This window comes from Cyprinodon tularosa, unplaced genomic scaffold, assembly GCF_016077235.1.
Source record: "Cyprinodon tularosa strain WSP-4 unplaced genomic scaffold, ASM1607723v1 ctg342, whole genome shotgun sequence".
NCBI classification, from domain to species: Eukaryota; Metazoa; Chordata; class Actinopteri; order Cyprinodontiformes; family Cyprinodontidae; genus Cyprinodon; species Cyprinodon tularosa.
Window position 1 is genome coordinate 1,076,675 of NW_024039055.1, and position 133,075 is coordinate 1,209,749.

A 133,075-nucleotide genomic window follows, 5' to 3' on the forward strand; every position below is an offset into this window, starting at 1 on the left:
TTCTTTTCAGTATTTAAAAAATAAATTACAGTAGGCTTTTTAAAGTGCCTGTTTAAAATGTGTGTTGTGAATTTGTGTAATTTAACTACTAAATAAATTCTTAGTTAGGTGCTTACAATGCCCTCAGTTTCCTCCCCCCCTCATGCATAATACAAGTTCAGATGCAAAGCTTTCTTACTTTGACATGAAAAATGTAAAAAATACAAAGGATATTCCAGAAAACGCACAGTATGATAGCAATGATTATTTATTAAACAGCAGGCAACCTCTAAAAATCTCTTTAGAAAATGCTTTTGTATTGGCATTATATGAAAAAACAAAGACAGGCTATAACATGGCACCATGCATGGGTTTTTATTTAACACTCAGGAAACAAACTATGCCAAATCTTCCAGTTTAAGGTGGCACCATTCTTGAGCATCATTAACTTTAACCCTTTGACACATGGAAGTTATCAGATTCTATTCACAGTACTTAGAGTATATTTGTACAGTGCACCATAAAAGTGTTTATACTGCTTGGCTTTCTGAAACATTACAAAGAGGAATTGCAATGCATTTTTTCATTTTGTTTGATAAGATCGATGAGATGTCTGAATCCGATTTTTTTAGGTTTTCTAGTAAAGGTGGTACATTTCCAAAAACTGGCTTGCTGGACCGATCTGTGTTTTCATCTGATAAACAGAGATAAAATCAGGTCGAACCCTTATGTAATATTCTATCCTAAAATCCTGGTAAAACAAATCAAAATTTGAGGTTAAATAAATTCTGAAAATGTTCAAGGGGTAAAACTACCATGAAAGACATGAAAAAACAAAAACAAACAAAAAGTAAAATTGTCTGATCCTACGTTGTTTAAAGAGAAATAATTTGCTTTGACTCTTTCATGTTTACAGAATCTTCGTCAGTAAAAAGTTTACAGCATGTTCAAATTAAATAAAAAGAAAAATATTACAAATATGCCTCAATAAACTGAGGCTGTAATGTTCATATTAGTTAGAAAATCCCATCTGTCCTTGCAAGTCATTACTATGTGGGTTTTAATTAGAGTATACTGAAAGTAGAAAGCGTAGGATTGGAGTGCTACTCTATGTGCAATATAACTGTAGGTTTATGGTTTTAGGAGAAAAAAACAACAAAAAAAGCAAAACATGTTTGAACTGAACAAACAAACCTATCTTATTCTTAAAAAATCAGATTATGGGAACTTCACTGTCAAAAAGAAGTTAAAAAAAACAATTTGCCAAGATTTACTTCACAGTTTGTATGAATGACAAATCCCATATTTCGTTAGAATGGCCTGAACTTTCAACCTGGCTTTAAATAAGGTTAAAAATCCCCTTTGTGCAGAAGTAGTTCAGCCATAATTAAAGTATCACCCCACCTCATACAGAAAATAACAATGAATACAAGTATTTATTTCAGAGCAATGTCAGACAAAAACATCAAAACCTTTTTTTTTGTTTGTTTTAAATCAAAGTGTAATCCTCTCAGATTCCAGTTTTTAAATTACCAACAAAATAAAACAATATGAATCTAATAAAGAAACTGCAGAAAGAACCTACATTGTGACCTTAAAAATACATCACAAGTAAAAATGAAGCACCGCATAATTACACTGAATATTGATTTCAGAAAGATTAGGGGCAGACTATTTTAAAATAAAAAAAAATATTAAATGTGGAATAACTGAGCTGTAGTAAAAATGTCTAATTGCTCTGGGATTACATATTCTTTTCAGGCTCAGTATAAGTATTACATAAAAATGTAATTTAAATGCATGTATTAATAAGTGTATCCATTTAAATTATTACCTAGTTTTTTGTGATTCTACTTTTTAAATACAAAAGTCAGTGAGACATTCATGAACAACTCCATTTAAATATTTGAAAGATGCTCTTTAAGATTTTTTTTAATTTTATTTTAATTAGAAAACCAACACTTCCCATTTCCCTGGAGTATAAATATAACGTAACATTGAGGTCTATTTCGTTTAGCCACTTCACACCATGCAAGGTAAACATAGTGATAAGGGACATAAAAAAAAACAAAAAAAACAAAAAAACAAAACAACCTGAGCTTCATGTTAGGACAATGCAACCAGAGCAAATATTTTTGTGTAATCTATATTTTCTTTTTCTTTTTTACAAATATAACAGAGAAGTTAATTTTGGAGATTGAATGATGCCAGAAACTTTTCCCTGCCTTTCACCATTAGAAACAAACATGTTTGTTTGCTACTAAAATACAGTAAAAAAGCATGAATTTAGTTTATTATTAGGAGATAAAATAATTTTTGTTAACGTAAGGAAAAGTTTATTGACTGCTGTGGCTTAACCTGAGAATACCATCTTGTGGGCAGTAAGAGCAAAAGCTTTATTTCTAATATTGTCTCTAACAATAAAACATACATTTAAGGCAAGTTCAATACATTTTACTACGAAAAAGCTTGATCAATATTGCATTTGTTAACTGACCAAGTTTTATAAAAGCAAAACCTTGAAGGACTTACCATTAAAAAGGAAAGAACATGTGAAGGTTTCAACTTGGCTTCAATCAAGAACATTTTAAGGCAAGTCACTGGATAGTGAAAAAAATTCACCCATTAGAAAAAAAGAAAATCATCCCTGAGTCCTTCTGAGGTACAATGGAAACAAGAAAAAGAAATGGGTACAGAAAAAAGAAAAGAATTGAATTGTACATATTCTGTTTAATTAACTATGAGTCAGTTGGCTGGAGTCAGTGTTTTTTTTTCATATTTCTGGCATACACAAAAACCATTTGGAAACACGGTTTTGTTTCTTAAGATCCTGTCGGGGTCCATCCATATAGTGGCCGTACTCTGCGATGGCATCTTCAACCCGAGTCATGTACAGCCAGGTGACGATCACCCCAAAAAACTAAACATAGACAGAAAAATAGGACATTGGAAGTGAAAAAAATATATCAGCAGAGAATGGTCATATTTATCACCTTTTTGGAAATTAAAACAACTTTGTTTTTTAACAAACTGTAAATTGTAGAACATTTGTACAGGTTTTAGAAACTAAATTTAGAAACCACAAAATCCATTACACAAAGTGATACATTTGATATGTGTCTATTTCCTTTCATTTGATGATATTATTCAGAGGTGTTAAAAATAAATTTATTTTCTAAGGGAAACATATTGACCAGTAAAAAGTTATATTTAAACCATGATGATGACTGCTAGCTTGACAGCTTTCCAACATAAATTCATTGGCATAGTTCACAACAAGTGGTAAAAATAAAAATTATTGCTTAGGTAAGATGTTAAAAAAGCTGTATGTATGTGGATTCTTTTGGAAAATTGAGTGAAAGGAAAAACTGTGATCCAGAAGATTTAAAATTCAAGTCAAAATCTAGCAGAGTATAACGCTAAGAAATTTTAAGAGCGCTTTATACGTCTAAATGGCCTGTACTTATCTAGTGCTTTGGTCAAGTCTCCTGACTTGACCAAAGCGCTTTACACTACATTCAGTCACACACTAATGGTGGAAAGCCACATTGCAGCCACAGCTGTACTGGGGCTCACCATCAGAAGGCATTGCAGGTGATGTGTCTTGCCCAAGCACACAACAACACTGAGTTTGAACCATTCAGTTGCAAGAAAAGCTCCTGAATCTGACGCCACTATCGCCCTATGGGCAAAACGAACACATGTAAGCTTGCAACATTTCTCCCAGATTTTCCCTTATCTGTCCCTGGTGCTTTCTCAGCTGTAACAACAGTTAAATCCCTTATTATGCTTTTTCTGAACCGTGAATGCATGCCGTGGTGCGTTGAACGCACCATGACCATATACATGATAAAGCAGAAGACTGACACCAGACGTGAGGTTGAGCAGAGCTGAAAGCGAGCATCAGAGTTTTTAGCAAACCAGCAAGAAACAATTTGCACTGCTTTTTCCCAACAAACGGTGTAAGATGTGTAATGTTGTTTGCAAATGAGACTTGTTGGTTAAATGATGAATGAAAAACATGCTAATATATCAACATGTTAAGCTAGTTAGTCGTTTAAAAGTTTGCTACCTCTGACATTACTCACTCATTAGTTTATTCTTCGAATAAACCCAATCCACTTTAATTTCTGAGCAGACATTGTGCTCACATTTGCTCTCCACATATTTGAAATAAGTATTTAGGTTGGGAAAGAGATCAAACAAACAAAACAAAAAAACAATGGCATTAAAGTGATTTTAAAGTTAAATGCCACAGCATGTTGTACTGCTTCTCTTCCTAATTTTATCTCAAAATGTAGCTTTCTACATTTTTTTGTGTTTATTGCCATGATGGGGAGAGAAGAATCAGGAAAGTGATGGACTTAAGGCCAGCAGCAGAGAGAATGATGGGTTTGCACAGGTAAGGAGATATTAGAACTAGACTATCTATTGCAGGGGGAACCAAGAAAGCAAGTATTTGCTCACTGGAATCATTACTGATCATTTCATGTCCAGTATTTGGCATTTCTGTGAAATTTCATTTTGTCAATCAAATAAATATTTGCTGCTAAAACTTATTTTTTCTTTTAGTAAAGAAGTAGCCAAGTTGGCCCCCATGGTGTTGTCCTGTGAAAAAACGGAAAGCAGAATAAAGTGCAAGCCTCGCTAAATACAGTTGGCCAAGTCTTCTTGCTAAACCTGGTCCTGGAAAAGGACATTTTTGTACCATTTCTCTGTCTCTCAAATGCATCACTGACTTCCGCGACTCGACATGTCAATCAACATCGAAAAATCTGCGCTGTGGCGGGAGGTGGTGAGCAAATTCACTTCCTGTCACCTCAGGGCGCAGCTCTCCTGCGCCCCGAGCCCTCCCATACCTTTGCATTGCAGAGGATCTACTGCGCATGTACAACTTTTAACGAAAGTCAATGGGCAAAGATTTTTATGCCCTAAGGCGGAAATGCATCACCAATTTAACGAAAAAAATTTAATTACGCTTTACTAGTCATTAAAGATTAAATGTTTATCTTGAACATCTAAAAATATATATATTCATATTCGAAATATTTTACATTTTAATTTGACATGAAATTAGAAAAAATAATAGAACGTTTTTTTTATGTCTTAATCAGGGTCATTGGGTGTGGGGTGGCACCCTAGTGCTCTCTATTGGCCAGCCGCCATTGGTATAAAGCCTGCTGGAACACAGGAAGAAGAAGATGTATTTGCTGTTTTTGTTTTCTGGTACATGGTATTTGGAAATTATTAATTTAGATGGTGGCAGTCAGTGGTACACACTTTTTAATTTGATGTACAAAACTGCAAACTAAATACATTTCAGTGTATATGCCTTATTATTTACCCGTCCAGTACTCATTTCAACTGCTGCTTTTTTTTCTTCGATTGCCTTAAAAAATAAATTGAATGTCAAAGAAACATAATTCTCAGAATAAGGTCCCTTCATCAGGTTTAAGATACAAATCAAGAAATGACAATAACACTATGGGCCGATCCACGGATTAAAATAAAATCTCTGTTGACAAGTATGAGTCAGGCTGATCATCTTCATGCTGGTTGTGCAAGTCTAGACTCTAGACAGTCTAAAGCCTGTGCACTGTACATTTATGCACTAAAAATGTAAAGGTATTAGTAGAAAAAACATTCTAAAATTTTGAGCAAGTGGATTTTGGATCCAAAATCAAAAATACTTGCTATTTGTATCTAAAAAAAAAATGCACACCTGGTTTCAATACAAAGTGAAACTTATAGTTAGTTCTAAAGAGTTAAAGTTAGTGACAGTGACCGAACTAAAGATATTGAGAAACATCTCAGCATAGTGCTGCTGTCAGATCTTTGAAAGGACCTGAATATCACCATACACAAGAAAGACTGATGGGCTTTAGTTATTTAAACAATATTTCATGCCATAAAAATTGCATTGTGTTGCTCTAGACAGGGACCTACAGTCTGTCTTCTCTTCTCCAGCTGAAGAAACTGCCAGACCCCCTAGAGTTAGATGTAGCCAGCACATCGGTAACAACCATGTACCCTAAGCTCCCAAACAGAACTTTATTGGATATTATAGAGCATTTTAGCTTCACAGGTAAAATGTGCAAGACCTACTGGTATGTGGATTAACTCTGCCAACTACCATTCCATTTGCTTTGCAGGGTTCTTTCAGCTGAACTCTAAGGCTTTGAAAAGAAGAGCCTAAATCATAGCCTCACATTTAATACCTATTTTGTGGCCTAGTGTTTAGGGCATTGCGCTTGGATGCCAGAGGTTCTGAGTTCAAGCTCCACTCGCACGGACTGCCACTCTGGGTACCTGAGCAACACCCTTAACCCAAACACTGCTCCCTGGGCACCACACAATTGCAGCCCACTGCTCTCCAAGGGAATGGGTTAAATGCAGAGAGCAAATTTTGTTGCTTTGTACTTGTAACAATGTAATAACAATAAAGTTGAATTCTATGCTATTCTATTCTATTTAGGCAAGATTTAGGAGGTCAATGTCATACAAAAATCTGCAGAAGAGTCCAGCGGCTTGAATTTGTGCTTAATACTTTTTTAAACTTCTCTTTCTATTCGCCACCATTGCCATCCCTTTGGTTTCTATAGGAAGAGGGAAAAGGGTTTGGTGTTTGGACATCCCAGAAACTGTATTTTGCCAGATTCCTTGTGAAGACAATCCAGCCAACAAACAGCATAATGACTGTTATGTACTGTTGCCTGTTTTGTAGGCATGCAAATGATTTTGCATCTGCAGGAAATTTCTTCTGAACAATACTTTAGATTAAGCTGAGTCTTGACACTTGGAACAGAAATGAAAAGGGGAAAATGAAACAGTCTTCTAAGTGAAGGAACAGATTAATATATTTGGTGCCATCTGAACATAAATAACAATAATGAGAAAACCCCATTATATACTATGGATGACTGCCAGCTGGCATTTTAACCTTCTTACAGAAAGAGCTCTGTGACATCCAGCAACCTTCTTACAGTCTTAGCCAATCAACATTCATATATTCATAGCTGTTGAAGGGCTCATATCTTAATGCATTGCATAATTTCCAGAAAGAGGTACAAAGGCAGAAATGTCAAGAGGAAAAAAAAACTTCAATCCATCTTTTACCCAAAGTGTAGAAGATTGGATGTGAATAAAAAAATAAATAAATAATATTTATATATATATATTATAAAAGCCTAGAGTAGGTTAGTAAGAGTCAGTTACTCCAGAGGGCCGTTCAGCCAACACAACAATAAATGGAAAATATGGAAATGCACTGGAAATGTAAAGGAAATGAAGCAGCATGTTGTTGCAACTTGCCTTCTGTGCTCCTGTTGACGTAAGGTTGTCAAATTCACTGGGGGTGGATATATACGTTCAGCCATTTAGTCATCCAATTTGCATCACAGGCTGGAAAACATGGCTAAATGTCTGATCCTAAATGTTGTGCTTCTGATTCACAGATGTGTTATGACTGTTTAAAGTGTCTCTCATCTTGGTGTGTGGGAGGGATTTTGACTAAGCATTTTACACCTTTTGGTCAGCAAAGGAGGAACTTAGAGAGTTGAAAATGTTGGTGGGTGTAAAAATAAACATGTCACAATTTAAAGGTGTCATTCTGTGATGCCAGCAAACCTAACAACAATCAAATTTCAATTCAACATATCTTATGGGGTTTCTTTTATGACAGACAAACACAAAGCATTGCACACTTACTTGGCAAAGAAAGAAAATCATATCTATATCCCTCAATACCCTTAAATAAAGTAAAGTGAAAACAAAGGACTGCAGAAATTACGAAGTTAGTAAATTGAACTTTTGGGTCATTGGATCAGCTGGCCTATAAAGGCTTCAGGGGTTTATTGCAGAACATAATCAAACCAACAGCTTTATGAAGAGCAAACCTAAGCTGTGGAGAGATTTAAAGAAGGTTATGGTGCTCAGACAATACCCCAAGCTTTTAATATTTTAGAGAAAAGCCCAGCTGTGGAGGAGCCATCCACCTGCACTAACAGGTTGAGGAAGGCGATCAATAATAAGAGAAGAAGCGGCTAGATGTCCAATGATTAATCTGGAGGAGATGCAGAGATCCACAGCTTAGGCAAAAAAATCTGTCCTCATAAAAGTTATTAGTTGTGCACTTCAATAATCAGATTTTTATGGAAGATTGTTAAGACTAAAGTTGAAAGGCAACCACAAGAAGTCTTGGCACCAATGGAGACGGACGAGACCTCAAATAACCTTTCTTTGTTAAATACAAAATGCTTTGTGTGCAGAATAACTGATTCTATATATGATCGTTAATAGTTCAGGCTTTTTAAAGACAAAGTAATCAAAATGTAGTTGTGCTACATAGAGCAAATGGTAAAGTGCAAAGAATTAAGGGCAGTCGTTAATCGTTGTGCAGCTCCAGGAAACAAGAATTGATACCAAATACTTTTCCAACACATTTTATAAAATTGCTCATTTTCAATTAGAACAATTTCTCCCTGGGTTACTTCAGTAATGCATAACATATACATTTCCACATCACACCTTCCACTCAGCTGCACAGTTTTATGCACTTATTAACCTTTATGAGCAGCTTTTTTAATAAATGATCATATTATATCTCTGTATTTAAACATTAGGTTCATTTGAGCATTTCTTTGTACTTTTTAAGTAAAAGTAATTAGTCCACAGTTCCAAATGGAGGAACCGCTTGTGTTGGGCATCATTAACACCAATACAACTGTTAGAGAGTGAATCAAGTGCTCTACTATGTGTTTGTACCTGGGGCAGAAAGATAACTAACAATAGTATGGCCATCTTCTTATAGTTGTCGGTCACCCAGATGAAGAACGCATCAGTGCAGCCTCTCACATGGATGACATCCAGCAATTCTATCCGCTGCAAAAGAAAAAAAAAATCCTTATAGTTGCTGCATTGATTTTAAATATAAAAGTTAAAGCAAAGATTGTTTCTTTTAATGCAAAACATGGGCACTCTTGCATCGCATTCCATCTTAAGTGATTACTTAAAAGTTTTGATTCCAACTTGCACTTGATCCTGCAGGGATTTATGGCTATGGAGGTAAGAATGAGTGGCTGAATACGCAGCAGTAGATGTTGGGTTACATCCAGCTGCCATGGAGACGGTACTACATGAAAACCCTCTGCTTCTGTTTCCAGAGTTTTAAACAATTTGCCTTTAATTGGCAGTTTAAATAATTGTGTTGTGCATAAAAAAGAAGAGATGAATAGAAAACCAGATAATGAAGTAAAGAAATTTTTATTTTCATTTTAAAGCGTTCAAACTTTATGACCTTAGTAATTATATTTCTACGATATCTTACCGTTTGGTTCTGTACCCCGTTTCCACACAGAGAGTTGACCACTTCATTAGGCTGTTAGGAAAAGAAGGAAAGATAAAGATATATAATGTTAGGAATAAAAGTAAACATTTAATTGAGTATAAAAAGTAAGAAGGCTGTTTTTAAGTTTTTTGTTCATACTTATATAACGATAGCTACAATGCTAATAACATGACTGCCTGGCCTGCCTGTCAGCATGAGGCATTGGTGTATAAGCATTAGTTTAGGTCTGATCACTGAGTTTTCCTTATTCATACATGTACATGTTTATTTATGTTGGAAAACAAAAACCAGAGGGAGATTAAATGTGTCTTTTGCCATTGTTAAGTGGATTGTTTAATGATAATATGATATACTAGTCAGAAATCCTGGAAGTTTTTAGAGTTATGAATACATTTGCACTTATTGATGGACATGGGTGTTGTTATTCAAATCAAAAATAAATTAGACCCCCCCATTTACATTCAAGGATTCAGTTTCATGTATAAATCCAATTTAGGTTTGCATCTGTGTTAATATATGTTGACAATAAATAGTTCATGGTGTGTGGCATCGCAATGTAAACCTAATAAAGACCAATTTATTTATACTGTCACTTCACAGTAAAACTTCAATCTATTTATTTAACTCATTCAATTCAAAGGGTGAATTTCATGGTTTCATTAAGACAAATGTTAGTTTTTCTAGAAATTACTTCTTGAAGCACTAAATGGAGCCAGATCTTGTGAGTATCTCCAAATTTCTCAAAATTACAATCCTTTAGAGCAGGGGTGTCAAACTGGTTCCAGAAAGGGCCGAGTGGCTGCAGGTTCTCTTTCTACCCAAGCAATAGCACACCAGACTCCTATCATCTCATCAAGTGAGTCCAATCTGAACATGATGACATTATGAAATGACTGGAGTCTGGTGTGCTATTGCTTGGTTGGAAAGAAAACCTGCAGCCACTCGGCTCTTTCTGGAACCAGTTTGACACCCCTGCTTTAGAGCAAGGCTATGTGTTGGATGTTTTTTTCTTCCTTCTACTAAACTTTCCATGAATATGTCAGAAGCTTTTAATTTAAAGTATTTGTTAAAACGAAAAAAAAAAAAAAATGCTGTCAACAAAAGCCTCCACTATACCTTTAACCTTTGCAAAAACAGGACATACCTTTTTCATAGTGAGTTAAAGAGAATATGAACAACTATGTAAAAAAGGACTTCCGGTTTGGCCATGCAGAGGTAGGACGCGAGAAGGCAGAGCTCCCCACTCAACTTTTAAAAACTAACTTTTAAAAGTGCCACCCAGGGCACTTCACTCTATTTGTACCAGATAAGAAAGAAAAGAGGATAAGAAGCCAACAACTTTGGCACCATGAGCAAGAACAAGCCGACCAGCGCGCCGCCAACAACCCGAACTAGTATAGCTAGCAAGGTAGCTGCCTTGGCTAGCGCTAGTCCACACATCGATGGAGCCACTACAGGCGCCGAGGGGGTTTCCGTGAGTCAACTAGTAGCCGAGTTGTCGAAACAAAGGTCTTCGCTAAGGGAGGACATTTCTGCTTTGATTCGTGAGTCGATTGCCCCGCTCCAGTCCTCCGTGAATGCATTGACAGACACTGTTAATAGCTTTCAAGCACGGCTGAGCGCAACTGAAGTTCTGGCAGGGGATAACTTCAGTGCGATATCCGCAGCTGACCGGAAAATTAAACACCTGGAGGAGCAAAACGCAACACTGCTCGAACGAGTGGATGACCTGGAAAACCGCTCCCGTAGAGCAAACCTGAGGATACTGAACGTCCCAGAGGACAGCGAGAGGGGCCAGCAAACCGTGAAGTTTGTATCCGACCTGTTAATGCAAGCAATGGGCCGAGAGGTCTTTGAAAACCCTCCGGAGCTGGAACGGGCACATCGCTCCCCAGGCCAAAGACCTAAAGAAGGACAGCGGCCCCGTCCCTTTGTGGTGTGCTTTCTTCGCCTACAGGAAAAAGAAAAGACATTGCGGTGGGCCCGGTCGCACGATGTGGAGTTTAACGGCTCCAAATTGAGGATTTATCCGGATTTGTCTGCAGACCTGGTGAAGAAGCGCGCAGCATTTAAAAACATCAAGCAGCTCCTATATGAGAAGAAGATAAAGTTTAGTTTGCTATATCCAGCACGTCTTCGTGTTCAGTTTGAGGATGAGACGCACATCTTCCATTCACCAGAAGCAGCAAAGCAGTTCTATGATCGCCGGGTTGCCGTTCCAATTACCTGATCCAGACTCAAACGGACGGGTCTGGAAACGACGGAGCTTTGGGTGGACTTGTTTCACCGAGCTGGGATTGTCAAATTGTTCAAAGGTCGGTTTATTTGAGTCATTGCATTTTAATTAAGCAAAAGTCCATCTGTATGGCCTTCATAGATGATGGCATAATGCTTACGGACAACGGTTTAATGTTACGTTACGACCTAAGGGGTTCACAGCCCCAGAAAAATGGTTAATCTATTTGTTCAGATCCCATGGTTCAGACGCATTTATATTTCTGTTAGCCAGTTATTCTGTTTGTGGTAATTCGAAAGTGCTTCAGTGCGGTGAATTAAAGTTATCCTGCCTACTTGATATAATAATGCCCGTTGTTTATGCTGACTGGCAGTAACAATGTTATCTATGTTCAGAGTAAATATGTTGAGTGTGTATGCTTGTTCGAGCTATAGTGGGGAGCAGGTTGTATGGGGAAACAAACGCGTGGATTATTGGAAGTTTACCTACAGTGAGATAGCTGCGGTTCGTGATTGTTCAGAAAACGAACCTAGTTTATACATGGTCAGGGGTGGGTTTGACGCCGTTTTTTTTTTTTTTTTTTTACCGTATTTTATTTATTTATTTTTTTTTTCTTATTATTTTTTTAATCCCGATTTGGATATTCAGCACCATATATACCAGCCTTATCATCGCTCAATATTCTTGTTTATTGAATAATGAATAAAGTGGGCACAAATTTGGCTGGAGGGTCTGCAGTACGCTTTGTTAGCTGGAACATCAGGGGCATTAATGGCCCTGTGAAAAGGGCACGTATTTTTTCACACTTAAAGCGGCTGCATACTGAAATTGCATTTCTGCAGGAAACGCACCTTAGAGCACAAGATCATGCCTTGCTTAGAAAGGCCTGGATAGGTCAGGTGTATCATTCATCATTTGGTAGCAGGGCTCGTGGGGCCGCGATTATAATCCATAAAAAAGTACTCTTCACGGCCTCAAAAATAATTCCAGATTCCCAGGGACGTTATGTTATAGTATCAGGTCATCTCTATCACACCCCGGTGGTTTTAGTTAGTATTTATGCCCCCAACTGGGATGATGCAGATTTTTTCAGGAAGATAATCACCTTATTACCAGATTTAAACACCCATCATCTAATATTCGGCGAAGATATGAACTGTGTGATGGATGCAGCCATGGACCGGTCAAGTCCCAGGTCTACACCTCAATCCAAAATGTCTGGAGCTCTTTTGAATCTTATGATGCACCTTGGTTGTGTAGACCCATGGAGGTTTTTACATCCGAACAAAAGGGAATTCTCATGTTTCTCACATGTTCATCAGTCTTATTCCAGAATAGATTACTTTTTTGTTGATAAGCGTCTTCTTCCCTCTGTGAAATCTGTAGATTACTCTGCTATTGTAGAATCTGATCATGCACCTGTTATTCTTGACATTGGCTTTTCACTCAACTGCCCAATAAGACCGTCTTGGAGACTTAACACCGCATTACTCTCAGATGAAGATTTTTGCCAGTTCATATCTAAAGCAATAGATGATTTCATTTTAACCAATCAAAATGACTCTGTATCACCCTCCATTCTATGGGAAACACTCAAAGTTGTACTGAGGGGACAGATAATATCATTTTCAGCCTCACGTAAAAAAAAAAGAAAACAGAAACAAGAAGAGCTCATTGATTCTATCCTTAAAATTGATCAACAATATTCAACAACTCCAACGCCTGAATTATATAAAGAAAAATTAAATCTAAAAGCAAAGTATGATTTATTATCCACTGAAAAGACCGAACAGAACCTGTTAAGATCACGTACACTCTTTTATGAACACGGGGAGAAGGCAGGACGCCTACTTGCTCATCAGATAAAAGCTAAATCGTCTGCCCAACTCATCTCAACAATTAGGAAAACACCTCAACAGCTGACAATAGATCCCAAGGAAATAAATGATACTTTTAAAACATTTTATTCTGCGCTATACACCTCAGAGTTCCCTCAGGACACTTCCTCTATGGTTAATTTTTTAGGAACCCTAAATACTCCAACAATTATGCCGGAACAAAGGGACAACTTGGACAGGCCACTAAGCAGACAGGAAGTGGAGAGCTCTATCAAAGAAATGCAGAACGGGAAGGCTCCTGGACCGGACGGCTTTCCAGTGGAATTTTATAAAAGATTTTCCTCAAAGCTGATCCCCTTGCTTCTTAATATGTTTAAATACTCATTTGAACAGAAAGCTCTTCCTCAGACTCTCACAGAAGCCTTCATTACAGTTTTACTGAAACCCAGCAAAGACCCAACGGATTGCAGCTCTTATAGGCCTATTTCCTTATTAAATGCGGACATTAAGATACTGTCGAAAGTTCTGGCCTCTCGAGTTAACACCATAGTATCAGATATTATTTCAAATGATCAAACCGGTTTTGTGAGAGGACGTCATTCATTCGTTAACATACGTAGACTTCTGAATGTGGTGCACTCTCCAGCGTCGGGGGTGAGACCAGAAGTGGTGGTTTCCCTGGATGCGGAGAAGGCATTCGATAGAGTGGAATGGGAATATCTTTTTGCAGTGCTGGGTAGATTTGGGTTTGGCCCGAAATTTATGGCTTGGATCCGTCTATTGTATTCATCCCCAAAGGCTGCAGTAATAACTAATAATTTATGTTCACAATATTTTCCTTTATCTAGGGGTACGCGTCAAGGGTGCCCACTTAGCCCACTACTGTTCATATTAGCGATTGAGCCCCTGTCAATTAAACTTAGAACAACACCATCCATGCATGGCATTACAAGAATGGGGATGGAATATAAAGCCTCCTTGTATGCTGATGATCTTCTAATTTTCTTATCAGACCCGCTGTCCTGCAAATCTAAACTTTTGAAGATTCTGGCGGATTTTGGTGATTTTTCAGGTTATAAAATCAACTATTCAAAAAGTGTGTGTTTTCCCATCAACGATTCAGCAAAGCAGATTCCAGACACAGACTTGCCATTCTGTATATCACATGCCGGTTTTAAGTACTTTTCTGAACTATTCAAAGCCAACTACGTTCCCATTATGGAAAAATTAAAATCTGACCTTCAGAGATGGAATACTATCTATCTCTCTCTAGCTGGAAAAATTAACTGCATCAAAATGAATGTGTTGCCTAGATTTTTATATTTGTTTCAAAGTATCCCAGTTTTTCTACCAAAATCCTTCTTCCGTTCAATTGATGTATTACTCTCAAGTTTTATATGGGGAGGCAAATCTTCAAGACTTCGTAAGTCATTGCTTGAAAGGCCAAGGAAAGGGGGTGGACTTGCTCTCCCAAACTTCAGGATATATTACTGGGCAGCGAATCTGCAAAAAATAATTTACTGGTTTCAGGCTCCAGATACAGGTTGGTGCAGTGAAGAGGCAAAGCTCTGTAAACTGTCAACACTTCCTGCGCTGTTGACAACAAAACTCCCTCTCTCCCCATCTCGGTTCTCCTCATGCCCGGTAGTGTGTTCAACACTGAGAATTTGGATACAGTTCAGGCAGGCATTTAAACTGTCTGACCTCTCTATGCTAAGTCCAATATGTAATAACCACCTTTTCCCAGCCGCCAATCTTGACGTTACCTTTACACAATGGGACACTTGGGGTCTTACCACATGCAGGGATTTTTTTATAGATAACACTTTTCCTACTTTCACAGATCTGGCCAACAAACACTCTATTTCTAAATCCAGTTTTTTCCGATATCTTCAGATCCGTCACTTTATTCAAATGTATAATCCATCATTTCCTCAATTACCTGAGGATTCAAAACTGGATGTTATACTAAAGACCCCCATAACTTTAAAGGGCCAAATCTCTAATTTATATAACTTAATCATGTCATTTAGTAGCGTATCAACAGATAACATCAAAATAAAATGGGAGGCAGAATTAGGGACAGCCATTTCAGAAGAGATGTGGGTTAGAGCTCTTAATCTTGTGAATGGGACTACTTCTTGTGTACGTCTCAACCTGATTCAGTTTAAAATTCTCCACCGTACTCACTATAGTAAAGTCAAACTTGCCAAAATATACCCTGAAATAGATGATACATGTGATCGCTGCAGAGCCACCAATGCAGACTTAGCTCATATGTTCTGGTCATGCTCTAAGATGGAAGAGTTTTGGAGATCAATATTTGAGATTTTGAATGTTGCGTTTGGCCTACATCTAAGACCTAGTCCTCTAATGGCTATTTTCGGGGTTGATGCAGGGATTTCTAGTGAGGCAAATGTTATTGCTTTTGCAACTCTGATTGCTCGAAGGAGAATACTTTTAGAATGGAAATCCCAATTCCCACCTAAGGCATCAATGTGGCTTTCTGATATGATGATGTTCCTAAAAATCGAAAAAGTGAAATTCTTCCTGAAGGGATCGACCAAAAAATTTTATAAAGTATGGGGCCCTTTACTGGGTTATTTTGATAAACTTGCAACTCTCCCTTCTCACTAGTAAGCAAGTCTCAATGTAAAGTGTTTGCATTTTTGGATAAGAATCCCCCCCCCCAATTTATTTACGTAACCTAATTTAAATTTGTATTTATTTATTTACCCCCCCCCTTTTTTTTTTTTTTTTTTTTTTTTTTTTTTTTTTTTTTTTTTCCTTTTGCCGGCATAGGGTTAGTTGGGGTTGGATGGGGTTTACAAAAATATAAAAATGTCGAAATGCTGTGTGGCTCTTGTCATATTGTACACAGCCAAAGGAATTGTAATAACTGTTGAACACTATTATCTGAATGGCATTGTACATCTGTTTTAACAACAATAAAAATATGAAAAAAAAAAAAAAAAAAAAAACTATGTAAAAAAGCATAAATGGTTACAACTACAAAATATGAATTATTTTTCTCATTCAGTTGTGTAAATTGAATGCATTTTTGTATATATATATATATATATATATATATATATAAACTAATCAAATCGTAAAGCCTGCATGAATCATTATGTATCAAAAAATTTGTGGTATTATGAAATGCATAAGAATTTCTATTTTCCTTCCTTAAGAATCTTGTTTTTTATATGGAAAATTGTACAATTGTAAACCGATGTTTGCATGCTTACTATGAGTTGCTAAATTGTGTGAGCCCTACCTTGGTAGTAACACAGCAGGTATGTGGGACTCCACAGGCTTGTGGACCTATTCCAGGACAGTTGTGGTACATGTTGACATTCCAGTCTTTAAAATCCTCAGCCCCACAACACTTAAACTGGCAGGGACAAGAGAAAGGTCAGAAATTAGAGGTGCAACTTTGAAGGAAATAAAAAAACTGAGTAAAAGGGCGAGAGCAAAAACCTCTCTGATAGATATGATTAAAAATGTGAAATGAAAACAACATTAAATTTGCTAAGCTGGCAAGACACCTGCAACATTTCATGATGAAATTAGCAATAATTACAAAGAATTTACATATAAATGACTAAATATGCTTTTTCTGTGATTGTGTGTGTGTGCACAGGTGGCTGAAAAGCTGAGTGATATGTTATTTATTAAGGATAATTGTATCTCAATTTAGCAAGTCAATCACAAACTGCTCTCACATTCAGTGAGAGATTTAATTAATTCACCAATTCTCATAGAGCTAAGAGCAGCTCATGGTATAAAAGCCTCATAATATATTGTATGATGAATAAAAATGAAAACAAAATGAACAAAGCTTTTAGTGTGTCCTATCACCCCAATAGAAGCAAACAAAAACCAACACCGGTTAAATACAAATCATTCTTCTGTGACCTTTGTTCCAGATTCAGCTTTGTGTGAAAGGAACAGAATGAACGGTTTCCTACTGAACCAATAAAACGTTTAGACAATGAAGTGCCAACTACCTGCAATTTGGTTCACAGAAATAAATAACACCTCCTGATTTGCTTTAGGCTTTTCTTTTTAGGTGTTGCTGGTAAAAACTCCCAGGAAAAATAAAAGATAATTAGTTCACTGGCAAAATAAGTTTGGAAACTTAAGGAATGATTGAATTCTATGAGTCTATATGTGAGATCTATCTAGCTTGTACAGTTGTAACTAGGGCTGAAACAGTTAAGCGGATTAATCGCGATTAATCGACTATTGCAACAATCATCATCTAATTTAGTAATGGTATCAGTAACTGGAGTATAGGGACTGTAAAACATGCCTTCAGCCGACAGAGCAACCCACTTAGAGCATTTATTATGACAAGGTTGTAAAAAAAAAAAATTATATATATATATATATATATATATATATATATATATATATATATATATATATATATATATATTTTGCATTTTACATCAAAGGTTCTGCTCCCCACAGGACCCCTCGCGGGTAGTAGAGCGCCTTCTCCGGAGTGGGGAGGATGTACTGCCCCTAGTGGAGGAGTTTAAGTATCTTGGTGTCTTGTTCACAAATGGGGGAAAGATGGAGGGGGAGATCGATAGGCGGATTGGTGCGGCGTCTGCTGTGAAGCACGTACTGTAACCATCTGTTTTGGTGTAGAGAGAGCTGAGCCAAAAAGTTCTCAATTTACCGGTCGATCTACGTTCCTACTCTCATCTATGGTAATGAGCTTTGGTGAGGTGTTCCAGGCAAGTCCAACTGGGAGGAGACCGTGGGGGAGACCCAGGACAAGCAGGAGAGACTATGTATCTCAGCTGGCCTGGGAGCACGTTGGGATTCCCCTGGAGGAGATGGCCCAAATGATGGGGGATGCCTGGGCCTCCCTACTGAAGCTGCTACCCCCACGACCCAACACTGATAAGCGGAAACAGATGAATGGATGGATAGGCATGTAAGATAAAAAATAAATAATTTTGTCTGTCAATATTTTATGTCCAGAACTCCTCAAGTAGAAATATTTTAGCTTCACCTGGCTTAATTTCACAAAAATCTTCTTTAAGGAACCTTTAGGTATCCAATAATTAATCTATTTCCAAAATAATCACTAGTTGCAGTTCTAGTTTTAACTACAAACTATATTATGGTTTTTATTTTATACATTAAAAAAGTAGCACATAACTGTAAAAAGGGGAGGGAAAGGAAGTGTATTTCTTTAATTTTTTTGCCCCTTTTTTCTTTATACATCTAAATAAAATCCAGTCCAACCAATTCCCTTCTCACACCACCTTACTAGGAAAATTATAAAAGAGTATCCAGAGTATCCATTCAGAGTGTGGCCAATGATCTTAGCACAGTGTCTTAAGGGATTAATGACCATCTTTTTATTTAATTTTTTAGCATAAAATACTGAGCAAGAGAAATCCATCTTTAATCATGCTGATGAAAACATTTTTCTTTAAATATGCATGAAGCATATGCAAGAAGCATTAGGATGGAATATAAATATCCCTTAGTGTTGCATGGTGGGGGAATTTGGTGTGACAGCATCAGAGTGAAAGGCGAATGCAAACAAGTAGATACAAAGTATTAGCATAGGAGAAACAGTAAGGGCAAATTTAATAACTGTATGTTCCAACAACTTATTTTTTTATCCTTGGATAAATTGCAGCATTTTAAAAACAACCATTTTATACATAGGGGAACTTGATGATTGCAGGGCATTTCAACATAATGTAAAATGTTGGCACTCAAATTATTTACCTTAAGCTACTATCGTCTCACTTAATTAATTTCTTTTCACCAGCCTCAGATTGTAAGTAAACACAGAGAAAAAAGGTATGTGTGCCACAGTATTATCTCAGCTTTCCATCCAATTACACAGGCCAATATTTCAATAGAAGAGAACTAGAGACAGAAGGAGTAGATTTTATTTTAGGAAAGACTGAGAAAACTGAATTTTATTTTATTTTGGGACAAATAAACTTACCGGTTTCTAAAACATATCCATTTATCCATCTGTCAAAAAAGCTAAGATGAAAAAACTGAGAAAACTGTCAAGTTGGATTTGACAATCTCTAGAGCCAAATTGAGCAGCAGTATCTTAATGTCGTCATTTTCAGACCCAACAACACAGCTTGCATGGCCTACTGTAACTTTGCTGAGCTTTAGCTGTAGTATAAATTTTACACACATTTTATGAACGCCTGTGTCCAGAAACAAAGACCCTAGGCTGCACCCTTCTACCAACATGCTTGGCAGGTATTATGAGGTGTTTGTGCTCATAAACAATTTTTGTATTTTAATAGTGATTTTTTGGTGATAAGAGACAGAACTGTCTCTTATCACAGAATGTCCGTACTTGGTCTCGTCTCTTTAGAAATAAATTTGTTCCAGAAGCCATGCTGTCATATTCATTTCAGTGAGAGGGGAGCTTTTTACTTCCAAACAAGTCCTATTAGTTTATTAGATATTTACCTAACCTGTAAAAACTTTACAATGTCCTCCATGCTCAATGAAGACGAATGTGTGTGAATCAAGCTTGTTGGTATTGATGAGTCTGACCTCACGGCTAATTTCTAAGAGGTTCTTTTAATAAAGGATTAAAAGATCTCTAAATTGTTTACAATGTGACTAACATTTTTAATGCAAACAAAGGGCTTTTCTTGGCAGTCTGTTAACAAATAATCAGACAACTTCTCTTGTATTGAAGGGTCTGGTTCTGTTCATTTAAGATAATTGAGCTATTCACAGCCGCTACAGATCAATAAATGCAAGTGTTTTTTTTAATGTCTTGTTAATCTGAATCTGTTGTGTGTTTCTTGACGATTTGTATCAGGTTAAAGTATAAAAACAACCTTTGACTTGAAACAGGGTGTATTTTTTGCTATAAGACCTCATAACAAGATTAAAAACCATTTGAACTAAACTGATGTGACTGGTGTTCATGTTTCAATCAAATCTCACAGTGGTATCCTCTGATAACGTCTGGCTTTGCTGGTCGAACAGATTAACCTTCCTTTCTGCAATCTTCTTTCATTTTATCTCTCTTATTACAAGAAAAAAAAAAAAACCTCTTGGAGGTCCCTTACTGAAAAGAGAAGTTCAGCTGTTTTGATCTCCCAGAAACGAATCATTTGCAGAAGGAGTGAGGTATTTTTAAGTCAACTGCCCCTGTGATGAGTTTCTGATCACTGTGAGAGTGAAAGAATGGCTGACCCTGTGGGAACCCATGAAGTAATATTATGATTGAGTGGGTCAAGGTTAAAGACTCGACTAAACTGATCATTTCCAAGCAGCTGGAAGAACCATACTGCATGACTTCTCTAAGGTGAGTTCCAGTATATTCATAGAAGTCACAGTTATAACAATATCTCCATTTCATACTGAGGTATCATTTTAACAATCCACCTTTCAGTAATTTACCAGTTTACTAATCTCTTATCTTCTTGTGTAAGAATCAATAGCATGTGCCCACATCGGTTAAAGAAGTAAGAACACTGAAGTCTGGGGGGAAATGGGCAAATCTGGCAAAATAAGAACCTTATCCCCAATCTTCTGGTGGTTCATTTAACAACTTTCAAGGACATTTATGGCAGTTATAGCCTTCCTAGTGTTAACAGTGTCCTTAAAGGGGGATTTATCATGCTAAATCTACTTGTAAACTTTAAGCTATGTGATAATGGTATTCTTTCATCAACACCATGTCTTAAGTTGCATAACTTGATACATGCATGTCTGGGTATCCTCAGGAACTCTCTCTGAGCAGCAGCTCCTCTATACCCTGGAAGAACAGCTGGTCTTGATCATTTAACATTGGACAGCAATTACCCGCCCCCTCCTGGAAGTACCTACCATGACCGCACTGTGCCCACACTGTAAACAAACACACACTTTGTCTGAGTAGCAGCCGTGATGTGAAATAGAGCGCAATAATTTCTGATCAAAATTGAAACAAAATGATTCTTTTAGCACCAAATCTGCACAATAACAGCAATTGTTCTTTTTTTAGCTGTTGTCTAAGTCACAAAAATATGTTTTTCTGTTGGTAGTGATCTCCGACTTTGTTCTGCCATCCTAAAGAAGAGCCCAATTGTTTTTCTTTGAAATGGCTGAGAACCACACAAGCAGAGTCAGCATCACAGTGAAGGTCAGTTTCTGTTTTTTCAGTTTGAAACAGTAGTACCAGAACATTGATATTTTATAACAAATAAATATTCCTATCCTAATATTTAATCATATATGTGCTAATAGTTGGTATTTTACAAAGCAAACAAGCATGATATAAAACTTTTACCCCGAGAGATTTAGAAAAGCATTTTCATCAAAGACCAGAAACAAAGCTGAGCTGTTGATCATTCTTCTAAAGTTATGAGTTATGAGTATTTGATAAAATCTTACCTATCATCTGGAAATCAAACTTCCTGAGTCTGGAGGAAGAGCGTTCTCTATGGTTACATCACTCAGAGATCATTTGGCCTTCCCTATTATCTACTGGGGTTGTTCCACTATGTTTCATCAAGTTCAAAGTCTACCATTAAAATTTGAACCACTTCATGCTTTCCTCTGCTAACAAACTTTATGGAGATAAAGATTTATTTGTCAATTAAAACATGTCACCTTCCCACAATGCAAGTTCCCACAATGATACAAGAATATCCTATAACTTAAACTGCACAGAGAATCTGTGGGGTAATGTTAAGAGGAAGTTGAAGATCAACAGATCTAACGATCAAGACCAGCTAAACACAATAATGCTAACCTGGCCTTCCGCATCAATGCAGTTATTCTTGCAAAGGAGTCCAAACCAACTACTGAGTGGAAATGTTGTACAAAACATGGATATGCTTTTCAATAGGCTGACATTACTTAGTAAAATAATCTGCATAATATAAAAAAACCACAGCTACAGATCTGTATCGAGCTTGGGTCGATATTTATTTTTGATTATAGTTATGGTGGGGAATCCTGCTTCACGGAAGTAGGTTGAGCCAAACATACTCAAAATATGCATGGTCATCTTTGAGCACACCATTTCACTTTTCTGCAACCAGTTTGCAGTTCTTCCAGCAGTCCACACTTTCTTTCACTTTTTCTCATCGTCTTCTCCTTCTTTCCCATCGCCCGGCTTGCCAAAGGTTTGCCTGCTGTGTCTCAAAGTATCTAGCAGCAGCAGCCCTGACTGACACAGCTCATTGGCTAATTTGTAGCCTGGTCCCGGACACTCTGGAGGGCTTAACCGTACAAACAGGAGAAGCGGCACAAGTGAAATTAGACATTGTCGTCAGACAACTGGGGTAATTTATAAATGTTTTAAATCCGGTTGGGTCCAGATTAGCCAGCAGGTGGGTCCAGATCCAGACCTTGGTTCACTAATCTGTGACCTCTGATTTAGTCCTCATGTTTGATTTAGTAGCATCATAACGTAGACTACATAAAGAACATGGCTAAGCCATTTTGTTTTACTACTTCAGCTCTCAGCCAATAAAACTAAGCTAGACATATGTACACAACCTTAATATTGAGCTGCTGATCAGTTCAGCACTGCACTGTTTGGCTTGTTCACATAAACAGATTAAAATGCTTCCAAAGTTACACTTTACCAGAAAATGGATGTATTGAGCTAGATTTAGTTTGAAATTTGTCAACTAAACTCCTGTGAGATAGGAGGCAAAGAGTGACTTAAACCAGGCAGCAGAGACAAATATGTTTTATAAGCAGAGATGTTGACATAAACAGTTGTCGTACTCTTATAAAACTCTTACATGCCAGTGCTTCATAAATTACAACCATTAAAAACTATTGTGACCTGTGTTTATTCGGTTTGCTGCTGTAGAAGTGGCTTTAGTACAGCTTCATAACAGCTCCACTAACGATAACATCACCTGCCGCCATCCATACTCACCACCTTCTACAGAAGCACCATAGAGAGCGTTCTGACCACATGTCTTGCTGTGTGGTGTGGAGGCTGCAGTATCTCAAACTGTTAGAAAGTGAGAAGAGTAGTGAGAACTGCAGAGAAGATCATCAGGGCTCCTCTTCCCTCCATAAAAGACATTTTATTCCAGCTATGTATGTCCCGAGCCCGTAACATCATCAATGGCCCCTCACACCCCCACCATGGACTGTTCTCCCTGCTGCCCTTTGGGAAGAGACTTCACAGCATTAAATGCAGGTCCAGCAGATTTAAGAACTGCTTTTTCCCCACAGTCATCAGACAGCTGAACTGTTGTAAAACTCTATTACTCTATTAATCATGTCACAGACTCTGCATCAAACTGGTAACACCAAACCAAAAAAACTGCATATTTGTAACATATATATTAATATTCTAAACTTCCATATCAATGTGATTTTGCAGCATGATTTTTTTTTCTCCCACACTGTTTGCATTTGACCACTGCTGCACTTTATGCTTTATGGGATAGAAATGTTCTGAAAGCTGTACAAAACGAAATTCCGTTTTGTAACACTGTGTATACAAAATGACAATAAAAGCTGTCACATTCTAAGTCTTTTCGTAGTGACTGATTCCATGCCAGTATGTATTATGATACTACCAAGAATCCTATAAGGCCTCTCCAGACCTGGTGCAAAGCAGACCACTACAGAATATCCTTCCTGCCTACAGCTATCAACATATGCATCAACTCACTGAAGAAACCCTTAGAAGGGTATCATTTTCATTTGGTTTCAATAAAGTTTCAGAATTGACACTGTAGTTTGATTTTTTCCAATACATCTTGTATAAAATAATATTCCACCACTGATAAAATTGCTGCTTGTCCAGTATGTTTAGGGTTATGTACATATACATTTTGAAACATAAGATAGCAAATAATATGTTTTTATATCAGAAGATTCAGATCTATTTCGACAGCATTTTTTAAACTTGTGAATTAGAATAATGTGAACATAAAGTATGTGTCATTAAGCAACAGTAATTACCCTTAATAGCTAGAAGTTGAAGAGGATTAGGCCAATTGACTGATGGGTAGCTGCAGCAAGGATTCAACTCATCTCCCATCTGATAAATGTATTTAATAAACCAATAAATCAAGAGTCCTCCAGGTCTAATATTAGAAGCCCAGCTCCAGGAAACTGATGAGGGGAATATTTGTTGAAATCACCTTAAAAAGAACTTCAACCCCACGATTTGTCTCTCTTCAGACCACTTCTGGATTTCCATGGTTTGATTATGACATTAAATGACTTTTTACAAAGAAACCTCAACACATAAAAATAGAGCAATAAAAAAATGGACATAGATTTGCTCAGGGTGAAAAGGATTAGACTCTGTAGTATCGGAAAACCTTTTTCGATTTGTTAAACCCGGATTTGGCCTGCTACAGTTGATGGGTGTATAAAATAAGGTTTAGGCTCAGCAACCTTTTGAGGCCAATAAATTGAATGCAGCTGCAGAGCCAGAATAAATTGAATGACCAGGATTTTCAATCAATAGAGGTTTTTGAGTCACCATGTTCGCTCAAAGATTACAAAAAGTGGGATTTAATAGGTTCTAACTGTGAAAATTGGTTCAGGATCTGTTGCACGTAACATTTAAGCAAATAAATGTCTTCCTAGAGTCAAAAGCTTGTCCTTACTGACCATCTCTGTGTGAAGGTCAGTGCTTACACAGTCATCTCGGTCCTCCATTACCTGACTAGTTTGGAAGGATTTAGACAGTGAGGTAAATTAAAAACAAACAAACAAACAAAAAAAACTAAACCCTGGTGCAAATTAACAGAGAAGCTAAAGAACTTTTTGCACATAATATTATTTTGAGCCAACTCTAAAACATTTGAATTTAAATGGAAGGAAACAAAAATCAAAGAAATCACACTTATTTAAGTTAATCAGATTAACTTATATTACACACTACATATTCTCTGATAATTTAAGTAGAGAAGACATATCATTTTTAGATTTCTTTAAAGGCAAAGGCAGGTTTACTTGTAAAGCACAATTTAGTACAAGGACAATTCAAGGTGCTTTAGATGAATTAACCAATAAAATGGAAATGGAGTAAAAGCAGAATAAAAGTAAATAAAGATAAAAACTTGCTAAAAGCAGGGCTCCGTTTCACAAAGCAGGTTTAAGAAACTCAGATTCAAACATCAACTCTGAATTGATCTAGCCTGGGACTCAGTTTCATGAAGGTTGCTGTGAGTTAGTTTAATCAACTTCAAGTAGGACCACTCCGAGTTTAGCATGTGCGTAACAAGTATGAAAAGCCATTATAAGTGGAGCACCGATTCGACATGTCATAATGACAACAGACAAAAGGTAAGCGTCTATTTCTCGCCATTGAACCTAGAGATTTTAATGCAGATTTTAAAAAAAATAATAATAATAGAGTATCTCTCATTCTTTTGCCTGATACCTAAGTTTTGTTTTTTATTCAGTTGGAGAAAATTATAGTGCATCCACATATTGATCTGTTATAAGCATCTAGCCAACAGCCTGATGGGTTCATAGTCACCGGGTGACATTGTGATCTAAATCTTTGTAATTTCTGCACAGCTATGGTAACTGATCTTGTTGTTTTTTATAATTTGAGCAAAAGGGAACATGTAGATATTAAATAGGAGGGCCCCAGAATGGAGCCTTGAAGAACCCCCATGTGTGATTTTTCTGGTCTCTGATTTAAAGTTCTCTATTGACACATAGAAGTCCGTCCTTCATGTAGGATTTAAAGTTGTAGGGAAACGGCTGTTTCATCTAGCTAACCAGTTAGCAACTTAGTGCTAGTAGGTTCCCAATGGGAAACATGGAAGAGGAGGACAGTTTTGTGTCAGAGATTGTGGATGAGTCTCCTCCGTCATACATTTTTTATTTAGAGGAGGAAAGTGGGGATGAAGTTGTGAAAGAGGACGCCAGGGTGGCAGAAGCTTTGTTTGGTGTAGAAGGCTTACAGCTTTACGTGTTTGAGCCCCTGCCTCACAACGCTGCCAGTTCTGTTAGCTCTACGCCTGCCAAGGACACAGATGTCCATTTAATGCAATCTGATCAAAGGAAAAAAAATGTTATATAAAATTTACATTCAGGGCGGCTTGACTAATTTTCAATAGGGAAAGAGAAGAGTCGCTCTTCTTTTTCTGAGTGCAGAAAGGGGCCACAGCAGCTGCATCGGACTCACTGTCAGTGTTTTGGAGCACAGAAGGGTTCACCCACTCACTGTTTGCTGAAGACAGTAAGCTCAGAGCTATTGGTGCTTTTAGGTTGTAGACAGGAAATAGTCGCTAGATTTTTCACAATTGACTTTAAAAAAAAAAAAAGTCGTAAGAGGTTTGTAAAGTTGCCAAATATTGCGACAAATTAAGTTGGCAACAATGCTGCAACCAGCAGAGCAGGTATAAGGTTAGTGACAGGCGCCATTGCATGCTTAACAGGGTACTAGTGCCCCCTAAATACATCAAACCTTAACAACATTGTGCAATATAAGCCTAAACATATCCGTGATAACAACTCTATTCATTCTAAAATATATTCATTAGAATAAGGGAAAGCAAAACTTTCTATATATTACTTTGGAGAAATTCAAAAAAATTCAAAAGTTTTCACATTACAGGCATTTTAAAGATCAACAGTTAAAGTGTATAAATTAGATGGGCCTTTCAGAAATACAGTTCCTGTTAAAAGGTATAATCTGAGGCTCTAGAATGGTTAGATAATTCTTAATGCAATTTATTTGGAAGGTTTATAAATAGAATGGTGGCACGTTGTCAAAATAACTCACAAGAAAATTACAGGTCCCCTGTGGCATTAGGCATGGAAATGCTACACCAGGCTTTCTAGCACATCTTCAGAGTATTTCAAAAGATTGGTATGTTAGAAAATTGAAGGTCAAAATAACATTTAAAATTGCAGCTGAAAAGTACTTTGGAGTAATTGTAGTTTATTTAGAGACAATTTAACTCAAGCCATCTCTATTCATTTTTGATGATTTTCTCTACAATGTCTTTCAGAGCAAACAATGACACTAACAACAGTTAAATATGCCAATTTCGTATTGCCTTAACAGCAGAAATTAATAACATGTGCTCAGAGGCATTATTGTGATGTGAAGGCACGTTATTGTCTCCAAGTAGAGAGGTGTACCTTTTTGAAGGGACCAATTGTGTACTTCAAAACCCTATTCTAAAAACCCCTAAGACATAAAAAAAATGTCAGACACTGCTTCCTACCGTCTGATCTTCAATGGATAGATGCACCTGCTTGTTGTATTGTAAAAACCAAACAAAGGAAAATGACACCATCATAGTCCTGACACAGGCCTGTTTTCCTTAAAATTCAAAGAACCACAGCAATACATTTAGTTACTACTTTGAGCAATTTGTAATATTCTAAAAATATATCATAATTCGCAACATAATATAGCCGTGAACAGGTAAAAAAAAAAAAAGAAAAGCATATTCCCTTTTAGAAAACTAGTTGCGAGGGTGAGAGTGGTAGAAGATGTTAAAGCTGGGAAAGGGGACAAAACGATATCCAGTTACATTGAAGATATTGAAGTTATCAATGTGCCTGCTGTCATCAATATAGCATAAATATAAATCTATCTGGACATTGTTATCCTCAAGCATATTCATTGGAAGTTCCCATGATGGCCCTTAGCAACTATGGATGAGCTGCAGAGGTTTATTGCTCAAGTGTTAGATTTTGTTGACAAGCACTACTAATAATTGTGTTACTTAGAGATGTAAACCATTTCACACTATCGTGAGAAGAGATTCATTGTAAAAAAAAAAAGAAAGAAAAAAGAAGGGAAGTTAACTTTGCAATTTTTTTTAGCCATGCAGCAAAAAAAGAAAACACATACAAGAAGGTGTTCTGGTCAGAGGAGATCAACATTGACATTTTTGACATAAATTAACATGTTTTGTGTGAATGGAGAAAAAACAAAAACTTATCCAAAGCAAAAAAGAAGCATATTATTGGAATGCCTGCAGCAAGACGGCAGCATTATTATTGGTTGGAGCATGTTTACCATGTCAGTGTGAAACAAAAAACAAAATAAAACAAAACAAGAAAAAAAAAAAATACAGAAAAAATAAAAGATATATGTGTGAAGGGCTGCTCAGTGACGCAGTGGGTAGCACTGCTGCCTTGCAGCAACAAGGTTACGGGTTCGATTCTTTCTGCATGGAGTTTGCATGTTCTCCCTGAGCATGTGTGGGTTCTCTCCAGGTACTCCGACTGCCTCCCACAGTAGAGTCCTGCAACGGGTCGGGTACCCGCAGGTCCCCGACGGGTCACCCGCTAAAATGCTCTTTTGCGGGTGAAAAATATATAAATAAAAATAAACGGGTACGCGGGGTCGGGCTGATATTTTTTTAGTGCGGGCGGGTAGTTGGTGATTTTTTTTTTTTATGCGTGTGTGTTGTTATGGACATCAGAAATGTTATATTAATCAGGCACTGGGGTCACCCTTGTTGTAGCTGAAAGCCCTGCCGGCAGTGTGGGCTTCCCTCCAAAAAGGCCACAGTCAGTGCACGTCTGCTGCAGTGTTAATGGCGCTGTTCTGCAGCGCAGCGTACTATAGCCTATTACTTGATGTGTTAACTGGTCGGGTTGCGGGTTAAATATCAACGGGTTGGGTTGGGTTCAGATTTGAATTGAAGATATCATCATCCTAACGGGTTCGACCCGTGCAGGACTCTATCCCACAGTCCAAAAACCTGACTGTTAGGTTAATTGGTTTCTCTAAATTCTCCTTAGTTGTGAGTGTGTGCGTTAATGTAGGGTGACCAAACGTCCGTATTTCCCGGGACATATCCGTATTTCACGTCCTGTCCCGGGCGTCCCGGGTCTTTTTTAGAAAGTGAGGAAATGTCCTGATTTTTTAAATTACCTTAATTGGACCATTAAATTTACAGGCGCTAGGGCACTGAGCACGACGCTGCGTGTGACGTAATCCCTGAGCCGGGTCAGTGCGGGCAGCCCTGTTCTTAATCAGAATATAGATTGCGTGGCTGTCAGTACGCCAACAACATGCAAAAGCGCAAATGTATGTTTAGACAATTTACAAAAGAGTTTCCCCGGTTTCAGACCGGGTCGAGGCAAATGGGAGGCCTTGTGCACATATGTCTCGGTGTCCAATGGAGGTGCAAGGGATCTGAAAAGCCACCTGGACTCCGAAAGTAAAGTCTATTGATATGTTTGCTATTTCGTTTATTGCTGAGGCTGAGTATCATCTAATATTGGGAGTTGAGAGTTATTGTTAACTTTTATTGTTAAGTGAGGAATGTTTAGATGACACATTATTTCTTTCATTGTGGTATTCATTCATTACAGGAATTGTTAAGCATTGTATATATATATATATATATATATATATATATATATATATATATATATATATATATATATATATATATATATATATATGCTCTAAAAACTCCCAGAGCTCAGTTAAACCACCAATTATAAGGTCAAGGCATTGCCTTAAGTACTTATATTAAGTAACTTTAAATTACTCTCACTGTAGGAGAACTTGGTCCAAAACATACAGCATCAAAAAGAAAAGGCTAAAGAGAAGGAACAATAGCAGATACAAACAACCAAATCAGAAAAAACAAACATGTAGGACAAAATAGCCACAGCCAACCATACAAAAAATAACCAACTTTCACTGGCTTCATCCAGTCATAAACCATTCCTTAGTCTTTGTTTTAGCATTTCTTTAATTAAACATAGGTTTCAAATACCCTATTATTAATTACCCATTACCTGTTCCATTTATTTTTAAATCATTGTGCTGAGGTTTGTCATGACATGGAGCACAATTGAAATGTACTTCAAAGATTCCACCCTAAATTACTTGTGCAACTTTCTTGTACAATAAGAGTATGTACAATGTACATTAAGTACATTGTACATACAATGTAAAATAAGTGGACATGTTGCATGTGATGTATAAAGATTGCTGCACAACATGTAGTGGGTTGATTTATTTATATGGGAAACCCAAAAAATGCATGTCCCATACGAGTTAGGACATGGATACCCCTGATTTTAATATTTACACATCTTTACTAACCCTTCAGGGCAACAAATGGAACGGCCAACTCGTTCAGAGAGCATGGCATTGTATTTAACCATCAACAACTGCTATGGTGTTTTTTTTTACCATTTTAAACTTCTATCTAAGATTAAACTAAACAATAGCATTATTCTTAGTCTACCGGTATATTGAACTTCTAATTAAAACTTACTGCTTGTTTCTTAAAGGTATACACATAAAATATCAGAGATTCTTTTTAGAATCCTGATTCCAGGATTGTTCATATAAACCGGAACAGAATGATTGGGTCTCAATGTGAATGTTTTATTTGTCTGGTTCGGTTGTCAAAGACTTCAGGGAATAAGATAAAAAAGCTCCAAAGCTCTGTTTTCCAACACCAATTAATATTAAAGGACAACTAACCCCCATGCCAGAGCTTTGCTATACCAACTATTTGAAAAACAAAAGTGACAAGATTCCTTTACAGAAAATGCCTATACTGACTCAAAGTTCAAATGAGTCTCACTTAAAATAGAAGAAGGTGCCACACAAAGGGTGTTATTGTATGTTCAGGCCAGACGAGGTGTCTCCAGCCAGTGCAGTGGATTCACATAGAATTTTTGTATAAACCATGCGCGGAAGGGCTGGGAAGCGGCCACTGTTCATCATCTTCCCTTACCTCCAGTACAGACCCCGGTCTGTCACTGCCCACTGCCCAGCATCACTGCTTCCTGCCTGGGTAGGAAGGAAGTACCACCAAATCCAACAGTCATCCAGACACAGCTCTGTATGAACCAAATCGGAGTAATTTTTCACTATTTCTGAGGCTTTTCCAAAAATTGATGCATAGAGAACTATTTAAAAGTTAAATTTTATCTGTATTTTTATTGTGAAATGCTGACAGGGAGATCTTGACAGGACATGCTACAGGGTTGTCAGGGGTAATGGCAGGTCCAAAGCGAAGGGTCTGGGAGGCTGGTGATTTACTGAATATTAAACAATCCTTCCAGCCACTAAATACGATTAACATTCCCACTGTTATATTCAATACCAGAACAGGAATGAATTGTGACGTTATGTAATAACTTTATATCAGGAAACAAGCGCAGCACTAACATCTGCTAGGGTGGTGATGTCATCAGCCAAAATTAAAAATGAATACATCTTAAAAACAAATCAGCACGCAGCTGAAGCTCCTCCTATTCGATGACACGGTCCAGGGAATAAACAGTGTGCATCTGAAATTCAGAGCAGTGAACTACCTGGAGGACTCATGGCAATCACCGCGGACACTGTCCTTGGTCTGAATGCACCATTAGACACTGAGGCAAGAATTCAGGAAACGTTCAGTAAATTGATAAAAATAATAACTAAATCATGCAGACAGCACTGTAATACAACCAAAACACAGTTTGTTAGTAAAATAAATACATAAATAACTTGATATTGGGGTTTGTCAGTAAATATGGAAGGACCACACCTGGTCTACATCTACCCTCTTTTGGAATGACAGGGATTTTTTTTTTTTGAGTTGTACATTTTAAGAGATTCTAATGTGAGGTTTTAATTTAAATGTTCAGAGACAGTAGTGTGCTTTAGCTTTCTGTCTGACCACACAGCCTGAGGCCGGAAACCTCCTGTCCAGTTTTTGCCAAAGCACACCTGGAGGTCTCGAGAGTAATTGGGGTCTTCAGCAAACTCTTGTAAAAATCACTTACTTGCATGTAGGATGAAAAACATGAATGAATGAATGCAAAAATCATCGGCATTAGCAAACAGTTATAACCTGAACTTTTGATTTTGATGAGCATTTCTACTTTTTGCATTCGAACATTGCATTTAACACAACTATGACACTGCGACAGAAGGCTGTTAAAAAAAGGGAAAAAAGAAACACAAAGAAACAATAGACAAGCTTTTAACACTGAAAGGCACATTTAAAAAAGCTTGTGGATGGATCCGTTTCCTTTCTTAAATTGCAAGAGTTAAAGAGAAAATTGGATCTATTTTAGACAATTTTGAAAAACATTCCTGAACAAAAAGATATTTCAGGCTGCAGCAAGATATCTTTTGCTTTTATATTTGCCATATTGTTGGTCACTTTGAATATAAAACTAAAATCTTTGTTTGCGAGAGGAAAGTTTGTCCTGCCTTGTTCATGTTCTCATGGTCTTTTGATTTTAATTTTTTGGACATTTCTTGGTCGATACAGATCAACTTTTTAGGTAAGGTTGGACCAGTGAAGTTTGCTTGATTTCCCTAAGGATTATATAGCATACAACTAAAAACAGAGTAATGCTGCTAATTAAATAACATGCATGGAATGTTATTCAATAAATTGAATCATAAAATAAGAAGGAATTTTAAGATCTTCCAGTCGATCCCCCCAACCACTGCGCTCTAATATCTATCCAAACTTTTAAAGTTTCTGACCTTGTATTACTATTACTAGATAATAATAAAAAGTTGTTTGACTCTGATCTTTGGCCTATTCATTTGTAAATTGCTAATCTGTATTAATATCCAGTGTGGTTGTGTCTTTCTGTTTAGGCCAAACTTTGGACCATTTAAGCATTTTCCCATCTATAAACAAAAGAAATCTCTGGCCAAATATTAAAGGAATAAATTCCTTTAATCCCACACTCAAAAAGGATTAACAGTAAAAAGAAAACCAGCAGGTCATCTTGTTAGGAGAAGCATCAATTTGCAGCTTTTACCAAAAGCCAGCTACTCCGGCAATTAAAATTAAAATTAATCTTATTAACGGTCACCTAAAGTGGCGCAGGAACTGGCTGAGCATATACCTTCTTTCAATGGTCTGAAATGTCAGGTTGATGACTCATTTTGAAGTAGCTGTGAGCATGGAGGAAAATCAAACTCACCACCTCGTCTTATTAAACATCACACAGAGAAATGTTGTGGTGTATACACATTTTTTACTGAGGGAGACTGACTGGTTCATTTGAATCAAAGGCATTTGTGTGCTTTTTAATTGCCTGGATGTTTAAGCTAATTCATCCAAATACAATCTGGCTTAGAACCATCTAAATGCTAGTTTAATAAAAGCCCAGGTGTTGGTCACGAATGAATCCCTTTAGATAGCCCAGTGAAGAAGCATTTGTCTTGTACTTGCCAATCAGAGGGACTTGTTGCAGACCAATGCGTAGTTTCATTGTGTTATCAGTGTGCCCTGTCTGGGCAGTGCAGCTCCCTGTGCTTTATAAGAGCTAGAAAAAAAGACCTACAGCTTCAGGCTGTCAGTGTGGCTCTGAGAGCAGCAGCAGCAAAACTATTCAGACCATTTCTTTGGTCCAGTGCTTTAGACATTCAAGTACACCAGTGACCCTGCATTTAGAGATAAATATGCAATTTTCCTGTAATGAGATATGGTTTTGTAGTGTGTAGTCCAGGATCACTTGTGTACCCTAGTTAGGATTAAAACAGTTATATGTGCTGAACCCTATGATGAAAATCCATAACCTTACCCTTTCCTGAACAAAGTCCATGATATTTTTGAAGTCTAGGTCATCGTAGTAGTTCACTATGCCCCTTCTGATGTTCTTGTTCAGCAACTTTACAGTCTATTGGAAAAAAAGAAACAAAAAATGTTGGTATTTGAAAGTCATATAAGTGAAGTAGACAATCTTCAGTCAGGACAGCCAAATGTCAATTCATGAAGGTGACTTATCACCCCCCCCCCAGCTGAAAAATGTCAATGTGACACTTTAAAGGCTCACATCTGTTGGTCACAATCTGCTGAGGAAAAGGGAGCTGGAGTGGTCGTATTAAACACAGCAAGCTTACAATCTGTTAAACATTGAACTGCACTCTGAACCCTCATCATCAAGCGCTATGTTTTCACATGGTTAAATAGAATTAATGACTCAAATTTTGCGCAGATATGCCTAATGTATCAATAAACAGTAAAGTTAAAGGCGTCTATGCAAATATTGCTTTAACAGATGTATCTTAAAAAACATAAAATTTACTGAAAAAGATCAAATAATTTGTAAGAATATAAGTAAAATACCATGTGTAAATGGAATCACTAAAATATATGGGATTTTTCTAAATAAATCGTCAGAGACTTATTTAGGGTTTTTATTTAGACTTTATTAACTTAAGTTTTTATTTAAACTTTTTTTTTTGGTGATTGGGGCTCAGGGCTAAAGAAAACCCAACATTTTGTTACTTACCAAAAATGTTATATTAGAATATTGCACAAGTTAGTTCACCAGCACAGCCTGGAGGAAATCACCCCACTCTAATTAGTGCCCTTGATGGCTCAAAAATCCAATTTTCCTCTTTATAATACGCCATGGATTCTTTTCAGTGCTAAGGGGCAGGTGAGTTTTCATGCATTGGCACTGCTGGCCATGTGGACAGGTGCCCAACCAGCTTGAAAATAAAAACCTATCTTTCCATAAAGCTTATCAGCAAATGGATGCACCAAATGCTTGAACATTTCCAGCTGTGTTGAATGTGGCCTTGACATTACACATCATAGGACAGAGTTGAGGTGAGTCTTCACATTGGATCTTAAGCAATTTGTATTCTGTCCCCTTTCCTCTTCTCAGTCAGCTACCTCATTATTTTGTTGGTTGTGTTTTTCTCTTCAGGCAGAAGCTTCTGAATTCAGAGTCATTATGAATCTTAGCCAGTGTCTAACATCAAATCCTACCAGTGTTTTTTCCAGTAATAAATGTTCCCTTTTTGGTTTCTCAATTAAGTATCTGTACTTCTTACACAATGAACTATCCAATAAAGGAAATATGTTTTCTCCATCTCATACACAGTGGATTGTTTATTGATGCAGTTGTTTTTGGTTGTGGGGAAAGCCATCCTAATCATTGGCAGGAAAACTAAAGGATGTATTGGACCGGCTGGACAATAAAGAACACAGATTATAAAACAAAACAAGAGAAACTAATCTAGGAGAGGATATTACAATGAAAAAGACAATACAACAATGTCAAGAAGCAAATAACACTGATAACATACAACTGATAATCATTTTGGTTTGTATAAAGTTTGTATGTTATCTGAATCTCTTCTACATGTTGAAGTTTGACCAACTTATTCCTGTTCATTTGATCTGCGGCTTTAGAAATATTTCAGACTAAGGCTTCCTCAGTAAATCTTCAAAGCCTACCTGGTTCCGAAACGTCAGAGCCAATATTCCTCCCAGCAGCTCCAGTATCAGGCAAACTACCAGGGTGTACATAAACTGTGACACAGAAACAACAACAAAAAAAAACAATTAGACATGCTATTATTAATTTAGATGCAATAAATCACGTTCCTTCCTCTTTTTTTAGAGATTCAATATAATCCAATTGTTTTTTTAAATGGGATGGTCAGTTCCAGAGGTACAGAATGTCACATAATCTACATTAGTGTTCATAGGTTTGTAAATGGCTTAGGATTCCAAATGTTTCTATTAAATATAAGGACTTTGTTTTATACAGTATAGCATAAAGTCAGAGAGAAAGCTGGTACACTGTGATGTTGTTCAACTTTAATCATATTTTGATGAAAAATAAAAATATGATTCTAAATCAAACATGGTAACAAAAATATCACCCCATTTCTTTTCACAACATCACTTCAGTTCAGTGGAGAAAGAAAACTCTGCCAGGAGATCATGTTAATTTAATTAGCATTATCCTCTGTTGATTAGCATTAAAACAGAAAAGTTTAACTTTCATTTACTGATTTTCTGTTCAAATGTTTTTTTCTTTAATATTTAAATAACACAGTGACTCATATCCTGCTTCAAATCTGTATCCAAGGCATAGACAGGACCAGGTGATACTTTACTTATTCTGTCTAAGAAGTATATAAGGTCACTGCTTACTTATAAAAGTAAGAAGCTTAAATAAATTTGATATTTATTCTTATGATATAAAGTTATGCAATGCCTTGGGGAAAACCAACAGCTCAGGTTGATAGGACTTAAAAGCATCGCTAACACCAGTAGCACTATTAGCAAGGACATGTTCTTACTTATCTATCACTTTCGCATGAATAATTTTGTTTTTAAATTATTTCTACGATTGGTTTTGCAGTAATGGTCACTTTAATCATTCTTCTCCCATTTCTAATCTTCTTTTAGGTACAAAGACATTTTACGGGTGCTCCAGACTTGACGTCTGTCTTGGGCAATCACTTAGCTTTTATCCAAACCTAGCTTTTCACTGAATAACTAAATTTGTTGTTACAGAGAAGCAATTGCCCATTTTGTTAGGCTTCATAATTAGATATTATGCAACTCTGCAATTATAAATGACATTTTTATTTTCTGACTACAGGACTATCGGTCACTACACATGCAGCTGACATGTTTATATCCAGAGAACAATGGTTTGTTTGTTTTAGTTATGGAAAACGTATGTACTAGACTTAATATGGATGTATAGACTGCCACTGTATATATATATATATATATATATATATATATATATATATATATATATATATATATATATATATATATATATATATATATATATATATATATATATATATATATATATATATATATATATTTGTTTTATATTTATTTATTTATTTTTTTTAAAGAAGAAAGCAAATTCGCTGCAGGCGCTGGTACAGTGTTCAGATGCTACAGTCTAAGTAATATCTGTGAAGTTTTCTTCATGGATGTTATGAGGAACTTATGACTCCCTCTTTTTCCCATTTCTGACCGGTGGAGCACTTCTCCAGTGAGCCCTTTTCTTCCCAGAAACAACTTCCTCTTTAATGTGGCTATTGAATCAATGGTATCTTCAATTCTGAAACATCAGACATCCACCAGCTCATCAAAATATTTAGGGTCTGTCTGGTTCACTGTATGCATGTGTAGAGATGTTATCCTGGTCACATGATTATGCTACGGTAAACATACACAGAAAGGCTATATTTACAAAGTAACAAATACTGTGCAGGCACGACATATTTCATAAAAATGCAACCAGAGTGAGTTACTGGCCTATAAATTCAAAGCTACAGTAAATAATTTTCTGTGATATATAATGATCGACCGCTTTAAATAGTATTGAATAGTATAAATAGTATTTTATTAGTTTGTGTAGGATATAGATTTTATATAGGCCTAGGATAGCGAATATGTGTTATTTGTTTCACATGCCGCGTTTTATTGAGCTGCTTAGCACAGTAATGTAAACAAAAATGTAATTGTAGTTGTTTAGTTTGATACAGAGACTGTGTCTGTTGCAAATATAGCAAATGTTTTCCCCAATTAGAGAGTCCAGGTCTTGATTGAGGCAGAGGCGTTGTTAGACGAGTGTGAGGTTGCAGACGAAAGCACGGTGGTGGGCCTTATCAGAGATGACAACGACCAGGACTACAGGAGGTGGAGCAGCTGGTGGGATGGAACAAAGATAACAGCCTGATCCTGAACGTGGAGAAGATGAAGGAGATCATCCTTGACTTCAGGAAGAATCGGCCTAACCACGTTCCTCAGCTCAGCTATAGAGGTGATCAGCAGCACCAAATTCCTAGGGGTGCACATCAAAGACACCCTCACCTGGACTGTAAACACCACCCCAATGATCAAAAGGGCACAGAAGCGCATGTACTTCCTGCACAGGATGAGGAGAGCCCACCTGCCCCCAACCATCCTCACAGCCCTCTACAGAAGCACCATAGAGAGCGCTCTGACCAGCTGTCTGAGTGTGTGGTGTGGAGGCTGCAGCGCCTCAGACAGGAAGAAAAGTCAGAAGAGTGGTGAAAACAGCAGAGAGGATCATCGGGGCTCCACTTCCCTCCATTAAAGACATTTCATCCCAGTGCTGTGTGTCTGCCCCACCATGGACTGTTCTCTTTGCTGCCCTCTGGGAAGAGGCTTCGCAACATTCAATGCAGGTCCAGCAGATACTGAAACAGTTTCTTTGTCACTGCCATCAGACTGCTGAACTGTTGGGGGGAAAAAAACTAAATCATGTCACAGACTCTGCATCACACTGACAACACCAAACCAAAAACAGTGCATAATTGCGCCATATATAATAATGTTCTGAACTTCCATATCAGTGCGTTTTTTGCACAATGTTTTTTCTTCCACAGTGTTTACATTTCACCACTCTCGCACTTTATGAAATGGAAATGTTTATTTACCGTCTGAAGAGCTGTAGTAAACAAACTTTTGCTCTGTATACACCTTGTCTATACAAAATGACAGTAAAAGTTGTTCAACTCTAAGTTTAAGGGAAGATGAAGCCAAGGAGAGGAGTAACAGAGGTATGTATCCAGAAAATTACTATGGTGTTTTATTAAATGATATGCACAATATGAATTAATATAAATCAGCATGTTTTATTTACAGCTCTGAGTGGACCATGGTTACTTTAGTCTGTAGTTGGAGGAGTAATATCCAAGTAACTACTACATTTCTGTCAGTAAATCCCTAAAATTATTTTACAATGTAGCTTAAAAAATGTCAAATAATGTAACTATATACTTTTAAAACTGTAGCATCTAAATCATGGATCATCCTAAATTTAAAAAGAAGAAAACTTGAAATGAAAAGAAACTTTGATTTGTTTCAGAATTTTTTATTTTTGGCCTTTGGATAGATTCATACAACAATTGGATGTATTGGTGGACTGTGGTGACAGAAAGGATGCAAGGACACAGAGAGAATCTTTATATCTAAGGTACATTCAGTTTGAGACAAGGATGTGTTGTCCTCCATGGTTGACTGATGTAGAGGCAGATTTCTGTCCCTTGGGACTTCCAAGTAAAAACAGTGTCTCTGTCGAGCATCACCAGGGCACCAAGCCCAGAGAAAATTAGCCAGGCATCAGTACCCCCGGGAGTGAGCGAAGTTTCAGTGAAAGTCACACACATCCTGGTTTCTTCAGTTTAGTGAAATTGGTTTTGTTTTCATCCATCTTATTTCAAAAGGACCCCATAATGCAAAGCAATATTGAGGGGATAGGTATGCGGAAGAATGACAGCCACATAAATGTCTGATGTCAAAACGATGCCATGCTGGTTTATTAAAGTTCCCCAGATAAGTCGGGATCTAAGTAACTGACTGATCCCCAACCACTACGATTCAGTAAAAAAAGAAAAAAGAAAATCTCAGAGAATACAGAGTCCTCTCAATGTGTGAGTAGCGTGGTTCAAAGTCTGAGGAATGGTCAATGGAGAGATGAAAAATAGCTGCTTTAATAAACACAAAAACAATAGAACTAAAGTATAAGAACTAAAGTATAAGAGATACAATAAAGTGGCACCTTGATACTATTGCTGAAGTATAAGTGGTATTATTTAATCTGACATGTATACTGTGGTAGCTGAAGTTAAGAATATGGGCTTTCTGATAGTAAATCTCTGAGTACCTGGAACCAAGCACCTGTAGTTGTTTGTGAGAGCGCACTTAGGCATGTAAATTTTATCCAAAGGAAAAATGCTCAATGGTGGTTGTGAAGAGCCAAAGACCCGACCCCCCAGAGAACAGAGGCAAGCGCTGGAGGACCCAAAACCCAGACGCCCAAAGGGATTCCCCCAGCCACCGCAATGCTGGAGTCCCTAGGAACCGCGGGGACGAGCCTGCGTGCTCCGGCGGCAGCCAGCCACCCCAAAGTGCAACCGGCCATGGGCCACCAGCAGGAGCCCCGACCAGGCCCCACAAAGCAGCCGCCAGGGATAAGCCAGCACCTGCCTGGGCATCCATCCCCAAACACCGAGCACCACTGAGCCAAAGCGCCAGCCAACGGAGGGGGGCAGGACGGGGGGAATGGGCTCCGCACTTAGCGGAGATTTGAGATATTCTTGGGAGAGGGAGCAGTTCAGACCTGAACCTGACAAGTGAAAAAACATGTAAAAAAATAATAATACACAGTCTTAATCACGCCTTCCCACCCTAGTGCCCCCACTCGCAACACACAGACTCTTCAAAAAAAAAAATAATAAAAAAAAAAAACGGCGTACACACATTCACACAACACACATCCGATAACCCTAGCACCAAGGACCCAGGGTTAACTACATTCTTATTGAAACTCTAATACAAATACCATATTTGTAATTTTATCAGTTATCAACCTCTAAAAGCAGTTAGCTGAGATGGGTTTTGTTTACAGGTATGGGGAAAATACAGGTGCTGGTCATAAAATTAGAATATCATGAAAAAGTAGATTGATTTCAGTAATTCCATTTAAAAAGTGAAACTTGTATATTATATTCATACATTACATACAAACTCATATATTTCAGATGTTTATTTTGTTTAATTTTGATGATTACAAATGACAACAAATGAAAATCTCAAATTCATCATATCAGAAAATTAGAATATTGTGAAAAGGTTCAAAATTGATGGCCCCTGGTGCCACACTCTAATCAGCTAATTAACTCAAACCACCTGCAAAAGCCTTTAAATGGTCTTTCAGTCTAGTTCTATAGGCTACACAATCATGGGGAAGACTGCTGACTTGACAGTTGTCCAAAAGACGACCATCGACACCTTGCACAAGGAGGGCAAGACACAAAAGGTCATCGCTAAAGAGGCTGGCTGTTCACAGAGCTCAGTGTCCAAGCACATTAATAGAGAGGCGAAGGGAAGGAAAAGATGTGGTCGAAAAAAGTGTACAAGCAGGAGAGATAACCGCACCCTGGAGAGGATTGTGAAACAAAACCCCTTCAAAAATGTGGGGGAGATTCACAAAGAGTGGACTGCAGCTGGAGTGAGTGCTTCAAGAACCACCACACACAGACGTATGAAAGACATGGGTTTCTGCTGTCGCATTCCTTGTGTCAAGCCACTCTTGAACCACAGACAGCGTCAGAAGCCTCTTGCCTGGGCTAAAGAGAAACAGGACTGGACTGCTGGTGAGTGGTCCAAAGTCATGTTCTCTGATGAAAGTAAATTTTGCATTTCCTTTGGAAATCAAGGTCCCAGAGTCTGGAGGAAAAGAAGAGAGGCACTTCATCCACGTTGCTTGAAGTCCAGTGTAAAGTTTCCACAGTCAGTGATGGTTTGGGGTGCCATGTCATCTGCTTGTGTTGGTCCATTGTGTTTTCTGAGGTCCAGGGTCAACGCAGCCACATACCAGGAAGTTTTAGAGCACTTCATGCTTCCTGCAGCTGACCAACTTTTTGGAGATGCAGATTTCATTTTCCAACAGGACTTGGCACCTGCACACAGTGCCAAAGCTACCAGTACCTGGTTGAAGGACCATGGTATCCCTGTTCTTAATTGGCCAGCAAACTCTCCTGACCTTAACCCCATAGAAAATCTATGGGGTATTGTGAAGAAGAAGATGCAATACACCAGACCCAACAATTCAGAAGAGCTAAAAGCCACTATTAGAGCAACCTGGGCTATCATAACACCTGAGCAGTGCCACAGACTGATCGACTCCATGCCACGCCGCATTGCTGCAGTAATACAGGCCAAAGGAGGCCCAACTAAATACTGAGTGCTGTACATGCTCATACTTTTCATGTTCATACTTTTCAGTTGGCCAACATTTCTATAAATCCTTTGTTTTTATTGGTCTTCAGTAATATTCTAATTTTCTGATATGATGAATTTGAGATTTTCATTTGTTGTCATTTGTAATCATCAAAATTAAACAAAATAAACATCTGAAATATATGAGTTTGTATGTAATGTATGAATATAATATACAAGTTTCACTTTTTAAATGGAATTACTGAAATCAATCTACTTTTTCATGATATTCTAATTTTATGACCAGCACCTGTATGGCTGAATATCAAACCTTTTTCATTTTTTATTTGTAAAAAGATTTTGAACACCATAGATTATTTACAGCCCCCTTTCAAAATGATACTTCTGGGGATCATCATTTCATTTCCTCCAGTTTCTGTTAAATCTTATAAAGAAGTCACCACCATTGATCTTCACCTATTCCCCTCACTCTCCTTCAGAGGCAACAAAGCTCTTTCTTCCCTCAGGAAGCTAACTCACATGTTTGAAGCCTCAGCCTACACATCTCAGTTTGGTTTAAAGGGATATTTCCGGGATATTTTGGTGAGGTTCTGTTACAAGGTTATGAAGATAACTAAAGTGGACCTCCGATCAAATTCTACTGTATAGTGATCTCTGTTAAACATACATCATGTGTGCATTAGCTGTATGAATACTTTTAGATATAATTGGGTTGGGACTAGTTTCTGTGTGGTAAACAACAGTTAAGATGGTATCTTACTAAGAAAACACGTTACAAATACTATTTGAACATTAGGGTTGCAAAGTTTTCCATCTCCATGTTAACATTCTTAATTCCTTGAGCAGGTTTGGTCTGATGTAACATTGTCAAGGTTGAAAAAATTATGCAATATGGATTTGACATTATCTGTTTTTGTTATTATATTCTCTCTCTCTGATCTAGGTTTATATCACTTGCGACCTTTAACATTTTGGCATTGCCAGTTGTGTCCAGTATGAGCATCTGCTGGATTGTGACCCTATCCCACTGTAACAATGAGCCATTGTTAATTGTATATTGGCCATAGTAGCAGCTAAACACAGGATCTGGTTTTCTACATTGGTTTATATTTGTTTGGGTTTTGGTTCTTTGGTTGGCCACATCTTGTTTTTATTTTTGTAAAAAGGTAAATTGATTTCACTTTAATATATATATATTTTTTTGTTTATTTATAAAAGGGACATTAAATATTTAAAATATTTTGAAATACTCACCTCTGCTGTTTCACTCTCCAAGCAGGTGTGTACAGGACTGTACCATTAGATAATTGAAGAGGGGGGAGGTTGATCTGATGTATGGTATTTTCTTTATTGAGTTTGAGTATTTGTTTGGATTGAATTAATATATTTGTTTCTGTATTTTATTGGTAAAAGTATTTCTTAAGTAGTTGTTTGTTTAAACCAAAATTTCCTTTTCTTCTTATTGTGAAGCTGAACAGTCTTTTTAAAAATGGTTTCTTCCAATTTAGTTCCTCCTCTATTTAAGAAACATGTCTGCCATTGTTCTTGGTTGGTGTGGTTTTGTTGATGTCCTGCACAAGAAGAAATTAAAATTTTGTCTGCTGAAAACTCTACAAAGCACGTTCTTCTGTCAACCAGTTTGGGTCCCACCTCCAAGACTGCTTGGCCTCCTGACAAGCATGTGACAAGTGGTGTCAGAAGCTACGGTTTGAAACTACATGCTAAATTATGCCGCGAGGTGGAAAGAAGGTGGAGCACCAAGAGGGACCAGATGTTGGTGAACCAGTTCCCTCTGATGAGCAGCAGGGAGCACCAGCAGCAGAAGACAGCAATCCTGATAAATTGGAGGAATTAACCAGTCTGGTAAAGTCTCTAATCCAATCCCAGGCTTCCAGAGATGAACAACTGGAAAAGGAGTCCACACGGCAAGAAAAAATGATGAAGTCACTGAAACATCAGTTCCAGCAGATTCAAGCTCAGGTGAGACAACTGAGAGATGATGTTGACAAAAGTACTGGGCCACAAGTAACTGCTGATGATGATGAAACTGAAGACACTGAAGATGATGATTCTGATGGTGCTGATTATGAAGTATCTGCACGTGATCGACAGAAAGACCCACCCATTCAAAGAGTGTTAAGGTTACCCAAACAGCCTAAGATCCTGCCATTATCACCAGAAGATGACATTGAACATTATTTGATGACTTTTGAAAGAATAGCTACAGTCTGCGGTTGGCCAAAAGATGAATGGGCAGTTCAGCTTGTTCCCCTGCTCACTGGTAGAGCAAGAAGTGCATATGTTCTAATGGACTTTGATGACTCTGCCAATTATGAGAAGGTCAAAGAGGTGATTTTGGCAAAGTATGAAATCACACGTGACACATACAGGAAACGGTTTCGTGCACTGGACATCAATCCTGGTGAAACCCCACGTGAACTGTATGTCAGACTAAAAGACCTTTTTATTAAATGGGTGAAGCCTGATACTTCTACAGTGAAAGACATCTCAGAACTTCTGATTCTGGAACAGTTCCTGAGAATGATGAACCCAGAGATGGAGATTTGGATACGTGAAAGGGACCCCAAGTCTGCTGAAGAAGCTGCTCAACTTGCAGAGGTGTTCCTGTCTGCCAGGACCGGGAGCCACAGTTCAGCCTTCTACAGTGACAGCCGTTTCACTGGAAGCAGTAAGTCCTATGGGGGTGATGGGGGTGGACAAATTCAAAATAGGTCCCACTGTAATTTCAGAAAACCTTTTTCTAAACCTGGTGTTTCAAGACCGAATAAGAATAGACAATCTTTTTCCAACTCTAGACCAGACACTCGCTGTTACCTCTGTAATGGACTAGGTCATACTCAGTATACATGCCCTTCAAGCAGACATACTACACCCTCCCTGCTGTGTACAGTTCCAAGACCGTCTCAACCTCTTCCAGTTCAAAAAGAGGTTTTAACTGTCCCTGTTCTGATTAATGGTCAGCGTGAGGAGGCCTTGTTAGATTCAGGCTGCTTTAAGTCTGTGGTTCACTCTAGTATTGTGCCAAGAGACCTGTGGGCTGATGCTTCGGCTAACATTTGCTGTGTTCATGGGGATGAGAAGGTATACCCTACAGCTGAGGTTTACCTAACTGCTGATGGTCAAACATACCTTATGTCAGTAGCTTTGGTGGATAAGCTCCCTTATGCTGTTATTTTGGGCAGTGATGTTCCAGTTCTTTTTGATCTCATCCATCTAGCAAAAAACAAATCCCAGCTGAATGGACAGAATAGTGTCTCGGCAGAAGCTCAAGGGGTAGAGAGACATTTAGTGGGGAATATTCATGCTTCTTGTAATATGGCAATCACCAGAGCTCAGGGAGCAAAGAACACTCTTGAGGAGTTACCTTTTTACCATGCAGAGCTAGATGGGGGCCCAGTGAGGCCACAGAAGACCAGAGCACAAAAGAGGAGGGAGAAGTTTTTGGTTTCATCAAAAAACCTGTGTGAAGTTATTAAAGAACCAAGTGAGGCCATAGATTTTGAAATTCCCTCAGATGTTGCTGCACTTCAAAGGGCTGATCCAAAACTAAAAGTTTGGTTTGATAAAGTTACAGAGGTAGAGGGTGACAAACTACACACAGCAGATTGTCTAGCAGATACTACATATATAATTAAAAATGGCATTCTCTATCAAAGACAGGGCATGATTGAGGCTTTGGCATTACCACAATGTTTAACACAGAAAGTAATGGAGCTTGGTCATTCTGTTCCATGGGCAGGTCATCTAGCATTTCAGAAATCCCTCAGAAGGATAGCCAGTAGGTTTGTTTGGCCTGGTATGTACATACAACTGAAAGAGTTTTGTGCTACATGTCAAACTTGCCAGCTAACATCTCCTAGGGGGATACCACGGGCCCAACTTCAGCCATTGCCGCTAATTGCTACTCCATTTGACAGAATTGGAATGGATATAGTAGGGCCCCTTGAGAAAAGCTCATCTGGCCATAGATATATGCTCGTTATTTGTGACTATGCCACTCGTTACCCTGAAGCATTTCCTCTTAGATCTATCACTGCTAGGCATGTGGCTAACTGTTTGATCCAGCTGTTTTCGAGAGTGGGCATACCCAGAGAAATCCTGACTGACTGTGGCACAAACTTTTTATCAAAACTGCTGCAGCAGGTTTATGGGCTGTTAGGTATTAAGGGTATTAGGTCCACCCCATATCATCCCCAGACGGATGGGCTGGTGGAGAGATTCAATCAGACTCTAAAAAACATGCTGCGGAAGTTTGTCTCCCAAACAGGCTCTGACTGGGACCAGTGGCTGCCATATCTTTTGTTCGCATACCGGGAGGTTCCACAAGCATCCACAGGTTTCTCTCCTTTCGAACTTCTCTATGGTCGCCAAGTCAGAGGACCACTGGATCTTTTGAAAGATCACTGGGAGACTCCGACATCTCAACAGGACAACGTGGTTGCCTATGTTCTTCAGATGAGAGACAGGTTGGAGCGGATGACGACACTAGCACAGGAGCATATGAAGACCGCGCAAGCTAACCAGAAGCTCTGGTATGACAAAAAGGCCAGACAGAGAACTTTTCAGGTTGGACAGCAGGTCTTGCTTCTTCTACCCACCAGTGACAACAAGCTGCTGGCCAAATGGCATGGCCCCTATGAGATCACAAGATGTGTGAGTAAGGTCACGTATGAACTCCACACACCAGATAAACAGAAGAAACATCAGTGTTTTCATGTGAATCTTTTGAAGGAGTTTCACTGTCCTTCATCCAAGCAGGTCCAACTGTTGAAACAGGACTCACCTCAGCCACATCTCTTCATTTGTGAAGCGGAAGAGGACAGAGAACAGGAGTTCCCAAGAAAAGACCAGAAATCCATGACAGTGGATCTGTCACATCTTCAGCCTGGTAAGCAGAGAGAGATCCAGGCATTGCTTGACCCAGACCTTTTCACAGAACGGCCGGGTTTTACTACTCTGGTTGAGCATAAAGTTCATCTCAAAGCTGATGCTATACCACGCCGAAGGTCCTATCGGATCCCTGAACGTCTGCTGCCGAAACTCAAGGAGGAAGTCGAGGTGATGTTGCAGCTGGACGTAATAGAACAATCTACAAGTGAGTGGTGTAGTCCTATTGTTTTGGTTCCAAAAAAAGATGGTTCTCTAAGATTCTGTATTGACTTCAGATACACTATATTGCCAAAAGTATTTGCTCACCCATCCAAATTATTGGAATCAGGTGTTCCAATCACTTCCATGGCCACAGGTGTATAAATTCAAGCACCTAGGCATGCAGACTGTTTTTACAAACATTTGTGAAAGAATGGGTCGCTCTCAGGAGCTCAGTGAATTCCAGCGTGGAACTGTGATAGGATGCCACCTGTGCAACAAATCCAGTCGTGAAATTTCCTCGCTCCTAAATATTCCACAGTCAACTGTCAGCTGTATTATAAGAAAATGGAAGTGTTTGGGAACGACAGCAACTCAGCCACGAAGTGGTAGGCCACGTAAACTGATGGAGCGGGGTCAGCGGATGCTGACGCGCATAGTGCGAAGAGGTCGCCAACTTTCTGCAGAGTCAATCACTACAGACCTCCAAACTTCATGTGGCCTTCAAAATTGGCTCAAGAACAGTGCGCAGAGAGCTTCATGGAATGGGTTTCCATGGTCGAGCAGCTGCATCCAAGCCATACATCACCAAGTGCAATGCAAAGCGTCGGATGCGGTGGTGTAAAGCACGCCGCCACTGGACTCTAGAGCAGTGGAGACGCGTTCTCTGGAGTGACGAATCGCGCTTCTCCATCTGGCAATCTGATGGACGGGTCTGGGTTTGGCGGTTGCCAGGAGAACGGTACTTGTCTGACTGCATTGTGCCAAGTGTAAAGTTTGGTGGAGGGGGGATTATGGTGTGGGGTTGTTTTTCAGGAGCTGGGCTTGGCCCCTTAGTTCCAGTGAAAGGAACTCTGAATGCTTCAGCATACCAAGACATTTTGGACAATTCCATGCTCCCAACTTTGTGGGAACAGTTTGGAGCTGGCCCCTTCCTCTTCCAACATGACTGTGCACCAGTGCACAAAGCAAGGTCCATAAAGACATGGATGACAGAGTCTGGTGTGGATGAACTTGACTGGCCTGCACAGAGTCCTGACCTCAACCCGATAGAACACCTTTGGGATGAATTAGAGCGGAGACTGAGAGCCAGGCCTTCTCGTCCAACATCAGTGTGCGACCTCACAAATGCGCTTCTGGAAGAATGGTCAAAAATTCCCATAAACACACTCCTAAACCTTGTGGACAGCCTTCCCAGAAGAGTTGAAGCTGTTCTAGCTGCAAAGGGTGGACCGACGTCATATTGAACCCTATGGATTAGGAACGGGATGTCACTTAAGCTCATATGTGAGTCAAGGCAGGTGAGCAAATACTTTTGGCAATATAGTGTATCTTAACTCAATGTCAAAGTGTCAGTCATACCCAATGCCAAGAATAGATGAGTTGTTGGAGAAGGTTGGCAATTCAAAGTTCATTAGCACTATTGACTTGAGCAAAGGTTATTGGCAACTCTCCTTGGCACAAAAAACTAAAGAACTGACAGCTTTCACCACACCATTTGGTTTGTACCAGTTCAAGGTGATGCCGTTTGGTCTACAGGGGGCACCAGCAACATTTCAGAGACTCATGGACCAGATTCTTCGAGATGTACCACAATTTGCTGCTGCCTATTTGGATGATGTGGTCATCTTTAGCCAGACATGGGAGGACCATGTTACTCACCTTCAGCAGGTTCTTCGGCTGCTAAAAAATGCTGGGCTTACAATCAATCCTGGCAAATGCTCCTTAGCAAAAAGTGAAGTGGAGTATCTGGGCCATATTGTTGGTCAAGGTGTTATAAAGCCTCGAGTTGGAAAGGTGGATGCCATCCACTCCTATCCTGTTCCAAGCACCAAAAAGAGGGTTCGAGCATTCCTAGGACTGGTAGGTTGGTACAGCAAATTTATTCCACATTTTGCTGACAGAGCAGCGGCGTTAACTAATCTCACAAAGGCTTCAGCACCAACGAAAGTGAAATGGACCGAGGACTGTGACAGGGCCTTTAAAGACCTGAAGATGGCCATAACAAGTGAGTCTGTTCTTCACACCCGATTTCAATAATTCATTCATTCTTCAAACTGATGCTTCAGCAGTTGGCCTGGGAGCTGTGCTTTTGCAGGACGTGGATGGACAAAGAAAGCCAGTACTGTTCCTGAGCCGGAAACTTTTGGATCGAGAGACACGTTACTCGACTGTGGAAAAGGAGTGCTTGGCCATGAAGTGGGCAATTAGTTCCCTGAAGTACTACCTCTTAGGACGTCACTTCTACCTGGAAACTGACCATCGGGCTCTGCAGTGGCTCAAGAGGATGAAAGAATCGAACACTCGTCTCACAGGGTGGTATTTGTCACTTCAGCCTTATGACTTCACTATTCACTATAGGTCAGGAAAGGCAAACCTGGTGGCAGACTGTCTTTCCCGGGTACATGAAAATTGAAGTACTGTATTCTTGGGAGAAGGGGGGAGGAGATGTAACAATGAGCCATTGTTAATTGTATATTGGCCATAGTAGCAGCTAAACACAGGATCTGGTTTTCTACATTGGTTTATATTTGTTTGGGTTTTGGTTCTTTGGTTGGCCACATCTTGTTTTCATTTTTGTAAAAAGGTAAATTGATTTCACTTTAAAATATATATATTTTTTTGTTTATTTATAAAAGGGACATTAAATATTTAAAATATTTTGAAATACTCACCTCTGCTGTTTCACTCTCCAAGCAGGTGTGTACAGGACTGTACCATTAGATAATTGAAGAGGGGGGAGGTTGATCTGATGTATGGTATTTTCTTTATTGAGTTTGAGTATTTGTTTGGATTGAATTAATATATTTGTTTCTGTATTTTATTGGTAAAAGTATTTCTTAAGTAGTTGTTTGTTTAAACCAAAATTTCCTTTTCTTCTTATTGTGAAGCTGAACAGTCTTTTTAAAAATGGTTTCTTCCAATTTAGTTCCTCCTCTATTTAAGAAACATGTCTGCCATTGTTCTTGGTTGGTGTGGTTTTGTTGATGTCCTGCACAAGAAGAAATTAAAATTTTGTCTGCTGAAAACTCTACAAAGCACGTTCTTCTGTCAACCAGTTTGGGTCCCACCTCCAAGACTGCTTGGCCTCCTGACAAGCATGTGACACCCACCATCTAAAAATAACATTGGCATGCACAGCACAAGCTCATAACACTCGGAATATATTAGCCAAAGATGATTACTTTCCAAAAATGTATTTACCATCTATTATTAAAATGAAGACTTAGGCAAGGTATATTGTGCAGCCTTCTTAAACACCACATGCATTTCTAAATATTGTAGAATCACAATCATGGTAGTACACCATTATGAGAAAATAGTTCATTCATTAGGGGTGTACAATATGCCGAAAAATATGAAACAGTAGCAGCAGTTACCAGTGACGCATTTTGCTTTCAACTTGTTTATCAAAATGATTGCTTAACCATCTTGGCCACTAAATGGCAGCAGGTGTGAATCACATGCTGTTAAAGTAATCCAAGTTGACAAATATATTATTGCAATGTAGGGCAAGAACAGATGACATAATAGTAACCAAATAGTATGCAAAAGATGGCATCCAAGTACATATTAATATTGCTATGAATGAATCCATCGGCAAGCTGTACCTTATCTTAGCTGATTTGAGGAGTGCCAGGTTCACTGAGTAAAAGCCTAAATAAAGCCAGTTTTGAAGGTTCATATGACTTTGTTCACTTTCACTTTCCATTTCCACATGGTTCCCCAAGATCTCCCGATGCCTAATCTAGGCCGCTCTGTGTTTGAGGTACTGCAGTCAAAGTTACTGTCTAAACACTCAAGCAGAAGTCGCAACTTCTGACAGTCATGGGTATCGTTGCTATCATCAAGACCTCCATCACAGTTGCATGGTTAGCAAACGTAAAAATGGTAATCAGGTTGTGGATGCAATGATCCAAGTGAAGTAAGCTGAGGTATTCCCATGTTCACGTATCTGTTGAGTAAGATCCCGCATCCCACACTGACATGCTGCAGTTTGTTTGGCAAAAAAAGGCAGGTTTTGTCATAAACCCCTATATGAGAAGCCTTTAGCTCTTAATCAAATCTGTGTTTGTCCAAGAGTGTGCTGTCTGTGTCCCTGTAACCCTTTTAGCACCCATGTGATAAAATCTACAAACTAAAAACTATTCATAATATATAAAATGCAAACATTTCCTCTGCTCCCCTTGTGTTTAATGTTCCTTCCTGATATTTTCTCCCCCCTTTCTGTCCTTTCAACCAAACAATATAGACAACCAGCAGCCGTACCATATCTGGCACTTGCTGTTAAGACATTGGGTAACTACACACTCAAATGGAATTTGATGGTTTTTTCTGTTTGCAACTTTCCCTGAGGCAACTTTCGCTGTGAGCTGTCATTACCCAAATAGAAGGGTACTGAATTGTGAAAACTACGACAAATTTTGCATAGAAATGTCAGTTTCATATATGTGATTCAAATCTCAGAAGTAACTGGGTCGTGCAGCAGGACAATAACCTTAAGCAAACAAGGCTTTTCTGCAGAGTATGGTTAAAAAAGGAATAAATTTAATGATTTAAAAATGCCAAATCGCAGCACTGACCTTAATACATAGAAAATGGGGACCTGAAATCAACAGTTTCTACCAACATTTTGAAGCTGAGTGGCTCCTCCATGTAGACTAATGGAGTAAAGTTCATACAAGGCTATGTTGAAAATTGATCCACCACTGCTAATTGTGCTTTATCTCTTTTTGGTTTGCCAAGGTGATATTACAGGTAGTTTAAAATAGCACAGACTGATGTATTGATACTCCTCAAAGAGATGATTTATCCTTCCAATGAAGTCAAAACAAACTGTTAAAAATCAGCAATTCAGCAAAAGTTAATTCCCCTCAAACACAGACAAAACTTTTCAGTACACCTTATAAGAAGCATTTGTGTAAATTTGCCATGATGACTGACTGCAACTACTGCAGACTAAAGCCAACTGTCTTTAGTCTATTTCAGAAACAACATGTTCAACAAAGAGTTAATGTTTTATTTCATATTCATAAGGATAATGGTTAGGGTAGGGAAAAGTAAAGATGCACAAATATCGGCTCCGATATTGACTTATTAGCCTCAATCAGATATAGCATTACAATCCAGTCATTTCTATTTTCAATGATATCATGCACAGCAATACAGTTAAAGTGATCTACAGACTTCAATTTTATGATTGTAACACTAATTACGTAATCGTGCAGAGCACACACAGCAGCTAGTGATGATTAATATCCAGGGCCTGAACTTGATTTTTTTTGGCCACCAGCCACTATGGCAGGTGGATTTCCCAATCCACCTGCAACGCAGCTGTTTTTTGTTTGTTTTGTTTTTTTACCAGTAAACATCTTTTCGGGTTTAAAATCAAGGTAAATGGCTCTAAACCATTCACATGCTTTAGAAAGGTTCATGAACTTGTGGAGAATATGAATTAAAGTGCTGTCAGATTATTAACCAATTTAATCTTCAATCTCTAATCTCTAGAGAAAACCCTTTCAAAGAGCATAGACTGAGGGCTCTGAGCCTTAAGAGAGGAGGAGGCGGGCAGACACTCACCTCTGCTTCCTCCACTGCCGCAGTAGCTGGATTTTCTACAAGGTCTGATCTTGCTTTCTCCAAGCCATACGTACAACAATCTTGACAGTGCATCTCCTCTGATTTGATGTTGTACACAAGCCAGTCGCAAAACTTGCCATCCCTTTTCACTTAGTTTTAAAATGCCTTTTTTTTTTCTTTAGGTCGGTTACACAGCCTTTGGCCTCGTCACAACAGTTACTTAAATTTTGTCATCTCATTCATTAACATCTGAATCAGGTGTGCATGTGAGCATAATTAATAAAGTTAATGGAAAAAATAAAACAATGGGCCAAATATACCATTAATAAGTTTATATTCATGGAAGCTAGAACGTTGTAGCCTATATTACATCTAAGCCTTCCTTCATAAAAAAGATATTTCCCACACCGATACTGGAATCATTCGATGCAATTTAATGTGCTGATCAAATTTATACACACATTGCAATCTTATACACTATATTGCCAAAAGTATTTGCTCACCTGCCTTGACTCACATATGAGCTTAAGTGACATCCCGTTCCTAATCCATAGGGTTCAATATGACGTCGGTCCACCCTTTGCAGCTAGAACAGCTTCAACTCTTCTGGGAAGGCTGTCCACAAGGTTTAGGAGTGTGTTTATGGGAATTTTTGACCATTCTTCCAGAAGCGCATTTGTGAGGTCGCACACTGATGTTGGACGAGAAGGCCTGGCTCTCAGTCTCCGCTCTAATTCATCCCAAAGGTGTTCTATCGGGTTGAGGTCAGGACTCTGTGCAGGCCAGTCAAGTTCATCCACACCAGACTCTGTCATCCATGTCTTTATGGACCTTGCTTTGTGCACTGGTGCACAGTCATGTTGGAAGAGGAAGGGGCCAGCTCCAAACTGTTCCCACAAAGTTGGGAGCATGGAATTGTCCAAAATGTCTTGGTATGCTGAAGCATTCAGAGTTCCTTTCACTGGAACTAAGGGGCCAAGCCCAGCTCCTGAAAAACAACCCCACACCATAATCCCCCCTCCACCAAACTTTACACTTGGCACAATGCAGTCAGACAAGTACCGTTCTCCTGGCAACCGCCAAACCCAGACCCGTCCATCAGATTGCCAGATGGAGAAGCGCGATTCGTCACTCCAGAGAACGCGTCTCCACTGCTCTAGAGTCCAGTGGCGGCGTGCTTTACACCACCGCATCCGACGCTTTGCATTGCACTTGGTGATGTATGGCTTGGATGCAGCTGCTCGACCATGGAAACCCATTCCATGAAGCTCTCTGCGCACTGTTCTTGAGCTAATCTGAAGGCCACATGAAGTTTGGAGGTCTGTAGTGATTGACTCTGCAGAAAGTTGGCGACCTCTTCGCACTATGCGCGTCAGCATCCGCTGACCCCGCTCCGTCAGTTTACGTGGCCTACCACTTCGTGGCTGAGTTGCTGTCGTTCCCAAACACTTCCATTTTCTTATAATACAGCTGACAGTTGACTGTGGAATATTTAGGAGCGAGGAAATTTCACGACTGGATTTGTTGCACAGGTGGCATCCTATCACAGTTCCACGCTGGAATTCACTGAGCTCCTGAGAGCGACCCATTCTTTCACAAATGTTTGTAAAAACAGTCTGCATGCCTAGGTGCTTGAATTTATACACCTGTGGCCATGGAAGTGATTGGAACACCTGATTCCAATAATTTGGATGGGTGGGCAAATACTTTTGGCAATATAGTGTATATATATTAATATCTTATTTCATTGTAACTAGATAAACATATTCATCTGAATCTGTACAGAAGTTTTCATCTATAAAAATCATTACAAACCTGAAACATAAAATGTTCAACGTTGTGTCTCCAACAGTCTTGAATCACAACATAGCACCCATAAACAGAAGAGGGGGAAGCAAGAGAGTGTGTTGGCCCAGCTAAAGACTAGGAAGCCTCTGATTTCAACTCTCTTTCTGACCACTTTCCAGTCACTGCATCATAATAAGGATCTGCTGTCTGTTAAGTGCTTCTACAGATGAAGAATTGTGCTGTTCTTCGCCTGATGGAAACCTGGCTTATCTCTTAGATGCCAGACTTAGCCTTCCAGACCAACGGTTTTCATTTATCCAAAGCAGATCAGGACCACGGTTGGGTAAAACCTGGGGAGGAGAACTGTATGTATGTGGACAAAGGTTGGTGTACAAATTATGGACTTATTAAGAGCTACAGCTCTGCAGTGACAGAACATATGAAAGTAAAAAAACCAGAGTTAGTATCTGCCACAGGAAATTACTGTGATATTCATATTTATTGTTTATATTCCACTAGGTGTAGAACGGTACAAAAAACTCACAGTGCGGTACGTACCTTATGGACCCTATGGTTCGGTACGTTTTCGGTACAGTGCAGGAAAAAAAAAAAAATGACCAAAAGGCTATCCTCAAAGGCAGTTCAATCCTGCCACTTCTACTGTGGAATAAGGGTGCATGGCAGATGCGGTGTAAATTCCAATCGCTTCGGTGGTAATTTTTTTTTGCTCTTCGTGTATTCGGATCAGGGGGTTGTTTTAATACATTTGGGAGACGTTATTGGACACTTTTCTTCCGTCTCGTGCTGGTGAAAGGGATTTCTGGGTGGTGTTGTTTGATATGCGTCAACATATTTGACACTTATAAAATATGCCAGTATACTGATACTGATACTGGCCTATGGACACGAAGGGCCACCTTAACATTAACCTTAGAATAACCTCTTTAAGGTTTTTTTTTTTTCTGAGGCAGGAACCCTTTAGAATATATTAGTTCCTTACTGAGCATTTCCAGGTTACACATTCCTGGAAAAAGCTAAAGGTGTCAACAGAGCAGCTAAAAGTCATCTGCTGTTCAGCAGTATAGCATTGTATGGCTGTCACTAATAGAGTGCACCGTCTCCCTATTGCTGCTTTCAAACAACTGCATGCACAGTTCAATCATTTTCTACACTGGAAACACAGCCTCTTCTGTTGATGCATCCCGTGGGGAAAGGGTTTCTATTCAGAGTCTAAATTCACCACATGCTAAGATGGAGCACCGTATGAGCCACTGACAGAGCTGCAGCTAAGGTTTTCTTTACAGCAGTTCACAGCTTGATATTAGTTGAAGGCTAAATATCACCCCCTCAGTTTCTGACTATATGAAAAAAGAAAATAAATTGTTCAGAAAAAGTATTTGATAATTCATTGGAAAGGCATGACAAAATGCATGTTTGGAAGATAGGAAAGGAATCTATTCAACACCGACGCTACTAAAACCTGTTAAGTCAGCTGATGGTAGCAGCTAAATTATCTCAGTGTAATGCCTCACTGCTTCTCAACCAACAAACAGTTCAATCTCAAATTTGTTTAGATATAAAGACAAGATTGTGTTTTAATTATATGTCTTTTATCGAGGAGGATCAGGAAGGAGAAAGCATAGCCAGGATGGTGAAATGATTTATATTTAGATTTGTCACAGCGTGAACAATTCTGAATGTACTTGCAAAGTCAGGTCAATTTTAATCATGGTAATTCATGACCTAATTTTGAAGAACACAGCACAGCACCCCAACAGCTTATGGCCTTCATATTAACAAAGTTGAGAACAGATGGGTTGGACAATATACAAGCAGCTGGATAACAAACCAATGTGCCAAAGTGCTGTAGCTTTATTTACGAGACAAGCTTTGCGACACTGAACTAAATAGTTTGGAAACAGACAAAAAGGGAGAAGCATATCTCAGGCACTCTACAATGAGACTAAAAACATTACTATTAATATATGTTTTTTTTAAAGAAAAAAAAACATTCAAAACTTTCCACAACCTTGTGATCTACCAAGGTCATATTTTGTGTGTCAGTTTTCACCGCTGCATCTAAAACCAGCCAGTTTAGGTAAATTAAGTCTCCTGAGGCCAAATCCACCTCGAGGAGAAGTAAGCAATTATCTGGAAACACAAATTTCCACTCACCACAATTTCCACAACCCCAGAATCCATAATTCAATAAAAACAGAAAAAAAATCAGAAAAAAACAGCAATTATAGCAGATTCTTTTATAGAGTTCACAGTAAGATCCAGGGAATGGCAGTCGAAACTGGAAAAACGTGTATGTAAAGAAGATTTTTTTATCAATTGCACTAATTTAGATTTTCATTGGTGGAAGAAACAACAAACACAACTGCAATGTGGCATCTGACATAATCACAAAAAATGTAATAGTGGTTAAGCTCTAAAACCTTTAAATCCGACAAAAATAATTTAAAGAAAGTTCACAGATCTTAAATCAATATAACCGATGAAATTTGTTACCTAGTTATGACTACATTGAGACATGATTTAGTTTGTTCCTTTACAATTTTCCAATCAGAGTGGATTGCTAAAGATCCAAGATTTTGACACTTGGCTGCACTGACATGCTTTGGTGCAGCGAAAATCCTTAACAGGTCTTGGATCCTCAATACTCACCAGTGAATTTAGGCAGACTGCACATTTTTATAACAGCATCAAACACAGAGTCATACGTTTTATTCATAGTTTTAATAATTTCAAGCTTATTTAAAACAACGCGAAAAAAATAGGTGTTATTTAGTATTTAAATAAAAGCCTTGATTTCAGTTTAAATAATTAATACATCACTCATTGCTTCAATTATTAATATAAAAAGATAACCAATTACTTTGAACAATGAAAGTTCACATACAGCTGAAATCATGCATCAAGTTCTGGTTGATGTATAGAGGCGGATTTTATTGTGGGATAAGTATATAACTAGGTGAAATACTGAATGCCTTTTGTTTGATTGTAATATATAATACTATAAATAGAGAATACACCTTTGCCATAATACTCACCACTTTTAGTAAAGTCAGATTATCCCTTAATGTGCCAAGCACTCCGATGAATGAAACAACAAACATGGTAATTCCCAGCAGGATTAGGATTATAGATGGGGCCAAAAACATCCCCTCCAGGGTCCTATAGCGCAGTCGCTCCGCCTCTGCATAGATGCCAATGGCCAGGATAATGCTGCCTATTACCTGGAAAGACAACAGGATATGGTTCAGGGCGGAGCATTTTAATTTCTGAACAAATACAGGAAAAAATATAAATTCAGTGTAGCCTCATAATATCTTTGATCATTATGCTCTTTATAATGATCTAACATTACATTTTAGAAATATTTACTTAAAAAAAACAACAACAATTAACCACATAAAACCCTGAAGTCAGTCAATGACTATCATAGACTGTATGTATGCCTATATATAAAAAAGTCATATCACCCAAATCGATACAATTATAATGTAATATACATGTCGCTCAGTTGAATTATTGACCACTCATACTTAAAAGAAGCATAAAAAAGATCTTGAACTAAAGTAGCTACATATACAAAAAGATATAACACGCCTGAATTGAAATCTGGCCGCAAAGATTAAATCTATATCTCATCCGAATCTACTTTTCAATTACTTCTTCAACTGTTCAAATAATTATCTAGATTGCACACCAATTCGCCCCCCATTCTGCTTATAAGGAGCCAACGATTTCTGCACATTTTATGTTTTTAAGTGTTTGTTCCAGATTTGAGCAGCTTAGAATGTAATGCTACCTTACTTTGTTTAGGAGGAAAACAATATTCATACAAAAGGACAGAAAGCACAATCTGCAAATGCTGATTTGATATTGGGCTGAAAATCATGTCTTCACTGACCTATAAGGGAGGAAGGAACTTAGATATTTGTTTGCATTGATAAAATTAAATTAACCCCACTAGATTATCAAAATCATATCCATCTTTTTCTGTAAAAAAAAATACTATATTTCTTTTTGTAATCTTTTACTATGTTTTTTTTTTTTTTTTTTTTGTCCTAGGTGGCCAGACATTTTTCACAGCTGGGATAATACTGCCCTCACAAAACTCCTACAAATACACCCTACTGGCAATGCTTACTCTAATAGCTTGTTTGTTGCTAGACTACCTTGGAAAGATTTGACTATTTACACCAGAAAATCTTTCCTGGTGTGCAACTAAAGAAAGGCCAGATCTCAGCAGCAGGAGACATGAGAGGCCATTTAGAAATCCTACAGTGCCACTGACTAGCTGGATTTTATTTTAAACTACAACACTCATTGATCCAAATATAAATAAAATATTCTGATTTATTGTTAGTTTACTAAATAGAAAGCGATTCATGTTTATATCTCTCTCTATCTCTACATATATATATATATATACACATATGTATATATATATATATATATATATATACACATATGTATATATATATATATATATACATATATATATATATATACATATACACATATGTATATATATATATACATATGTATATATATATATACATATGTATATATATATATACATATGTATATATATATACACATATGTATATATATATACACATATGTATATATATATACATATGTATATATATATACATATGTATATATATATATATACATATATATATATATATATTATATTATATTATATTATATAAACATTCTATAAAACCAATGGTACAGTAAAGGAATTCATTAATATGTCCACTATTGTAAATTAGATATTTCTGATTATTTGGAATTCATGTGGGACGGAGCCGAGGTGTTTCCAGATCCTGCTTTTGAGCGTTGGTGGTGACTTAAAGAAGCAAAGAGAGTGAGAAGGAAGAGGTTGTCGTTTTGTTCCTGAACTGTTAAATGTTTGGTTAGCATTTGTTAATAAAAAAAAGAACATCAAAGACACATTTTTGGAGGATCCATCTTAAGGCCCTCCTCCTTTAAAATTTGTAAAATTAGCTGAAAAGCTGTTTGAGCAAGGTGGTCGTCAAACCAAGCTAAGCTATACAGTTTTCTTACTGGTTTACTTGGATGGAAGAAGCAACATTTAAAGCAAACTATTGTGAGAAAGATTAGAATATTTTGCAGGCCAAACCCCTGATTATGAGAATGTCTAGCTCCGCCCCTGGTCCTTTTTCCTCTTTTCCATTAAAAATGAGAAATAACACTCAAAACACTGACAGTATTTCTGCTTTTGTATTTTTCTGCTTTTTTCTGTTCAGTGAGTGACAGAGGTGCGGTACATTCAGCAGACAGGAAGACAGCCACTGACATGTGAATGAGTCCTTATCTCATGGGTCACCCTAGCCACCTATTTAGTTTGGTGGTGAGAAAAAAATGACTATTTCTCACTTCTTGTTCTCACTCTGTATGAATGTGAAATAACAGACCAGCTGCCATGTTTGTATGGCCATTTATGCAGGCAGCACAGTCCGTTAGGAATTTGGAGGAGTAACAATAATGGAACGAAATAATTTAAAAGGATTTGACACTCATAGCAGGTGGAAATGTGATCCCCGCAGGCTATGTTACAGTCACTGGATTATGACTTTATTCCAGTTTAGAAGCATGGAAATATATAACAGAGAAAGGCTTTGATGTGGACTCAGATGTATTAAAATGCAGGGTGTGAACGCTTGGAGCTGAAAAGCAGCAAACATATGTTAAGGCAGGAAATTGAGAACTTGATGAAATTATGTTCCGAACTTCCTCTTTGTGATAGCCTAAAATAGAAATATCAGTTTTACTGTGACATTTCATGTACTCAAGAATGTTAAATAAACATGTAAAGCATGATTAGATTACCTTTGTTTGAAAAACAGAGAAGCAAATATATTTCTTACGGTGGCAAAATAGACACAGCATTATAGTTGTAATTGGTTTATCCATGTCATGTATTATTTTGATTTCAACAAATTTAAACAAGTTCCAGAATAAACAATCTTTATTTAGACTAAATTGTTGCAGCCGAGCCAAAAGGCAAAGCTGATTAACGGTTGGTCTATGTTCCTTCCCTTATTTATGGTCATGAAAACAGGATAACAACTGAAGGAATGAGATGCCAGATACAAGCGGGTGAAATGAGCTTTGTCTTAGAGATAGGGTGAGGAACTCGATCATCCAGGATGCACTCGGAGTAGGGACACCTCTGGTGGATCAGGGTAAGAGGACTGTCCGTTTTAAATAGATGTCTGGATCAGATATCTGTTCTGGATGCCTCCTTCAGGAGGTGGTCCAGTCATGTTCCGCCAGTGGGATGTCCAGGGGATGACCCAAGACACGATGGAGAGACTTTGTCTCTCAGCTGGCCTGGGAGCTCCTCTGCCCTCACATCTGGGGGTGTGTGTGGAGAGTGAAGTCTTGGAGTCTCTGCAGAGACTGCTGACCCCTCGACCCGGTCCAATTGGAAGATGACAAGTATGAGTAATTAGACCAAACAGTACATTTCCACTACTTTGTGCTGTGGAGATAGGAAGCTGAGGCAGAGGCATTTCTTGCAAGAAATAAGGTTCAAATTTATTTAACGTCGTCGGACGGAGAGATAGAGCTCTGACTGAGGCATTTCAGTACATACATTTATACCTTACAAAATCACCCCCCCCCCCCCCCCCCCCCCCCCCCAAACCCCCGAGGGGAACCAACCCACCCACTGCATAAAGAGCTTTCTCACACTTGAACATTTGGAGGAAAAACAACTGGAGTTCATCAAGGCCATTATCTGTTAGGTTAATGTATATCTTTCACTGGCCAAATGGATCTCCTCAAAACAACAGTCCTCCTCTTCATGCCATGAAGGAAGCTGTGTAACTCATTCGTATCTCTCATGAGCTCTCGTTTGGAGCCTGTGAGGCTAAGAACAGACATACCTCAACCTCTTTACTCCAGAGTGCTTAGATTATTAACCTTATTTGCTGTTCTAGTCCCCCATGTTAGACTTGGGGAACGCTATCTAACAGGGTTTATAGCCCCGTCAGATAGCGTCCCCCCTGATGTCATTTACGTTGAGTTGCAATAAATGCAAAACTCTCTGCAGGTACTTGTCTTTGTCATCCACTCTATTCAGCTGGCTTTCGAAACACACGGCGAGAAGGTGGGGGCTGGGTGGTGAGGATTATGGGGACGAGAAATGCAAAAGTTACTTTTAGTAGTAGCTAGTTACTTTTATTGTGGAGTAACTCAGTTACTTTTTGGGAGAAGTAACTAGTAACTATAACTAATTACTTTTCAAAGTAACATGCCCAACACTGGCTTTTTAACACACATGCTGATCATACCTCTCAATTTGCGGTTTAATGATATTGTCACCATTAGAATGATGATTGAACAGATATAAATGTACATTATGTTATTTATCAACAAATTATCAGCAAAAAGAAAGAATTAAAGTGCAAGACGTAAAGTGCACTGGATTGGCTCTTTGATATCCGATATCAAATCTCCAATATCCGATCCAGGTATTGGATCAGTGCATCTCTACTAGCTACTGTCGCAACATGAAAAAGTTTTTTAGTCCGTTATTCTAGAAGATAAAAATCAATGAGTATCTGAAGAGCCCAAGAAGGGAAAAGCTAGAAGTGGTATTGATGTTTTCCGATAAAATTAAATGAAATTTAAAGTAACAAGTTGACCAGCAGTGCAGAGCAAGTTTAAGAGGGAAAGAATTGTGTAAATCTAGTCGTATTTCATCATCAAAAAAAAACAAAAAAAAAACAAATCACTCAGGAACTACATCTCAATAAAAAGAGCGGTATAAAGAAATCATTATTTTAAATCCAGGTATTTTTTGCTATATAGGTAACCCACCTGTGCTTAGTCCTAAATAATTAGTAAACAAAGACATAATATTGGCAAACAGAGTGAATTTTTTAGGACATTTGGTAAGATGCAGAAGCTCGAGATAAAAAAAAAATGTTAATCTCAAATCCTTGGTATATCTCTTAGCTTTTGAAGTTATTTATTTTAGAAAAGGAACACTTGAGAGACAGAGGGTAAAGCAATCCGGGGGGGAAGAAAAAAAGTTTTTTCATGCATTTCATTCAGGATTCCTAGAAACTCTGAAAGACATGCATGAAAAACCCTAAAATACACCATGATGTCCTTTCCTTAGATGTCCCCACTCACCATCTGTCATGGTGTGTAGCTGAAGTGTCGCTCACCACTGATCTACTCCCTCTTAGAAGGGAGGAGATAATACCATTTAGAGCATTTAGAAGTGGACACAGCAACTTCCATCAAAGGTCACAAATGTTAGAGTAATATTACAGGAGAACTATCTTCTAGATGAGCATCAACACTTTTTAGCAACGTAAAACAGGTCAAACCTCTTTAAAGAGGAATGCTGTAAAACATGATCCATGTTCAAACACTGTTTATAATCATACCTCAGAAATAAAGACAATGGACACATACTTAAGCCTTAGATTTTACCTTAGTGGTATAAACTACAGTGCAACAGGAAGGCCTGTGTCTCTGTGTGCACCTAAAGCTGTGGATGGCTGATATAAAGGAAGCAGGCCATGGTTACATCGCACAACAGCTAAAACATCTTTGAAATGCTATGTCTTGAAAGCATAGAGCAGAACTAGAATCTCAAAAGCAGATCTGAGTCCAACCCTTTGTTTTTTGTTGTGTTTTAGTTATTTAAACCAGAAAAAACTACGGAACTAAGGAATACAGTGGTCCAGAGTTCAAACCCCTCCACATACTGGAGCTGGCCACATGATTGAGAGGTGGACTCTGTTGTGCAAAGTAAACAAAGTTATCAAGGCAGTAACCCAATATTAGACTTCTCTCATTTGCATGAGCAGAAAACGTGGCTTTTGGAAAAGTATTCTGTTAATGAAATGATTAATAAAACATCAGTACTTTTACTCAGTCATCAGTAGTGCAAGTCATATTTACAACACATAATTCATCCAAATATACTTACAGACTTTCTAATCTGTGACAGCTACTTTTTCTGGTTCCATTTATTTTGTTTGGTGACTGTTTCAAAGCCATGAAAAGACGATAAGAATGCATGGTGTAAAATTAAATCGTCTCTATAGATAATTGTCTTAACATTCTTATTTAATGAAAGACAGTCTATGTGCTTACAATTTGTTTAAAAGTGCTAAAAGACAGTTTAGGGATCCAAATCCTCTTTTTTTTCCCCACACTTAATACATATTGCTAAATTAAATGTTTATAAGCAGAGTGATACAGTATATGAGTGATTTAAAAAAAAAAAGTTTTTCATCTTGATGAAACAAAAGCTTGAATCGTGCTTTTTTTATAACACATAGTCCTAAATAATGAAAATCCAAATGTAAAAAAGCCTATTATTATTTTAAAATGTGAAGCACTGACTTGCGTTATGATCGTGTGCAAAGTTATAGGGGAAGTTTTGATCTCTTGTCCGTTCCCTGCGTATAGCTCAGTAGGCGGCCTCACTCCGACATCATAGTGGTCTGTTTGCATGTGTAATGTCAGCATGGTATTATACTTTATGCTAAAAGGACTGTTCATCTTTAAACTTGGTGGAGCTTCAGTGAAGTCATCCTCATGCTGATGATACACCACTGACTGTGAGCTTTAGCTCAGGCCAGTTTCTTGCAAATCAAGTAGGTTCATTATTTAAAGCAGGTGTTGATAGAAGCATGCCAGGAAACACATCAGGCTGGAAAATGGTGATAAAGCTTATCAGCAGAAGGAGGAATACCGCACTTTAAAATGTATTTGAACATCATAAAACACAGAGGACCAACAGTAGACTGTATACATTTCACTCACTTCACACTTCTTATAGACTCTAGGACCCAAGTCTTACAAATTAAATTATTTACTTTCATCTGAAAAGAGGAATTTGGACCAACTGGCAGCCATCCAGTCCTTTCTTCCACTGCCAAGCTAACATTGTTCTGAGATTTCATCCAACTCTGGGGGTTGGATGCTTATTGCAAGGAATCAAACAGCTGTTTCTAACATTTTAGTGGAATATGCTTCACAATCCTCTCAAACCTGAAATAATCTCAGTGGCCTGGAGCAAGAAGGTTCCAGGACTTTACACTTGAAACACATCTCTCTATGGGTAATGAATCTATAAACTTTATAATAATATTTCTAGAATTTAACAAATGTAGCATGAACACTGACAATGTTTTAAAGAGAAACAGAAGAAGAGAGACCTGTAGCCTTGTGCAGCAGACAAAATAAGAAAATAACAGTATTTAAACACTAGATACCCATTACAACTATGACTAGAAATAATTTAAAACCATCTTTACAAAACAGATTAAACCTAATGTCCGTCATTTGCGCAGAAAATGAACCATGACATGTTGTCTTCCCATTAACTAAATGCTAAGTTTTAATTCCTGCTTGAACGTCATCAGCAACATTTTTATATTTAGCCAGTTTATACCCTGAATCGCCCTATTGTTGATGAATTCTTTGACCTAAGCATACAGGATGTAACTCATCAGCCTTTGGTCATTGTTTAGCCACCATAAGGGGCAGATGACTGACCTGTTTACAATCTCAGAGGCTTATAATCAGGCAAGACACATCCTGTTCTACAATACCGAGAATGAGGATCTAAACAAGCCAGACAGGTTTGTGCAAATTAAAAACATTCTAGAGAGCTGCAAGTCTTTCCTACAAACTTCTAGATCATTGCTTATTGCATGTGATTATTCTTCCAGAGTTTTTCATTGTTTAAAAAATGTTCAAGAAAGTTAAAACACAGTACAACATTCATTAAAATAAAAGAGAAGCTGAACTTATTTCACTTCTAATCAATGCAGCACAGTGCGGATGTCTACGCTTTCTCGGAAATGAAACAACACAACCAAACCCGCTCATAATTCTTTCGATTAACTGCATTCTTCTCACAGCCTGAATACAAAATTACTTCTTTTTAAAGATCAGCAACCTGTGGAAGCAAAGTAAATGCAGCTCAATAATTTGCCTCTCCTCCCACTATCAGTGCAGCATTCAATCTCTATAATGAACCTTCTCCTCCACCCACTGTGCTCCCTCCCTCCTACTCCTCTGTTTTCCCATGCCAAAAGGATTTCGAAACAAATAAGTAGTTTTTAACTGGAGCGTCAATCACACATCTGCTGTTACAAATATAAACTGTTATTCTTTCTATCAGATAACCCAGCTGCAGCGCTGACTATGTTGGGGAAAATAAATACTATTAAAGGGAAAGAGGGGGAATTCAATGATATATGATGACAGCTGAAAACAAGCCACATGAGGCAAGGCGAGTTTATTTATATAGCACAATTCACTTGCAAGACACTTGTGGCATAAAGGCAATTAAATAATTACCCGAGGCCTTACTTTATCTAAACAACATTTATATGGATAATATTGGTGTCTCTTTATACACCATTAATCATTATACAAATATAATAGTCTATCAAAACTACCTTTACATCCCAAAGTTTGGCTTAAATCCTGTTTTACAACCGAAGAGTTCATTTGCAAAAACAGATAACTCTGTTTTTATAAATAGAATAAAAAAACATACCGTGGTGTGAAAAAGTGTTTGCCCCCTTCCTCATTTCCTGTTGTTTTGCATGTTTGTCACACTTAAGTGTTTCAGAACATCAAACCAATTTAAACCATATTCAAGGACAACACAAGTAAACACAACATGCAATTTGTAAATGAAGGTGTTTATTATTAAAGGAGAAAAAAAATCCAAACCATCATGGTCCTGTGTGAAAAAGTGATTGTCCCCCCTCGTTAAAATATACTACAACTGTGGTTTTTAACACCCGAGTTTAATTTCTCCAGCCACACCCAGGCCTGATTATTGCCACACCTGTTTTCAATCAAAAGATACGTAAAAGCTACACATTATGCCGAGATCCAAAGAAATTCAGGAACAATTGAGAAAGAAAGTAATTAAGATCTATAAGTCTGGAAAGGGTTATAAAGCCATTTCCAGCTTTGGGAATCCAGCGAACCACAGTGAGAGCCATTATCCACAAATGGCGAAGACATGGAACAGAGGTGAACCTTCCCAGGAGTGGCCGGCCGCCCAAAATTACCCCAAGAGCACAGCCACGACTCACCTAAGAGGTCACAAAAGACCCCACAATAATGTCCAAAGAACTGCAGGCCTCACTTGCCTCAGTTAAGCTCAGCGTTTATGCCTCCACCATCAGAAAAAGACTGGGAAAAATTTGGCCTGCATGACAGAGTTCCAAGAAGAAAACCACTGCTGAGCAAAAAGAACATTAAAGCTCGTCTCAATTTTTCCAAAACACATCTTGATGATCCCCAAGACTTTTGGGAAAATATTCTTTGGACCAATGAGACAAAAGTGGAACTCTTTGGAAGGTGTGTGTCCCATTACATCTGGCGGAAAAGGAAGACTCCATTTCAGAAAAAGAACATTATACCAACAGTAAAATATGATGGTGGTAGTGTGATGGTCTGGGGCTGTTTTGCTGCGTCAGGACCTGGAAGACTTGTTGTGATAAATTAAACTATGAATTCTGCTGTCTACCAAAAGATCCTGAAGGAGAATGTCCAACCTTCTGTTTGTGAACTCAAGCTGAAACGAACTTGGGTTCTGCAGCAGGACAATGATCCTAAACACACCAGCAAGTCCACCACTGAATGGCTGAAGAAAAACAAAATGAAGACTTTGGAGTGGCCTAGCCAAAGTCCTGACCTGAATCCTATTGAGATGTTGTGATATGACCTTAAAAAGGCCATTCATGCTAAAAAAAAAAAAAAAACTCTAATGTAACTGAAGTAGAACAATTCTGCAAAGATGAGTGGGCCAAAATTCCTCCAGAACGCTTTAAAAGACTCATTGCAAGTTATCGCAAATGCTTGGTTGCAGTTGTTGCTGCTAAGGGTGGCCCAACCAGTTATTAGGTTTAGGGGGCAATTACTTTTTCACACAGGGCCATGATGGTTTGGATTTTTTTCTCCTTTAATAATAAACACCTTCATTTACAAATTGCATTTTGTGTTTACTTGTGTTGTCCTTGACTACGGTTTTAAATTGGTTTGATGTTCCGAAACACTTAAGTGCAAAGTTCAGACACTTTTTCACACCACAGTACTTTTTATAAGCAGCGCCAAGCAAAGAGTAAATTAGATGCCTCAGCTATTTTTTTTTCTCCTTTTTTTCAAAAATTGTGTTTTATCTGTTTTGCAAATGAATTCTTCAACTATAGATGACAATTTGGCTTTACAACTTTAAGCTTAGCTATTCTCTGTTTAGTTTAGCCATCATTGATAGCAAAAATAATTCTGTTGCATTTGAATAATGCACAAAAAAAAAGTCCAAATGGCAATGGTAGGAGCAATGGCTCAGTTGCCCTCTGTTTCTTTCCTAGGGAACACATGGTATTGTTTTCTCAGGGTGAACTTTACATCTTCTTTTTTCTATTTTTAGAGCACTTTAATTTAGGTTTTTTTTTTTAACAGATGTGCATCATATTAACCAAAACTGGAATAAATGAACACCTAATATCAGAATTGGCAAAAGTATTAATGTTTATAACTCAAGTACAAGTAGAAATTCTACTGTTAGAAGTTAGAGTATCAACAGAAGCTATTTACTCAAGTAAACATTGTAAAAGCAGTATTTTTAAAACTGCTTAAAGTATAAAAGTAAAAATAATGTTAAGGACAGATTATTTACAACCCTACCCTATTAAAGGAACATTTCTCTACAATTCTGGATGATAACTTCCTTATACTTAAGTTTTATAAAAAATAGTACCCATGTCCAATTTAACTTTGCATCAATTTGAAATTAACTGTCTGGGTGAAGCTAATTATTTTTAAGGTTTTTATCTTATTTTAAATACCAATAGGCCATAACATAAATGAGCTCAAATAAAACAAAACTATTTAGCCTATTTTTAAAATGTAAGGAGAAGAAAGTATAGATAATTGCAAAAAGAAAAAAAAATTGTAAGGAGAAGAAGTGAAAAATTGTCTAAAACAAATTATTACTCCAGTAAAGTATAAATAGCAGAAATTTCTACTTAAGATAACAAAGGATTTGTACTTTTACTACCTCTGCCTGATGTAGATTACTCAGTTTTAAAACTTTTCACTTTTCAAATAGAATTATGAAAACAATTGGCCATTTTATTAGAAATTGTGAGATATAAACTGCATAACACACAGCAATTATTATCAGAGGTTTCCAAATGATAAGAAATTGAAGAAGATCTTTAAAATAGTTGTGAGGATCCCACAAAGCCTTGGCCACAATAATAGCATCAGCACTGTGTCATGTAATGCTTGTGGTATTATTGTGGCCAAGGCTCTGTGGGATCAATAATACCATCAGCACTGTGTCATGTAATGCATGTGGTCAGCTCTCTGAGATAGCATTTACCAAAACCAGCCAGTCCTTAAAGTCATGACAGCGGAGAAATAACATGTAAGTAGTCAGGTGTCTGTTTTGCTTTATGAGGACCCAATAAAAAAACAAAAATAAAATCACAAAGTACGTTTTGCTTATATGTTTGAGTTCACCTTCAACTTTAACACACATCCAAACCAAGCAGAAAAACAGACTGGATGTAGAGAACAGCCTGGTATCAGCTGTTTTTTCACACTGAGCAATGGAGCTCATGAAAGCAGCTCAGGTGATTTGATGAAAAAAAGTAAAACTAATTAAGTCTATCTGACTATAATTTTTGTTCCGTTTATTTTATTTTTATTTTTTTCCCAATCCATCAGAGGCGTAGCCAGAAATTTTTAATAAGGGTGGCCAGGCAATAACCAATATACACTGAGGGGTGGCCGAAAGTGGATAGACGCCAGAACCTCAGGGTTAAGCCAAAGATAAGACAAACTATACTTTCCTACAGCCTTTGCTAACAAATAGACGCATATATTTAAACATCCAAGCTTTCTAAATAAAGGGTATAGTGGATACAATACTTTCAGGTTTGAGTTCTGGCGCAAACATCTTTTCCATTGTCATTACTTACTTACTTTTATCAATAATAATTCTGCATAAAATTGATATTTGCAAGTACTAATGTCTACAATAATTGATTATTTAATTTAAATATTTATCAAAATAGTTATCATGATTTCACTGAAGATGAATGCAGAGACACATAATTTTCTCTTTACCCAATAACACACAAAATCTAGTTCTGAAAAGATCATGAATTCTGTACTTATCATCTTTGATGTTAGTATATTGATGTGTATAATTAACCAAAATGTTTTTGTCGTGAAGAAATTATGAATACATGGAAAAAATAGTAAGTAATATATGAAAAATTTAAACGAAAATTTGAGAGTATTACTGCTGCCACCATCTGTATGGGGTGGGGGTTGGGCAATGATATGGCCACCCTTGGTCCCCCATCTATCTACGGCCCTGCATTTCATCAATTTTAAATGTGATTATAAGGGAGTGAGCTCCAGTTTTATTAATAGCGGTTTATAACATGATTTTATTTTTGTATTTAATTTGATTCATTACTGAATTGCAGGCAACATATTTATGTTTTATTTTATAAATAAAATTAAATGCTCAAATTAAAAGATTAACTAAAATAGTATTCATTTCAGTTATTTTAAGTTACACTTTTAGACAACCATCAATACTTTTGACTGAGAGGGGAACTCACTGTAAGACAAAATGCCCAATGGGGAACACAAGTCAAAAAGGTTTGGGAACTCTGACATAAAGGATCAATAATCAATTACATATTGAGCTGTTGAGCAAATTAGATTAAATTCTATTTATCAGAATCGACTGATCAGATCTATGGAAGCAAATCGTTACCATATTTCAAATGAAAAAGCATTTTCAGAAATGCAGGAAACTGGTTGACATACTGAACGACCACAATGACCAAAACAGTGGCAGAACTACTGAGGGAGGCCACTGCTGCTTTAGAGCAAGTGCCTGCTTCTTAAGAACCTGTGACAACACCGACTGTTCCTAAGTTTCCCGTCCGCACGATTACAATGTAATGCAATGCAGACATGCACAGCGCCCCCTACCGAACAAGATGGATAGCCCGTTCAGCAAAGACCTGAGGAAGAACGGCTGCTAACGTCACTCTGCTGCGCCAGCCGCTCAGAATGCTTTTTAGTTTTCGAGTTATAGAGAGTACTTTGCCCCAGACCACGAAAACCGAAAAAGTAATGTCCGCTGTGTTTTCTCTTTGATTATGGCATAGAATGTGCAGTCTTAAAGAAGAAAATACAAATGCAAATAAGATGATTGATTACCAATTTAATTTAGGAGTCAAATAATGCAGGCACATTCTTAAAATGAAAAAACAGTTCTGGAAATGCTTTTTCATTTTCAAATTTTAGATTTCAAAATAAAATGTATTTGCTGGGGTACATTTTGAAAAAATAAATCTCAAATGTCTTTTCCTTTCTCATTTTAATTGAGTAAAATATTGAGCATTGTTAAAGAAGAAAATGAAAATGCAAACAGGATGATTGATTACTAATTTCATTTATGAGTCAAACAACACAGCCACATTCTAAAATGAATAAGTATTTATGAAAATGCTTTTCATTTGAAATATGGTAACGATTTGCTTCCATACTATGGTTTGCTTCCATACAGATCACGCGCTAATCAGACAGTGACAGACTGTTTTCCTGTTTATCCAAAGCGGCAGTTTTTAGAGTAAAGGTGAGCAGAGGAAGGTGTGGCCAACAGGTGAAATACTAAATCTCTGATATCGTTACTCCACAAGCAAAGAAAATAAAAGCTCGAATCTCATAAAACACTTGGAAGTTTAATTTATAGGCAACTACATAAACCCCTGCTATTTCCTTTCGATTTGAGCGCACATAGTAAGAAACGCGTCTCTCCAGGTAGACAGTTAAGTTAATTTAGATAAAAAACGGCCACACTCACCCAAAAGACGCAGGCGTAGAAGGCCAGGAGGAATTTCAGAAACGTGTAAGAAAATCTTTTACAGTGGCTAGACTCTCCGCTTCCTCCAGCCATTCTGTCATAGAGTAGCCTATAGAGCGTGTGCAGTCCGAGCGGCTGTCGATTCTGTTGACAAAAGCTCACTTCCGGGTGTACATCGTTGCCACACCTGTAGGCGCGCGTGCATTGAGTGGTCGTAAAGGGCTGAAATGCAGGTATGCAGGGGCGGAGCTAGATGGGGGGCTAAGGGTGGCCATGGCCACCCCTTTGTCCACCCCACCATGTTTTCCCTCTAATACAGACAGTGGCAGCAGTAATACCCTCAAGTGGAATATTATATAAACGTTTAAAAAGATTTTGGTTAATCATACACATCAATATACTAACATCAAATATGATAAATACAGAATTCATGCTCTTTTCAGAACTAGATTTTGTGTTATATGCTGTAAAGAGAAAATGTGTCTCTGCAAGTCATCTAGGAGTCTTGAGTGAAATCATAGATAAATAACTATTTTAATAAAAAACGTATCAAATAATCAATTTATGTAAATATTAGTGCTTGTTAATGCCAACTTTATGCAGAATGTTTATTGATACAAGTATGTAAGTAATGACAATGAAAAAGATTTACACCCCAGAACTCAAAACTGAAAGAATTTTATCCACTACACCTTTTATTTAGAAAGCGTGGATGTTTAAATATATGCGTATACTTGTTATCAAAGACTGTAGGAAAGTATAGTTTGTCTTTATTTAGAAAATATGGATGTTTTGCTTGTTAATTGTCTTATTGGAACAGTGTAGATTGACCCTGAGGTTCTGGCGCGTATCCGCTTTCAGCCACCCCTCAGTTATTGCCTGGCCACCCTTATAAAAATGTTCTGCCTACGCTTCTACAGGTGTGAGAGTAGAGTAGACCTTACTAATTTATGAAAATCAACTCCACAAGAAAAACTCATAATTTACACATCTTAATTGAAGTCAGGCCCATCTTTCGGTGTTTTGATTTATTTTTTGGGGGGGTAATTTTGAAGATTACCTAAAAATTAAATGTAGTCTATGAAAGAAAAAAAAAATAATAATAAACTCCTGCTATTTCCATGTACAGGTTGGCAGCAAATGTTATAAGGATTCTAATATATAAATAGGGGTTAACTCAAGTCAGAAAACACATTAATTCGATAGCGTCCTAGTTTTGAGGGTTTTTGGTTGTTTTGTTGTTATATTTTTCTTTGCCTAAAGGGGTTTTTAGAATCAATGTAAAATTATTGTGATTTTTTTTTATTTTTAAAATATTCATTTATTCTGATTAGTTTTATTTAACTCATCATGTTCTTTTTAAGATTAATAATGGAATAAAAACAGTTTGAATCCCTCAAAGAAATAAGCTGGATAGAACTCTTCCATGCTGATTGTATAGAGGGGCCCTTGGTCTTTTGCCCCTGAGAGGTGATGTGCTGCTTTTTCTTTGCCCATCTGGGGTTTCTGTCCCCTCAAATCTCCTTCAATTTGCTGTCAACATGTATCATTAAAGAGATAAAATTTTTTCCAGGTTATCAGTTTGATCATATACCCTGGTAGAAGTAAGCTATGTATTTACACCTGTTCAATTTTTAAACGCACAGAAAATTGGCATTTTGCTTCATGATGTGCCAAAATGGCTTACTGAAGGTCAAAGTGGTCGACAGAATGGGGAAGAAAGTGACTTTAACAGAGTCAAAATTTATCGTATGGCATTTTTGTTCATTCATCTCCTGAGACATTGAAGCAGATGGGCTGCAACAGCAGAGGACCATTTTTGTCAGCTTGTAACAGAAAACAAATAGAATCACCTTTAAAATGTGTCCGCAACAGATTGGAACAAGATGTTGTCCTTAAATGTTCAACATTTGGTTTCACATCCCCACCAACCTTAAACTCAATGAGTTCTACAAAGCAGAAAAGCTTGAATTTTTCTTTTCTGCTCTCTGTATGTTGGCCTTGGTCCTGCAGCTCATGTGAAAGTGTCCACATGCTGCACATGCTGTATACACAGAGAGAAAAAGTTAAGTCATTAAAATCAGCCTGTCTCCCTTCTCTTCAGTGTAAAACCATGCATCAGCTTTTAGTTTGTGGAAAAGAGCCAACCTGAGGAATTACAGATAAGTGGCAGTTTGGTGACAATTGTGGTAAAAGAAAACACAAAAAACCAAAGGAGTAGAAGTGTAAAGGCACGGCTACCATCAGAGTCTACCCGCTGTTTGCTCTGCAGGACACCAATACATACTAGAGACCATTTTGTGAGATGGCATCACTCTAGCTGCAGCGCTATGATCCACAACAAGCCATTCAGTGGCCATTACACCATCATTATGTGAGCACTCAGTATTCATAGAATATCTGTTCCCATCTTCAAAGTTGACTCTCATTTGGATCCCAGTTTTGCTTCTGAGAGGCTTTTTTCTGACTTACATATTTGTGACCCTTTGGAGTTGGAACAAAACCATACATAGATTGACAGAGTCAAAGTTACATATCATGACTGGTAAAAGAAAGACACTCAGGGATAAAGCATATTTTTACCAAATCAGTTTTTATGTATCAATATGAAAAATGTTTCTGCAGTAGTGGTGCCATACAAATGATGGACTAAGGAGATAAATAATAAAGTATCTTTTGTCCTGGTACTTTGATTCTTGCGTCATGATCAAACATGTGTGTGTCATACTTTAACTTGGTAGAAAAAATACACAAAGGTAATAAAAGCAATAAATAAAATAATAATAATGTTCTTGGTTGTTTAAAAAAAAAAAAACTAAGCTAAGAAAAAATATGTCAAAACTTAAAATATGCACTGCAAAAAAATGTAATATAAATAAGTAATTGTTTCTTAAAATAAGTGCATTTTGAATTGAGGAGGAAGTAAGACCATTTGCCCCTGGAACTAGAAAGACAATTTACATTTAAAATAGGAAAAAACAATTGCATTGTCTAATTTCAAGTGCATATTATCTAATTATCTTATTTTAAGAGTAAAAATACTTCCAAACAGGTAAATAGAGAAATCATCTTATTTACCTACTGAAATTAAAGTACAGACAATTAGTTTAAGAAATGTTTTACTTATTTCTAGATCTTTTTAGCAGTGTGACTGACAACCATCATCAAAAACACGGTAAAGAAGAGAGTTCATACAATTTCAGCAAAAATGAGAGTCTGCAGGTATTTGCCATCCTTTACTCTAATGATTAGATATCATCCAGCCTCTTAGATTCTCACAAATAAATCTGTAGGAAGGAAAATGTATTTCAGGAAGGTTTATTTGTCAGGCACTGAAATACATTTTTGTTGTTGTTTATTTTGTGCATTTTCCATGATTTAACACTTTTAGAATTCTAAGATGGGTTGCCTGTGGGTGCACTGGTGCATTTTTATCTTGCAGTAAGAATGTCTGGGGTTTAAAATTCTGGTCAAGATTCTTTTCTGATAAGTTTAGATTTTCCCCCCGGGCATCCTTGGCTCCTATTCTCCCACAGTCCATAAAAATGAGTGTTAGATAAACTGGCCTCCTTTAGGTAAAACCTCCCCTTAGACATAACTTTATATGCATGGTTGTCTGTAGTGTCCATGGAGCATTTTGCCCTTTAGCCCTGGGGATCTGTACTGTCTCCCCAGATTCCCCAGGAAACATGGAACATTTTAAATAGAGTTATTAGGAAATCTTCTAACAATAATAACTATCCACACTATTTTATAGAGAATGAATGGAATATTACTGATTTGAAAAGTGTCGTCAATAAATTCAATAGTTATTTTGTTAATATAGGACCTCAATTAGCAGGAAAAATAACGACTATAACAACTGCAACTCAGCAATATCAAATTGAGAATAATTCCAGCTCCTTCTATCTCAACCCTGTATTAGAAGAAGAAATCATAGACATTGTGAATAAATGTAAAAATAAAACATCCACTGACTGTGAAGATCTGGACATGAAAACTATTAAAATAGTAATCAAAGGAATCGCTAAACCATTAACTTATATCTGCAATCTATCATTTCAAACGGGATCATTTTCCAACAAAATGAAAATAGCTAAGGTCAAACCAATGTATAAAACTGGCAATAAGCACCTCTTCACTAACTACAGGCCTGTCTCTCTTCTCCCACAATTTTCTAAAATCCTGGAAAAACTCTTTAAGAAAAGAGTGGAACAATTTATAGAAAAACATTCGTTACTTAACAGCAATCAATGTGGATTCAGAGCAAACCGGTCAACATCGCTGGCCTTAACTGACTTAATAGAAGAAATAACCAATGCAACAGATAGTAAGAAAATGGCAATAGCGATATTTATAGATCTAAAGAAAGCCTTTGATACAATAAATCATGAAATTCTACTTAAAAAATTAGAACTCTATGGAATTAGGGGAGTAGTTTTGGACTGGATGAGGAGTTATTTAAAGAGCCGGAAACAATTTGTGAAACTGGGAGATGTGGAATCTGACTGGCAGGAGACTGTCTGTGGAGTACCACAAGGATCAGTATTAGGACCAGTCTTATTTAATTTCTATATAAATGATATCAGTAAAGTGTCCAATGTATTAAAATTTATCTTATTCGCTGATGACACAAATATTCTAGTCTCTGGCGACAATTTAGAACATCTCCTCTCAACAGTCACCTCAGAGATTAGTAAGTTAAAGATATGGTTTGACAATAATAAATTATCATTAAATTTGGACAAGACAAAAATCATGGTTTTTGGGAACTGTTACAAAAATACTGAAATCCAAGTTCAAATAGAGGACGTAACTTTAGAAAGGGTATTTGCTAATAAGTTTCTCGGCATAATAATAGATGACAAAATCAGTTGGAAACCTCATATTAAACATTTACAGGGTAAACTTAGTAGAAGCATATCTATATTGGCTAGAGCTAGACATGTATTGAATGCTGAATCACTTCATATCCTATATAATTCTCAGATTTTACCATATCTATCATATTGCTGTGAAGTGTGGGGAGTTAATTACAAGAGCTCTTTACATCCGGTAACCATCCTACAGAAACGAGCCATTAGAATAATCCATAATGTTGGTTATTATGAGCATACAAACCCACTCTTCAAAAAATCCAGAATTCTCCAATTTGACGAGCTTGTAGAATTTAAAATGGCTCAATTTATGTTCAAAGTATCTAAAAAGTTGTTACCTGAGCACATACAGAGCATGTTTTCTGAAAGAGAAGTCGGGTATAATTTAAGGGGTTACTCAAACTTAAAGATGCGCAAGTTGCGAACAACAAGAAAAAGCTTCTGTATTTCAATTAAAGGTGTAAAGTTATGGAACAACTTAAATGAAGATTTTAAACAAAGCAATAGTTTAATACAATTCAATAGAAAATATAAGGAGGTCATTTTCAATAGAGATAGACATATGAGTGAGAGAAAGCAAAAATGTGTGTATTACAGATAACAACTTGGTGTAAGGGTTTGAAAAGACAAACCAGCATAAAAAGGAAAATGTTTTAGGTAAATATTAGTAACTGCTGATGACTGCCATTTTGACTTTCACTTGACTTTGATTTTTTCCCTTTTTTTAAGTTTTTATGTGTTTAGGGGGTAGGAGTTAATAAGTTTTTACTTCTTCCTACCCCATTTTTGAGCATGATATGTTAATGGAAACAAATATCTGTATTTTTCTCTTCTTTTTTATGCACTTCTTGTTACTGTGCACTATTTTTTTTATTTTTTATATTTGTATCATGTTCAAAATAAATCTCATTTCATTTCAAATTCCCGAATGAGGGTCCCAAGAATAATCTGGTGCAGACAATGGATGGATGGATGGATGGATGGATGGATGGATGGATGGATGGATGGATGGATGGATGGATGGATGGATGGATGGATGGATGGATGGATGGATGGATGGATGGATGGATGGATGGATCAAATTACTGACAGTATTGACAATGTTATTGGTTAATTAACTATATCTAAACTAATATCTGGTCAATACTGATTTAGTAATAAAAAATGACACCAATTACACTTATGAAATTTTAAACTTAAAGTGCTAACATTTATTAATTTCTGCACTCATTATGTCAAAGGTACATCTATTAGTAGTAAATTAATGATGAAATACAAAGAATTACCTGGCAGAGAACAATTTCATGGCCGTTTTCGAAGTCATCTTATCAAATTCGTCTCTTCCATTTTCCCACTTCCTCTCCAAACATTCTTCGAGTTTTTTCTCCTGTCACGTTGTTTAGATGACAGAACTCTTAAAAGATGGACTCAGTTTTGTTTATGAATGGATTAGACATGGTAAAAAAGGAACTAATTAGTATTCATTCTAGATGAATACTAGAGAACAGGGTTTTGAATCACTTTACTATGTACAATAAAAGATGCGCTTTTTAAGAGTAAATTATAACAAAGAGGCATCCAATTGATCCAAACTGGCTGAATAATTAGCTTCTCTTTCAAAGACTCTAGTCCAAAACAATAACTTTTGTTGTGTCTGTAATCAAAAAAAGAAAGTTAAGAGTCATCAAAGTTTTTTATGCCTTCAAGTGTGCCTGTAGTGTATTTAACGGGTTAGTTTCATCAGGATGTATTGACAAAGATATCTGACTATTATCAGCATAACACTGGAAATCAATTCTCTTTTTTTTTTTCAACGGCACTAGTGGCTCGTTTTCTGTACAGTGGGCTGATAGATTCAAACCTGGGTCGGCCACGTCGATGACTAACGCCTCCCTACATGGGTCTTGCACACTATAACTCATAAATCAATTGTGTTATCACAGTTCAAGTCATCAACCAACAAACTATAGATCTATAGATCTTGTGTTGGATAAACCACATTTTTTTCCACCTTTTTTCATTTTAATTAGATCATCATGATTTTTGTCCTTTAGGATATTTTTCAAATTTATTTGATTTTGGTTGTGGGTAAGAACCTACATAGATGGGCTAATGAGTGGGTAACAGTAGAGAAGCTGCAGAGAGGTGTGTTAAACTACAGCTCTGCTTCCTGGTCTGCACCCTGGTCTTTCAGGGTTTCAAAGGATTAAAACATTTGTGGGCAGAGCTAGAAATACGTATTTAAGCAAGGCAAACTACAGACCTCAGTTATGTCTAACTCTAGATATAGAAAGAAGCATCTTAGTAGTAGAAATAATTTACCTCATTATTCATGTAATTAGTCATATAAATAATTTTTGTGATCCTAACTGACCTTAAACAACTGCACAGCAGTGTACTGTGTTAGGATAAAAATAACGTTTTGTTTATTTTAGAATGAGTTTTAACAAATGATAATCCATGTTTTATAATGTTCTATTTAAATTTTATAACAGCATTAATATAAAAAAAACTAACATAACACAATGTCCATGTTTAGGCATCTTGATTCAATTCATAACTGTCATCTGATTGCCTCTTCCAATTAGTAACCAAAAGTGCCAAACATTAAAAGTGGGTTAAAATAATAGAAATAAAACGGCCAAAGAAAGAAGTTGTTTCTGGATAGATGAATTATTTCCCATCCTGTGATGTGGAATATTATACTGTGTGAAGGTACCATCAAAGAGGAATGCAACATGGCATCAAAGTCTAGTCTGTTTTCATGGAGTAATGCTGAGAATGGCATCCACATTTTCCTCAAAGAAAACCTTTTTTTCTCTTGCCACATATATTCCATCTTAGCAGCTAGAACATCTCAGCCAAAATTCCAACATGATGGAGATCTCTAGTTTAAAAGCACTATTATTATAAACCAAACAATTTAATGATGACAGAAAATCATCCAAAGATGTTTTTTTAGCAATAATCATACAAAAACTGGACAGTACTAAATTGAATTTGTTAAAGATTTTTTTAGCACCACAATAGCTGTCACAAATAGTACAAGACTCATCTATCTGCCTTGTTTTACCTTTTGAGTATTGTAGCACAAAAGACATTTTAGAATGCGTTCATAATAGGAACTGATAAAGGGAGCTTTGTACATTGTACAAAGATTACTCCCACAATTCTTCTGACACTGAAAAATAACAAGCTTCTCAGCCCATGTTTACCTTTAACACTAAACAAATGACGAACTTCCTATATTGTTCAGATAAACAAAAGATTATCAGTCTACTGGAATGGACAAGTGTCATGATCCACTGGTGTGATTTTGTTTGGTTAGAAAACAATGACTTTAATCTCCCTGGGTAGATGTTCTGTTTTCCTTGTTCATTTGTCTTATGAATGGTTTTCCATTATTAAACTCTTTCTGACATTACACGGCTGCAATATAGAAACACGCAGAAACGAGCTGTGCAATACAGTGATATTTTTAACCCTATAATGCCAAATGTATCATATTTGATACATACGGTTTCTGAAATATTTTGCATCTGAAACCTTTTGCATAATTTAATGGTAAAAACTTTGCTCAAAATCCTATTGTACACAATCAGATATACCTGATAACAGCCAGTAGAAGACTACACAAAAAATAATCTTGACTTATAATAAATTATTAATATCAAAAATGTATTTCTGTTTTTTCTTTTTACATATTTTGTTAAAATGGCAAATAAGGAATTCAAACCCAAAAAAAAGTAATTTTCTGTTTTGTTTTATTCTTGGATTGGGCTTTAAAGGGCTAGAGACTTTTTTCTCTCTAAATCTAATTCTTTTACAACTCAGTTTTAATAAAAGAAATGTGCTCAGATAATAAATTTAAATACACTTCTTGTTTATGAATTTTAGATGCTCCAAATGCAATTGAACATCTCAGGGACCATGCTTGTAAGAAGAACTAACAAAGGAAATGGCCGTCTGATCACACAGTTGGAAGCTCTGTTGCATTGCAGCAAGATGCATGCCGTTTGACATGTTCTCGCTGTGAATGTATGGATTCTCTCTGGGTTCGCTCAAAGAAAAACGATGCACTCCAAAAATTTTTTATCTTCAGTCATTTTTTTCTCTTAAAATAAGTGCATTTTTTCTTGAATTAAGGAGGTAAGCGAGACACTTTGCCTATGGACCAAGACAATTTACATTTAAAATAAGAAAAAAACAATTATATTTTCTTATTTCAAGTGCATATTATCTAATTATTATTAATTAAAATAAAAGTACTCATTCCATTGGCAAATCATCTTATTTACCTGCTAAATACCCCGGATTTAAGACATTTTTACTCATTTTTAGATCGTTTTTGCAGTATGGCTGTTCTGTCAATGGATTATTCTACTCGCTTTTTACCTGCACCTTGGGCTCCCTAAGTGACACCCCTCTAGTAATCCAAACATAAAATAAGTTTGACCCAAAATCAAACACTCATATGCAGTACAATGTCAGCTTAATATTTTAATAAATGAATGATTATTCCAACGTATTAGATTTTTCTAATTACAGATTGACAAATGTAGTCCTATTTACCAAGTAAACATTTTAAACAAAATATTTTATTAAGTGGCAAATCGGAAACTTTAAATTGGAAAATTTCAGCAGTAGAAAAGATTCTTTGAAGACCACTAAAATATGTGAAGTTCTTGGGTAACTTAAATTTACATGGTCTGTCCTTCTAGCTGTTCCTTGCCTAATCTCTGTGTGACTCCTGTCACCTAGTAACCACGTGATAGAGTGAATCGCAAAAAGAGAGCAAAGCTTTTTCTTTTTTTATACACTTCATTTTAGTGTTAGAAAAAGCATAAAGATTTGTTGTCATTATTTTTTAATGAATAATCTCAATGTAATTAAATAGGAAAACTAAAAAAAAAAAAAAAAAATGAGGGCCATGTAGAATAGGCAGCTAGAACAGAAACCTATAATTAAAGCAAACAATTAGTCCTTAAGATGAACATGAGGGTTCTTTATTTTCTTAATTAACCAGATATGTCAAATATCTCACGATATACCTTCAGAATTATTTGTATAAATAAGTTCCAAAGAAAAAAAAAGGTTTTGTTTTTTTATTTATGATATAAATCCAAATTTGATAATATTCTCTGGATCTCAATCTTTTGGTTTTCTACTTTTTTATCAAATCAGTGAGTCAAACAGCTGCACTGTAGAAGCAGGCAGGTGTTAAAGAGGAGCAAATTACTAATCTCCTTATATACCAGCTGTCCAGCACAACACTAATGTTACGGTAAATCAAACAATTCCCTGTTAATCTGACTGAAGTATGTCTGTTTTCAGTTGCCACTCAGGTGTGTTGAATGTCAGCTGCCTTGTTCCAGGAGAGCTGGAGCCAATTTAAATTAATTGATATCTTATAGTCTGAAATTGATTTTAAATTCATGGTAATCATTTTTAGGAAGAAAAAAAAACTAAATAGAGCTTATTCAGACCCCTTCTGATAGCTTTTTCTTTTCTAGTGAGGGTTCGTGCAAGAATTGAAATTGTGTGCATGTTCATTTGGATGTGGCATTAGCAGCATTAGCAGTTTGCCTATAGGCCCTAGTCCATTAACATCATTTCCTGTTCTTCTACACAAACTTCAACACATACCCACTGCCTGTAGGTGAGTCCCTGGTTGTTGGAATCATTCCTACAGGTTGATTAGATTTGGGAGTAGTGATAGCAAGGTGGGCTACTGTTAGCACCCTTCCAAGAATGATGTCAATACAGGAGAAGGATTAAATTGTGCCTTGTAGAGAGCACACTCTTACAGGCTTTTCTTTGGTGTGCACAATGAACCGCCACCAAAGAAAAAAAAAACAAAAAAACAAGCCAATATCACGCCATGGATTTTCCAGCAGTTTTTGATTGAAGCCCAGCACCAAGACACATATGAAAAAGCCTGCTTTTCTTTAATAGACACCGCAGATATTAACATTTTATAAAGCTAAAATATTTCTTTAAAAAAAAAAACATCTTAAAACTTTTTAGCATTTTGTTTTGAATCTTCTTTTTGATTGTCTTTACTTTGGCATTTATTTCCTACATTTCTGAGAAAAGAAAAGTCCACCATACCTTTAATATGTTAATTTTCAATAGCAGTTATAGCCAGTGCCCTGCTTAACCAATCTGCTTTGACCCACAGTGAATCATGGGATAGGAAGCCACAGGAAGGAAACAATGGCAGTTATTTATGTCTGGAAAAATAAAAGATGCAGTTGTTGGCCAAATTTGAAGGAGACCTAAAAATCTGATGTAATCAGCCAAGAAATGAGACCATTTGTCAGGATTTGGTTTAGGATTGTTGACCCAAAGCAGAGGCAGGAAGGCAGAGGTGAATAGAAGGTAGATTTAATGACGAACAACTGAAAAAACAAAGTCCAAACAAACAGGCAACCGAAAATCCAAAAACAAAGTAAAAAAAAAAAAAAAAGAAACAAGAAAATTCAAGTCAAACGTTACCAAAAAACCTTGGAGTCAACAGGGGAAGAACTGTAACCAGGAGGAAGGCTCAGAGAGACGAGTAGGAGGAAGACTGATGAGGTTATACGAGGACCCAGCAAATAAGAACAGAACAGAAAGAGTATTTGTAGGAGACTGAAACAAAGAGAGGGCTAATGAGCAGATTAGAAGCAGGTGTGAGCAGAGCAGAAACAAGAAAGGAGATAGAGAAAAAAGGAGAAATCAAGAGGGCAGCAGAGGGCAACAAATAAAAATCTAAGAACAGAAAAAACAAAATAAGAATCAAACCACTAGCACAATAAAACATGGAGTAAAGCAAAACAGAACACTCAAAAGAAAAACATAACAGAGGCAAGACTGAAACAGTATAAACCAGAGAACACAGTAAAATAAAAAGTAAAACCACTAACACTATAGAAAACAAGGAGTAAAGCAAAACTGAACACTAAAAAGAAAAACATAACAGATCCAAGACTGAGACAGTAACTAAGAAAAACCCAAGAAACACAACAAAATAAGAATTAAACCATAAAAACCTATAAAACAAAGAGCAAAGCAAAACTGAATATCAAAAGAAAAACATAACAGAAACAGAAACCTAACACCATTGAAAGATGGTGGGGTCCCATTTCATGTTTATTGGACATTTAAAGACTTAATTGGGCATATAGCAGATAGAATTTACTTATTTGTTTCAGTCTTGTGGCCTCATGATGTTACCCTTGGTGATGCGCCACATCCAAAGACATGATAATAAAAAAAAAAAATACTTTTCGATTTAGAATGGGCTCATTTTATGTATATATTTTTTTCCTTTATAAGGGTATTCTCGTTCATAGCCAAGTTTTCATGTTCAGGAAACCTGTTTTGATGAGAAAAATCATTCATCATTGCAATTTTCCACCTCCAAGCTGTAGATTGAGAAAATCAGAATTGGAACACGGGTTAAATTTGCTCAAGCCTTTTCTACTGACAGCGCTAATATAACCTATGTAAACATTTGAAAAGCTATTTTAAACCCACATCCAGGCTTTAGAAACCGACTGATAACACTTCCTCCCTGTCCCTAAGGATCGGTGCGCGTCTTCCTGCGTCGAAATGTCCGCGCGTCTCGCTGTGGAGCAGCGCGTAAAAACTGCGCGTAACACATTCCAGCAGAGAGAAAGTGGGAGACTGAGGAACCGTGTGTTTCTGTGAAGGCGGATAAGATTGTATGAATGGGTTTTTGGTCAGACCCAAGCGTCCATAAAGCACCTGGGCTTTCATGTTTGACCGCGATGGACCGAAACATCTGGAGTTAGAGCTCACGGGATAATCGGACTACAGAGGTAAGACAATAAAAACTAAATTAAGATAGTTAGCTTATTCTTGCAGGCGATACTTTGTTCATTAATTGGATAATATAAATGGATTTGTAAAGCTGTAATTCTTGTTTTCCTTGTGATATTTTACAAGAAGGGTGAGGAACGATATTTGAAAAATAATTTAAAAAGAAATATCTTTATATCTGACTACGCCACGATGGTTTTTTTATTAACTCTGGAGGCTCATTGTTGCAAAGAAACTGTATTTTTCCATTTGTATTATCATTATTATCACAATTTGGATCATTTTTATTAAAATATAATGACAAAATATGTGATGCCCGACTAACCTTTTAAGTTTTATATCCTTTTAACATATTTTGCAACAGGTAGTTTACAACGTGAATTGTAAATAATTTCTGAAGCCATTCATTGACTAATGAAGCCTCCTCAATAGTCTGCACGCCCCTCATTATTTCTTATTACGCACAGCACGGTCATCCTTCCTTTTTTTTTTTTTTTTTTGCCACCAGGTAACAAGGGGAGTCATGGACGCTGAGAGTCTTATTAAACATTTTCAACGAGAGCCAGAGGCCACTTTAATGCCAATGTCTGTGAGCTCTGACTGGCTGGACTATGAAAACGAGACCACCGGGAATCAGTTCCAGCAGCCAGTCTGGCAGGTGGGGAAGGAAAAGAGGGCTTCAGTTCAAGAAGTTCAGATTATATATAGATTTTTGGCACATTGTTATGTTGATTATGGCTTACAGAGAATGAAAACTCAAAGAACAGTTTCTCACATACAGTATATGGGAACAATGAAAAAAAAAATTGAAAAAGAAATGTTGGTTGACAGAAAATTATATATTCATATGCATTGTTAGGTATAGTACTGATGGTGGTGTCAGAAGTACTGAGTCTACCTGACTAATCTGTGTGAATCCCTTGAAAGAGCTTTGCTTCTCAATTATTATTGATGCTTTGTATCTTTATCCTTTACACTTTTTCCTTCCACTGATTTTTCATTAATCTTCATTTATCTAGCAATCTTTGACCAGCCAGTTTCCTTAACGATTTACTTTTGGGGCTTACCCTCCCTTTGTAAGATTGATTTATTGATTTACTTTATTGATTTCACACTGGAGAAATATACTTGTTACATCAGCTAAAAAATGAAAGAAGAATCATCTGCCAAAGGAAGAAAAATGTGTATAATGTAGAGAAACAGGTTATTGCACAGGGTATCAAATAGTAATTGCACAAGTTTTTGCCGTTGTAGTGTCACATTGTATGGTCTGGAAAGCTGTCAAAACAACAGTCTATCTATTGTTGTGTTGGACACAGCATATTCCAATGCTGTCATTTTTATCAGCTTAAAGACAAACAAGAAATGAAACAGAAATAATAATTGTATGTTCCTTTGACTTAAATACATACTCAAGCTTACCTTTTTCAAGTAAACTACCAAAATGAAATAACTTTATGAAGATATATTAGGACTCTACCAAAACACGACCAATGCTTAAACTCTTCTTCTCCCTCTTTGATAATGCTAGTGACAGTTCTCTCCTCCCCTCCCCTGTTTGTCTTCCTCCTACTCTTCCTCTCAGGTGGCTCTGTGGGCCATGGCCTACTCTCTCATAATATTGGTGTCTATCACAGGGAACGTCACAGTCATCTGGATCATCCTTGCTCATAGACGCATGAGGACCGTAACCAACTACTTCATCGTCAACCTAGCCTTTTCGGATGCATCCATGGCAACCTTTAACACCCTTTTCAACTTTGTCTATGCTCTGCACAACGACTGGTACTTCGGCCTGGGTTATTGTAGATTTCAGAACTTCTTTCCGATCACAGCTATGTTTTCATCAATATATTCGATGGCTGCCATATCAGTGGACAGGTAATATATTCTTACTCTAAACTATTCACTCATTTAGGTTTTTTAAAGTAAATCTGGTTAAGTAAAGAACCTCTATTAAAACACTTATCATAGCACTGCTTCTCTTCTTTTCACTTAAAGTCAAAGATTCAGTCTTTAAGTGTGGGCACTGATGTCCGGTGAAACTATCCAGATTTATAGGAAAGAGCTTTTTGAGAGGTTTGCAGTTTGCACATCTTTTAAGATAACCTAGCATCTCTTTGTGAAATTCATCTAGTTATGGTCTAAATAGAAATAACCTTTGAAATTATGTTTAGCAGGAACTATACAAACTGAGCTGCAGCATGAGGGAGATGTGGGCCAACACACAGCTGAGACACAGATGTTGTTAATGCTTAGTGAAGCGTGATTGGTCAGTCTGCTAATGGCGAGGCTCTGCTTTGTTTATTTTCTATGTTTTCCAAATTACAATTTGACATCCACTGCATTGATTGATGTTGCTAGCTGTGGAGCTGACAGCAAACTTGATCTTTTGTAATGGCTTCTTACACACTGTTTTCAATAGGCCATTATTTATAACAGACAGCTGCATCACACTGCTTTTGATGCACTTAGATTTATTTCAGTTTAGTGTGTTAAGATAGCAGTAAGGATATAATTAGTTGTTAGGGACAATTTACATTAATTAAAAATATGTAAATGCCCCAGAATTAGCCAAAGGGCTATTTTTCATCTGTTGTCCATAAACAACACATGAATTAATTAATTCATTAATTCATTCATTCATTCATCCATGTAAGTATTGTTAATAAAAAAAAGATAAGAGTATTTTCAATCAAATATTCAAAGTCAAGTAAATACGGATTATCAAGTAATGCAGTTTTTGATTCAAGAAAACAGCTGCTGAGTCACCATCTCGAGGTAACCAACAGTTGGTGGCTTTGACTTGTTAACTCTGCAATAATCACTCAGCCTGCATGCATGCAGCAACAGTAGAAGAAAAGCTCCACCACAACCTTGTTCAGTGCAGTGTAAACAGACACAACCGACTGAGAGTGTAAAAGGAAAGTTCACACACTAACCCCCACCCCCCCCACACAAATGTTTTTTTTGAAGAAATTGATGTTACATTCAGACAGCCATTATACTGAATTCAGACATACATTCATCCTAGACTCCTAAAGCTGCTGAAAGGGAAACATCCTCTCTTGTCTTTTTTCACTGTAACAGCAGCACTTGGGTCAAATATGGACCGATCGTAGTCAAGCTTGATTTAATAAAACGGCATTGCTGTGTTTTTTGTTCAGTAAACCTGATCTAACTGGTCTGCAATCTCATTATTTGAGCTTTATGGTGGTGGTAGACAATGGTTACTTTGGCTGTAAAGTGATAGAGGGGCATGTTCACCAACTGTTTTGTTTCTCCCTGGTACACCACCGCTGATAAACCGAATCACTGACACAAGGCTGGATGGGTCCATGCTTTCATGTCCTGTTTTCATCATCCTGACCCTGCCATCTCAATTTTGCAGCTATAACTGATGGATCAGTCAACAGTTTTCTGATCTCGTATTCTAACTATGGTGAGCCCTTGCAAATTGCATCCTGGGTCTTCACTTCTGAGCTTAAAAAAAATGCCCCCAAGTGTGTCTTCTGCAGCTTTAAGATGCTGGTTCTGACATGGTATCCTGCATACCTGAATGGTGACAAGTTGATTCAAGCTGCTGCTGTCTTGTCCATTCTCCTCTGAGATGGTGACACTGTTTTCCCTATTCCTTTGTTAAATTAGTTTCCTGATTCACCTGCTGACTGTCACTGGTATCATTTCATTTAAAAATCCGTGTTGAGTTTAGTTCCCCCTTAGCTCCTATCCCTTGTTGATATACAATATTCAAGTTACTCTCTGCTTTCAGATTAGTTTATATTACTAAATATACCTAAGGCTTATTTTCATGATTTTATTCTCTGTTGATCTTGATGAATACATACTAAACTTTTTTTTATATCTAAAGATATAAAGAGAACTTAAAACTTTTTGCAATGGCCTGCCTATTTAGAATGACTAAAATGCGCCGTAGGTCGGTCTGACTGATCAGGCTTTTTTCTCAAACAAGACTTATGCACTGCTGATCTTTCCTACCATAGATGTTAAGGATCTTATTTTTTGAAACACGTTTCGTTTATTCAAAAGAATCTTACAGAAGGATGTTGCGACAGTGCAGGGGTTAGAGACCATTGATCATGTTTGGAGGACTCTACCTTTAAAGCAGCTCTCCTGGGTTCTAATATCTGCCTGGAGACCTATACTATATGTCACCCCCCCTTTCTCTTTCCTTTTTTCTAACTGTACAACTAAAAGCAGCTAAATTTGAAAAAGAATCTATCCTGCAGAATATTTCACTCTTTGAGATGTCCCATAACATGAATAATTCTGTAATGCTTTGTACTTATTCATGTCTTGACAATACAGTTTCTCCAAAGATGAGAAACACATTGATGCATTTGAACAGTCTGAATCTTTTACACCTCCTATTAAAACTTGCAATGCATCTGAACAGAATGTGCAAAATCAGCAAAGGATTAAAAAAAGAAAACCAAATTCAACACTGCACAGAATACACATTAACATTTTAATCAGCAGAAACATGAATTAATTCATCTCAGTGACAAAACAACCAATCAATGGGTACAAGCATAGATCTGAGGCAAAAGGAAGACGACAAAGATGATGGAAATCACGCAAAAACATTAATCTGTGATTATTCTAATCATGGCAACATCAAGTCTTAAAGGATGCTAAAAACATTTTGGTTTTTATTCAAACTAATTCATGCAAGATTTCACTTCATTAGTCATGAAACACTTAGGCTGTCTGCCCTGAATGGTTCAGCTGTGTGACTCACAGTCTCAGCCTAATGATTAGACCATAAAGTTGACACACTGAGTAATAGAGTTTTACAGAACATGTTCTATTATTCTTCTCTCTACACATAAATATACAAAAGAATCCAATATATATATATATATCCTTAGTGAGCACAAAGAATTTCAGAATCTCCGAGTTGAAATTTTCTGCGATTGTCGACGCGTACCACCATCATATCATCTTAACATCATCAGAGACTAGCAAATTATATTTGCTGGGGAAAATAATTGATGCGACTAATTTTTCTGTAGATTGGATTATGTTGTGTTATTGTTGCTCTAGCAGCTGGTCAGGGACATAACCAGAGGCAGGCAATCAGAGGCACACAGTTTTATCTGTTTACTTTCTGCCCCCTGCACATACTGCTTTTCATTTCCATGGATTAATACCGATGTAAACCAGGCAGATTCACACAAATAAAAAAGATGCAGGTTTTCCTTTCAAATTGAAATGCTTGTTTTCCTCAGAGGGTATTTTTATCCCTTTACTTATGCTAGATGAACTTATAGTGTGATTTCCAGTTAAAACTAGAAAATTATTTCTAGAAAAAGCCTCCATATATTTAAACATCTTTTTATGTTTCATACTACAACCACTGCTTTATGTTTCTTTTTTTGTTTTCTGTAATAAAAGTATATAATCGTAATTGAGATTAAATTGCAGTAGTATGGATTTAACACAACACCTCTAAATTTACCATGGTGTTGCCTGGTCCTGCAGTTTTACTGTGCCTCATTATTTTCATCTTCTAATTAGAAGTAGATAGCTCTAAACATCTCCATCTGTTTTTTAGTTTTATTGGTTCTTTTTTTTGTTTTTTCACTAATCTTCTCAACAAACCTTACTTGTATTCCATTATTCTCCTTTCCCTTTTACATCCAAACAGTTGGCCTATCACATCAAAGACACATTAAAGTAGCTTAAGTTGATAAATTTTAAATGTAAAAAGGTTTCTGAATACTTCTGTAAGGCAATGTTGTTAAACATAGCTGAACATTTGCTTAATACTTCTAAAAAAAAAAAAAAGAAATCTGCTTTAAAAATATATAGTATTTTCTTTTTTTTTTTTTTTTTACCAATTTGTGAACAATAAACCTCTTTAACTGAAAGCTTTAGTTTCTCATTTAACTTGAGGGAATGTCTTAAATTGATTCCAACCCTCCTTGTTAGATAAACTTTTTTTCTGGCTTTCTTCCAGGTACATGGCGATCATCCACCCACTGAAGCCTCGCCTCTCCTCCAGCTCCACAAAGGTCGTAATTGCTTTGATTTGGATTGTGGCCTTCTCGCTGGCTTTCCCTCAGTGTTACTACAGTATAACTAAATTTTACTACCCCAGGACCGTGTGTATGGTTGACTGGCCGGATGATTATGGAGGAACCCATCAGCTAAGGTGAAAGAAGAGGATTGAATAAAATAGACTAACATTGAGACAGAATCAGACTTTGATTTCTAGATATTCTGTTTTAGATTGATTTTTTAAGCTTTCAGCAGCTCTATTTCCCTTTTTCGCATCATTTGTCAATTTTGCATCTCCACTTTCTTCTGTATAATTGTGTTCAGCTACCAGTTTGCAGTGATATTGCTGATCTACTTGCTCCCTCTGCTGGTGATGTTGGTGACCTACAGTTTAGTTGGTCGGTCGCTCTGGGGTGGACACATCCCTGGGGAGGCAACAGAGCATTACCACAGCCAGATAACAGCCAAGAGGAAGGTCTGCCTGCTTTCTTAAGCCCTTTTAGTGAAGATTTTTGGTTTGTCTTTAAATCTTCGTTTTATTTCTTCTGTAACTTTCTAGGTGGTGAAGATGATGGTGGTTGTGGTGGTGACCTTTGCTCTCTGCTGGCTTCCCTACCATATTTACTTTATTCTGGGCTCCTTTAACAGAGATATTTATAAACAGCATTACATCCAGCAGGTTAGACCCAGATTATCTGCTTGTTGTGCATAAATATGACAGAATTATCACTCAACACCCTTTATCTCTTTGTTAGGTGTATCTGGCTATTTTCTGGTTGGCTATGAGTTCAACAATGTACAATCCAATTATATACTGCTGTCTGAACCAAAGGTAAAATATTCCTGTATCCATGTTTGACCAGTAGAACAATATCTGTGAAATCATGAGCTCTTCAGAATGTTGCCATGTCCTTCTACAGGTTTCGAGCCGGATTCCGTCATGCGTTTGCCTGGTGTCCCTTCATCAAAGTGTCAGAGGAGGATAAGATGGAGCTGCAGTACACCCACACCTTCAGAGTCACGGTGACGCGCAGCAGCCGCAGCGTGGACTCTTACACGCATGGATCCAGAAAAACAAACAACGCAAACTCAGAGAAAGTTGCTTGTTTGCAGCGGAAAAAAAACCTGTGCAGCTCACAAAACTATCACGTGGTTAGGAAACAGGAGGACACAGGAGGACTTTGAAGATCTGCTCTGTGAGCTCGAAAATTATTGTTTACAATATCAAGGAATGAATGTGACTGAAAAATAATGAAAGTACTCCTGATCCTTTTCATGGTTTTGGTGCGCTGTGTGCTTACTTCTAAAGATGCTTGCAAAAGTAATCATACCCCTTGTTTCACATTTGTTTTACATGAATACCATAATTTTTATAGCAATTTAATTAAATTTTCTGTAATTGATTAACACAAGTCAGTGCATCGTTGTGACATCCGATTCAAGTGATTAGATTACCTCCTCAGCACGCCACCAAATGTCTGTTGATTACCTATTAGTTTAGGTTAAGTGTGTGGCTGCAAGGAAATGGATAAAACAAAGTACAGAAACCCCTGTAAACAAGAATTGGGAAGCTCCAACCCAGTGAAAATGATAAATGGTTGGCTCACGTGTCTGTTGGTGACCTGAGGTAATACTATGGAGAATAATCTTTGTTGCAAACCAGGCTTCATTTTGTCATAAATAACTTCATTTTGCCTTAATCTGTAGCTCATTAGCTGTGTGGTGCTTGGCCTTTCTAAATCACTTAGTCCTCTAAACTCAAATACGTTTCTAAATGACTTCACAGACCTGCTGCATCAGCCCTGAAAATTACACTCAGATTATAACTCTTCTAAAGGTGATTTTAGAGGGGATTTGGTTGCAATGGTTTTTATTCCGGTGTGTAAGGGTGCAGGAGGGAAATACAGATTCCACGCTTTAGATTTTTATTTGTGAATCATTTTTAAACCATGCAGCATCTTTTCTGTTCACGGTTATGCACTACTTGGTGTTTGTAACAGTAAATGAAAACAAAAACTGAAATATATGAAAGTGACAAAGCAGGAAAAGGTTCAAGGGACATGAATATTTTTGTAATGTACTGCATGTAAGAAGGAGAGAATCGTTGTTCACTGTAACAGATCATCTGACTCAATATCACATGTAAATTCTATTTAAAAACTTTTATTTGATGTACATTTTATGGACGATTGGAATAGCATGAAGAACCAAGCAAAAGAAGTAAAGGGACTAAAACCGACAGCCTTTCTTTGAGGTGCTAGCCTTTGAACAACAAGGTTCTGTTGAGGGTTTACATTTGTTGAATACTGTAAATAATAGACTAGCAGAGACTAAATGTGAGATTCTAAAGTTTTTTTGCTGTGTAAAATGTCTAAATATGAAGCGACATTGTTCTCTTATGGCCAACATCCCCTTCATTCTTCCGCTCATTGTAAACTTTTACATTTCTGTGTTGCTTTTAAAATGGTAAATAGTTTTTTCTGAACTCTGTAGTGCTCAAATTAAACCTTCTATTCAAGATTTACATCATCAGAATCATTGCAAAAACATTAATAATGATAAATCTATCATGTACTGCAATTTTGGCATTTTTCAACATCTCTCCCTAAACCTAACCCATTGTATCACCCACTGCAGCCATAAATAACTTTGACTATACCATTCCAAAACCTTAATGGTATTTAGAGGAAGGTTTGTACCATGACCACTTTTAAATGCCATTTTATATTTTTCTCTTCAGTTTACAGAACATACTCATCAGTATTGGCTTCAAGAGGTTCTTGCACACCTTTTTTTTCCCACTACCCATTTTTCAATTTTCTCTTATTAAGTCCTGAACACAGACCTTAATTAATGTTTGTGGGGCCTGCTGTGTTTTTGAAAGCTGCTCCTCAAGGCACACTGCTCTTCATGTTTTAGATGCTTCTCTGCTAAAACACACCTGATTCGGATGATTGCAACTCAGCAAAGCCTGATAATCTGCTATGGATGTCAGGTGTATGAAAACTGGGAAACATGTAAAACATGAAAGGCAGTGTGTGTTGAGGACCAGGGTTGAAAACAATGCTGTAGGGCCTTAGATGCTTTAGTTTTTTTTTTTTTTATGTCCTCTATGATAAAGTTATTAGAAATGACATAAAAGTTTGCAAACCATCATTGGCTTTAGATTCACACCTGTTCTTAAATGTCTAAAGGTGGAGATGTGATGTGCCATATTTTTAGACCTAATTGGCCTACTTCATGTTGTCATGCAGGTTCTATTTAAATTGAAACTAACCTTCAAGAACTGTAATTAGACAAATTAAATTCCTGATTTAACCAAGGGGGTAGTACACCTGTAAATAGCATTGTGTTGTTTCAGTTAGCCTATCTATTAACTAATGCAATCATCATTTAAAAAACTACAATTTATATTTACATTTACTCTAACTTTGTTGATGTTAAAATTTGTCATATGATCTGAAACATTAAGTGAATAAAACAGCAAGAACAGGAGATATTTTTAAAGGGGGATATTACTTTTTCTCAGGTATCTATAAATAGTTGAAGAACTGCTGTTATACAGGTGCTGGTCATAAAATTAGAATATCATGAAAAAGTAGATTGATTTCAGTAATTCCATTTAAAAAGTGAAACTTGTATATTATATTCATACATTACATACAAACTCATATATTTCAGATGTTTATTTTGTTTAATTTTGATGATTACAAATGACAACAAATGAAAATCTCAAATTCATCATATCAGAAAATTAGAATATTGTGAAAAGGTTCAAAATTGATGGCCCCTGGTGCCACACTCTAATCAGCTAATTAACTCAAACCACCTGCAAAAGCCTTTAAATGGTCTTTCAGTCTAGTTCTATAGGCTACACAATCATGGGGAAGACTGCTGACTTGACAGTTGTCCAAAAGACGACCATCGACACCTTGCACAAGGAGGGCAAGACACAAAAGGTCATCGCTAAAGAGGCTGGCTGTTCACAGAGCTCAGTGTCCAAGCACATTAATAGAGAGGCGAAGGGAAGGAAAAGATGTGGTCGAAAAAAGTGTACAAGCAAGAGAGATAACCGCACCCTGGAGAGGATTGTGAAACAAAACCCATTCAAAAATGTGGGGGAGATTCACAAAGAGTGGACTGCAGCTGGAGTGAGTGCTTCAAGAACCACCACACACAGACGTATGAAAGACATGGGTTTCTGCTGTCGCATTCCTTGTGTCAAGCCACTCTTGAACCACAGACAGCGTCAGAAGCGTCTTGCCTGGGCTAAAGAGAAACAGGACTGGACTGCTGGTGAGTGGTCCAAAGTCATGTTCTCTGATGAAAGTAAATTTTGCATTTCCTTTGGAAATCAAGGTCCCAGAGTCTGGAGGAAAAGAAGAGAGGCACTTCATCCACGTTGCTTGAAGTCCAGTGTAAAGTTTCCACAGTCAGTGATGGTTTGGGGTGCCATGTCATCTGCTGGTGTTGGTCCATTGTGTTTTCTGAGGTCCAGGGTCAACGCAGCCACATACCAGGAAGTTTTAGAGCACTTCATGCTTCCTGCAGCTGACCAACTTTTTGGAGATGCAGATTTCATTTTCCAACAGGACTTGGCACCTGCACACAGTGCCAAAGCTACCAGTACCTGGTTGAAGGACCATGGTATCCCTGTTCTTAATTGGCCAGCAAACTCTCCTGACCTTAACCCCATAGAAAATCTATGGGGTATTGTGAAGAAGAAGATGCAATACACCAGACCCAACAATTCAGAAGAGCTAAAAGCCACTATTAGAGCAACCTGGGCTATCATAACACCTGAGCAGTGCCACAGACTGATCGACTCCATGCCACGCCGCATTGCTGCAGTAATACAGGCCAAAGGAGGCCCAACTAAATACTGAGTGCTGTACATGCTCATACTTTTCATGTTCATACTTTTCAGTTGGCCAACATTTCTATAAATCCTTTGTTTTTATTGGTCTTCAGTAATATTCTAATTTTCTGATATGATGAATTTGAGATTTTCATTTGTTGTCATTTGTAATCATCAAAATTAAACAAAATAAACATCTGAAATATATGAGTTTGTATGTAATGTATGAATATAATATACAAGTTTCACTTTTTAAATGGAATTACTGAAATCAATCTACTTTTTCATGATATTCTAATTTTATGACCAGCACCTGTAGTCCTAGCAGAGTAAAGCAGGAAACCCCTTTAAAAAGCGAACACAATTATTACTAAAGTAGATGCATCTTCAGATGAGCCAAAGACTTAGAACACCCCACATAAATGTATAATTAGAATTAAGCAGTCGGATACTTGTTTATCTAGCAGATATAACAGTGTGCATTTGTGGTGCAATCACTACTGAAACAGAGATCCCCTAAGAACAGGTTCTGTTGGACTTTCGTAATTATATAATAGATTTTTCTCAATAGCCAGTTTGTAAAAAAGAATGGGGCTTAATAATGTCTAATTTAGTAAAGAAAATACTGTAAATATTTGAATTGTGATTAAGTTTTGATGTTTCTGAATATCCAATAAAAATTATTTAAACCCAACGTATGTTTTTTTGTGACGCACAAACAACATCCATCCCTCACGTGTTATCACAGCTGGGGTCACGAGGGGTGCTGGTGCCCATCTCCAGCTGTCAAGAGGAAAGAGGGGTACACCCTGGACAGGTTGCTAGTCCATCTCAGGGCAACACAGAGACAAACAACCATTCACGCACACACTCACGCCTAAGGAGAAATTAGAGAAGCCAATAAACCCTTACAGTCATGTTTTTGGACTGTGGGAGGAAGCCAGAGTACCCGGAGAGAGCCCATGCTCAGGAAGTTGCAAGCTCCATGCAGAAAAACCCCGGGCCGGGAATCGACCCCGGATCCTTCTTGCTGCAAGGCAGCAATGCTGCCCACTGCTCCACTGAGCAACTCACAAACAATTACATTAGTTCAATACAAGAATTGTAGGAAGGAGGCTACTGATAATAATACTTAGACATTCAATACATGCTCATTTAGGGGGTGCAAACGTGAATAAAAATAAAGATGGTGAAGAGTCAGGAACCAACAGTGACAGAAAAGTCAGTCCAGTTAATTGGCTTGTTGGGGGGAAAAAATCTTAAACCGAGAATAAAAAGGTTTAGAGTCTACAGAGTTTGACGTCTAGTCATTAGCAGGTTAATGAGCCAATAAAGGCCAATAGATCAGAGGCTCCTAAACTTTCAGCTTTAGACACCAACATGAACTACTGACCCTAGACTGTAGGTTGAGAATAAAAACATTTCAACAAAAATCAGCTAGTGTGAGTATAATCATAGTCATAATAATAAAAACAGCTCATTTATTTGGGTTTTCTGAGTTCAGCATGACTATGCTTAAGTTTTAATACTGTGTAAGATATCAAAACTCAATCAGCATCACAGATAGGGAAGGTGGTTTGCAGCCTTAGAGTAAGATCATATAAATAACAGAAAAGACAGGGGGGCAGTGGAGTTGCTGCATTATGGGGATTGAGACTAGAGCAGGACAATATTTTGCTAAGTTTGAACCGGGTGCCCCTAATGAAGGGTGCTGTGATTAAGGATTCTGATAAATGCTTTCCTTAATGTTTCTCCCATCAGCTGCGATGGACGTCCATGTCTTGGTAGGCTTGAATTGTCCCATTACCTTTCCAATCTGATTGGTACAAGAGTCTTAGAAATATATACTGGTTTGTTTTCAAATTGAACCCTGGGGGAAGCTTTCTACAATAATAAAGTCTCTATTAAACAAATCCATCTAAAGGCACCAATGTTCAATAATTAAAGAATGCCTTATAAATATGCATGCCACTATTTAGTAAAAAAAAAAAAAAAAAAAATTGTAATGTTTCCTTTTTCTTCCACTTAATCGTCAAGTACTCTGCAGTAAGAAGGGCTTTTTGCCTTAAACTTCCATATTTGACCAAACATCACAATGAAATGTGAAAATGTAAAGTGATAATAAAAATGCTTGTGAAAAAATTTGATTAATTGAAAATAAAACAGAAATATTCATAACAATGCATTAGAAAACAATGTGCAATGAAAATCGCTGCATCAGAACAACACAGGTTTGATTTATTGAGTGACAGAAAATGTTTAACAGTACAGTCTGTTTAGTGGACCGAAGTAAGAAAACCATCTGGACGTTTAGTAGAAGCTGGCAGTCCGATAAACAGCACAGGAAAGCTGACCGGGAATGAAATGGTGTTTTAACCAGACAGTAATCTATGCTGCATAGACTGCGACATGAGAACTGAAAACAGAACTAAAAGCGTCAGATATTTATAAAAAAAAAAAAAAGACCAGTGTTAACACAGGAAACTGCATCAAAAATAGTAAATGTACATTTTAGCATCTCTTTTTGGTTTTAATGAAGAAGAAAAAAACGAAATCCAAAAAATCCCTAAAACTCTCCTGAGATTTCCGTATGAAAAAAACCCTTCTTGATGAAGTGGAGTTTTTTTTTTTTTTTTTTTTTTTTTTTTTTTTTAATATACACATCTTCTGCCAAAATGCAATAAATCTTTCCCAAACATTTGCCTCTGTTACATTCTTTCATTTATACTCAGGTTGCCATCTTTGTTCATCATGTTAGCACCACGTTCATGCTGATAAGGACGGCCATGACTACCAAAAAAACCCAACAGCTAGTTTTCCAGCAGCTGCAATTAGTACCAACAGTATGACGCAGTTTGCAGTGGCTTACAGAGAGCTGTACACATTGCAGTCAGAGAGCGGAAACACACACTCAGCAGACACATGAAAGTAGGGTTGGTGCACAGTGCAAGGGGAAAATAAAGTCAGGGAATATCAGCCAGTGGCCCACTGTGTGCGTATGATATTTGCAACAGGAATATTTTTAATCATAAAAATAAAATAAATAACAATGCGAAATATATTGCATCACATCAGGGTGAGACTTTTAAAAACCTTAAGCACAAATATTCCCTTTCTTCTCCATCCGATCGATTTAAGTCACCCTGTAAAAATATTAAGACTAGAACAGCAGCAAACAGACACAAATTGGTCTAAAATTGTGTTGTTTTTTCTTGAATCATGAAATGAATGTCTTATTTACGACTTGTAGGAAACCTGGCAACTGCAGTAACCAGATAAAGCCTCCAGGTGGAGACATTGGAGCAACCAGGAATAGGTAGCATAAAATAAAACATAATAAAAATAAAACATATTCATATTATATTTAATTATGTTTTAAATCAGATGTTTTATCTTTATAAGTGTTAAAGTTTATAATCACAAAAGTGTGTTTTGAAGCAACTGGTTGCTGTTGGATATAGTTAACTGCTATAGATAACCTCTGCTACTGAAGTCTGCAGAGAAAGGGAGTGCCCCTTTATTTGTCTCAGGTAGACACAGGGTTGGAACAGCAGCCAGGATGTAAGGTGTTGACTGTAGTCCGTTTGGAAGAAAACCAGGCGTGTCAGAAAGGGGAGGAGGATGGGAGGAATGGGGTGAAAACGACAAACTGCAGATCATTTCTTTTTTTATTTACTGTTGAGCTCTTCCCTAAGCCGACAGCCCACGGCTGTGATGAGAGCCGCTCCTTTGCCACTGCCGTCCTCAGATAGCAGGAAGTTGACGGTGCATTTAGGGGCCAGTTCCTTGACAGTCTGATGCATGTCCCGCGAGAAACTAAGCAGAAACAGGAGATATGATACGATCTTGGATCAACAGGAGGAAATAAACTACAACTTGTGTTACAATGAAACAGACAAGTAATGAAACTAACAAAAACATGTTAAAAAAAAAACTGAGCAACAGTTTCATATCCAGATAAAAAGAATTATACATATACACTTTGCTTGATTAAACTCTATGACACAAGTTTCAAATTCAGCCATGGTCGTTAAACATGACTCGACTTGATCATCTCATTCTAAAGCACAGGCATTTTACATTCTTACAGTATTTATCACCTCAGGTACAAAATGTTTTTGTAGCAGAGCAGTCCGTCTGTTTTTAAGATGGAACAAAATGTACAGAGTTTATTTAAAAGAACTTCAGAAGACAGTAAAGGCTTAAATCAACCTGTTAATGTCACTCCTTCGCACCACTAAGCTGGAAAGGGCTGAGTGTGCATTAAGGAAGCAAATTATCACCGCTAATGCTGTTTTGCCCTGCTACCAGTTGTCACTGCAGGCTCTGAGGGTGAATCGTCAGGATCACTTACAATCAAAAACAACTTTAAATAAATGGATGAAGCTTAAGTTTAATGCAAAGATCACAAACTGTTCCTAAATCAAACAGTTTGGATCTAAATTCTGATATGGATTATTGTAGGCTTATTGTATGGTTGATGTTATTGTTTGCACAATATTAGGGGGATTTATGATGCTATTGCTGAAATTTGGGACGATCCTATTGATTCTGAAAAACTCTGATTTCTCTTACACTTGTGTTTGTTATCTGTTCCCTCTGCCTTCTTAGTCCATCCAACTGTCCAATAACATCATTGACATGATATGCAGAGCAGGAATATTGGGCACCTATAAACATGTCCATAATGATTTGCAAGCAGAAATAAGATACAATGATTGAAAGTTAATATAATGCCAAGTTCCAGACATTAGGATCTTAAGCAGGACGAGTAACAACAGAGAAATTCTATTCAAAAGAACTAAATCTCTGATCTTATGCTAATATTGGTAAATATTGAGAGATGATAGCAGTATCAATACATTTCTCTTTTCCATCTAATCTTCCCTTCCTACAATGTTAAGTACTTGTGATTAGTAGACGCTGTGTCCAACTATCTATCATTAAATTAACATATAAAATGCAATTTAAGTAGCCTATATTGTGCTAAATAAATTTGTGGTAAAGAGGTATTTTGCTTGATCAGAATTGCTTGAATTCTGCTCTTTGAGCAGCAAAGATTGAAGACCTTTAATAAGAGCTGAAATATTTAAGTTAACTATAGCTCTGTGATATTCATCCTGCACACAATGATACTGTGGTTGCAATATATCTGCAGTACTATTTTGATACCAAAAAGCTCAGATCTATGCATGAATCAGACAAACTTGCCTTTAAATTACATAAATCATTTATGTTACTCTTTCCCCTCTAATTAGAGCTATAAATATTCAGGGGTTCACAAAAGGGAAAGTGTCTCCTTTTGAAGAAATCCATTGCACTTCATCAGGATAAAAAAGCCTCCTTGTTTCCACTCAAAACCTTTTTATTAACATTATTGTGAGATAGACACGCCCACCTTTTTTAAGGTGGTCAACTTCCTTCAGTTTCACACTTAAAAACATATTAACCAAAATTGGTATGTTACCATTTGAGGAATTTTACTTATAAAATAAACAGATCAAACTCACTGTGGATGTAATTTGTACAACGTCCCGTCCACCCCCACAGTGATGTCCAAATGGTCCAGTCCGCGATTCTCTCTTATCTTATCCACAACAGCTGCCATCCCTGCCCCGCACAGCTGAGCGGCACGCCGCGACACTGTTCCACATACCTACAAATAAAGACTCTTATCATTGTTGCATCATTTAAAAAAAAAAAAAATGGAGCAAAGTGAGTTGCCACACAGAACAAAGATATCATTGATCAAACTTGGAAACCAAATGTTTGCAACATTTTTCCCAGTGTGTGACCAAAGTGCTCACGCACTTTTTCCTTTCACAATGGAGACGGTGATAAGAAGGTTCTCTGCCGAGTTCATGGCTGAATTATTTAGTTTAGGATGAGTCCAGTGCTTTCTGTTCACCATACCTCTTTGACGATGATACTGTCGTCACATGTGCTGTCCAGTCCTAAGTGTTGCAAGATGGATCTCACTTGCAGCAAGGCCAATCTGTCACTGCAGGCAGAAAACATGACGATCAACTTATTTAAATAAACTAAACCATAAAATAAAATCAGAATTTGAGCCCTCAGACAGTTTGTTCTCTTTGTTTACCTCTCTATCTGTGAAAGGAACTTTGTTTCAAAGATGCCTCTGGTCTTCAGTGTTTCAGAAATCTGGCCTCTGAATAGGAATCCCTTTTTGGTCATGTCTATGAGGATGTTCCTCACAATCTCTCCGAGGTACATGCCGCTGATCATCTTCTCATATCTGTGACACGAAAGAACAAAAAAGGTCCTGAACTGAATACATGAACAAGTGTTTTTCTGAGTAGGAAATGTTTATGTTCTAAAAAGTACCTTTGTTTCCCTGGATTCAGAGAGAGCTCGTCCACCATGTTATCATACTCTGTCCTAAAGTCGTCCAGGCATCCGTTGTCCCCGAAAGCCCCCCACTCCATGTTGACACACATGCGTCCCTCATCGCCCTCGACCGTCTCAATGTTCTTCATCTCCTCCATGTAGCAGGCGTTGCTGCCAGTTCCTGCAGCCAAAAGGCACGCTTAAAGCCGACGCAGCGCAGGGAAAGATTTGTATTCTGTGAAAAGAAAAAATAAACAGGAACTAACCAGCAATGAGTCCAATCTCACAGGTGGGCTCTTCGTAGGCACAGGTCATCATGGTTCCCACTGTGTCGTTGACGACAGCCACCACATCTAGGTCAAACTCCTGAGGAAAGCAGCCCAGGCAATGAGGTAAAATACAGCTACTAACCCACTGCTTTTAAAAGAATGACGCTCGTCTTTAAAGATTACCTCTCTTCTCTTAATGGCTTCCCTCAGCAGTCCGACAACATCTTCTCCCTCACAGTCTGTCGCCTTGAAGCCCTTGGTCCAAGTCACCAAGATGCCCTGCATACAGAAGCACAGCGTCACAGATGGGTCCATTCTGGGTCGCGAGATGGATCAGCTTTATAAGCACAGCCGGGCCGACTCACAGCATCAAGGCTCGTCTGTCGGCATGGGAAGGAGAAGGTGAAGCCCAGAGGAAGACGTGCGTTCTTCATCCCCATGTAGTCCAGGAAGTCACTGATGCAATGTACTATGTGATCAAACAGCTGTAACAGATGCAAGCATTTTAAAATAAACAAAAGGTATTTCCAAGCATGAAGGAGCTCCACGTTTCAAAGTTCCCTCAGATTTCGAACTGAAATCATACATCTTGAGATAACCCACACATTCTAACACAACAAAGATGGAAACACAAATACATTGCCAAGTTTGAACTAATTATCCAGATTTAAGCAGACAAAACAATCTTTGTAGATAATGACTAAGACTACGTTCACACTAATATCGCCCAAATCTGATTTTTTTTTTTTGCCCTGAGTGATTTGGATGAGATTCTTTCCCGACTGTCTGAACAAGCCAAGTCACATAGAATCAGACTTTTTCAAAATAGCCTTGAGTCACGTTTGTATGTGGTTTTAAATCCAGTACAGGCTGGATCTTATAGAATGTAACTACAGTCTGAACAGCCAAGTGACCCATATGGGAATTAGTTTGGAGATGAGGTCACACTGTACTGACAGTGCGGGGATGAAAACAATTACAGTGCGGAACAAACAGAGGACAGCGTAGAGTGGATGGACAATCAAATATATGGTCGGCTACAACCATCCAAGAAACATAAGGGATCAGTTGATTACGAAGTCGTACCCACACATTTGAAGTGTAACTGCTCCACAGAAAGCTATAATGGATCGTTTAGCTCCCTTTTTTCTAACTTTTCTTTTTTCATCGTCTGCAGCTTTAACAGCTTTAAAACCATCCATTGACAACAACTTCTGACACGTTTTTTTTTAATTTTCTGCACAGCTGCTCCCCTTCAAGGACACAAGTTGACACAGTCATTTGAACAGCCACATAAAAAAAAATTGGATCTGACGGAAAAAAAACAGAATTTTGCAGTAAGAGCTGCAGTGTGAATGTAGCCCAAGATTCACTGAAATGCCAAGACTCCAGAAATACAGTTTCTGATAGACGTCAGGGACTTTGTTTCTCAACTGTTGTATGTATATAAATCTGCACAGGATATGCTGCTTTTTCTTGGTGTCATCCTGTTAAACAGGTTCTACTGGAGTGATCTTAATCAGCCCAATATTATCAAATAAAACCCTTTTGACTTGGCATGTTTTAATGCATTAATTAAATAGTTACTTGAAACCTATATGAAGTATCTAGTTATATATTAAAGTAAGTCTATGGATATAAAACAGGCATAACAAAAAAAACAACAACAATCTAAATAGCTTTTCATAGCACTGTGAAAAAAGAACTACTCTACAGATTAACTCAGTTGGACAACAAAGATTCTAAGGCTATAAGTTAAGTTCAGGAATTTGGACTGATAAGGAAGAATAACTGTGAATCCTTTAAAAGAGACCCTAATAGGGAGGAAACATGAGCAACACTTTGGTTCCCCCTCTATCCATTCTGAGATTCCCATCCGTCACCTCTAAGGTTTTTGAGGATCTAAAGGAAGAAACCGTTTATTTTCCCTCCTTGGATCTCCTGTCAATCTCACCTCCTCTCCTGTTCCCTGCATCACCTCCAAAGGAATAGCGTAAATCTTGTTGTGCATCTCCACCGATCTCTTCTTCCCAGAGCGAATCTTGACCATCAGAACCCGAAAGTTGGTTCCACCCAAGTCCAAAGCAAGGAAATCCCCATTTTCTGCACAAATGTGGATTGAAGAGTGTAGAGTGACCAACATAAGATGCTTTCTGTCTACACCTATAACATCTCATTTAAAAACTGCCCATGAGTAACAGCGAGATTTAATTTCCCTTTGGGATTCAAAAAGTAATTTGAATCGATTCAAATTGAAAAACCATGTATCAAAAACAGCAAAGCCTATAAAAAAATATACATTGAGATTTCAGTAATAAAAAGCAAAAATGGCCACAATGGTCACAGAGTTGGTACCCATTAAGCTCAATAACCTGAATGCATATTTGAAGCTAAAGACTTTAGCGTTTTAATTATGGAACAGGAACCGTAAATAAAAAAGGTCAAACTTCAGTGGATTAGAAAAAAAGAAGTTTTTCCGAGCAGATCAAAGATGGCAGATTTGTAAGTGAGGGTTACCTGAGCCGTCAGGGGTGCGGCGGACAAACGTAGGCAGCATTTTGACCGTGGCAGTGTCCTGTGTACTCTTTGAAAGACCGTTTTCGATCTCTGTCTTCATCCTCTTTTTCACCTGCAACAACGTAAACATCAGCTTTCTAAACGCTGTCGGCCCATCTTAGTGGAATATACACAATATGGGGGAACTCCTTGTTTACCTCGAGCAGCTGCTCGGTCGTCAGGCGGAACTCGGACAGTATCTTGGCGATTTGTCTGGATTGATCGGCGAGTCTGTAGGCGACTGCTGTCACCATGGCAGCGCCTTTCCCACTGCCACTCTCTGATAGAAGGAAGCGGACGTCGCAGTCGGGAACCAAACGTCTGACGGTCTTATGGAGGCGACGAGCGTATCTTCAAACAAAAAAAAAAAAAAAAAAAACATCATTCAGTGTCTGGATTGGAGCGTTTTAAGGCCTTTCTTTAACAGACAGGCGGGTGTAGATGTGAGGAGGGAGTTATAATCGACACACTCACTGTGGGTGCATCTTGTACAGAGACCCATCAATGCCCACAGTGGTTCGGAGTCGTGTCAATCCTCTGTTGTCCTTCATTCTCAACAGGATGCCAGCCAGGGCAGCAGCTACCAGGTTAGCAGAGCGGTGGGAGACAATGGCACAAACCTAAAGGATGCAGACCATAAAAAACAGGTTATTCTTGTATCACCTGAAAACATTTCCTTAAAATAAACCTTTCCATAATTTTAGTTAATCTAAAACTAAAGGTTAAGCAACCAGTCTCAACAATGTTGCCCAAAAAAAAAAGGATCATTGACTATTTTATTTCTTGATGAATATATATGCTTATCCTTGATAAACAGAACATAACAATCTGAATTTCACCATCTAACATTTTAAGCAGTTTTTCTTTTTCCTTTTGCAGGAATACACACGTGTTGTACAGCGACGCAGTCGTCTGCTGAAGGTTCCACGCCAAGTCGACTTAAGATATCTTTTGCCTTGATTAAACCTTCCTTACTCCTAAACAAAAGAAAGGGTTAAAAGAAAACATAAGATGTAATTATTTCTCATACAAACAAAAACTAGTGCTTCAGTTACTTCTTGGGTGGCACTTACTTCTCTATTGCTGAAACATGTTTGGTCTCAAATGTGCCCCTAGTAAGCAGCTCAGGGGTGATTCTCCCCTCAAACAGCAGCCCCTCTCGGGCCATCTTTACCAGGATGAGGCGAACCAGCTCCCCCATGTACATCCCACTGACCATCTTCTCAAAACTGCAGGAAATGTCATGAAAGATGAAATGGGTCAGATATAGGTCACTTTTTATTACATAAAATGACAAGCTATTGATAATATTACGACATTTTAATGTGACATACTTGATTGTATTTTCTTAATTTTTATTTTTAGATTGCCTCACATAAAAAAAAGAATAAATAAAAAAACAGCTCCCATAAGCTCTTTGCAGGATTCCTGTCTCTTGGGGATAATAAAAAGCTTCCCCACACCATGACACAGCCACCACTGTGTTCCACAGCAGGGATGGTTGGTGTGAAGAGCTTGATATAAAGCCATTAAAATGTTCTATTCTGTTTGTTCTGTTCTGTTTAATCCACCAGCAGGGCTTCATGATCAGCCTTCTCGGACCTTTTTATTAATACATTTCTTTTCTTTCCACTTTTAAAAGTAATTTTTTCACACATTTCACTCATATTGTTTTATAAGCTGTCTGCTGCATTCCTTGGTCCTCATATGGTTTGTTCGCTGACATTCCTGACTGTACCTTGAAATCTCAATAAAAGACACTCAAGTCTGTGTTAAAGAATATGAAAAATATCAAGACGTACATATAGTTTAGCAAAACAATGCTGCTGACATTCTCATTCCTCTATTTTTGGATAAACTGCTGTGTGATGGAGAACCATCAGGTCTAATATTTCCATGAAGGTTTAACTCACAGCTGGCTGCCGGGGTTGAGAGAACCTCTGTCTATCTCTCTATCAAACTCCGTCCTGAGGTCCTCCAGCCGGCCGTCGTCTCCAAATCCCCCCCACTCAGTGTTGACGCACATGCGGCCCTCGTCTCCCTCCACCAGGTCGATGTGACGCAGCTCCTCCATGTAGCAGGCGTTGGTGCCAGTACCTGTAGCCAAAGAAAAATAACTTTAACCTCCCTTACTAATCAGACTTCTTCCCCTCCTGTTATAACAAAGCTATACCGATGATAATGCCAACTTCACAGCGCTGGTCATCAAAACCGCAGGTCATCATTGTTCCTACGGTATCGTTCACTACTGCCATGATATCGGCCTCGTAGTCCTGAAACAAATGAGACGGAATACAGATGAGTTTCTCATGTAATTTGTGTACTATTTCCCGCTGTGACTGGAAGCCTTATGGCTCATTGTGTCACTCACTCCTCGTTTCTTAATGGCTTTGTTGAGCAGCTGGACAACATCCATCCCTTCCACCCCGCTGGCTTTGAAACGTTTCGTCCATTGTATCAGATAGCCCTGGATAGAAGGAAAGAGAAATGTTTCAGATTCCTTTTGGAGGATCTCAGCTGCAACTTTAACACCTTAGTAAAAGGTGTTTACCTCATCCAGTTTGTTCTGCTGGCAGGGGAAGGAGAAGGTAAAACCCACTGGGAGTCTCTTGTCTTTGATGTCATGTTTCTCCATGAAGTCGCCTAGACACTCGGCCACATGGTCGAACAGCTGGAGGAGAGAAGAGGAGGAAGAAGGTGGCATCATCATCAGGAAGAGCTGATGGGAACCGGAGTACATCTAAAATAAACTCACTCTTGTTCCGCTGCCGTGAATGATATCCTCTGGCGTGTCGTAGACCTCACTCTCCATCTGGACCGTCTGTTTTTTCTCATGGCTGACTTTGACACGCAGGATTCTGAAGTTACTGCCTCCCAGATCCAAAGCAATGAAATCTCCTTTCTCTGTCGAGGCAGAGGCGATGGGAACACAGTAAGAGAGAAAAGATATCAGTACAGGAAGAGAGGGATTACATTGCATGAAAACATGAAGCGTTTGAGCCTTTCCAATCCACCCAGTTGAACCAACAGGTCTAAATACATGATTTCTCTTTTGATATTCATTTCATATCTAGACAAACAAAAATAAGAAAAGCAAACCATCTTTACAGGCGAAAGTATAAAAAGCGTGACTTTGACTAGACCATCTAACCCGTGAATAATATGTTAGCGTTATAGTTTAACACAGGTTGTGTGTTTAACGATCCCTTTTCCTTTCTGATGGGGAACCTCTGCTTATCTTCACATCCCGTCTACGCTCCCATGCTTGCCGCGGCCGAAAGCTAACAGAACTGAAATATATGAGCGTTAGAAAAATACTGAACATGAGAATCCAAATAACAGCCGAATTCTAAAAGGAGATGCTTTACTGAAGTATTTACTCTTAATATAAACATTTTAGTATAAATTAAAAAAAATGCTTGTGATAGAAAAGAGAAATATAATATAGTATTTTGCATTCCTACTTTTTCATGTGCAGACATGCTGATGGGAATCTTTACAGCCCTGCTTTAAACTATTTAATTCTGGCATGACCTTCGTTATAATATTTGATTAATGGTTAACATAACCAGGAGCTTTATGGCAGGCTTTTATCACCTGCTGCAAAGTTTATCAAGGAGGAAGATTTTCTATTTAAAGGAGTTATCATTTTTAATTTCGCTTTTTTAAATACTGTGTTTTTAGCAAGAGTGCAACAGCAATGCAGTACATTATATTTAGACTAAAGCTGATTATCCATAGGTGATGAGGATCTATAATTCCATTTTATTCCAAGTTTTATAAAGCTGCTATAAATGTAGTTAGTGGAGTCATAATGTGACCTTTTCCCCTGATAAATAAAACAAAACCAAGGCTTCTATGAAGGTCAGGCTAAGAATAAGGTCAGGCTAAAAATATGGCTTCTTTCTTAAAACCTAGATCTGTAGATTTTAAAAAAACAAAACTGGCTGACAAATCTTACATCTGTGAGGGAGTCAAACAGAAGAGAAACATACAATCAGAACAGGCAGATATGTAAAACAACTTGGTGTTGGATTGTGTAAAAGGCATGGAAGCACTACAGAGAGGGTTTCAGAATAAGTCGTTGACATGATTACAGTCCAGGACAACTAGGCTTTTGTTCCTGGATTTTTATAAAATCGTTTTAGACCACAGGTTCCACCAGGGAGCACATATTTTTTATTTAGGTCATCAAAAAACATTTTACTGAGGCACGTGGCGTTTAATCTCATTCTTTCTGAATGACGCTACTATGTAACATTTTATAACTTTTTGGATTAGATAAGTGTTTGGAGCTTCTGCTTATCAGAATGTGGTGGTAGGATACTGTGGAGCTGGGGTGGGGCTTCAACTCAGCTGCAGTGAAGAGGTGATGCAGTGTTGGTCCAGAGCTCTGGAACAAGCTGCCTAGAAAAGTTCCCTCAGATAATCCTTGTAGACCTCACTTAAAAAGCACACTTTTGCTTTTAGGTCTTTATCACCATGCAAGATGGGCCTTGATTGCCCTTTTTAGTCTAATCTTATTCTGCTATAGTAGCGTTTGTAGGTGTAGAATTGTTTCCATTTTACTTGTCGTGCAGCAATTTGATCAACCACGTGTTGCCGGGTTTTTAAAGTACTATATAAATAAACATAGGGTGGTAGGGTATGTAGTTATCTAAGGTGGTATGGTATGGTATTTGCAAACTAAAAACGTTTTTGCAATTTTGCAGAAATCTAGCTCAGTTGTTTGAAATCAGCAGCTTTGCGAGAGAATAATATGAAAAAATGATTATATTCCACAAGGCTGACCATTTAAAAAGATGTTTTAAAAGCTGAGTTCATCTCAAATAATATAATACCCTAGAAAATGTTAGGTTATCAAATCATTCTCATTAAGATAAAGAAATGAATGATAAGTAAATAAACAATAAATTAATCTGAAATGATGTGGGTCGATGTGGAAACTAATTGAACTAGGCCCGTACTGTACCAAAGAGCACTTGTATTAAAGACTGCAGATTTTTTAACCAAATCTGTTAAAATACATCAATACGATATAAAGAGAATTTTCCTCTCCACTGTCGCTACATGCATGTTTGGCGTGAGGGATTGCTGAAGAGTCAATGAGTCGATGCAATTAAATGGTTTTCCTTAGATAGAAATCTTTGAATCAATTTGACTGGATGATCTGGTTGAATTGTAAAGTGCCATTTGTTGTGAATTGATGCTGTAGAAATGAACTGAATTGAATATTCCAAGTGGTAACTGTAGAAAACTTAGAGTGAAAGTAATTTTACAATCATTATTGACTAGAAGAACAACATTACCAACTGAAAATGCTATAGTTTAAGGAAGAATCACTGCTTAGTTTAAACTGACTTTGGATTCTCCAACAAGATTAAAGCTCATCCGATTTGTCTGAGGTTTTTCTGTGTAGCACAGAGCATTACACAGCACAGCTGGGTCATTGAAACTACAGGAAACAGAAGTGGCATGATGATGTGGAGAGAGAGGCTCTGACCAACAGTATTGATCATGTATAAACAATATGAAAATCCATCATGCCTGTGAGCAAAACAAACAACACAGCATCAAAGGTTATTTGACATGACAGACAATAGAGAGCAATAATGACTCCTCTTTGACACAAATATTTTCCATCAGGATTTTATCACATAGGAATATAAATTCCTGATGGGTGAAACTATATGGATTTTTTTGTTTCCTTTAACATCCATTAACAACTTGATTAATTACCTGTGGTTAGTCTGACATGGTGGAAAATTTGCAAAACTTGTTTCGGAAAGCAAGCTTATATGAGGGATGCAAACAGCAACTTTGAAACAGCCAAAACAGTAAAAAAAAATAAATAAAAAAAAAAAAAACATGCACAACGCTCTACCCGCTTCCCGGAAGGGAACGTCTACTACTAAACCTGTGCGAGAGCATGCATGGGCCTATTTCTCCTCGTGCACGCTCTGTTTAAAAGTTGCTGTTTGTATCACTCATACAAGCTTAATTACCAGAAGAAGATTTGCAATTTTTCCACTATGTCAACCTCATGTAAACATATCAACCTGAAAGACTGATAATTAGGATCAATTAATCACAATTAATCCGATTTGTTGTTTCAGCCCGACTTTTCATATTCAGCTGAGCCGGATTTCTCACTAGAATAGCTGATCTTGTGAAACATCATATTTTAGGCAATATCTTTTTACCAACAGCCATCATATGGGTGAAATAATGCACATCTAGATGTTATCTTTTTGCCACCATTGAATAATTTTCCTGTTAGAAATTCTGTTACACTTAAATCTTTGGAAGAAAAAAAAAAATCAAATCAGTTGCAAAAATGAAGACCTTCGCCTGCCAACTAGTTAAGTTTGATATGCAAGGTTTGATAGAAAATGGGTAAGGCAAATTTTTTTATTTTTGTCAGACCAAGACAGCGTATGTTGCCCTGCTCTTCTCACCATCCCCTATATTCAGCATTATTCAAATTCCAGTTAACTATGTTAACTTCTTTATCCCTGCTTAGGCAGAACATTCCTTTAAGAAGATGGGGCCATAACAGCTAGGTTTCATCGTGGAGATGCTGCGTCTACATATGCACTGCCCTGCAGCTTTTGCATGCATCCCTTCCTCTACATACCTGAAACAAATTAATGGTTAATGGTCAGGCCTCTGCTAACCTTACCGACAAGCCAAGGGGATCATTTGAACTTTTGTTTCAGGTGTGTTAGAGCAGGGATGCATACAAAAGCTGCAGGACGGATGTTGTCTACCCTAGAACTAAACCATTTAGGAGTTTGTGGGCATTTCATTAAAAAGTAAGCCTATATGAGATGGATGAGTGTGAGGAACCAGCAGCAGCAGAACTGGGGTGGACAATATTTAACCTCGGATAAACTAACCTGTTCCATCCGGGATCGACCGCACAAACGTTGGGAGCATCTTTAGCGAGGCGGTGGCGTTGGTGTCACCGCCCAGCCCGTTGACCAGCTCCATTCTGAAGCGCTTGGTGATGTCCAGCAGCGTCTCATCAGAGAAGCGCATGGAGTACAGGTACTTATCAATCTGGAAGCAAAAAATATTATTTTTAGAATTGGTCTAAATATAAATGTTAAGGCAACACATCGCTGTTTTAGTTTTAAATCAGCGCATCACATCTTCCAGTGGTTTACTGCAACACTTTGGCACATCCTGAACTTTCCATTCATTCCAGTCATGTCAGCATGACCAGAAAGGGGATTCTGTATAAACTGTGTGACAGGTTAGTGACATATAAAGATCAGAAACAGATAATACTATTCTGATTAGTAATAACCCTGACTCAACTGATAAAAGAGCCATAAAGCAACTATCTGCTGTCTGGAAGTTATAAAGCTGACCCCGCCCACTCCCATGGCAACAACTGGTCCAAGCTTTCTGGACTTCTCAGAAACAGGATGTTGAATAAGTCTGATGAAATTCAGTTTTACATCAGACACTGCAGAGAACCAAACCACTCAATGATCCAAGTGTGATAAATAAAAATCCCAACATTAATGAAGTACAAACCTGATTCTAGTAAAATCTCACACGCAGTCCATCCATATGATCCTGATCTAATGTTACACACTAAGGGGAGAACAAACCCAAAGTCTAATGGGAATGTTGAAAGTTCCTGTTTAGAGATTTACACATTTCCTGTAAGACTTTGGTTTACAAGACGATGCCTCAGAGGGTGTGAATGGTTTAAAAGAAAAGACTTTACAGCTTCTTAAAAACCTTTTGTAGGTCAGATAAAAACCTGACTGTTAAAGACCAATGGAGCCTTTCTGGCTCTATTTCCTGAACACTTAACAACTAACAGACATGAATGAGAAGATGTATAATGACAACTGCTTCATTTCTGGTCTCTGATGTTTTAACAATAAGTCTGAATTATAACAGATGAACAGCAGGATATCTGCATTCATTATATCAACATCTGTTATACTGCAGGAGGTAGATTCTGTATACAAGCTCTAAAAATGGAGTGTTATACATTTCAGGTGGGAGAAAGCAGGCAAACTGATCCCTCTGACTGACAATTAGTGATAAAAATAAGCCACACTGTTAAAGACCTGCTCTGTCTCATGTTTAACAGTCAGGCTCAATATTTGCTTTGAGACCAGATAAGATCATCTCATTTAAACCTTAATAGCAGTCACACCATCTTATCACTTATCCTACTTTACAAATATATCAAAAGTAAAGATCTTATTAAAATATGTACTTGCCTTAAACCAAATGAAAGTTGTTTTTTTTCCTTATGTATTTATACAATCCTACATTTGTCTGGCATACTGAGCTTTACAAAGAGAAACTTGGAGAAAATAAAGATTTTCCTGCTAAACACCTAAGAAATCACATTTCTAATGATAATGTGGAAACAACCAGCATGTACTTGGATGCCCTTGCTTTATGTTTAAAAAAAAAAAAATAATCTTTAAGTCAAATATATCAACTTTGATGTCTAAACTACAATGTTCTTGTGGCAAATCTTGTAAAATAAAACATGCGATATTTCTTAATTATTAAAAAAACAGAAATCGGAGCAAATTTGCAGGAAAAGCCTAATCAATGCCTCAGAGCAGGTATGTTCATTACTTTGACACTTCATAAAGATGAACATTTGGTCTCTTTACCACCAACCTTTTTATTTAGTTACATAGAGAAACGAACCCACCAAGGGTCCTGTGAATAAAGATGAGCACAGTCCATCTTTACACATGCTTTCCCAGCTGAGGATTTACATTAATCTACCATAATCTTATCAGAATCTACTTAATGTAAACGTGGTCATGTGACTCCAGTATAGTGGTGGGGTAGATTCTCAGCCACTTAAGTCACGGCAGCCAGAAGTGTTCAAGTAGTAGATATCTTTGGAAGGAGAAAAGTCTAGGCGCCTTTCACTTAAGCATTCTGGACCGACCTCTAGGCCACTAAACACAATTAGACTGTTACATAAAATCTTCACAAATAGAAGGCATGAACCACATATCATTAATTAAAAGTTTGATCTTAAATTATATGCAAGTTTTTCAGATTCACCAAAGCTAAATCTAACAGTTACCAGTAAAGGTGAATCCACTGACAGCCTACGAGTCTAAATTAAAAAACTGGTTCCACAACAAAAAAATAAAGGATTTTGGGGAGTTAAATCTGGCTGAAAATCTTCAGGGGTTAATGCTTGTTTTAGGTGGCAGAACTGAGAAAAAGGCAATGATAATATGGAGGTGATATTTGGTATGTTTTGTTTTAACCAAGATTTATCCGATTACCACATACAGCCAAAACAAGCTAAATCTTTCCAGTCCTCAGTCAGTCACGATGACTTAGATCCTTCATAGATATTCCTTGACCCTTTTTGTTCTGCCTTTTTTTTACCTGATTTTTATGATAATGAAATGGAAGCATGGAGTAGTTTCTTAAGGGCTGGTTATACTCTCGCAGCAGTGTGTCACAGTTAGCTTGTCGCAGGAATGACGCAGATATTTTTGATTTATGTCCAATTTTGAAGCGTGGTCTGCGCTATATCATTTAATGCCACAATGCAAGAGGGACAACCTTAAACTAGCTAGGATTGTGGGTGTGATGGGTGGCGTATTTCTCTTCTGGTTAAGGCCCCGTCCACACGAAGTCAAAACGAACACGAAACGCTAATATTTTCCAGAACGTTTGTCGTAAAGACGGAGACGTAAAATAAATGTTACACACAAATGCATGAAAACGCTGCAAAATGTATGCAAGGCCTGTAAGTGGCGCTGTGGTGCCAAAGCAAAAATAGGCGACGAAATGTTGGGCATGCACACTAATATTAATACATGGTTGCCCTGCGGGTCCATTTTCGTGGTTCAGTCAAATTCAGGTGCTGAACTATGTCGTCGATATTGCTCTGTTCTTCCTGGAGATATTCCAGAAGAAGAAGATTCTGTTGTAAGCCCGACAGCAGGGTGAGTAGCATGAGCAGCAACCATTCAACACAGTACGGCGCCATTGTTGTTGTGATACTGTGTCGCACATGCGTGTTTAGAGGCGACGCTATGACACATGCGTGTAAAAAAAAAAATGCGGTTAGAGCTTAAAGATGGAAACGCGAAAACGGCGTTTCAAAATCTTCCCACTCTGAAGGCTTAATAAAAAAAAGATCATTTACAGACCCCCGAAACGCCGGCTTCGTATGGATGAGAGGCTGGTTTGGTGAAAAATTTGTGCGTTTAGGCCAGGGTTTGGCTTCGTGTGGACGGGGCCTAAGAAGGTCCTTCAACAACACTGGCGACTGCACCAATGCGCACTTTGATATCTGCATTAACTGAGACACACATGCAGAACACCTGGTTTCTGAACGTAAACCATTTTTAACACCTCACAGGGGTGTACTTGCCTCATCTGCAATGGTTTAAGGTAATTTTTAATCACATGATCAAAATGTTTGGTCAACTGGTCATTGGCCAACAGGTGGCACACAGCAGACAGGTTACTAGTCCACCATAGGGACATGCAAAGACATTTACCAAACAACCATGATTCCACACGCCTGTACAACAGGACAATCTAACATGAAGATTTAATGCACCAATGGAAACTCAGCCTAGATTTGAAACCTAGGCTTCCGATTAAATATATCAACTCTAAGCATTTAATTTCATGACTTTATACCCTATTATTTATGAAGGGTTTTACTACAAAAAAGAACAAAATGATAGCAGTGCTTTAACTATTAGAATGGAGACAGGATAGGATGAATAAACCTCCACTGCAGATCACATATTAGCAGACTCTTCCTGCCCTTTGACACAGACAGCTGTGAGGGTTATTTGCAGGGCCCAGTGTGTGGTTTTTAAACACGGGTTAAAGTGGTCAGAGCTCAACCTAAGTGTAGGCATTTGAGTTTTACTCACTTGCAGAGCTTTTTAATTGAGATACAATTATTACCTTTAAACACGACATTTGATGTCACATTTAAACGCCCCCCTCCCTCCTCTGCGAAGAAGGGGAACATTAGGGGACATTAAGAGATGGGGATAAGAATAGCAGCTTGTGTTGAAATGAAATTGAAGTTCTCGCTACAGCCGAGATGTCTGCAAAAGAGAAGCATCAAGTTCTTCTAAAGTTTCACACGCATTTTTAACTTTTAACTTAAAGGGGAACGCCTTTTTTTTTTCTTTTTTACACATTGGGCCCTTGATTTTACATTATTACATCATGTTCTATTAACCATGACATCATACACACTCTGCTTTGTTTAAAAAAATATATAAATATAAAAAAATATAACCGTGGATTTCTGGGGGACAGTGATTCGCCTACATGTTATGGATGCTGGCGTACAATAAATGATAAATTATAAACAGTTTAGTTTGTGCCTTCATGTCACTTGCCCATAGGAAGACATTACTTGGATATAACCTAACGGAATATCTTCAGAACAGCTCCAAATGACACAAAACTTATATGGTTGAGAGGAACATGATGTAATAATGTAAAATCAAGGGGCCAATGTAAAAAGAAACGGCGTTCCCCTTTAACAGACCGTTAGAGAGGCTCATACACAGTTCTGTTAATACTGACAAAGACTATCCGGTTATTTTGCACACAAAAAAAAGTTCAGATTTAGCATGGATCCACACAGACAACGGTGGAGAGTATAGCAATAATGAAATTACAGACAAGGCAAAAAAACTTCCACATTCAAATAAAGGACTACAGCAGTTTACTGGCTCCAGTTTACTGGCTCAAAGTAAACATATAAGTTTACTTTGAGCAACAGGCTGCTGGAGACACACAAATTACACAGAATGAGATCCTCCTGAAGGGGAAAAATAAAAAAATGAGAGTTATTGGCAAACTGCCCTGGACTGAGCTCTTATGGCCAAAAATAGTAGGATCGATAGAGTCCACATCAGATTTTGTTTGGTCACAGTCCTAACCTAGTTTCTATTTTAGCTGATAAACCACCTGCTCTAGAGGTCACTTCTATGAGTACTACAGTAGGGCATCACCTAGCACTATTACATGCTTCTAGTGATACGTTCAGACCGTACGCTGCAGAAGCAGCAAAAACGACCGTTTTGCTTCATTTTTTAAGCTTGTACAAGTTTAGTTCTGACTAAAGCATCATTACTGCTCTAACTGTGCAGTTGAAAAGTGGGACTGATGCACGTTGGTCGGAGCTACCCTATCCTTTCCTTGCCTGTAAAAATGGCAGAGGAAATTGAAAGAGTCGATTGGCTTATTTTAATGAATAATGATACTTTTAGACCGCAAGCACTGGATGCAGCAAATAAAACCTCTGCTGCTTCATCTCTGATGCTTGTACACATTGAGGCAAAAAGTGTCCAGATGCGCCTGATGCTTCTGCTACTCCTGTGATCAATGGCAGATAGCAGCTTTGCTATATTTGCTGTGATCAGTGGGTAAAAAGTAGTTTTAATGTTCTTAAGTAAGAAAGTCCACCTGAAAACTTCCCCTGTGCAGTCAGTTAATCAAGATCACGATCCTTTAAATATTATTTAGCTGTCAGATCCACTCAGACCCCCGTATACCGACGGTGCTCTGTCAGTGGGAATTTTAAGTTAATTTAGGCATTAATAAACTGTTTCAGAGGAGTTTTTAGGGATCTGCATCAACAGTGCTGTGTCTGTCTCCCTGCCAGCTCCAATATCAGCTGCATTCACGGTGCATCACGCATGTCAGATGCTCAGAAGTTCATTACACACTGCTCCTGCTGCTCAAAACTTGCTGAAGGACCTTTTGCTGCGCCTTGATGCGCGTCAACCATTGACTTTGCATGTAAACTAGCTGCTTCAGGTGCCTGTAGTTCGTGCGGTCTGAAGGTAGCATAAGAGAGCTTCTACAGAGGATATATCCTCAGAAAGAATAGCAGAATGGATTCAATGGATATCAAGTGTGCCTTTTTGCAGGGTATGGAAATCTCAAGACATTTTCATCCGTCCCCCATCTAAGCAGAAGTGGACAGTTTTATAGAAACTATAGAAATGCGAGTAAGGAGTTGAAGATGCTGTTCATTGTGAATGTTTGTCTTATCAGTCAAAACAAACCTCTTATTTTCCTCTTTTTGTTTAAAGAAAAGATTGTCAACCTCCCAAAGGAAGTAGGGGGATATCGAGAGAAAGTTTTTTTTAAATGGTTGCTTGGCAACAGGGAGGCTGAAGGTGGCAAATAAAAATCTGGTTAAAGAATAAACATGTTTTTGGAGTCTAGCGCCAGCAATCAGGAACTTACCTGCAGACAGACAGAGTGTTGCTAATTGTTTAACTTTTTATATATTGAGTAAGAGTGTGGGAAGAAAAAAATCATGGCGAACTGCTAACAATGCTAATGCGTCATCCACATAAATGTCCATACAGACAGGTCAAAGTCTGATGCATGTCCTCAAAAAGAAAATAAATGGGTATGAAAAGAGGTTTGAATGAGCTCCATTTAAATTTTTTTCTTAGAAATGATCGTAAAATACCAGGTTAGAACCTTTTAAAATAACTCAATGTGAAAAAATCATTGAGTATTTTTCCACCCCAGGCTCCGTTCAACCAGTATGCTGCTAGCTGATGTAAAAAGAAAAAAAAAAAAGAATTTTTGGTTTAATGGTTGAACATTTAAAGCTGCCAGCTCAGTGTTTATGCTAACTGCTAGTACACTCCTCACATCGTCACAATATCTCACCTGTTTGAGCTTCAATATTCGAACCATAACCGTTTGACAAACATTCAGCTAGACAGAGTATGATTCACTCAAACATAGTGGTTTTACGTTTCTCACTGTGAAAAGCAAAGATTAAAATCTCTGCTAAAGCAAAGTAAGGTCACAGAGCTTCCTCTTCTTGCTAAGCCTCTAGTTTAGTGGTCATCCTTCCAACCAGGAATAAGAGTAATCAAGGGGTATGTTTTATTTTTGCTTTTTATGCACACTTGACTATTTCAGATAATCAAACTTTGATTAAATAGAGCTAAAAACTTTTCTTTTCACGATTGTGGCTTTGACTAGACCATTCCAAAACCTTCAATCTTTCAGCCAATCATAGATAGACTTGGTGATTGTCTTCTGATCATTGTCCTACTCATTACTAGGGGGCGATTATTGGCATGGGTGTTGCGATACGATACGTGTCACAGTATTGAGGAAACAATACGATATAAAAAATATTGCAATATCAATATATATATTGCGATATTTTACCCAACTACCGAAATTAAATGTATGGATAACAAATAAGCAAGTTCTGCATATGTTCATTAGATTGATTATTCAATTATGTTGGTATCCATGTTGTATGTGGTTTGAGTCAGTCCACGTCTTCCACTGTGACTTCCTCAACTACAGATAAGGTGCTGCGCTGCACAGCTAAAGGGTTCCACAGCTCTATCTGCCAGGGTGGGGGTGCAGAGGCAACCCATCATGTTTTAGGTAAAAATGTTTTTTTTTTCTTTTTTTAAATCGATATTAGCAACTGAAAGATCTATATTATATTTGGCAGCTAAGTCACGATATATCACCAAGTCGATTTTCAAGCAAAAAACAGAATTTAAGGTTTAAGCAATTTCTACAAGCCAGAATGGCCCTGAAGCAGTAAAACCGCCCTAGTTTGGTGCACACCTTACAAAAGATTTAACCCTTTTGTTTTACTAGTCCACAGACACTTTCCTAAAGTTTTTGGATCAAAAAAAGTCACTTTTTTGTAAAACCCCTGGGAAAGTTTAGCACTACTCCAGGTGTGACATCTTCCAAATCTTAAGAAGCTAAAAATATATTTTCCTTTTGAGATTTTTTAGCCTATTTAATGTTGTATGACTCGTTCTGTTCTAGTGGGGAAAAATAAATGCTCAAATATATTGAGATTCTTTATCAATTCAAGTGATTGCTGTTTGAAATGAAAAATAAATATTTGATCTAAATCAGCTGAGCTTAACAGTGTTTAAAGAAACAGACAACAAAAATGCTGAAGAAATCTGTAAGGCGGGCAAATGTTTTTAAAGCACTCTAGCTCTGTTCCTGATTTTTGAGTCAGCAGCATTTCTGACTCAGCATTTTGTGATCATGCATACGCTCTTTTTAAAGCACCGTATCATCCGGTTAGACGGTGCTAATACAAAACATGACTTTATCAGAATAAGTCTTTTGCTTGGTGGTTTAACTGTCCAGGTTTTGCTCTCGTCTTTGCTCTCTGCATACATGATTTCTGAAAAGGTCACATTTATCCCTCAACTCACCTCTGACAACCCAGAGCCTGCTTTACAACTCTGAGAGCCTTCACACTCTCCTCCCACCTCCTTTTGTTTGCATTCCTATTCTTTCCACAAGGAGATTGAGGGGAAACTCAATGCAACTCCACTTGTCTGTCTGTGTGTGTGCGTGCACCACAATATTGTGCACACAAACACACACACAGCCTCGCCATGTGGAAAAATACAGGCTGCTACACCGCCCCCTTCTGCACACTCCCTTATTCCCACCCAAGCACATACTCTCACAGATGCAGACACATGCAGATGCTGCTTTCAATGGGAACTAGAAGCGAATCAGGAAGTCAGTCAAGGACACCGCGGCAGACAAGCAGCTGACTGAGAGGAGGAAAAAAAGCTTTAACTTTGGCTTAATGTTATTTAATGTTACAATAAGTTCAAAGTATAAATTTTACAGTTTTGGAGCAAGAGGAAGTTTTCAATAACTTCCATGACTAAGGCCCTGACAAACTCTAGCAACACAGCTGCCGATTGCTGTGTGCAGGCATAAGCCCTCTGCAGTCACCTGTGGTCACATGGTTCAAAGCTGGCCTATTTTAGGGAGGCGGGGAGAGGAAGAGAGCAAGAGTAAAGAAGGGAGGGAGAGGTGTTGTATTACGTCAGGTACTGGCTGCAGATGAGGGCTGTTTCACCTTTGCAGGTCATGATCTGACTCAGGATCAGTAAGTGAAGAAACATGGCTTTAAGAGTCCTTTTGCAGGGAAAGTGTGAAACTAAAACAAACGAAGAACATCCAACGGCTTCTTCCCAATTATAAACACTAAAACAGAGAGGTGAAAAATGACATTATTCAGAGACCTTAAAGGGACCATACAAGAGTCCAGGTACTCAGGGAAATAAGACATATTATGACTTAATTCTCAAGGTCACACAATGTGATTTAGTTCCTGACTTTTTGCAGAACTAGGAACTGTTGGATCCCGATCTGCACTAAACACACACACACACACATATTGTAAAACCAGCTTTGACCAAAAAAAAAAAAAAAAAACTTTTTTTTCTGACTGCTTTCAGGGCCCTAATCCTATTCCTCTGTTTATTAAAACTATCAAAATAAAAAGCTTTAAACTTTACTTCAGTCTCTAAATGCTAATACTATGACCTCTCAATTCAGAATAACTGTAGGGACATATATTTTTATGTGAATGACCTATTTATTCCCTCAAATACTGTTGGATTTATAGCCTCTTTGGTCACAGCTAAATGAAAGTACTCTGTCAGGTTAAATGAATAAAAGATGCAATCTTTACCCTGTTCTAAAGTAAGGAGATATAAGACATAAGGTATAAAGATATAACGTGTCATTTAACAAAAGGTTGGCAGATAAATCACTCATCATCATTCTATAAACCAAAGGCGAGCTTAAACATCTAACCTATCTTTACCTCTGCTGAAGAATTTTTCACATTTTGTTTTGAAAGGTCTCTTGCATTCAGAGTTTCTTCCAATAAAAATAAAACTAATATATAAACAGAGCTGCCTAACTGCAATATCAAAGTGTGGCTTTTATCTTCATATGATGGTTTGATCTGGTATAAACTTTTGGGATTGGATTGCTAAAGCTAATGAGAACGGTTGCAAAGGCAAAAAAAGAAAGACAAATGAAGAAAATCAGCATCAATTGCATGGCATTATCTTTACATAGTTCAGTACCATACCACAGTTAACCCTAGCTGTTTTTAGGTCCCACAAACACCAAGAATTATGGTAGTAATGCCCGAGAATATGTTTCCCAATAAGAACAGACATTTTAATGTATCTGTTTACTTTTTCATATCAGACTTAATAATCTCTTCATCTTTATGCTATTTTATTTCTTGTGTTCTCGGTCTTGATTGGAGAATCCGCTTAAACTGAGCTTGCATGTGGTGCAAGATTAAAGAAAAAACATCGGCAATAAACCCACAGCAGACCCTGGCTCAGTCTGAGCAGAGGTCTTATAATTATAACTTTTGCTATCATTATTTCATCATTCAACATCAGATCTGGGAGAAAATGAGTCAAACCTGGCGGAATCTAATATCATTCCAAAGTGGAGATATTTACTGAAAACCAACTAGTTTAGTAGAAATATTGATGTAAACTAAGATCAAAATGTTTCTCTGTCTTGATTATGAGAAGCTTTAATTTTTTTATTCCACATTAGATCCGGACCAAAAGAGTCACATCTTAAGGGTCATATTGTCATTTAGAAATGGAAGCTTCACTAAAAATGTATAGTTTACCAGCAATTTTGGAAAGTGGTAATACTAGGGATAGTTATTTTTTAATCAATACTTTTTAAAATCATTGTTCCAATTTACTAAGAAGGCATCTATCCCAGTTGTCCTTTTCTGTGTGTTTAACACCATGCAGGACTAGCTCTGGGTTCAGTAACAATATGGATCTTTAATTATTAATGAAAATGTTTTGTAGTTTTTCCAAATACTATAGAATAGAAGGTTTACTAAATTTAAAGACAAACTATCACATTTTTATTTGGGATCAATAAATGTTTTCTGAAAATGTTTTGAAATAGTGGTAAAAAGCCAGATGTTTGCATTGAACTGTTTTGCATGTTGGAGAGGATCACTGCTCCAACATACACTTTCTCTTCCAAGACCAGTAGTAGGATGGCTCCTGACCATTTTCCCACATATAGATTCACACACACACACACACACACACACACACACACACACACACACACACACACACACGGTGAAAGACATGGAGGACACACATGGGTCTACATGGGAATGTTTTTTCATACACTAACATTCAAGGTTACAAAGTCTGACAAGGGAATTTTGAGGGGCGGGGGATCTGTGCCATACTGGTTATTCTTAGAGATTAAAGAACTTTAATCACTTTCAGTGGAGAGAGGATAAGAGTAAACTAAAAATGCAGATTAAAGTTTAGAAGAAACTAAAACTTAATATTCTGTGATAAGTTGTAGGTTTCAGATTCAGATCAAATATGTGCAGTTTTTAGCTTATCCATGAATTGAATGTTACAATGTGTAAAACAGGGTTAGATGCTTTCTAAATATATAGCAGGTTTACAAATGCATCATATTTGGTAACTAATAAAAGATAATGTGTTGGTGGGGAAGAGCACACTGAGGCATTACTGAAACCGCTGATCCATCTAGAGAAGAGAATTGATCTGAATTATTTATATGTGGAGAAAAAGCTCCTCTTCTGCTCTCATTCTGCTGACCTCCAGTGAGGGAATCAATGTGAACTTTAATGAGAGCAGAGAAGAAGAGAGACAGCAAGCTCCTCATCCCCGAGCCTCACTTCCTGACTCCTCTTACATCATGCCATCAGTCACTCACCTCCTTACACATCCTACTACCCAAACGGTGCAGTTAGTCACGTCCCACCGGGCCACGCTGATCCAAGTCTCATCATTAGTGAGGTTTTAACAGCCTCCTAACAAAGTCATGTTTGTTTTCTTCCCTTACATTTTAAACTAGTGCAAACATGTAGAGCAACAATGGAGGGAAATTGTGTTCTTCTCTCGGTATCCACCTGTCAAATACCCAGAAAGACACGTTAAAGCTTACCTTTTTAACTTGGTCATCCTTCAGCTCTGTGAAGTAATAGGCCAGTAGCTGAGCCGCGATCATTCTGCTCTTTTTCCAACTCAAAAACTCATGCAGACAAACCCAATCCGACTCCTCTTCCCTCTTTCACAAACTCACACAAACCAACTTAGACTAAGTAATAGTAAAACAAAATGTCTGCGACCTGGCTTCAGTTAGAATCTAACTGAAGATGTAGATATAATACCTGACTCCAGTCCAGTGTGATTTGTAACAGAAAAAAAAATACTTTTCAGGTTTTTCTTTGCGAAAGAGTTGAAGCCAGGAAACACGAGTGAACGCAGCAAGTTGAAGCAGAAAAGGCCACGCAGAGACGGCCCACTTTCTCTAAGCTCATTGGGTTCGTGTCGCGGATGGGGAGGTGGGGGGAAGGGCGGTGCTGCGGCCTCATCCTCTGCGCTCTGATTGGCTGATCAGGTGGAGTCAGTGATGGAGGAGGAAGGAGGCGGGGCGGAGGAAGTTCAGGGGGGAAATTTTGGCTTCAAGGAAGGGACTACTTTCCGTTTAGCATGTGCTGTTATGACTGTGAGTCACACTGCCTTCTTACCAGAAGCAGCGTGAAACTCTTTAGTTATTCATCAGCCAACACAACATGAGGAAGAGGACTGTTATAAACCCAGAATGGAAAACAAAAAAGTTTTTTCTCCAATTGATTTGCTGCTCTTTAGGAGCAAAGATGCTGCTTTAGATTACTTTACTTTTGCTCTGTGCCTTTTTTAGAAGTCTAATATATTAGATGAGAAAATGCGACACCCAGAAAGGGTGAATAAACTGAAATTCAATTCAGTTTATTGATATACAACATGAATCATCTTGAGTCACATCAAAAGACAGACATCTCCTGCCTACAATAATATAAAGACAACAGAGACAGGTTAATGGTCAAGGTCAATTACATATAGTTAGAGACCACTAATAAAGTAGTAATAACGAGTTCATTTTATAATACAAAATAGAAAAAGGTTTATTCTCTAAGGAAAACCAGCGGTCCATGCCCCCCGAATAACCATGTGGTGACAAACTCCCACAATTAAATTGCTAACTTTGGAGAATTTGAGCTTGCATGTGGTGAAAGATGAAAGAAAAAACACTCTAACAGGAATACACATAGAGCAGACCCTGGCTCAGTCTGAGCAGAGCGTTTTTTTAATTATTACTTTCCTTTTATTGTCACCATGTTTTCAGCAAACATTGAAAGACCTCTTCATGGTAAATAGTATTCGATCAGTCCCGTTTGTTTTTTTTTTCTTGCTTGCTTTTTCTTTCTTAATCTCTATCAATGGTTGAATTTTAATTTGGTGTTGATCCTCATTGCATATTCATAATTTTGTTTTCTTTGTGCAACAGCTGAATGTTAGCAAACATTACTGATCTGTGTTTCTATTTATCATTTTCCTGCAGTGTCCTATAAATGTAGAGCCCCAGAAGATGAACCATTACCTTTTCCTAAAAGGGTTTTAAAGCTCTTGCTTTCTAAAAGATAACAATGACTCAGCACGCTGCTCTCAGGCTCCACGCTAAGACAGACGCTACATCACATTTATAACAAGGGCTGTCTGTTCTCTGGAGGCACTCAATAACAGAGGCGAACCAGTCCTTAACCCACAAGGAGACTGTTCTCCTTAAAGTTGACATTCCCAAGAGTTTGGTTTAAGTTCTCAACATAATGTCAAGTAAAAGCGATTACAATATTTTAGATTTGTTGCATCAAATATGCAAAGCGATGTTCAGCATTCAGAGAAAGTAACGCTGCCACCTGCCCAGGCTTGTAGAATGCATGCATGGAGTCAAAGGCATTGAGAGTTATGTAACTTTACCTGAAACTTGTGCAAAATGCTGCCATTAAACTGTTCACTTGTTTGAGCAAATCACATAGCATTTTTCTCACTTTCTGTTGTTACTTATTTGTAATTATTTGTTATTTTGTATTCTCTATTCTGAATAACCTACTGTGGTGTGTTTTTTATTCCCTTCCCTGTTTTTTTGTCTGCTTGGTTTTATAACACACAATTTTGTATAACCTTTGTCCTGTTTTTTTTTTAAAGCTTTACAAATAACATTTAGTAAAATAGTCAATATCATTGTGAATAGCAGGTTTTAAAGAATTTTAATTTGAGGAATGAAACTTTTTTTCTTCTTATGAAGAGGTCAGCAAACCCACAGCAACAAGTATCGACCCCATGATTAACAATTTAAAATAACTTTTTAGATCAGCTGCTATGTGCAAACAACTCAAAGCATGCAATGTGCCTAGAACTGGTACAGGTTGCCTGCATTTAATTTAATCAACTACTTAATTTTGGAGCCAAAATAATTGAAGACAAAGAATACACAATGTAATCGATTTACAAAGTCAAACAGTTGATTTAATGAAAAAAAAATACCTTTACAGCAAAGACTTTACTAAAAACAGAAAATAAGCATCATATATGGATGATGGCTTGTTTCTCACATCTATGGTGACAATGCAGACTATATTTATGTACAGGATACAAACATTTTTATCATTAATAAAAATCATAAAGATTTACATAAAGATTACAGAAAAAAACTGATTTTCGCTGACTTATTGAAAACACCAACAATGTATGAAGAACTTCTGTTATAGTGACTGTCTATACAAGAGACATGGATGTACTTTATGGATGTAAACAGGTGAAGAAGATAGATTTCTCCTCATCTATTAATAGTCTCACAGTTGGAAACACTTTTAAACCCAAGATTGTGGAAAACTTCCAGTCATGTATTTTAAATCTGATATATTTGACACATTTTTTTTTATATAAAGCATTTTAAATGCCATGGTAATCACATTTAATGAATTTTAATGCCAATTGTTGCCAAATGAGCCCATTGAATTTGCAGTTTCTTATTTCTTTGAACTATATGCATTGCCATGGGTGTCTGAATATTTTAGCATTTGTTTTAAAAATGTAAGGAATAGAAAGTACAGGTACTTGTGTGAAAATGTAATGAGTAGAAGTCAGAAGTAGGAAAAAAAATAAGTAATGGAGTAGTGTATAGCTACGTGAAAAGTGTACTTAAGTACAGTAATGAAGTATTGGTACTTCGTTACTAGACACCACTGATTACTTCCACAAATATGGAGGACCAGCTATACTATATTTAGCTATCTAATATTTTTGTATGTTTAATTCTTCCTTTTTATTTTTTTACCCTATTTATTCCACGCTATTTGTTTCTGCCTGTCGTTTTTACATTTCTGTATGCTTTTCTGCCTCATTATGCAAATGAGGAAGGGCTGTGTCTTACCCTACGTTCACACCTAAAGCAGCAGAGGCAGCAGGAGCAGCTAGTTTACAAGCTAAGTCAATGGTTGACACGCATCAAGGCGCAGCAAAATGTCCCAAAAAAACGACCTGCTTGCGGTCTGAACGTAGCACAACTTTGCATGGCACGTGTTTTGGCTGCTCTTGCTGCTTGCGGTCTCAACATAGTTATGCTACGTTCAGACCGCACGCGTTTTGGCTGCTCATCCTGCTTGCTGTCTCAACATAGTTATGCTACGTTCAGACCGCACGCCTTTTGGCTGCTCTTGCTGCTTGCGGTCTCAACATAGTTTTGCTACGTTCAGACCGCACGCGTTTTGGCTGCTCATGCTGCTTGGGTCTCAACATAGTTATGCTACGTTCAGACCGCACGCCTTTTGGCTGCTCTTGCTGCTTGCGGTCGCAACATAGTTTTGCTACGTTCAGACGGCACGCGTTTTGGCTGCTCATGCTGCTTGCGGTCTCAACATAGTTTTGCTACGTTCAGACGGCACGCGTTTTGGCTGCTCATGCTGCTTGCGGTCTCAACATAGTTTTGCTACGTTCAGACCGCACGCATTTTGGCTGCTCATGCTGCTTGCGGTCTCAACATAGTTATGCTACGTTCAGACCGCACGCGTTTTGGCTGCTCATACTGCTCGGGTCTCAACATAGTTATGCTACGTTCAGACCGCATGCGTTTTGGCTGCTCATGCTGCTTGCGGTCTCAACATAGCTATGCTACGTTCAGCCCGCACGCGTTTTGGCTGCTCATGCTGCTTGCGGTCTCAACATAGTTATGCTACGTTCAGACCGCACGTGTTTTGGCTGCTCATACTGCTCGGGTCTCAACATAGTTATGCTACGTTCAGACCGCACGCGTTTTGGCTGCTCATGCTGCTTGCGGTCTCAACATAGTTATGCTACGTTCAGACCGCACGCGTTTTGGCTGCTCTTGCTGCTTGCAATCTCAACATAGTTTTGCTACGTTCAGACCGCACGCATTTTGGCTGCTCATGCTGCTTGCGGTCTCAACATAGCTATGCTACATTCAGACCGCACGCGTTTTGGCTGCTCATGCTGCTTGCGGTCTCAACATAGCTATGCTACGTTCAGACCACACGCCTTTTGGCTGCTCTTGCTGCATGCGATCTCAACATAGTTTTGCTACGTTCAGACCGCACGCGTTTTGGCTGCTCTTGCTGCTTGCGGTCTCAACATAGTTATGCTACGTTCAGACCGCACGCCTTTTGGCTGCTCTTGCTGCATGCGGTCTCAACATAGTTATGCTATAATCAGACCGGACGCGCTTTGGCTGCTCATGCTGCTTGCGGTCTGAACATAGTTATGCTACGTTCAGACCGCACGCCTTTTGGCTGCTCATACTGCTCGGGTCTCAACATAGTTATGCTACGTTCAGACCGCACGCCTTTTGGCTGCTCTTGCTGCTTGCAATCTCAACATAGTTTTGCTACGTTCAGACCGCACGCGTTTTGGCTGCTCATGCTGCTTGCGGTCTCAACATAGTTATGCTACGTTCAGACCGCACGCGTTTTGGCTGCTCATGCTGCTTGCGGTCTCAACATAGTTATGCTACGTTCAGACCGCACGCCTTTTGGCTGCTCTTGCTGCATGCGGTATCAACATAGTTTTGCTACGTTCAGACCGCACGCGTTTTGGCAGCTCATGCTGCTTGCGGTCTCAACATAGTTATGCTACGTTCAGACCGCACGCCTTTTGGCTGCTCTTGCTGCATGCGTACTCATCATAGTTATGCTATAATCAGACCGCACGCGTTTTGGCTGCTCATGCTGCTTGCGGTCTGAACATAGTTATGCTACGTTCAGACCGTGGTCGGGGGGGTGGGGGGTGGGGTGCGGGGGGATGTTCATGTTGCTGCAGTCTGCAGTCTGGACGTTAGATGTCGCTGAAAATTACACACTGTAGCTTTAAGTACAGTAATGAAGTATTGGTACTTCGTTACTTGACACCGCTGATTACCGGCACAAATACGGAGGACCAGCAGTACTATATTTAAAAATATATACATAAATGAATAAATAAGCATACAATTAATTGCCCCCAAGAATAAGTTTTCACACCCAATGATTTCCATCCCACCCCATGGCTAATCAAGCCACGAAAGCTCTAACTCTTTTCGGTGGGGGTTTAGGGGTTTCTTTTTATGTTTCTTTTCAGTTTTTAGCACAGCAACGTGGACCACAGTCAGTGCTGTCACTTGTTCTAGCTGATTGGTTAATAGCAACACATGCTGCTTATGCAGCAACTCTACTTTAAGCTGCTGCACTCCAGCTTTCTTATTTTCCTCATGCTGTTTTTCTAAGCAGCTGGGCATGGCCACATGCGCCTCTGCAAACCAGCAGAAGGACTTTTAGCTTTAACATCAATTTTTGACAACACTTCAAACAAATGAGACGGCTCCCCGTCTTGCAACGGTCCGTCCCAGGGCTCCGGCCGTCCTCCTCCATCATGCAAACACAGCGCTATTTCCTTACAATGCACCTGTTCCCATCCTGGGACAATTTCTTTCTCTACAAATGGTTTCTCACCTTCCTTATATTTCAGCTTGAACATCTTTCCTACAGCTCTCAAGCAATCCTGTTTGTGACGCCAGAAAATGTATTATGAAATTTAGGCAGGATCGGGATGAGTCGGTAATAAAGATGACACACACAGATACACACACACTGTGTTTGCTAGAGTAAAATATGTAGTTTTATTCCGCCACAGAACACAGCAAAGCAAGCACATCAATCAAGGCATGGTGCTGAATACAAATTATATTGCCCCCCTTATTGTGACACAAAGGTTCGGAGAGCCAGGCGACCCCGGCAGAGCAGCAACCCGCGCAGCAAGGCGTTCGTACGCAACCCTAGCAGACTCTGCCAGTGCCAAGCGCCAACAGTCATTGATGAAAAACTTCAAAGGAGAATCTTTCGCACAATCAGGAAAATGATGCTCCCTCTCACGCCTGTAGCGCATGATTACAGAAACCAAAATATGTGTCCGGCATCCCCTGAACCCACCCAGGGCTTGTGGACAGCCGAAACCAAAAACAAGTTACGTTATGCTCAGAGCATGGCACTGAGAGCTTGCGAAATCTTGTAAAACTTGTATGATTGTCAAAGAACATAAAATATAAAATCCATATTTATCAGAGAGTTAAACTGAAATATGTTTGACCTGGAGTTGAATGATAAACTATTATATTTTGAACAGAAGTTGTGGTGAATTTATTCCATGTATGTGCAGAATTAACTGTTTGACCATGATAAGTGCTTGAATAACTCTTTCATTTATTGTTCTAACGCACAACTAGTAGGGCGTGTGTTCATAAACAGTATTTAACTGCCGAAATAATATCTGATTAAATAAGATATTTACCACCCCTACTGGGGAGGGCAATAAACATCTTAAAGTATCAAAAATATAAATTGACAGCAGCTCATTAGATAATTTGGATCATTTGCAGCCTGGTGCCGGACCCTCCCGAGGGCTTTACCGTATTAACAGGAGAAGAGGGGAACAGGGGTTAGGACATGGCACGCATGTTAATTTTGTTTGAATAGCACTGATAACAATGTATTGCAATACATGGAATCCAGAGCATTTTGGGTTTTTTTTAATGGTTGCTAGGCAACAAGCTAGCCTGACATGTGTTCTTTGTGGGCGTGGACATGTGTTCTTTGGGCGTGGACATGTGTTCTTTGTGGGCGTGGACTATGATGTCATGGTCAGTTTTAGAATGCTCAGACCATTTCAACTGACTTGCGACCAGGTGCTACCTGTCATTTGAGGCTGCAGTTTCTGGAGTTAACACACCAGTTCTATTTAGCTAAAATTTCTTTCAAACAATACAGAATTATTACTGTTGCGTTTGGCAAGTCATCAGAATTGCTATTTAAAAAAAGTGTTACAAGAAATTTATTTGCAAACAAAATCATTGATTTAAAGATGGAAGGAAAAAGTGAATCAAATCTTGAAGTTGTGGCATTTTATGACCAGTTTAGAGCGGATACTCTTAATATTTTCAATGAATTGACTGAAGAAGAGTGGATTTGTTTGCATTCGGGCAGAATTCATTGTGAAACACAAAAGAGGATTTCTGAGATGATAAATAAATATGTTCCCCATATAAATCAACTGATTTTGAAAAATTTTAATCAGGGGAAAGATGGAAGCCAGCAAGTAAGGTATGTAAGCTCAAATGTTCTGGACAAGTATTTGATCTCTGAGGCGTTTACAAGAGTAAGGAATTATCTTTCAACACGATCAGACTTAAGTGAAAGGCTGAAAGGAAATGACTTTAAACAAAGAATTAGGCAGTTTTTGGAACAGTACCTTGGAGAAGTGCATCCCATAGAGCTGAAGTGTGGGACAAAATTAGCAAAAGGAAATGACATATCAGGACATATCAAAGATGAGTCTGAACAGGAAGGGAAAGATGCAGAAAAGGAAGAGTTTGCTGTACTTAAAAAATCTAAGGGTGCCAGATCCAGGGATCATATCAGTAAGCTTTGCAAAGGCAAATGTTTTGGAGAGGATTCACAGTCTGAAGACTCAAAACACCAGCAAACAGAAACAGAAAGATTGATTGATCTTAAAGTTCAACTGCTCTACGAAAAATATCAGAGGGAGCTAACTGTTAGTGAGGAAGATGACGATTCTGAAGAGGAAGATATTTATGCAATCTTTGATGAGAAAGTGCTACCAGAAAAGGAAACCTTTCCTGCAGTTGCTGCATGTAAACGCTTTTTCACAAACCTGTATAAAGGTAAATATTCCTCAAAGGTTTCACCAGCAGTATCTGACGTGATAGACGTCTCTGAGAATAACTCAACAGAAAATGTTGCTGGCATGTCATCTCAGGAAAAGCTGCAGATTTCATCCCTTCAGGAATTAAAAAGACAGCAGGAACCAGGAGAAGATGGCCCTGAAACAAAGAAAGAGCACCCAAGTGTATTGATTGATCTTGAAGTTCAACGGCCCTATGAACAATATCAGAGGGAGCTAAAGGTTAGTGAGGAAGATGACGATTCTGAAGAGGAAGATATTTATGCAATCTTTGATGAGAAGGAGCTACCAGAAAAGGAAACCTTTCCTGCAGTTGCTGCATGTAAACGCTTTTTCACAAACCTGTATAAAGGTAAATTTTCCTCGAAGGTTTCACCAGCAGTATCTGACGTGATAGACGTCTCTGAGAATAACTCAACAGAAAATGTTGCTGGCATGTCATCTCAAGAAAAGCTGCAGATTTCATCCCTTCAGGAATTAAAAAGACAGCAAAAGGAAACCTTTCCTGCAGTTGCTGCATGTAAACTCTTTTTCACAAACCTGTTTAAAGGTAAATATAGCTCGAAGGTTTCACCATCGGTATCAGACGTGCCAGAAGTGAGAGAAAGTGAGGACAACTCGTCAGAAACGTCTGAGGACATTTGCTCCTCTGAGCACTCGGTTACCCAACAGAAATCAGCCGGGGAAAAGAATACACAACTCAAAAGTGCTGTGAAAATGCTTGTCAGGAATATTGTTTCTAAAAGCATCAGAGAATCAGGAATGACCTGCAGTCAGAAGGTATTTGAATACATAGAGGAACGGTTGTTTTGTAAATTGTGGTCACAAATTGATTCAGCGCTGTTAGATGTGGACCCAGAAAAGATAGCAAACTGTGACACTGCGATTTTAATAGAGCTTAATCAATTATTTAACCGCCAATGCAGTTTACTGGATTATTTGTATTTAGATAAAGAACCAAGCCTTTATCTCGAAATTGTTGTGTCTTGTGCCAAAAAACACTTGAGGAAGCTTAGTGACTCTACCGAGTGAAGTTATACATAGATTTTTTTAATACACACAACAGATATAGATATTTTTTTCTTTCCCTCCCTCTTCTGTCCTATTCCCTTTCTATTATTTTATCTCTCTGTCCATCTGTCCATCCATCCATCCTTCCATCCATTCCACCCACCCACCTATTCCATCCATCCATCCATCCATCCATCCATCCATCCATCCATCCATCCATCCATCCATCCATCCAACTGGTTTTCTCCAGGTACTCTGGTTTTCCTAAAAAAAACATGAATCTAATTGGGTATTCTAAATATTCATCCTCAATGGGACGGTAACTTTAAAAGCAACAAGAACCTTTCTTTTTATACCTGCTAATGGAAACCTATGTGTTTGCACCTTGAAGCTTTCTCTCTCTGGTTCTTTTTCCTGAAAAGAGATCACTCTGGACACACTCCCTTTCTATCATTTTATCCATTAATCCATCCATCCATCCACTTCCGTTTCCGGTGATTGTAGGTGGTGTAAACTAAGTGAATATTCAAAATTGATATTAGTAGATATTTATAATAGAATATGGGAATATGGAATCCTCCCGAGAAGTTAGAAAGAGGCTATAGTGGTTCCAATACCGAAATCGGGTAAAGATGTCTCAAAACCATTTGGTGTCACATCTCACGTTCGACTCCCACATACGTCACCTCTGCAAGGTCTCTTTCCTCCACCTATGAAACATCGCCAAACTCCGCCCCTCCCTATCCCAACCCGACGCAGAAAAGTTAATCCATGCCTTTGTCTCCTCCAGATTGGACTACTGTAATGCCCTCCTCGTCGGGGTCCCTGGCAAAAGTCTACAAAAGCTGCAGCACATCCAGAACTGTGCTGCCCGGGTCCTGACGAGGAGGCGCAAACACGAACACATCACTCCAGTCCTCAGGTCCCTTCATTGGCTGCCCATCCAACACAGAATACATTACAAACTTTGCCTCCTCACTCACCAGTGCATACATGGAACTGCCCCTGCTTACCTCAAGGAACTCCTCACACCTCACACCGCCTCCAGAACCCTCCGCTCCACCACCTCCACCCACCGACTGCACCAGCCA

The 133,075-nt window shown here is 37.9% G+C and overlaps 3 protein-coding genes across 4 annotated transcripts; 1 reads left to right on the plus strand and 2 right to left on the minus strand.

The window, feature by feature from the left end:
• Window positions 1-231: 231 nt before the first annotated feature.
• On the minus strand, window positions 232-71,456 carry tspan15 (tetraspanin 15). The gene is made up of 8 exons (XM_038294616.1): window positions 71,270-71,456; window positions 57,381-57,566; window positions 35,554-35,628; window positions 33,887-33,982; window positions 16,677-16,793; window positions 9,305-9,355; window positions 8,743-8,859; window positions 232-2,899 (listed from the first exon to the last, which is right to left on the minus strand). The coding sequence occupies exons 1-8, from the start codon at window positions 71,360-71,362 to the stop codon at window positions 2,753-2,755; spliced, it is 882 nt and encodes a 293-aa protein (XP_038150544.1). The 5' UTR covers window positions 71,363-71,456; the 3' UTR covers window positions 232-2,752.
• Window positions 71,457-83,680: 12,224 nt separating this feature from the next.
• Window positions 83,681-92,521, plus strand: tacr2 (tachykinin receptor 2). Of its 2 annotated transcripts, none has more exons than XM_038294581.1 (7): window positions 83,681-83,972; window positions 84,482-84,631; window positions 85,559-85,854; window positions 89,957-90,151; window positions 90,322-90,472; window positions 90,557-90,676; window positions 90,753-90,833. In XM_038294581.1, exons 2-7 carry the CDS (start codon window positions 84,497-84,499, stop codon window positions 90,831-90,833), a joined length of 978 nt encoding a protein of 325 aa, XP_038150509.1. In that variant the 5' UTR covers window positions 83,681-83,972; window positions 84,482-84,496. The 2 variants fall into 2 exon arrangements, with proteins under 2 accessions (XP_038150509.1, XP_038150508.1); XM_038294580.1 differs by lacking the exon at window positions 83,681-83,972 and adding an exon at window positions 90,918-92,521 and having other exon boundaries at window positions 84,497-84,631; window positions 90,753-90,829.
• Window positions 92,522-98,523: 6,002 nt separating this feature from the next.
• Window positions 98,524-123,200, minus strand: LOC119789608 (hexokinase-1-like). The gene is made up of 21 exons (XM_038294579.1): window positions 122,851-123,200; window positions 110,928-111,090; window positions 106,784-106,932; window positions 106,580-106,699; window positions 106,400-106,495; window positions 106,202-106,301; window positions 105,942-106,125; window positions 105,102-105,257; window positions 104,918-105,005; window positions 104,503-104,648; window positions 104,187-104,379; window positions 103,990-104,101; window positions 103,427-103,575; window positions 101,838-101,957; window positions 101,656-101,751; window positions 101,470-101,569; window positions 101,201-101,384; window positions 100,956-101,111; window positions 100,769-100,856; window positions 100,366-100,511; window positions 98,524-98,671 (listed from the first exon to the last, which is right to left on the minus strand). Exons 1-21 carry the CDS (start codon window positions 122,911-122,913, stop codon window positions 98,524-98,526), a joined length of 2,757 nt encoding a protein of 918 aa, XP_038150507.1. The 5' UTR covers window positions 122,914-123,200.
• Between the last annotated feature and the right edge of the window lie 9,875 nt (window positions 123,201-133,075).

Excerpts from the sequence above, each read along its gene's own strand:
- tspan15 (XM_038294616.1), bottom strand. The coding sequence starts at position 71,362 with ATGGCTGGAGGAAGCGGAGAGTCTAGCCACTGTAAAAGATTTTCTTAC. Across the intron at positions 33,983-35,553 it reads CTCTGACGTTTCGGAACCAG|ACTGTAAAGTTGCTGAACAA; the intron begins GTAGGCTTTGAA and ends TTTTTCCAATAG. Across the intron at positions 8,860-9,304 it reads ACGGGGTACAGAACCAAACG|CGGATAGAATTGCTGGATGT; the intron begins GTAAGATATCGT and ends TTTCTTTTGCAG.
- tacr2 (XM_038294580.1), top strand. The coding sequence starts at position 84,497 with ATGGACGCTGAGAGTCTTATTAAACATTTTCAACGAGAGCCAGAGGCC. Across the intron at positions 84,632-85,558 it reads TCCAGCAGCCAGTCTGGCAG|GTGGCTCTGTGGGCCATGGC; the intron begins GTGGGGAAGGAA and ends TCTTCCTCTCAG. Across the intron at positions 90,152-90,321 it reads GGAGGAACCCATCAGCTAAG|CTACCAGTTTGCAGTGATAT; the intron begins GTGAAAGAAGAG and ends AATTGTGTTCAG.
- LOC119789608 (XM_038294579.1), bottom strand. The coding sequence starts at position 122,913 with ATGATCGCGGCTCAGCTACTGGCCTATTACTTCACAGAGCTGAAGGAT. Across the intron at positions 111,091-122,850 it reads AGGATGACCAAGTTAAAAAG|ATTGATAAGTACCTGTACTC; the intron begins GTAAGCTTTAAC and ends TTTTGCTTCCAG. Across the intron at positions 101,958-103,426 it reads TGCAGGGAACAGGAGAGGAG|CTGTTTGATCACATAGTACA; the intron begins GTGAGATTGACA and ends CATCTGTTACAG.